Source organism: Cibotium barometz, chromosome 24 (genome assembly GCF_041138505.1).
Source record: "Cibotium barometz isolate CiBa-2024 chromosome 24, ASM4113850v1, whole genome shotgun sequence".
NCBI classification, from domain to species: domain Eukaryota; kingdom Viridiplantae; phylum Streptophyta; class Polypodiopsida; order Cyatheales; family Cibotiaceae; genus Cibotium; species Cibotium barometz.
Genome location: NC_141069.1, coordinates 1,781,570 through 1,903,465, shown reverse-complemented (window position 1 = coordinate 1,903,465; position 121,896 = coordinate 1,781,570). Strand labels below are relative to the sequence as shown.

Genomic DNA, 121,896 nt, shown 5'->3' with positions numbered 1-121,896 from the left:
CGTATCCTCTCACCTCTAGAAGCCGACTCCCCTGGCTGATGTGTCTCTGTGTATAAGACCAAGTCTCTCCCTCTAAATGTCTCCTCGAATAGACCTGCATCTGTCCTCAAGGCACCATTGCAGTTCCAAACCGCAATCTCTAGCTTGGTCTCATAGGTCTCCCACCGTCATTGGGAACGTTGCTCGGTGATGATCACCCTCCCATCTCTATACACTGCCCATTTCCCTGCCTTCCATGCATCCAAGATGCGTAGCACGCACTCCGCCACCTATGCTAGTATGAGATCGTCTTCGAGGTAAGTCTTTTCTCCTTTTAGTGCCTGCCTTTTGGTAAGGAATGCTTGCCTTGCCTCCAACCCCGCAAACTTGAGGATGAGTACGCATTCCTTGGTGGTGTCTTTGCCCACTCTCCACGCCTCAACGAAGGGGTATCAGGGATTTCCAGCTTTCTACATAGTGCTATGGCGTCCTCTTTCAACGAGGCTCCTTCCTTCTATCCCACCACTCTCACATTCTCAATGCCCTAATCTTCCTTCTTTTCTCCTCTTCGAGTGTGTCATTGATGATGTTTGGGGATGATAGTGGGTTCTGTTGCTTCTTGGCAACCTCAATCTAGCTGCCCCCCTCTTCCACTTGTTTCTGTGGTCTTCTTAATCACCTCAGCCGGCCGATGTGGTTGCCTCGTTTGCCTTCTTCTCCTCTTGTTCCTAGATGGTGTATTCAGCTCATCATTGAGGGATATTTGAATTTCTCCTTCCTCGAATTGAGTACGTGCCCTCAAGGTCTCGTTTTCCACTTTAAGGGTGGTGACTTGGGCCTCCGACTCCGTGATTAGTGAGGTGTGGTGGGTGGTTTTTGCGTCCAACATTTGGACCATTTCCTCTTGCATCTTGCTTAACATGTCTTCCTTCCACCTATCCATCTCCTCTTGCATGGAGGCACACAACAAGGTCATCACTATCCTTGTTCTCCTCGAGCTTCTTTTGTAGGTGCTCAATGTCTGTATCTTGCATTTTGCATACTTCTCTCATGGTGGTTAGGCATGTTTTGATATGGGGGTCGCCGATCTTCTATGTGCTCACCCAAATGGAGCTGTATTTCTTCTCCTTCTCACCTCTAGTCCTTGTTGTGCTGGCGAGCTGTCCATGTTGGACTGAAGGGGTCCCCCTTCTAGTACTGATTTTGGTCCTCAGCTGGTGGCTCCCATAGGTGGCCAGCTGTAAGTGGGGAGGCAAGTAGTAGCAAATAGGATTTTGTTGTTGCCTTGGGGGCTTGAGCAAGGATGAGTGGGAAAAGGGACAAGGGCGAAGAGAGAAAGATGCAGGTAGCGAAGAGCAAGAAAGATGTAGTGGGTGGGGAAAGGGGGGTGAAGAGAGAGAAAGATGCAGGCAGTGAAGAGCAAGAAAGATGTAGCGGGTGGGGAAAGAGGGGCAAAGAGAGAGAAGGGTGGGTGGGGAAAGGGGGGCAAAGAGAGAGAAAGATGCAGGCAGCGAAGAGCAAGAAAGATGCAGTGGGTGGGAAAAGGGGGGCGAAGAGAGAGAAAGATGCAGGCAACAAAGAGCAAGAAAGATGCAGTGGGTGGGAAAAGGGGGGCGAAGAGAGAGAAAGATGCAGGCAACGAAGAGCAAGAAAGATGCAGCGGGTGGGTGTGTACGCAGTGTCTGGCTTGTACTTATGAGAGAGAGAGAGAGAAAGAAAGAAAGAAAGATTTTATTAACGTCTTCCAAGAGAGAGAGAGAGAGAGAGAGAGAGAGAGAGAGAGAGAGAGAGAGAGAGAGAGAGAGAGAGAGAGAGAGAGAGAGAGAGAGAGAACCTTCTTGCGTTAATGCGCCAAGACATCTTGTGCATGAGGTAGTTGGGGATTCTCAAGCATATACAAGCTTGCAAAAGAGGTAGCTTCTTCTGGATGACTAGCAGTACATGCGGTCCACAACACAAAATTAGCCTTTGAGAGCTTTTCAAGAAGTTTATGTGCATCTACCATGGTTGCACAACTCAATAAGTGTCATGGCCATGGATGGATCTTCATTAAAGGTCATTGCATCCAGAGAGTGGCCCTCATGCTACATCTGTCAAAAAAAGTTTAGCGCATCCCGACCATGCCCCTTTCCAAGACTACAGTGACAAGCCAAGGAAAGTATGATGCCTAATTAAAGACCACCTATGATTTAGCAAAAAGCCTACCCATGGGCATTGTGTAGGAGGCTATTAGAAGCACAAGGTGTCTACAAATATTTAGGTTTCGAAGTCAAGAAAATTCCCATCACAAGCCTCTACAACTATGCCATAAACACCAAACCAAAGATGGAGTGGAGGCCAAAAGCCATCAACCTTGCCCATGTGCAATGGCCTTACCCATCCCTATTCCCATTAAAGAAGAACCCCAAAGAGATCCATGCATACACTTTTGCGGCACCGTTTGGGTGACAGGGTTCAAAAAGCTCACAACCCCCCCACAACGCATGTGTGCCACATCGCAACATCAACTCACTAGGCTGGAACTAGAAAGACAAAGCTCAATCAAGTGCACAACAGCAAAGTCGGCAACAATGATGTCAAGGCTTTCGTCTTGGATGGACAAGTGACTCTCCACCTTCGTTGAGCCGAAACCTTGAAACCTAGTTGTACACATGTAACATAGCATTTCCTTTTAATTTTACATAAACATATGCTCAATAATGATTAAAAACTTGAAACTCAAAACAAAAATAAAATTTTAAAACATGCACATGCACCTACGTGCACATAGCACATACATACCTCTACACATGGTAACATACACACATACATGCACACACACACATCCCTCCTCTGAAACCCAGCCCCCCTTCCCTCCTATGAAAAATTGCTCCCCATAGGCCCTTTAAATTTCCTCCTCTTAATTTTCGAAACACCCTCTTCCTTGGAGAAAATTTTCACACATACATATCTTAAAAAACATAATAATAACAATAGAGTTGTGTGTGCCATCTTGCAATGTAGGCCCATATTGCCATGTGGCATCAAGTGCCATGTCACCCCAAAAAAAGCTTTTGAAATTTTTTTTTTGATTACTTCATTTTAGAGGGGAGAGAGAGAGAGAGAGAGCTTCACCAAGAAGAACCCAGCAAAAGCGCAAGAATCAATCGAGCTGCGTATCTCCCTCCAAGGCACAAAATATTCCTACAACCATGCTAAAATCGGTAGAGATGCCTCAGAGGTCAATGCAAAGCTACATATGCCAAGGTCTGCATTATTCGGCAATCAAAAACTTCACCTCTTGGCCACGCAAGCTTTGTAATGCTTGACTTCTTTTTGGCACCATTCCCCTCCCTCGGAGAAAATGTCCACACACACACACACACACACACATTTTGAAAATAAATTATTAATAACAATAGGGTTGCATGTGTCACAAGCCTAAGATGTCACGCAAAAAAAAAAAAAAGCTTTTGGAAAAAAAATTTACTTGATTTTAGAGGGGGGGGGGGAGGCAAATCATTCCATGGTGGTCTTGACGCTCATTTCACCACTCACAAGGTGTGGACCACTTCTACACCAACTAGCGAATTTTGAAGTGTCCCAACCATTTCCACAACAAAAGAAGATCTCACATGAAGAACTTCTACATCACCTATATCTTTCATGTCACCCCGACAAGCTGCCTTCCACTATGACTACCACCAATATGTCCTGCATCCAGTTGCGGATCGTTCTCAAACCATACCACTTAACTTTGCATGCCAACTTCATGGTGTATCCTAGACCATCCACGCCTTTTCACCCCGGAAGCAACTTCACTAGCGACTTGGGTGACATGAGGATGCGGTCACCATTAGGAAGGGGGCACATATAAAGGTCACTTGAAATTCCTCGAATCGCATATTTCAGATCCACAATTGATGGATTTTGGGCTGACCTTGTTATGTTGGCCTTCCCTTGATATTACCTCCCCTTTGGGGTCATGCAATGAGTTGATTGATGATATGTATGGCAGTTTGCAGCCATGTGATCTCACAAGCAGTCATCATCTTTGGAGAACATACATTCTCTCATAGATGATGTGATCTTCTACACTCACGCATGTATGGCAGTTTGCAGCCATGTGATCTCACAAGCAGTCATCATCTTTGGAGAACATACATTCTCTCATAGATGATGTGATCTTCTACACTCACACATGGGTTACTAGATATTATGCATAGCTCTACCATACGGTTTCGAGGTCGAAACCTATGGATGGGGATGGTTTGAAACATGGTTTCCATGAGGCATACTTCATGTATATGTGTGAGGTATTCTCGATAAGTATTTTGACACTCTCTGTTGTGAGAGGCATTGGTCTTCCCCTTCTGGTTGCAAAGCAAATAGGTCCTCGATTCAATAAATAAAATATCTTCAGAAAATTGCTCCATGTGCTGCAGTATTTACAACTTGCAACATCCTTGCATTCATGTAATCGAATTGCATCAGGGTGGAGAATCATTACGAGTCTCATGGATTTATCACATCATGCTCACCACATACTACACCAGGGTTTAACGCGGTTCCTAGTATTAAGACTAAGAGATTGAGGCATGCATGGTGAGCTAGGACAAAAGTGGTGGAGGAACCTCCTTGATGGAACTTTGGGCCTTCACATAAAATTTGGCATCGCAATGTCCTTGATGCAGGCGATCAGGAGGCCACATAGGAGCATTGGGCAGATCACACACGTGTGTCTACATGGGAGACAAATGGTGTGACAGAAACCAAATGATAGAGAAACCCCTGGCACACTTTTTAGAGATGAGACACTTTCAGTTCTGAAGAGGCATGCCTCATTTCACATTTCGTACGTGGTAGTGAACTCTCAATGTTTGACTCAGAACTACAAATTGTAGCCAATCGGGCAAGAGCCCGCCTACAAGATAGATTTTTCTCAATCAAACCATAAATATTAGTCTGTGAGTGTATTCAATAACTTCGGAAAAAATGCAGCAAGAATGTACATACAAAAACAGAGCATAAGTTTCCTATTAACCGGTTCTTTCGCGGATGGTCAAAAGGGTCAGTCACCTCCATATGGAGGAGCAATTGTTAGAATATTTCTAGCCCTATCAAGGGTCAAAACAGAAGCAGCCTTTCGGTAGAGGTCTTGATTGGCACAAAAAATGAAAATGTTGTATATTCCTGTCAGTATGACAAGGATTATTACGTGATCCTTGTCCTTCAAAACCTGACTTTCAAAATGTATGAATATCATTGATACATACAGAAGCCTACATAGCTGATAAGCAAAGCTCCAAGGGAAGTTTTTCAAGATGTGGATTGCTTTGCCAAGCTTGAAAAGACTTGGCCCCTATGCTCGAAATTGTGGAACTCATCAAAACTGGCACAACCAGGACTCAACACTATGGCATCCCCTGCATTCATAAGACACCATGCCACACCAAAGTAGTCAAGCACTTTTCAAGCTGAAATTTCGATCATATGAGAGAGAGAGAGAGAGAGAGAGAGAGAGAGAGAGAGGGTGGCAGACCTTGTTGCACAAAACTTTTTGCAAGCTCTACAGCTTCCACCAAGCCCTTGCTCTGATTACATGGTATTGCCAAACCTTCCCCTTCCAGGTCTTTCTTTATCTGCTCTGCCGAAGCCCCAAACTATGCATCCACAATCACAAAATAAAATAATATTAAGCGTTGTAAAGCCACAATTGAAACACTTCTACCCATGGAGTGAAGCATGGACAGCAGAGGGAATAAACGGCCCTTGATAAGGATATCGACACCAACCGTAACAACAGCCCTGTGAGACCTCAATACGTGTGCAAGCTTGTTGAAACCAATATTCCCATCTTTGTCCAGTACCTGGGTAAAAATCAAATACATGAAAACATTCAATTTTGGGCAGTTGCTTGACGACAAACAGCTGCAGAAACCATCATGTGTCTAGTATTGTATCATTGGAATATACTGTGTTGCAAAACCTTGGCAAGTCCTCCAAGTAGCACTACAGCCCGTTGCTTGGTAAGGCCCTTCAGGCCTGTGTATGTAGCCTCAACATTAGTTGCCTTGCTGTCGTTAATCCAAAGCACATCATTCTCATCCCGCCATACTGCAGGAAGGACAATAATTAAAGTGCGTAATGTGCTTGATGGCAAGATAATCAACATACATTTGAATCAAGAGTAAATTGAAATCTTTTAATGCATTTGAGAATATTCACTTTTGACAGTTGGCACTATTATGTTGACCTCCCGGGGGCCTCATTTTTCAATAACATCTACTTATAACCTTTACATTTTACAAGAGAATTTTTTCTGGCTTTTAATGCATATCATGCATATGCATATTATGCATATGTATCTCCTTACAGTAGAGATGTTAAAAGTACTTATACTCACAAGAACTGATCAGCACGTGCTATGGGGGTTTCTGTGGAAGTGAGGTCCCTGCAGTGGACCTTGTTGACTGAATAGAATGACATTGGCATGGCTTGATAACAATTTCTAAACCAGAGAGGATAAATATACCAGAGCCAGATTGTTACCGATTTGCATGCGATGAGGGGGTGGTTTGAGCATTGGAAGTGCAGACTGAAGAGCATCTCCATTCAGCCCCATATCTACCCCTAGAGCTAGCAAGGCAGCAGTTCCAGCATTGTGGGCATTATGAACACCGGTGGTGTTCAAGGTGGTTAAATCCAACCGTGCCTCTTGTGACGTGGTGGGAACACGAATCATGGCATGAGTCCCGGTATCATTGAGCTTTCAAAGAAAAAAATCAATTAGATTCTAAACAATGCTAACTTATAACCCTTGACTGTTTTCCATTTCCATATTAGAAGTTAATGGTGACATACAAATTTACTCACTTGTAAGATACCTGGACACCTGGAAGGTCTCCGAGCCAAGCTCTGGTGCCGTGACCACCTGACTGTGCAGCCAATTCTCTCAAAAGCATGTCATCTGTCATCGTCCATTTCATAAAAGAAAGCTTCAATATCTGACATGATTAATAAAAGTATTCCATTCAAGAGTATCTAAGGTCATATCCAGGTAATCAACAATCATTTAAGGCTGATGCAATTGCCGTTTTCACAATGATTCAGATTTTGACAACACTTGGCAAGAGAAAACTGAAGAGGTGTTTACTTGCAGGAATGACTGCTAGCTGAAAAGGATTCATGTGTGAGAAAACCCGACACTTGCATGCTCCATACTCTTTAAGTGTCTTGTGCCTTTCTAGATGATCTGGGGTAAGATTAAGCACCACCGCAACCTACACATGTATCAAGAACCCCACCTTAAAAAAATACAAACTCTAAAACTGTGTGGGCTAATCATGACACTAATAATTGCATGTGTGGAGTCAGGTAGTACCCTAGCAGTTCAGCTTTTACAAATTGAGACTACTCACAGATGGTCGAAAATTTTGGCCGCCAATCTCCATTTGATAACTGCTAACCTCAACAACAGCTACCTGCTAAGAATACGCAAGAACAATCTGGACCTCATGTATACTTTTCAAGACAAAATGAAAAAAAATCAAGCGGGGAAGGTCAAGTTGACCTCGTCACTAAAAACAACTAATTTTTTCAAGTGATTGCATTACTTGAAAAGGGGCCTTTTGTGCAGGAGACTCCACACAGTGTAATGCAGCATCCGACAGAGGTACACCTAAGTTCCCCCCCATAAAACATGGTATCCCAGCTTGCTCCATTATCTGTTGAGACAGATTTTTGATATCAGATGAAGATTGCCAAATGTCATCTGGTTGGGACTCAAATAATGTTAGAATCAAAAGAATACCTGTCCAGTAAAATTCGTGACAGTAGATTTGCCATTGGTACCCGTAATTGCAATAACCTTGACTTCTTTCGGAAGCTTTTCTGATGCAAATTCCAACTCTGATACAACAGGGTGGCCCTGCACAACTTGATTTAATCTCCCTGTGTTTCATTCTGGTAGCGCGCTTCAAAGCATGCTTGTAAGTATTTTTTAAGTGACATTTCAAAAGTGAGTCTTCGATAGATCCAAAAGTGCATTATAATACCATTTGTATCAAATGTTGGAGATTGTAGCTCTTTAAAGTGACCCCTGGAGATACCACAACTCTCTGGGCATCATGCAAGTGCTGTTGATCATATACTCCAAGCTCCAACAGTAACTGAGAATTTCTCTGACAAGAGAGCCTGGGATCCTCCTGCACAGAAGTTGATTCAGATTTTACCAGCATTTGCTCTCTAGATTACTATGGTAAGAATAATGAATAAACTCTTCATGCTTTCAACTAACAACAGTACCATGGCAGGTTTAGACCAAAGCTATGGGAAATGCGAAAATGGAAACAACATTTCTGAGGGGCCAAACTGGGTTGGGGGGGGGCGGGGGGGAGCGGGGCGGGCATCAAGAAGGCAGGTACAAGCTGGGAGAAGCACGAGAGAAAGGGGAAAGGAAGTAGAAAGAAAACTAAACAGGGAAGAAAGCAAGATAATGGAAGGGGGGGGGAGAGGGGGCAGCCAAAGAAATTCAACACACGCTTGAAGATTTTTCTCATACAGATTTTTCTGAACTTCAACAATCAAAAAGCTATAGCTGAAGAAAGAGTAACAAGCTAAGACCATGGTGCATGTGGTATTGGATATCATTGAATTCAGGACAGTGCAACAGAAAAGCAGAAGCTGTCACCAATTGGCGGACCATTTGGTCCATCTCCAGATTTGTGTCTCGTTCACTTGAGGCCACGCCGGTGTCTCATGTGAAGGGGCCAATATTTTTTTTTGCATAACATGGACGGGAGCCAGACAAGTGCCACCCATGTATGACCTGGACTGTGTTCTATCCATGGGATTGTCACGCCATGGAAGAGCCAGTATTTGTGCCATGTCTTGCCTATGGGACTGTTACTCCATAGGGAAGCTCGTGCCTAGATCTGTGTCTTACCTATGGGACTGTCACTCCATAGAAAGACCGAGATTTATACTTTCTGTCGTGCCATTATTGTGCCCAACAGGAATGTTTAGTACTTGCTCCATGAACGGGAGATATGTCCATGACATTGTTTGCACATGCATGCATGTTTGCATGCTTGGAACTGTCTTCGCGTGACTTGTATTCTTGTGTTTGCCTGTTTGACGTGCCACTTACTGAGCAGGGATGCCTGCCAGTGAGTCGTGAAGTTTGCTCTGCCTTCTGATGAGTTTTGTTGCGTGTGAACAGGTGGTAAGTGTATTGCATTTGTTTATTTTATAGCATTATTTCTAACCTTTGTTTTTATACGGCTGTAGGTTCACACTCATTAATGAGTGGGCAGCCTCCCCAATATCTCTTGGTGCCCTTGGTAGGGTGGGCACCCACACATGGGCCATGGTGGGGAGGGAAGCCCTCCCTTAATCATGTGTGTGGGGGTGGGTGCATGGCCACCTACCCACCCCACCCCCCCCTTGGGAACTTTGGAACTGGCCGCCTCCATGCAAATAAGGTAGGCCGGCCAGTTGTTTGACGTGTGCCCCCTCCATCGTTCAGGCGTGATCCTTCTCTTGCATATAGGCGGCTATGCATGGCCACCCTCTCTCATCTTGCCGGCTGGCGACTGCAACGAGATGACTGTGCACAGGCGGTTGCGCACAGGTTCTTCTTTCCTCCCTTGCTTTGCAGGCGGCTACACACAGGGGGCTGCGAAGTCTTCTTTCTCTCTTGCTTTGTAGGCGGCTGCACACAGGACTTCACTCCCTTGCCTTGCAGGCGGCTGCATACAGGCTTCACAACAGGCAAATATTACTTCCCATACTATTGGGCAGCTGCTGGCTCTCCATCCCCTATCTCTCAAGCTAGCAACAGCAGCAATAATAAAGACTTCTCCTTTCATATGTGGGTGCCTAGTACTACTGAAGGCCATATTCATTATTTTACAAGGTAAGTGGATTGAGATTCAAGCGAAGGTCTTTGGTGTAAATCTTACAAGGGATACTCTCTGCTGCTAACACCCGTTCGGTGCCGGCGGGTAGTCCAAGCTTTTGGAGAACCACGGTCCATGGGTGCCGAGATCGGGAGAGCCAGGCGTTAGAACGGGAGCGCTTGTTTGTGTGTGGTCCTGGAACACCAGTGGGGCGCTCTCTGCGGATTCCACTGAAGGCACAGGACCGTAGAGATTAGACTTCTTCAAGTGGATCGCTCTCCTTCGAACGTCTACTTCAAGTCTCTTGTTTGGTAACTGTATTCATCTCAGTTGTACATGGACATCATTTGGTTCATTGAACCCATGGAGCATTGTATCACTTAAATACTCCCAATAATATATCATATACTGAGGGGGGGGGGGGGGGGGGGGGGGATCGGCCCGTTCCGGCCCCAGTGCTGGTGTCCATTGATCATCATTTCATTTCAGTTTTCAGTTGTTATTGAGTTGTCCATTCATATTGTGATATTTAAGTTGTGCTATTTACGCGTGTGGGTGTCCAATGGAGTCTATTCCCACTTGACAGGATCAGTTTCATTGGTATCAGAGCACGGTTATTTCCCTCTTCTTAGTGGGGAAACGAACCTGTGTATTGGACACCACGCTTCTAGCACACTTAACACAATGGACAGCCAAGGCAACCCTTTGGAAGTGCCTAATTCGAGGGGCCCATCAAGTGCCTCGCGTGGTTCTGATGCTTTATAGGGAAGGCACAAGCCCCTTGAGAGGGTGAATGATAGTGATTCGAGGGGACAACCGTCTCGTGGAAAGACAGTTATGCAAGAAGAAGAGTCTAATGCAATGAGGGCTGAATTGGAGCATATGAGAAAGCTTTTGCACGCACAAGAGCAAGAGCTGAAATTTTTACATGAAGATCCCCATGTGCAAAGTGCCATTGAAGCAAGGAAAGCCGATGCAATGGTGGACATGACTTTTGAGTCCGTGGCACGAGAAGTGGGCAAGAAGCAAGGGAGTTGGCACTTTCCTACCTCCTCCGCAAAGGTGACATCAAACAGAGGGAAGATGGAGAGCTGAAATTCAGAAATCCACCTCGCTTGAAGCATGGAGATCCCACATCTCAAAGGTTGAGGTCATTTATGCAAAGGGAAGAGGTAACAGCCACCTCTCGTCATGCATCTTCTCCACAGGGCACAAAGGGTGATAGGTATATGTATGCTAGTGCTCATGGAGGGCATGATGGTCACATGTATTCAAGGCATGTATCCCATGGAGGGGGTGAGGTCTGCCACTAGAAGAGCTTTGTCTACTGAGTTGTCTCATGGAGAGACATTGCCTTATGCAGGAAGGTCACATGCATCTGATTCTCACGTTCGTGGAGCACATGCCACCGTGCTTCATGAAACTTCCATGATGGCCCATGGAGTCCATGCAGATAGGGCTGCCCCGTTGGATAAGGGGAAAAGAAAAAGAGAGGACCATGAGCCTCATGCTAGAAAGCTCAAGGAATTTTAAGCAGGTGATAAGTCCGTTAAGTTTGATGTTTTTCATGGAGAGCATGATGCTTCCAAGGTATTAGCATTTGTGGCACAGTTTGATATTGCTTTTAGTAATGAGGACTTCACTGGGAAGTCTAAAGTACGCCATGCTAGCATGTTCTTGAAGGGGACAGCCGCTCATTGGTGGATCACTGCTACGGAGCAATTGGTGCTCAAAATTAAGCAAGATCAAGGGGGTTCAAAGGGCAAAGATAAGGCTATCCCAAATCTGCAAAAAGGTGGACAGCCACCTAAAAAGAGCTTCCGGGAGATCCAGAAGGTAGGTAAAGCTGAAAATACCTCATCTAAAGATCATGGGCCAAAGAAGAACAAATTTGGCTTGACCCCCGAGCAAAGGGAGCAATATGCCAAGGGGGGGAAATGTTTTTCTTGTGGCAGCAAAGAGCACATGTTTAGACAATGCCCTGACCGCAAACCAAAGCATGAGGACAAGCAAACCAAGGCTAATGTGCATGCAGTTTCCGATGCGCAGGGAAACACAAAACATGATGCAAAAGAGCGGATGGTATGCAAAGCATGGGGTCAAATCAAGGATCAGCCCGCCTTATTTATGTTTGATGATTGTGCAACCGATAACTTCATCTCTATTCGGATGGCAGCTGCCTTGGGTATTGAGGTTGAGAATATGGGACCTCAAATTGAAGCAGAAGCTGCCTTTGTTGGTTAAGAGGTCCAGGTTACCCCACTAATAGGGAAGTTGCGTATACATATCCAGGGTTACCTTGATCATGAGCATTTCTTGGTTGCACCACTTAATGGATGTGATGTATTGCTTGGCAAGCCATGGCATCATAGGCTTGAGACCTGCAAAGAGTACAAGACAAACATGATTTCTTTTATGCATAGAGACCGCATGCATATCATTGATGCCGGCAAGGAACGGGATTCTATCCCACTTGTATCTCACATCCAAATTAATAAAGCAATGAAAAAGAGTCTTTCTGCGTACTTGGTTTTTGTTCGTGATAGCATTGACCCAAGTCATCAAAATGTCGATGCTTTGGCTCACGATAGGCTGAATTTTCTTCATGCATTCAACGATTGTTTTACTGATGCATTGCCAGGTGAATTACCTCCTCAAAGGCCCGAGGATCATCGCATAGGCAGTTCTCCACCTAACAAACCCGCATACCGTGTGAGTGACGCACAACAAGAAGAGATCATGAAGCACGTAAATGAGCTTTTAGAGAAAGGTTTGGTTCAACCAAGTTCCTCATCTTATTGCTCTCCCGTGCTTCTTGTTCAAAAGAAAGACGGGTCATTCCGCATGTGTGTGGATTATAGAGCTTTAAATAAGCTCACCATCAAGAATAGATTCTTAACCCCGCGTATTAATGACATTTTGGATAAGCTTGATGGCTCGGCTTGTTTCAGCCGTCTTGATTTGAAGAGTGGTTATCACCAAATACGAGTGGTGCCACAAGATGTCCACAAAACTGCATTCAGGACAGCTTTTGGATTATATGAATTTTTGGTGATGCCTTTTGGTCTCACCAATGCTCCAGCCACATTCAATCGTATGATATATAGGATATTCCGATCCCATCGCAAATTCACAGGTGTATTCTTTGATGATATCTTGGTTTTCTCCAAGAATGAGCAAGAACATAGAACTCATTTGATCACAGTGTTCGAAGAGTTGCGGAAGCATAAACTTTTCATTGATGCCAAGAAAAGTGAGTTCTTTCTTTCAGAGATACATTATTTGGGTCACATTGTATCCAAGGATGGAGTAAGAATGGATCCTGCCAAGATAGAAACCATTCGGAATTGGCCAGAGTTGCAAAATGTACATCAAGTACGTGGTTTTCTGGGATTATGTTCATACTATAGGCGTTTCATAAGGCATTTTGCTATGATAGCCACCCTCTACATGATCTCACAAAGAAGAAAACCACTTTCAAATGGACTCCAAAAGAACAGGATGCCTTCTTGCAACTCAAGCATGCTATCATATGTGGACCCGTATTGATTGTTCCCAACTTGCAAAGGTCATGGCGATTGTATAGGGGCTGTCCTAAATCAAGAAGGACATGCAGTTACATATGAGAGCCGTCGTTTGCATGATGTTGAGCTTCATATGGATATCTATGAGAAAGAGCTCTTGGCTATAATTCATGCCTTAAAGATATGGAAACATTATCTTCTTGGGGCTGAATTTGTAGTCAAGATAGATCATCAAAGCTTGAGATACTTTCTGAAGACTTAACAGGGTTAGGGTTAGGGTTTACAGAAAGAAAACAGGCGTGGAAACCAATGTGGAGAGTGAACACGACTGCTGTAGATATCTCAATGATAGAAAAGTCAAGTACAAGCCACATGATAGTGACCCCTAAAGGATAAGTGTTCACATGACCGGCCATAAATGTGCCGGGTGGACCAAAACACTTATAAACTGCATATAAGTGAAAATGAACTAAATTGGGGGAAAAAACCTCCACTAACTGAAGTAAAAAGTGCCCCAGTAACCTACTGATGATCACTAGCACTCCTCTGGGTGCATACACAGCATAAAACCCAACAAACCCCCCTGGAGTGATATGTGATCACTGTACATCATCCACCAAAAGGAAACAAATTCAAAGCATTGCGGAATGCTTCAAATTTCGGACGTGGTAATGCCTTGGTGAAGATGTCTGCCACATTCTGATCTGTAGGACAGTAGATCAGACTGATATCTCCTGCCTGGAGTCTCTCCCGAACAAAATGATAGTGAATCTCAATGTGTTTCGTGCGAGCATGAAACACAGGATTCCTGGCCACAGCAATGGCACTCTGACTATCAGTATAGATAGGTGTAGGCTCCTCCACTGAAATATCCATATCAGTCATAAGACGACGCAGCCAAACACACTCAACAGTAGTAGTGTAGGCTGCTCTGTACTCTGCCTCACAAGATGAAGTGGCCACTGTGGTCTGTTTCTTGCTTAGCCAAGAAATGCATGAAGCGCCAAGGAAGAAACAATTCCCACTAGTGGAATGTCTGGTATCAAAATCACCAGCCCAATCTGAATCACTGTAAGCATGTAACTGCATGTCACCCCCCTCAGGATAAAGCAACCCAAGAGACAAGGTACCCTGCAAATAACGGAATACACGCTTCACAGCTTGCCAATGTGACAACCGTGGGCTGTGCATGAATCTGCTCAACTGAGAGACTGCATACTGAATATCTGGCCTTGTATTACACAAGTATATGAGGCACCCAACAGCCTGAGCATATGTAGTGGCATCAAAGGAAACACTGTCATCTTGTAGTGACAGTTTCATCCCAGGCTCCATAGGAGTACTAATAGGCTTGCAATCCTGAAATTTAAACTTCTCCAGAAGTTTAGCAACATAACGTGATTGCAACAACCCAATGCCTCTGTTATCCTGCACAAACTGTATGCCCAAATAGTAATGTACAAGGCCCAAGTCAGACATGTCAAATGTCTGTTGCAGTATCTCTTTAAATGCTGCAATTTTGTCATCATTTGATCCCATGAGCAAGAGATCATCCACATAAAGACTGATGACCAGCAGATCTGTCTCTTCTTTCCTCACATACAAAGTGGTCTCTGATGGACTGTTCACAAATCCCTGAGTGAGTAGAAAAGCATCTATTTTTGCATACCAAGCTCGTGGAGCTTGTTTCAAACCATACAAGGCCTTTTTCAGCCTGCATACTTTCCCCTCATGACCATGTTCTGCAAATCCCATGGGCTGAAATACATAAACTTCCTCCTCGAGGTCCCCATGTAGGAATGCAGTCTTTATGTCCAACTGATGAACAACCCAACCACGATGTGCAGCCAATGCAATGACACACCTAAGTGTCGACATACGGGATGTAGGAGCAAATGTCTCCTCATAATCAATGCCCTTCTTCTGTGCATAGCCCTTTGCAACTAGACGGGCTTTGTACCTGTCAATGGATCCATCTGCATGTCTTTTCAACTTGTAGACCCATTTAGTACCAATGGCTTTCTTGCCTTTGGGCAGATCAACCAAATCCCATGTTTGATTCTTTTTAATAGAATCAATCTCATCCTGCATGGCTTTGTTCCAATGCACATTGTCTCGTGCATCCACGAATGAATCAGGCTCATCATCATCCTGTAAACTGGCTGCCATAACCAAATTCAAATCCATGATGTGTGCTTGCTCATTGGTCCTTGTCTCCCTACGAGTACGACCAGCAAGAGGACCCTCTAAATGGCTGTCCTGTAATGTCCTCAAATACCATCTAGGTATATGTCTGACCTGTGGTGCCTGCTGTCCCATATTTGGTTCAGCTTCTGGCTCATTTGGGTGCTGAATTTCTGCACCACCTGCATCATTTGCTGGCTGTCCAGTACCCTCATGAGTTGGATCACCAACTGTGGAATGAAACTCCATGGGTAGTAGACCTTCAAACACATCATTTTCAGCCTGATTTGCCTCATAACCAGCCATGGATAATTCTGATTTTTCATCAAAAATCACATCCCGACTGATGAATATCTTCCTGGATAGTGGGTCATATAACCTGTAGCCCTTGCTCTCACGGCTATACCCAACAAAAATGCATTTTGTGGCTTTATCATCAAGCTTCCTCCTCAACTCTTTGGGTATGTGTGCATATGCAAGGCACCCAAAGATACGAAAATGCGATACAGAAGGCTTGCGGCCATGCCAAGCCTCAAAAGGAGTAATAGAAACCAATGCCTTTGTGGGACATCGATTCAAAATATGACAAGCACACATTACTGCTTCCACCCAAAAGATATGTGGTAGTCTTTTTGCCTTTAGCATACATCTGGCCATCTCCATGAGTGACCGATTTTTCCTTTCTGCAACCCCATTCTGCTGTGGAGTGTAAGGAGTAGTATACTGATGTTTTATACCTCTACTCCCAAGAAAAGAATTCAGCACATGTGACATATATTCCCCCCCTCGGTCAGAACGGAGAGTCTTCACCTTGCATCCTGACTCTGTCTCAGCAAGTGCTACAAAGGCCAAAAATGCATCATATACCTGTGATTTCTGTGTCAAAGGATAGACCCAGCAAATACGAGAGAAGTCATCAATAAATGTTGCAAAATAAAAGCAACCACCTAATGACCTCGTCTGCATGGGACCACAAAGATCACTGTGTATAAGTTGCAACTTTGCAGTTGCTCTTAGAGCCTGATCACGTGGGAAGGAAAACCTGTGCATTTTTCCCAAAATACATCCTTCACAAATGTGATCTGGAGGCTTCTCCATGAGAGGTAGATCTGTAAACATATTATGTCGCTGCATAAGCATAAGACTACCAAAATTTACATGCCCCATGCGAGCATGCCATAACTCCGCATCAACCATAGCTGGAGTAAGAGTGAATGCATGATAAGCAGACTGATCCACTGGCTGAAATGCATCCAACTCATAAAGTCCATGACATAATGTACCAGTTAGCATCAAGGTCAAGGCATTTGCTTTGTCTCTGACCATGCATTTATCATCATCAAAGTGGACTTGCATTCCACAATGTGCTAAAGAAGAAATGGACAACAAATTCTTCTTTATCCCTGGTACATATAAGGCATCTGTAAGGCGGAGAATGGAGCCATCAATGGCTGTAAGCTGAATCTCCCCAATGCCACACACTGGATATGAAGCATTGTTGGCACACTGAACAGTTTTGCCAACAGGGGCAGGGCCAACATGACTAAACAAATCCCTGCGAGATGTGATATGCTTTGAGGCACCACTATCAAAATACCAAGTACATGCATGCTCTGTCATACTGAGTGCCTGTGAAGACCAAGAGGCATCATAGCTGCATGTATAGAAACAGTAATCCCTGTCCTCAACAAAAGAAGCAGTCTCTGGAGGAGCTTTAGGAGCATCATTTACAGACATCCCAGCTTCCTTTGCCTTCTCTTTGGCAATCCTCTTCCTACATTCCGTGATGTAGTGACCTGGCTTCTTACAGTAATGACATTTGCCCTTCTTCTTGGGCTGTCCATCACCTTTCTTGGTATCCTGTGAAGAACCACCATCACCTGAATTTTGATTTGCACTCTTTGGCTGAGATTTCCCTTTCCCCTTTTGACCTGTAGTAAATGCTTGTTCAGCATTTGTGTTCATATTCATATTCTTCCTCATTTGCTCCTCTTGTAATAAGAGAGCAACAAGTTCCTGATACTTGAGGGGTTCAACAGCATTCCTCATGCTGAGGTTCAAAGAGGTATGGAAAGCCAAGTAAGATCTGGGCAAAGAGTGCAAGATGGTGGACACAAGCTGTGTCTCAGGAATAATCTCATCCACATTGATGAGTTGCTCTCTCAAATCCTGCAGCTTGTTCAAGTGGTTAGACATATCATCTCCTTCATTCATTTTCTGATTTTCCAGCTCTCTTTTCAAAAATGAGATCCTAGCCTCATTACGAGCAGCATACATTTGCTCCAAAGTCACCCATGCATTCTGTGAAGTGCCAGCTGAACGAATATGAGGTATAATAGACCTCTGAACTGACAATGCAATGAGTGACAAAGCTTGTGCATCCCTGGCATCCCATGTCTTTTGAGCATTTGTTCTCTGAACAGGCAATGGCTGTCCAGGAGCCTGTACCTGTTGTCCTCGTCCACGAGCACCCCCTTGGGGAGGAGTCTCTGGAGCCAATGGACCTGGACGTGGTTCATCACCACTAACAAAATCCCAAAGACCTTTTGCCACAAGCACATTTTTCAGCATAAAACTCCACAAGGAGTAGTTCGTGCCATCCAATTTGTCTTCCTTAGACAAATATGTGAATACATCACTTTGCTGTTGATTTGCCATTATGCTTTACGCACAATGTTGTACCTGTTTACCAAAAAACCCAATAGCAAAAACCCTGATAACAACTGTACTCCACTGAATACAGTTTACCCAAATCTGCCTGCACTCTCAATCCTTAGAATGTGCAGCTCAATGCACCAATGACTGAGTAGAGCAGCAAATGGCGTACACAATGCCAAAATGCCCCAAAAATGCCCAAATTTGCTGCACCCAAACTGTGCAAAAATCTGTATATTTTCTTGCTAGAAAATCTGCCTATTGTGCCTGTATATTTTTCTTGATAGAAAAAAACTGCTTGTTGTGCCTGTATATTTTTCACAGAGAAAAATAAGACTGCCCAAAATTCAAAACCTGTAATGCTTACCAGCTTAGATTTGAGTTGATTGTTGTACTCGTGCAGGTGCAGTCCCTGTGCAGGTACAGTCGACTTGTACTACACAGTACTATAGTCGGCTCTGACAGGTACGGAAGCTGTACAGGGTGCTGCAGCGTTGAGGCGACTAGGTACAGAACTCTTGAAGGCAGCGCTTGACTGTACACTCACGTACGTAGCAGGTACAGCAGCGCTGACAGGCACAGATTTGCAGGCGGCGCCTTGTAGTACTGTAGGCGCTGAAGGCGTAGGTGTACAGTGGCTAGTACACGTGTGCTGTACACGTGCGTACGTAGCAGGTACAACAGCGCTGATAACAGGCGCAGTCTTCGAAGCAGGTGTCGACTTGCAGGCGAATACCAGCAGGCGGCGTTTACTGTTCGAGGCTGGTACACGTACGCATACAGTACGGGGCTGGTACACGTACGTAACTGCAGGCGACGCCTGTTGTAGTACCTGATTGAAGGCTACGTGTGACTGGATGTACGGGCATAAGGCGCACAGCTGAAGCTGAAGGCGGCGCACTATGGGTGTACTGGCAGCAGGCGCACAGCTGTACGGCGCTCAGAAATACGGGCAGAAGGTACTGAAGCTGCTGTACGGCGCACAGATGTACGGGCAGCAACAGTACTTGTACGGCGCAGTGTACGGGCAGTGCTAAGCAGAGCTTCAACAGCTCTGATACCAATTGAAGACTTAACAGGGTTAGGGTTAGGGTTTACAGAAAGAAAACAGGCGTGGAAACCAATGTGGAGAGTGAACACGACTGCTGTAGATATCTCAATGATAGAAAAGTCAAGTACAAGCCACATGATAGTGACCCCTAAAGGATAAGTGTTCACATGACCGGCCATAAATGTGCCGGGTGGACCAAAACACTTATAAACTGCATATAAGTGAAAATGAACTAAACTGGGGGAAAAAACCTCCACTAACTGAAGTAAAAAGTGCCCCGGTAACCTACTAATGATCACTAGCACTCCTCTGGGTGCATACACAGCATAAAACCCAACACTTTCTATCTCAAACAAAGCTTTCGGAGAAGCAGATGAGAATGGCAAACTTTCTTTTCATGTTTCATTTTCAGATTGTGCATACTCTGGGAAAGAAAAATGTGGTGGCAGATGCATTATCCAGGAGGCCTTATGTGGCTACAGTTTCAGTGGCCTCTCATGGGGACTTATCTACTATGCGAGATTTGTATCATTTGGATGCTGATTTTTGCCATATATGCACTGACTTGATGGCTGGTCACTCACATGCCTCTTATGTGATCAAAGAGGGTTATCTTATGAAGGATAACTACTTATGTGTGGTGAAGGATATGCGTCCAAAGGTTATGGAGGAATGTCACGCTCCACCTTATGCTGGTCATAGAGGTATCATGCCCACTACACGTATGATTGAGAGAGATTTCTTTCGGCCAAGCATGCGTAAAGACATTGAGGCATATGTACGTGCATGTATTACTTGCCAAAAAGTGAAATTTGACAGGCAAAAACCTCCAGGTTTGCGTCAGCCATTACCTATTCCCTCGCAGCCATGGGAAAGTATTACTATGGATTTTATTATGGACTTGCCTAGATCCCAGCATGGGAATGATGCTATTTGGACCATTGTGGGGCAGGTTTAGCAAGCAAGCTCATTTCTTGCCCGTCAAGAAAACCATATAACTTGATCATATGGTGAAGCTTTTCTTGCTAATATTTTCAAGCATCATGGTATGCCTAAATCCATTGTTGGGGATAGAGATCCCAAGACTACGAGCCTCTTCTAGAGGGCTTTATTTGATAACATGGGCACTAAACTTGAGTTTTCATCAGCTTATCATCCCCAAACGGATGGCCAAAGTGAAGCTGCAAATTCAGCCGTGTTGGATTTGTTGAAGTGTTATGTGGCAGATCAAAAGACTGCATGGGAGAAGTATCTTCCACTTGTTGAGTTTGCCTACAACAATATGATTCATGCCTCCACGGGAAAGGCCCCGTTTGAGATAATTTATGACAGAGTGGTTTTTTTTCCCCCCCGAGAAAAGATCCTTTCATTAGTTATAAAAAAGCCCACTGGGCTACAAAACCCCTCTCCTGCCCATAAGAAGGTAGAGCGGAGATCCAATCAAGGCAGCTAGGGAGACTCTCCCTAGGTGCAGAAAAGTACAAATAAAAGTACAGATAACTGAGAGGCTATATCATACAATAGGAGGGGGGAAAATCCAAATAGGTGGCCTGTAGTGCCAGCGGGGGATACCCGCGTGTAGAGTATAGAAAGGGCCGCTGTGCCAAGTGGTGTGGAAGGCCTGGCGACGCAAGATCGCTCGATCCGAGTCGCCCCGGATGCGGTCATACTGTCCTCGCAGGGTGTGAATCAACTCTTGCCAGATAGCCCGAACAGTCTCTGCTGGTGGCTCCAGTCTCCCATCAAAGGCCCTGAAACAACAGGCTCTCCAGGTGAACCATATGGTGAGGCTGCTGAGGAGCTCCCATCGTATATCCCTCTCCTGTGTCCAGCCGGCTGTCGAGAAATCCGGTGAAGGAACAAGGCGAGGCTCGCCCCCAATGAATCTGATGGCCTAGCTGTCAAGCTCCGTCTTGTATCCCAGAGCTAGCCCTGACGAAATCGACCAAGCAGCGGCTCCCCACGTATACATGCCCTCTGGAGAGAGGGGGGCCAAAATGCGTAGCATCCTCAGCCAAATCTACTACGCCTGTGGACAGTCCCATAGGCAATGTCTCTGTGTCTCCAATGGGTGGCCGCATCGGTCGGACGCAGGCCGGCGGAAGGCAATTGTAGACAAGCCAGGTGCCAACTGCAGAGCCCCTGTGGGCAACCAGCCACTAGAAAGCCGAGATCCTGCGTGCCTATCTGCTAGCCCAGAGCCTGGTCCAAAAATCCTCCAGGAACTCCTCTGAGAGTCCTTGTAGCCGCCAATGCTCCGATGCAGCTGGAGAGACCATCCTCCTCGCAGTCAAAATATGCCTCCGCAACCGAACAGTGTACTGGAAAAAGGTGATCTTTGTGGCCTCGGGGGACGCATAACGATCATGCCACTCGTACTCGCCAGGGTCCCACTGGAACCGGGCCAAGGGGCGCGCAGCATATGCCCATATGCGCCAATCAGAGTCCACATCTGCAGGGTTTGGATCAATATCCACTTTCGAGAAGCGGCGGCCACTACCCGTATCCTCTCAAAGATGCACTCTGCAACCGAAGGTCCACTCTCTGAAGTCTGCCCTCATCCTGTATCTCATAGTAGAGGCATCTACCATCCTCAGTGCAAGCTCTGACAGCAATCAGGATCTCCTACTGTGTAAAGGCTCCCATCCACCGTGGGGCCGTGAACCAGTCCTCAGTGTTGAGTGCCTCCTGAATGTCATCCCTCATAATCAGCCCCCCTCTGAAGTGACTCAGCCTCTCCGCCTGGATCTCCTCCGGGAGATTGCAAAAGGCCTGCCAATCTCCAAAGCTGCGTGCTGGGCCTGCCGCCAATGGTCCCCAGGCTAGATGAGGCTGAGAACCCAGCATATGACTCTGCTCTGTGCATACGGCGGGGCTCCAGATGAGCGGCTGTCTGGCCCGCTCCTCATCACAAGTGGGAGGTCTCTGAGAAAGCCCTGGTCTCAGCAACTCCCAAGCTCGCAGGATGCTCAAGGCAAATCTATCCTCCCATCCTCTGCTGAGGCCTGTCCTCCTCATCTCTATGAAGATCCACCGTATCTCTGGTGCCCAAGTGCCCCCTGCTGGGGGAGCTCTAGCTTGCAGCCGCTGAAAAAGAAGCTCCTTCTAAGGCTCAGCGCTTGGAAGCAGCCCCCGAACAATAAGCTTCCCCAACAAGGCTCTACTCTGATCAGCTGGATCTATAATGCCCAAGCCCCCTTGGGCCAGCGGAAGAGTAATAACTGCCCAAGCAACCTTAGCCCGGGCCGGCTGACCATCCCGCCCAGACCAAAGAAAGTTCCTGATTAGCCTTTGTACCTGGCTGATGCAAGAGCTCGAGAAAATCCAGCAAGACGTGATATACCACATAGTCGCTAAAAGCACCTGATTTGTCACCACCACCCTCCCAACCAACGATAGCCGAGCTGTACTCCAATATAAAAGCTTCTTCCGAATGCTCAGAAGAAGCGGGGCGATCTGCTGCTCAGGTGACAAATCAAGTCCAATATGGCATCCCAGATACCGCATTGCTGTGCCAGGAGGAATCCATCTAAAACCCGGGTCTGGGCTCCATGCTGGAGCGGGAGCGCTACTGATCCAAAAAGCCACTGTCTTGCGCCAATTGATCAATGCTCCCGAAGCCACCCCAAAAACCTGTAGCGACTGCTCTGCCGTCTGTAGATTGGCCTCTTGGCCATGCAGAAACAATCCCGTGTCATCAGCAAACTCGGAATCGAGCAGGTCCTCTCCCCGGACTGGAAGCTATAGTCCTCTCAAACCAACCTGCTCTGCTGTCAGATACATGCTCGTAGCCTCTGCAAAGAAAAGAAAAAGGAACGGGGCGAGAGGGCATCCCTGACGGACTGATCTCGTCAACTCAAAACTCGACCCCCGTCCTCCTGCCATCAACACCTAGCTACGAGCTGTGGAATATAGAGCCGCCACTCCTCGAATCCAGTCTGGCTCAAAACCCAGGCGAAGCATAGTGCCCTCTAGAAAACCCCAATCGACTCTATCGTATGCCTTCTCAAAATCGAGAAGCATAACGACCAAGTCCTCACCGAGAAATCTAGCTCGGGCTGTCGCCTCCCAGAAGGTGAAAATGTTGTCAAGGATACTCCGCTCCTTGACGAATCCTGTCTGGGTAGCATGAATCAAATTCCCAAGGAAGGGTTGGATCCTCAAACTCAAGGCCTTTGCTAGGACCTTGTAGACAGTATTGAGGATCGTAATAGGCCTCCAATGCCGAATATCATCTGACACTCCCTCCCCCTTGGGGATAAGAAAGATCAAGCCCTCTGAAAAACTCTGAGGCATCATCCCAGTGTCAAAAACATACTGAAAACCCCTGGGGAGACCTGGCCCCAAAAGGTCCCAATAGCGCATAAAAAAGGCAGGCGTCAATCCGTCCTCCCCAGGGCAACTATGACGCGGAAGGACCCTCAAAGCCTCAACAAGCTCATCCTCTGAAAGGGGCTCACCCAAAACTGTGCGCATACGATCTGTGACCCTCCTCTGCACATGGGCCCACATAGTCTGTCTGCAAGCATCACGTGCCTCCGTGCTGGCTCCGCTGAAAGCAGGTCTCTATAGAACTCAGTGGCAATAGCTCTAATCTCCTCGGGCTCAGTGGCTAACGATCCGTCCTGCCTCTTGAGCTGGCGTACTCCTGCTCGAGCATGGCGGGGTCCGATGATGTCAAAAAACTCCCCAGTCACTCTATCACCAAGTTGCGTCCACCGAGAGGCCTAGCGATGATAGTAGAACTCGTGTCTCTGCTTCTCTGCCTCTCTAACCTCCTGGCGTGCCTGGCTCAGGCTGGGACGCCACCCACTCACATGTAGGCTGCTGCTCCTGAAGACGCTGGAGCGAAGCAAGGCTACGTCTCAAGCGACGCTCCCGCTCCCGTGTCTCTCCCAGCCGTGTCAAGGCTGTGGCGTGCAAAAAAGAGCTGAGCTCGATGAGTCCCTGGGCACACTGGCCTGCTGCATCCAGGTCAGAGCTCTGGCTATCATGCCATATCCTCTCAATGTCCTCAAAAAGACTGGGGTCTGTAAGTATCCTCTCTGGGATCCTCAACTGCAAGCTGGTCTCCCGTGTCCTCTCCTCAAGTGTCAAAATAACTGGCGCATGGTCTGAAAAAGAGGTGCCAGTGAGAATGCCAACGGAGCCACCACGCTCCCCGAACCTGTCGCCCACATAGAAGCGATCAATCCGCGATAGATTAGTCCCTCCCTGCCGGCGATCCGACCGAGAAAAACTAAGACTGTCCTGAGAACAGGAGAAAGCCTCATGCTGCCATGCATCAGTGATCCGCAGTGTCATACAAAATCGCTCCCAAGCTGCAAGCTCCGTGCCGTGCATTGTAACATGACTACCTCCCACCCTATCGGCCGGGTCCTCAAGCATGTTGAAGTCTCCCCCGACACACCAATGTGCGGCCTCGGGCAATGCATCTGTAACAAGGGTCCAGAACTCTGCTCTGGCACTAGCATGATTGGGCGCATAGACATTGAGCACACCAAAATGCTCATCGTGCATCCTCAAAATAACATACTGCGCTCTACCAGGCACAATGACCCCGCGATCCACAATGGCCTGCCGCCATACATCCACAATGACCATACATACTCCACCCTGCCCACCCAAGGGGCCAAAACCTGCAAACCAAAATGTGTCCCATCTACCAGGCATCACTGAACCATATCTATGAATCCTACTCTCACTCAAATGGTGCTCCTGCATCATCAGAATATCAATACTGCCCGCAACCAGGCATCTCTGAAGCTCCTGCCTCAAACAACCATGATAGCGTACATAGTCTGCGCCGCCAAGGCCCTGTACATTCCATGAGATGATCCTCATGGATGACCTACTGAGGTGGAGGTTGTCTCAGCCATACCGCGAGCCTTCGCAAGCGGCTTGGATGGAGAGTAATCCCCATCCAAGCGGCTACGAATCTGCCCACCCGGTGTGCTGCAAGAGTCTCGGATCAGGCACCAGTGGCTGTGTCCCAAAGCGACTGCCTCCCGCTTGGAGAAAGAAACCTCATGTATGCATACATAGCCAGGGTCTCGCGCTAGGTTTGCCACTATGCGAACCACCAAGTGTCGATTCCCAGAGCCATCCACACTCCCGGTATAAAAGAAATGTGCCAACTTCCAAAGTCGGCCTATCACGTCTGTCATCTCCAAATCGCTCACATGGTGAGAAAACTCAACTGCCTGTGTCTGCAAAATACTAAGAGCGAGATCCAGAGTCCACTCCCGGTCGCTAATGCCGCAAAGAGGGAAGGAGAAGGCCACCGCTGAATCAAGTGCCTCCTCCCCTCAGGCCGGAGGTATCACCACATGAACTCTGATGGGTGCTGGCTCATGGGGGCCCTCCGCTCCAAAAAGGCGTGTAAAGGAGTAGTCGAAAGCCTTCGAGCGCTGTCTAGTGTCGAGACTACTCAGCCGACTGCGGATAGAGGATATCCGTGAAGCACGAATCGGCATGGTAGGTCTCCTCTGCGGTGCACGAGCAAGGTCGGTGCTTAGTGCTCGCTGGACTGCAGGTGAGCGCTAGGGTACTGCCAGTGCCTCCCGGGGAGCTAAGGCGAGCGGAGGGGGAGAAGGGGGTGGGGAAGGAGACGCTGAAAAAGCGGGAGCGGGAACGGGAGGCGGCGAGGGTGGAAGCGAGGTGGGAGGGGGGGGCGGGAGAGGGGGGGAGGTGGAGGAGAAGGGGGGATGGCAGAGTGGTTTTGCCACCCATCCTTCATACAAAGGATGAGATTTTTGCAGCTGATGAGTATGTTTGTGACTTGGATGTAGTCTTTGCTCAGGTACAGACAGCCATTGCAAGGTCAGAAGATAAGCATAAAATGGCTGCTGACAAGCATAGAAGGGACATGCAAGTCAAAGAAGGTGATTGGGTTTTGCTGAAATTTGAGAAAGCTAGGCTTCGGATGAGAAGGATCATATCCTAAGCTTTCTCCTCGCTATTATGGACCCTTCAAGGTGATTCAAAAGATCAATGAGGTGTCATACAGGCTTGCTTTACCTAGTCATTGGAAGATTCACAATGCATTTCATGTGAGTCTTTTGCGAAAATATGTCGGGCCAGATCCTGACGAGCCTATCACAGAAGATCCGCCAGAGATTGATGAGCTTGAGGAAATCCTCCAGCTAGAACAGATTGTCTTTCACAAGGAGAAAAAGCTACCTGCAGGAAAGCTTTCCAGGAGATACATTGTGAAGTTCAAGAATTATTTGCCCATTGATGCAAAGTGGGTAAATGAAGATCATTTTGTTGACTACCCACAGCTCTTGCAGGCATATCTTGAGGCTTTTCAGTTGAGGACAACTCTTTAGAAGCCCGGGGGGATGTCACCAATTGGCCGACCATTTGGTCCATCTCCAGATTTGTGTCTCGTTCACTTGAGGCCAGGCCGGTGTCTCATGTGAAGGGGCCAGTATTTTTCTTTGCATAACATGGACGGGAGCCAGACTAGTGCCACCCGTGTGTTAGCAGGATGGTGTCGTATGGACGGGAGCCAGACTGGTGCCACCCGTGTATGATTTGGACTGTGTTCTATCCATGGGATTGTCATGCCATGGAAGAGCCAGTATTTGTGCCGTGTCTTGCCTATGGGACTGTTACTCCATAGGGAGGCTCATGCCTGGATCTATGTCTTACCTATGGGACTGTCACTCCATAGGAAGACCGAGATTTATACTTTCTGTCGTGCCATTATTGTGCCCGACAGGAATGTTTAGTACTTGTTCCATGAACGGGAGATATGTCCATGATATTGTTTGCACATGCATTCATGTTTGCATGCTTGGAACTATCTTCGCGTGACTTGTATTCTTGTGTTTGCCTGTTTGACGTGCCACTTACTGAGCGGGGACACCTGCCAATGAGTCGTGAAGTTTGCTCTGCCTTCTGACGAGTTTTGTTGCGTGTGAACAGGTGGTAAGTGTATTGCATTTGTTTATTTTATAGCATTATTTCTAACCTTTGTTTTTATAAGGTTGTAGGTTCACACTCATTAATGAGTGGGCAGCCTCCCCAATATCTCTTGGTGCCCTTGGTAGGGTGGGCACCCATTATGGGCACCCACACATGGGCCATGGTGGGGAGGGAAGCCCTCCCTTAATCATGTGTGTGGGGGTGGGTGCATGGCCACCTACCCACCCCCCCCCTTGGGAACTTTGGAACTAGCCGCCTCCATGCAAATAAGGTAGGCCGGCCAGCTGTTTGACGTGTGCCCCCTCCATCGTTCAGGCGTGATCCTTCTCTTGCATATAGGCGGCTGTGCATGGCCACCCTCTCTCATCTTGCCGGCTGGCGACTGCAACGAGACGACTGTGCACAGGCGGCTGCACACAGGCTCTTCTTTCCCTTGCTTTGCAGGCAGCTGCACACAGGAGTTCACTCCCTTGCCTTGCAGGCGGCTGCATACAGGCTTCACAACAACAGGTGAATATTACTTCCCATACTATTGGGCAGCTGCTGGCTCTCCATCCCCTATCTCTCAAGCTAGCAGCAACAGCAATAATAAAGACTTCTCCTTTCATATGTGGGTGCCTAGTACTATTGAAGGCCATATTCATTATTTTACAAGGTAAGTGGATTGAGATTCAAGCAAAGGTCTTTGGTGTAAATCTTACAAGGGATACTCTCTGCTGCTAACACCCGTTCGGTGCCAGGTAGTCCAAGCTTCTGGAGAACCATGGTCTATGGGTGCCGAGATCGGGAGAGCCAGGTGTTAGTACGGGAGCGCCTGTTTGTGCGTGGTCCTGGAGCACTAGTGGGGCGCTCTCTGCGGATTCCAATGAAGGCACAGGACCGTAGAGATTAGACTTCTTCAAGTGGATCGCTCTCCTTCGAACATCTACTTCAAGTCTCTTGTTTGGTAACTGTATTCATCTCAGTTGTACATGGACATGTCGGCCCGTTCCGGCCCCAGTGCTGGTGTCCATTGATCATCATTTCATTTCAGTTTTCAGTTGTTATTGAGTTGTCCATTCATATTGTGATATTTAAGTTGTGCTATTTACGCGTGTGGGTGTCCAACGGAGTCTATTCCCAGTTGACTCGATCGGTTTCAGAAGCTCTTTAAAGCATGGGAGCAACTCCAAAATCGGTCCGCCTTAGTCGTAACATATCTCAGTTCATTCAAAATTTTGATTTCTAGAGAGATGGCTTCTACATTGGACTAAAATACTTCATGCAATGGACTGCCAGCCACCTTTCAAAAAATACGAACTCTAACACTGTGGGCTATCATGACACTAATAATTGCATGTGGAGCCAAGTAGTACCCTAGCAGTCCATTGGAAAATTAGTGGCTCAGCAGTCCATTGCATACAAACATAACGTTTACTGCCAACAACTCTCAAACCATACCCATCATTGAACTCTCAAACCATACCTGTCATTGGGTGAGATCTGTATTCATATCCAACGATACTTGGACAAAGAAGACTGCTTCATAGCCTTTCTTCAAGGATGTAATGTAGCTTTGAGACACCTTAGTTTGCGTGGCTTAAACCCAATTTTGATTTTCACCATAAGATTAGAGTGACCCATAGAGGCAAATGTACTAACGTATTGCAAGCACTCATGGTGGCACAATTCCTCTTGTAAGGTATATTCAAATTAAGGAAATAAAGAGATGAAGTCCCACCTGAGGAAACATAAACTCATGATTCATGGAAAAAAGAGTGAATTCTTCCTCTCGGAGATTCACCATCTTGGATACTGCGTGTCTAAAGATTGTGTGTGCAAAATAATCCTCCAAAGATCCAAGCCGTTAAGGATTGGCTAGAACTCAAATCCATACATTAAGTTTGCAGTTTTCCTTGGTTTATGCTCATACTACAAGTATTTCATGATATAATGATTGTCTCGCCATTGCATGAACTTACCAAGAAACGGGCTGGTCAAAATCTAAAATTGATGCTTTCCATAAGCTCAAAAATTCCACTACATTGGGACCGGTTTTGGTGATTCCTGATTTACAAAAACCATTTAGTGTTGAATGTGATTCAGGTAGTAGTTGCATAGGTGTTGTCCTAAATCAAGGAGGTTATGGTGTTGCACATGAGAGCCAAAGTTGCATGATGTCGAGCCTTTCCCTTGGCATTTATGAGCAAGAGCTAGTCCGTGTAATTCATGCTCTTATAGTAAGGAAACATTAATTATTAGGAGCTAATAGCATTTACATTCAACAAGCTTCCGGTAGTTTCTGACACAAACCAAGCTTTCTAAGAACCATACGAGGATGGCCAATTTCCTCTCCATGTTTCATTTTCAGATTTTGCATACTCCTGGCGCAAGAAGAGGGCTACAATTTCAAATTGCCTCTCATCAGGAATTATTTGGCTTTCTTATCAAGAAAGCCATAGGTGGCTACAATTTCAAATTGCCTCTCATCAGGAATTATTTGGGATGCGAGATATGTATCATTTGGATGTTGAATTTGTAAATATATGGACTGATTTGATGGTTGGTCATGCACATGCCTCCTATGTAGTAAAAGATGGCTATCTATGAAAGAAACATGAGGCAAAAAGTTTTGGACGAATGTCATGCTCCTCACATAGAGGAATATTGCCTACCACTCAAATGATTGAGAGGTATTTCTTTTGACCAAGCATAAGAAGAGGTAGAAGCTTACGTACATGCATGTATCACCTATCAAAAGATGAAATTTGATAGGCAAAAGACTCCCGGTTTACTTCACCCTTTGCTAGTTCTGAACTAGCTAGGGACAACATATGTGAGAGGGACTTGATGAGTGAGCTCTCTGTGAGAGTTAAGCTCTTGAGCTTTGCTCAAGCTTGATTGAACTAACCAATCTCCACGACACACGTTACCAAGACAAAGACGCTCTTAACACAATGGGATAGATTTGGCCACTGATGATCCTTGGAACATTGATTATGGAGCTTTGAGGCACATGACCACTCATAAACCTAGATTAACTTTTAGCAAAAGCAGTACAATCTTGTGCATATATATGTGTGTGTGTGTGTGTGTGTGTGCATGCATATGTGAAAAGAATCTAGGGATTGACAAAAGAAAATTATTCTGCTTGAAAATTTGGAGCTCAATATCTTCATTCGACTTCACTAGCTGTTTCTCAAGAAAGCACCTACAAGTACGTGAAAAATAAACCCTAACAGTCTAGCATGTATCAAACACGCCTCCTTTTATTCAACCAAAAATCCAAGCATTCATCACATAATATTAACTCTAATCACAAAAATGTTAACAAGTAGGCAAAATTTTTTTTTGGATGTATTAGCATATCATACCTGAAGAGAAGAGATGCTCTTATTGTTGTCAATACCAACAACATGCGCTCCTCGTGCAAGAGCCAGCTTTATTGCTGCTCTCCCAGAAACTCCAAGACCCAATACCTGCATTGCAACTTCTTATTATAAAGTATATTATATTTCCTTCTTGTACTAAAGCAAAATCCAGCTAAAACTAAAATATAGCATACACGTTTGAAAGCAAGTAAACAATATCAGGGAAGAGTTGGTTTGACATATCAAAAACCATAGCATCCTAAAACTTGCTCTAAATCATCGAATTTCTCACAACACAAAGTGACATGTGCTTTATGTCAAGTGCATCATCCTCAATTGTGACACCTTACATGCAAGTACACATGGCTGACCTGTAGGAGCCATGCCACAGCAGCACATGTAGGCAAGTCCGTGAGCAAGGGCAAGTGATGACATGGCAAGTGCATTTTATGCTGACCCTAGCACAATAAGGTGCTGTATATATGCATGCTGGATATTCATCAAAAGCATCTGCATTTCTCACTGTTGGACTTCACAGTGCGCTTCTCTGTAGGCAAAGTGCTAGCCATGAGTATTCAGCAAGTCTTTGCTCAGCCATATCTCCTGTATTTTCAACCATTCAGTTGTAAACTATTTCATGAACATAATCCAGAATAGTAGTGTAAGGACTCTTGTATGTGCTATGTGTGCTGATTCGGCTTCACTTTACTCTCAAACCCTAGCACATAAACACGAGTATTCTACAACTGGTATCATAGCCTAGTGAACCCGCAAATTTTCCCTTTTTTGGCACCCATGTGCGTTGACTGCTTGGATAGGGTAAAGCCCCTAGGTTCCACGAGTGCATAAGTCTAGGTTTGGGGAAAGTCACCACTATTTGGGTTCTTTCTTGTGTATAGGTGCCCCCATACCACACCCACCCTTTCTCAATGCAAACAGCTACAACCCTCACTTTCATTCTTTATCCCTGGTTTGTGCGACTTGTTATCATATTTACTTGAGGGTCTCAAAGCAAGCATGGAGCATAGTCACATGGAACATCATTCCCAAATGCTTGGAATGTGGGAACGCCACTTAACACGTGGGGATCCCACACCACTTAACACGTGGGGAGCGTGGGAACGTCATGGAACGTGTGAGGCGACTGGTCACACAACTCGCGTTCCGGGAACGGATGTATGTGGGGAACATAGAATGGAACGGAAAATCATAACCTCTCATTCCTATAGCTATGAAGTTACAGAATGTCCGCATTTCTATAATGCAATCTCTCTCTCTCTCTCTACTAACTCACTCTGCTCTCTATCCTGACACAGGAGGGGGTTACACTTCATCGCGTTGCGGACCTCCGAGCCAGATGGAGACCGAGAGCACCAGGCTACCAGACTCCCAGACTACATCAGAGGGAGATCATAGAGATACGGGCTCGACATCAGCACCATATCCAGGAGCGGCTAGCTCACTTACACTCACACCCGGAGATCATGCTCTGAGGTATTTTTGCCTCGCCTCGCCTATGTATCACATATTACACCCCCATTATGGTGCTGGTTGGAGGTAGACAGATCTGCATTGCATTCTTGTATACCCTACGCATATAGGTTGCATACTGAGCCTCTAGCAGTAGTGCTCCATCCATCACACCCCCCCACTAGCTTAGTACTTTCATAAATTATTTCATGTTCATTTTGTCCTCTTTTTTTTGGACATCCCATTGACAGTTGTACATTGATTTGTCTCATAGGTCGAGTTCAGCCTCTAGTAGACATTAATACAACTTTCTTTCTTTCTTTCTCTCCCTCTCTCGATGACATGTCGTTCCAGTTCCCCGTTCCGAATCGGGCCTCATTCCCGCTCCGGTTCCACGTTCCATGTGACTATGGCATGGAGGCCACATCTGGCCGCCTTGACAAGATAGAGTCGCCACCCCGAGCAACTAGTGTTATGGATTTTGGTGTCTACCGAGGCTCATGCTTCTCGGCAAGGACGTGACCATTTCAAGGACGAAGCGGCGAAACTTCCCTAAGGTTTCTCACTACTTTGGATGCAGGTAAGGATGTACCAGCCGAGCTTTGCTCCCGGACCGATAGTCGTCATTCTACACCTACGAGTGGTCAGTGGGAGAGACTTCAGTCTTTGTGATGTCCCTCTACACTCGATTCTCCAAACAATTCCCACTCATCTTCACCGGCTCCATGCTGGGTGAATACCGGTTTGTCGAGTTCTTCCTCCATGCCTCATGAGAAACAAACTCATCTACTAAAGCTTCTTAAGCCTCCCAAGTTCAAAAGAAAGATGGACAGAGAAGTCATCAACAACTGGACCCGCAAGATGGCTACCACATTGGAGGTTGCAGGTGGTCCTAATTTTTTCCGCTCCATTTAGTGTGTACGGCATGACAAGTTCTGCTCTCTTGTGGTGGGAAAGCCACCTTAAGCACCACTCCGTTTCTTTCTAGGATAACCGCATGCAATCTTGGAGTTTGTCCCTGTGGCAAGACTTGAAGCGGTAATGGGAGCAATTTTCATAGCAACAGGACGAATAGATAACCGACTATCTTGCCCGATTTTGGAAGCTTCTCCTCATGCTCCCGAGAACCATCCGACGGTCGGAGTAGATTGAGTGTTTCGTGGATGGTTTGACATCATCCTTGGGCGTATGATGTGTATATACTCCGTCCCCATGATGTGTATATACCTTGTGTAAGATGTGTATATACTCCGTCCCCATGATCTCTTGGGCATCATACATATAGCTACTACCTTCAAGACACGAGAGAGTTCCTAGTCTCGGATTCAGTAGAAAGTCCACATGCCGGGGGACTACCGGTTTGTCGAGTTCTTCCTCCATGCCTCATGAGAAACAAACTCATTTACTAAAGCTTCTTAAGCCTCCCAAGTTCAAAAGAAAGATGGACAGAGAATTCATCACCAACTGGACCCACAAGATGGCTACCACATTGGAGGTTGCAGGTGGTCCTAATTTTTTCCGCTCCATTTAGTGTGTAAGGCTTGACAAGTTCTGCTCTCTTGTGGTGGGAAGACCACCTTAAGCACCACTCTGTTTCTTGCTGGGATAACCGCATGCAATATTAAAGTAGTTTGTCCCTGTGGCAAGACTTGAAGCGGTAATGGGAGCAATTTTCATAGCAACATGACGAATAGATAACCGACTATCTTGCCCGGTTTTGGAAGCTTCTCCTCATGCTCCCGAGAACCATCCGACGGTCGGAGTAGATTGAGCGTTTCGTGGATGGTTTGACATCATCCTTGGCGTATGATGTGTATATACTCCGTCCCCATGATCTCTTGGGCGTCATACATATAGCTACTACCCTCAAGACGTGAGAGAGTTCCTAGTCTGGGATTCAGTAGAAAGTCCAACAATTGAAGGGCAAGGAGATTACTATAGAAGGAACTCTCAAGGTCATGGAGGATAACAACAATTCTAGTGGGCGAGTGTTATGGACAAGACTCTCTCAAGAGGAGCTTCGAGCCAAGCGACTAGCCAATCAATGTTTCAAGTGTGACTCCACCGAGCACATCGTGAAGGATTGTCAAAGGACCCGGAGGTGTAGTCCAAGGAGAAGGCTTCTTCAGAACTGGAGGATGAGTGTGAAGGAGATGCATGCACATTGTATGCGCATCTCAGATTTTTTCATTTCTAAGGTTGAGCACACGCCCAGGGCGCTTCATTGCATCATGACACATGCTTGAACAAAAGAAGTTTCTGGCCATGTCTTTGAGGAAGAGTCTTCACAATTGCCATTTGCACTAGGTGGAGAATCTTTGATCTCAATGGTAGAGGTTGCTTCAGTTTCGGGGATAATACAAGAGGACTCTTCTCACGTGCCGTTTGCATCGGATGGAGTTTCTTCAGTGTCTGGTGTCATGGGCGAAGGACATGTCACAGATTTGTCTTCACCTTGTGAGGATACGCCCATGGGTGTGTCTTCACCTTGTGAGGATACGCCCATGGGTGTGTCTTCACAATATGTCACATGAATGCACATGGACATGCCTAATCCAAGGCTAATCCCTGATGGGCAGCACATAAACAATAGTGTTTAGGGCATGAGCTGGGCACAAGAGGATCCTAGAAGAGCAGGCCGGTCAGCATCATGATGACATTTATTTGCCTCTTTGCTGGCTGACAGCAGGTCGGCCAGTTTGGGGGTTCTCAAGGGCCTATATAACACTTAGTGGTCAGCAGCATGATGACATTTATTTGTCCTCTTTGCTGGCCGACAGCAGGTCGGCAGCCAGTTTGGGGATTCTCAAGGGCCTATATAAGGCTTATGAATGATTCATTCTTAGCATCTGCCCACTATGGGGCAGGTTAAGAGTTAGTCTTAGAAGGTTATTAGTCACCCTTTTGGGCAAGCCAAAGGCCATGGATTTTGCGCAAACATATAAACCTTTCTGTACTATATCAATATACAGAATACACAGCCATCTCTCTCTCTTCTCTCTCTATCTATGTTGATTGTTCTTGCATCAGCATGTTCCTATGTCAGTGTTTAGGACCTCACTATTGGTCAGAGTTCGACCAAAGCTCCGGCTACGTGTGTGGCAGAGCATAGATCGCCATGTTAAAGGACTGGCATGGATCTTTGGGAGTCATAATTTCTCTCTTATTTTTTCTCCCATCTGGCTGAGTTTTGTGCTCGCGTAACTGCCCTTACATGTATGTTAGCATGTAGGTATAGGAGGTTGAGTAAACTTTTGAGGGCTGTTTTTTCAGCCTGCGCATAGGGCAGTAAGGCTCTCCCGTAGGTGTGCAAAGCAAGGTATACACACACGGCTGTGTAGAGGACAGCCAAGCCTAGGGTGTTGCGCATGAGATGAGAGCAGGAGGGGGGCCTGATCAGGGTGCACGCAAGGCCTGCAGAGTGAGAAGAAGAGGTGCAAGGGGAAAAGTTGGCGCGCACAGGCTGGACAAGTGTGGGTGATGGGCTGTGAACAGCAGCAGAAAAAAGCGCACAACCCGGCTCTAGTGTCCACTAAAGTTATAATCGCATACCTCCTACACTGAAGAGAACCATACATGGTGGTTGGAGTGGGACAAAATTGTGAAGAGCAAAGCTCGCACTTTGCTTTTTGTACACGTAACACTAGGTAAGTGGATCATGCTAATGGATCTTGGTGTACACACATATATTTTGTAAAGATCCAGATTCAGACTAGATTGTGCTGATATTAAATCAGCACGTTTCTCGGGTAGATTTATTCTCCCTAGAAGATTAAGCTTGTATGTTAGCAACTTTACGAAATCTTTCGGAAGACTTGCAAGCTGAGGAATGACGAATCGTAAGACATATATGGATGGGGTAGGTTCTAGTGGTATGGGACACTAGGGTGTATCTCATGTGCGGATTTACAGGGTTCCGTTCGAGGCAAATGTTTTGGCTTCTCATGGGATAGTTATCCAAAACTCAGGATTGTTGGATGCCTAGTTCACGGGGTGAGTGCACAAGCCTCTAATATAGAAAATGTCCTGTTCATTAGCCACACTCTCGACGTGGTAGATGTACAGTTTATGGGCCATGACTCTGACGAGGCAGATGTCCACATTATCAATTTTTATTATGGCTCATATCCAGGGCTGTGTAGCAAGGTATTGATTGGTGGGGTTATTCTAGATCGACGTGGTTCCATTAGAGTGTTGGTGTTAGCAGATTGCACTTACATCTTGATTACCTTGACACAGTAGGCTGAGTTGGGACTTGAAGTTTCTCGATACTTCAGGTAGTCAAAGTTCGATTGAGATAGGTTCTAGATCCGGTAGGAGGAAAGCCAAGCTCTCCCAATAATCTCCGCAACCAAATCGCCTCACATACAGCATAACAAACTGCACGATACTCCACCTCTATAGAGGAAAGCGCCACGGTAGGCTGCCTTTCATTGCTCCATGAAATGGCTCCAGACCCAAGTGAAAAAACACAACCAGTGGTCGAACGCTGGGTATTTGGATCTCCAGCCCAATCTGAATCAAACCATCCAAGAAGAGTGTACCCTTGGCCATAGAAGATGCCAAAGTCCAAAGTACCATGCAAGTACTGAAGAACTCTGAGAGCACACCGCCAATGCTGCTAATGGGGTTTGGATGATGTGAAAGAACTCAATAAGTTGACTGTGAAACAAATGTCCAATCGGGAGTAGGTCAACCAAACCAAACAACTGACGAGAACCCAATACTATCCCTGATTAATCCTTGAAGAATCATCAAGAAGAGAAAGCTTCTCACTAGTATCCATAGGAGAAGATACTAATCTGCATCCAGTCATCTGAAACCTGTCAAGTATCTCCCGTGTGTACTTCTGCTGAGAGAAGAAAATACCTGCCAAATCTCAAAGCCAAGAAATAATGCAAAAGACCAAGCTCCGTCATCTCAAACTCTGTCTCCAAAGCATCCATGATTGAACGGATCGTCACAGAATAAGAACCTGTAAAGATGAGGTTATCAACATAGACCATAATAATAACAATCAACCCCCTCTAAAGGGGGATATAAAGGTTTGAATCTACACGAGAGCGGCGTAGGCCAAGCTTCTGAAAGAACTCATCAATCCGCTAGTACCAAGCCCGTGGAGCCTGCTTCAGACCATACAAAGCTTTCTTCAGCCGATACACCTGGTCCTGTTTGTCTGGAACCTCAAATCCCGGCAGCTAATCAACATACACTTCCTGCGTAAGCTCTCCATTTAGGAAAGCCGACTTGACGTCCACCTGAAATACGAGCCATCTATGATGTCCTGCAAGAGCAAGAACGGTGCGATTGGTAGTCATCTGGGCCGTCGGAGCGAAGGTCTCATTGAAGTCGACTCCAAGGCACCGAGCATAACCCTTGGCAACCAACCTCGCCTTGTACTTGTCCAAGCTGCCATCAACTCGGAACTTCGTTTTGAAGATCCAGCGCACACCAATCACCTTACGCTGCATCGGACAAAGGGGTGGCTATTTGACACATTAGTCACACCGGCATTGATGTATGGAGCAGCAGTATGGGCACTAGGCCTTGCTACCCATTGGTGGACAAGACCACAGGCCCTCATGATGGCACGCATGATACGCAGCAAACCGTCAGTACCTCATGACATTATCCGAGCAGAGTTTGCTGTGCCTCCTATGATGGTAGAGGCCATATTTCAGACTATATGCCTGCTAGACAGATTCAGAGAGATGCCACAGGATAGATTATCATACAGAGCTTTTCAGGCATCTAGACAGTTGGCTGAGGCAGGAGACAGAGGATCACGGTATGCACAGGTCACACATTGGTTCTCACAGCATGGCCTAGACATGGATCATCTACCACCATTCCAGTATGACAGGGATGCACCACATATCCGTCTCTCTCATAGTGAGAGGAACAGAGTATTGAGACAGGATCTATGGCAGCTCTATACACGAGAGACATGGATATCGCCTACACAGCCTCTTCCACCGAAGATGCTATACTATAGAGATCACTTCATGAGTATCACTAATGATGGATTTATAGAGAGGCCTAGATACATGGAGGGCTTTTTACCACACGGCTCCTGAGTGGCTATTGGTCAGCTCAGAGTTTCATCACACCAATTGGAGATTGAGACTGGCAGAGCAGCACGGATCCCCCGAGAGGAGAGGATATGCAGATTGTGCAGAGAGGAGGTGGAGAGTGAGGAGCATTATGTATGCAGATGCAGAGCATATACAGCCATCAGAGAGAGATATCCCATTTTATTCAAAGAGCCACATTCCCTACGCCAGATCTTTGAGGCAGCAGACCAGCGCATACTGGGGAGATACATTCTAGACATACAACGCCACAGAGAGACATTATTACAGGCTCAGACAGCTCCAGAGGAGGGGCGACAGACACAGATTACTACATTTTTTCAAAGATCCATCCCCCTCCCAGCCCCTACAAGCCCGCAGGAGACAGAGGACACCTGGCTTTCGGACACCACGCCTATACCAGAGAGAGATGACAGAGATCAGAGCTCAGTTTCACAGAGAGGGTGCGGAGCAACTGGCTCGCTTCAGAGCACACCCAGGCATGTTCTTCAGGGAGCTGTGGACACCCCCTTCACTGATGTATACCATTTTATACCCCCAGTATGGTACAGGATGGAGCTAGCTAGGTTGCATATCATGATTGTATACTCCATGCATATAGCTTTGCATTCTCCTAGTAGTAGAGCTCCATCCCCTGCACACCCAGATTCAGCTTTTTTATTCAGTACTTTTTCATTTTGTTGGGATGACAGAGGATACCCCATACAGGTACTCCGATTTGTCTCATAGGCCGAGTTCGGTCATTTGGAAGACGTTAATAAAATCTTTCTTTCTTTCTTTCTTTCTCTCTCTCTCCCTCTCTCTCTCTCTCTCTCTCTCTCTCTCTCTCTCTCTCTTTAGTACTTAGAAGTTAGTACTCTCTAGACTCTCTCTCTCTCATGAATGATCATTGGTGACACACAGACTCTATTTTCAGCCCTCTATTAATTTTGTATTTTTTCCAATCATTCCCTCTATTTTCAGAAATTCAGCCCCTTGAACAATCCCTTTTTAATGTATTTTTTCCAATCTTCAGAAAGGCACCAAATCCTTACTGTACTTAATTCCACATCATCAGCAGGTTCAGGCACTCGTCATTGGAAGTGCCATTATTGTAACTTGCAGCAGTCTAGCTCGATCACGCAGGTCATTCGCCACATGTCAAAGTTGGGGGACAAGGGAATTGGTGGGTGCCAAAGTATTCCACAGGAGACGGCTGATGCTATTATAAGGGAGAATCCCAAGGAGTTTCCACATGGCAGAGAGATTCGTAGCACTATCATTGATGACGATGTGTTGTTGGATCCTTTGCCTACAGATGCAGCACCTAGCAGAAAGAGGGCTAGGATTTCTGAGGATGAGTAAGTGTCTGCTTCTTCTGCACCTATTGGGCAGCCTTCTACGCAACGCAACTATTCATGAGAGATCAATACATGAGTCATGTACTGATCGATGAGCAGCAGGTACACATTGATCGAGAGATGATAGGATACTCCGATAACCTTGGAGAATTCTATAGTCGCGGTGTTTCTATGCTACCAGAGGTGTGTAAGACGCCTCTTGATTGGTGGGAGACACATGGATACCATCCGCCTCAACTAAAAGCCCTTGCACTTCAGCTATTATCCTAGGTAATAATACAAAATACATATTGATTATTGATAAATTATTCAGCTTTGGAGTCACGAGTGTAGGGTGCAGGGCCCAGGCTTTAAGATTTGTTATAACTAAGACTCCAATCTTCATGGATTGGAGCCTGTGAGAGAAACTGGAGTTCTTACTCTCTTATTCACACGAAGATCCAAAACCGCTTGAGCACAACACAACTAGAGAGGTTGGTTTTTTGCAGAGCCAACCTTCGACTAATTCGGATTAGTCACTAATAACTACTAGTGAATACATGCTCCATAGGTTGATGTTGAGGAGTTCGAGCGTCACAGACAGCAACATGCCAAGAAGAGCGACATAGTACGTGATGAGCAGGAGGAGATATATAGACAGCTTCATAGAGAGCTCGAGACCATTGATAGACGAGTCACTCGAGCTCTCACTACCAGCTCCCTTACTTCTTCAGCTTAGCAAAGTCATCCTTCCACCTCTAGAGGCACTAGGGTGTATACTCATGGTGCACATGCCAGAGGGAGAGCCGCCAAAGCGATCAGTAGAGGTGGTCCAGAGCACCAGATGCAAACTTCCAGAGGAGATACTGTTAGAAATCATCTCCTGTCTATATTCATACACCAGGGCCTCTGTTGTGGGTGTGCCCGCCCTGTATAAGGTGTTTTATCATTTTTCCACACTCCCCATAGTTTTCCCTATTTTTTCCCATTTTTCCTAGTGGTGGGAGGGTTGCCAGAGGATGCTAGGAGCACTCCAGTGCTGGCCGACTGCATGTTTATCAATCGTGGGCTACTGGGCTGCTGGCCGACTGGAGTTTCTCAGTCGTGGGCATTCATCTGCTGGCCGACTGCATTTATGAAGTCGTGGGCACCTTTTATGCTGGCCGACTGCTCTCCCAGGGATGTATATATAGGCCCCTTGCCCCCACCACTTCCTCATTCAGTTTTTCCGGGATCTTGTGTATAGAGAAGAGTTTACACACCTATCTCTCTGTGTTTCTTGTGCTGTTTATTTTCTGCAATCTACTTGCTCTTGTCTACCCAAGTTTGGTTATCATTTCCGCTGCATATTCTGACATGGTATCAGAGCCATAGGCTCTAGACAGATCTTGGGCGTTATTCTGAGCAAGAGGGGGAGCGTTAGGCTGCTGATTGGTGGACTGTTTTGGGCTGAACGGGAAGAGAAGGTGCAAGAGGAAGGCGGGCAAAGGTGCTGGACAGCCACTTGCAGGTTTTCAGATTTTTTTCCCCACCCACCCACCCTTTTCAGGTTACTCTCCGCGATGGCAGATTTACTAGAGATGGCTAAGAAGCACGTGAAGATTCCGACTCTCCCCACGTTCCCAGTGGATCGTCAGTTGGACGGGTCCAATTACGGCATCTGGAAGGTCATGATGGAGTCGGTTCTGGAGTCATATGACCTTGCTAATTTTATTATCATCGGGGTGCCACGGCCGGAAGCTGAGGAAGGGGAGTTATTATCGACAAGGAAGGACCGAGAGGCACAGGCACACATGTGGGATCGTGTCGACGCCAGGGTCCGGTCTTATTTTCCTCAATTGCACACCACAAGTGATCAATCATGTGAAGCACATGACGCTGGCGAGAGGCATATGGGAGCACTTGGCTTCTTTGTATAACAGGGTGTCACCCATAAAACGGATCTCCTTGGAAGTGCAGATGCGGGTTATGAACCCTGCAAAGTCTTCGACGATGCGGGAGCACATTAACAAGCTGCAGGCCCTTCAGCAGGAAGTCCTACAAGCTGGGAAAGAGATATCATCTGAAGATATGGCCATCACTTTGCTTTCCCACTTGCCTGGTCAATATTCTGCTTTCTATTCCTCGTTGATCACGAGTGGCAGGCTCAGCTTGTGCCAATGGTCTTGGACCAGGAGGAACGTTTCACGAACCCTCCTCACGGCGGAGGTTCGGAGGCCTTAACTGGCCAACGGTCGAAAGGCCGGAATTCCAACAAGGGCAAAGGGAAGGCTTCACCGGATAAGTCTTCTGAGAAGAAGCCTGATCCAGAACAAGAGAAGCTGAAGGCCGAAAGATCTTGTAATGATTGTGGCGAGAAAGGCCACTACTGGAGGAAGTGCCCTAAGCGGACAAGGAAGAGTGCTGATTCCTCAGCCTCAGCTGCAAAGACTCCAGCATTTGTGCACTTAGAGATGGTGGACTCCGATGCTTCATCATCTTCGAGCAAGGAGGCAGTTGGCTTCACCGCGAAGGATACCCGGGAATGGATTCTCGACAGTGGTGCTTCCAGGCACATGACTCCATCCCGTGACTTCTTTCTGGATCTGAAACGGCAGTCACGTCATATCTTTATTGGCGATAACTCCACTATTCCGATACATAGTGAGGGCTGGATGGAGATTATTTCCGACGGCAAGGGGGGCAAGCATGCTTCCCGTGTTCTTTATGTCCCTGCTCTGGGTTTTCATCTTCTGTCAGTGCATGAGGTATGCAAGACTGGCTTTCGGGTGGAATTTGAGGAGCATTCAGTTGCTCTAAGGGACCGTGAGACTGGCCAAGTTGTTTGGGAAGGCGGTGTGGAGAATGGCATCTACAAGCTCTCTGCACTCTCCTCATTGACAGGTTCTCAGGTCGGATATTTGTGGCACTTTTGTTTTGGCCACTTAAATGTGGATGCTTTGAGGCGCGCCTTCCGGGACCAGATGGTGGTTGGCTTGCCAGATGTTAGTAGTAGGCAAGGACGCTGCAGCTCTTGCATACGTGGTAAGCAGCACAGGGAATCTTTTCCGAAGCAGGCTTCCAGGCGGGCTTCGAAACCATTGGAGTTGATTCACACTGACTTGTGTGGACCACAGCAGATACCATCCTTGGGAGGATCTCTCTACTTCATGCTGCTTGTTGATGATTGTACCAGACTCACGTGGGTCTACTTTCTTTCCCAGAAGAACCAGGCTTTTGCTCGGTTCAAGGATTGGCACATGATGGTGGAGAAAGAGTCTGGATATCAGGTTAAGACTCTCAGGGCTGATAAAGGAGGTGAATTCTCCTCGACTGTATTTTTCAGGTTTTGTGCAGATCATGGCATCAAAAGGGAATTGGCCAATACCGGATTGCCTTCGGAGAATGGAGTTGTTGAACGAAAGAACAGGACTGTGGTGGAGATGGCGAGGACCATGCTGGAGCATCGTGATCTTCCTCGTCCACTTTGGGGTGAGGCTGTGGCAACGGCTGTCCATACCATTAACCACGACTTCTGTACCCCATATGACTCCATTTGAGGCATATTTTGGCAGGAAACCCGATGTCTCGCACTTCCGTGTCTTTGGGAGTGACGCGTATGTACATATTCCGAAGAAGCAGAGGGGGAAGCTTGACTCCAAGTCCCGCAAGCTGGTATTTGTGGGGTATAACTCTCTTTCCAAGGGATACAGGTTGTATGATCCAGAGAGGAATGAGATTGTTGTCAGCCGGGATGTGGTCTTTGACGAGCATGTTCTAGCATCCATTGTCGAGGAGCCGCCACTTCTTGGAGATCCCGAGGAGTCTGATGATGATTCCCAGTCTTTCATTCCAGTTGATCCACCTCAGTCATCACAGGAGGTTGAGCCCGCAGCTGGAGTTGAGCCCCTGCGACCACAGGAGGCTCCACGATCTGTTCGAGTACCTAGGTGGTTGTTAGACACCCTTCGGGAGTCGGGTGTCACGGAGCTAACCCTCCAAGTGGACCACAAAGGACGGCCCTCGAAGATCACATCAAGTCCGAGATAAAAGCAACACTGCGGAGCTTCTTCAGGTGAACTATGCCTTGATGTCTCGTATAATGCGGGACAAAGAGCCCACTTCCGTAAAGGAAGCCCTTTCATAGGATACTTGGAGGAAAGCCATGCAGGTGGAACTTGATGCCATCGAGAAGAACAACACTTGGGAGTTGGTACCGAGGCCGTCGAAGCAGTCAGTCATTGGTGTCAAATGGGTCTTTAAGACCAAATACGCGACTGATGGGTCGGTGGACAAACACAAAGCCAGGCTTGTGGCTAAAGGTTATGCTCAACAGCCAGGCATCGACTACGAGGATACCTTTGCACCGACAGCGCGGATGTCCACGATTCGGACCGTTCTTGCCCTTGCTTCTTCTCAGAGGTGGCCCGTGTATCAAATGGATGTAAAATCTGCGTTCCTTAATGGTGACCTGCACAGGAGGAGGTGTACGTTGAGCAGCCTCCAGGCTTTATTGTTCCAGGATCGAAAGGGATGGTTTACAGGTTACGTAAGGCCTTGTACGGTCTTGACCAGGCTCCCAGGGCTTGGAATTAGAAGATTGATTCCTTCTTTATTCGGACTGGATTTCAGAGATCGGTTGCAGATCCGAACCTGTATCTCTTTCGGGAACGCGGCATGGTCACACTTATCATCCTTTATGTGGATGATCTCATTCTCACCGGCGGTCATGTGGAGCACATTGGAGTGACGAAGGCTGCCTTGCCAAAGGAGTTTGAGATGACCGACTTAGGCTTACTCCGCTTCTTCTTGGGATTGGAGATCTGGCAGACCCAGAGGGGGTTTTTTGTCTCTCAGCAGCGGTATGTTCATGAGTTGCTTGAGGCCTTTGGAATGGAGAACTGCAAGCCTATTACTTTGCCGATGGACCCGAACACAAAGTTAACCGTTATAGATCCTTGTGAGCCAGTTGATGCCTCGCAGTACAGGAAGTTGGTTGGTTCATTGATCTGGTTGTTGAACACCAGATTGGACTTGAGCTTCTCCGTGGGGCTGTTGAGCTCTTTTATGCAGATGCCATTGAAGTCTCATTGGGACGCAGGAATCCTCTGTTGTGGATGTGCCCGGCCTGTATAAGGTGTTTTATCATTTTTCCACACTCCCCGTATTTTTCCCTATTTTTTTCCATTTTTCCTAGTGGTGGGAGGGTTGCCAGAGGATGCCAGGAGCACTCCAGTGCTGGCCGACTGCATGTTTATCAGTCGTGGGCTACTGGGCTACTGGGCTGCCGTCCGACTGGAGTTTCTCAGTCGTGGGCATTCATCTGCTGGCCGTCTGCATTTATGCAGTCGTGGGCACCTTTTATGCTGGCCGACTGCTCTCCCAGGGATGTATATATAGGCCCCTTGCCCCCACCACTTCCTCATTCAGTTTTTCCGGGATCTTGTGTATAGAGAAGAGTTTACACACCTATCTCTCTGTGTTTCTTGCGCTATTTATTTTCTGCAGTCTACTTGCTCTTGTCTACCCAAGTTTGGTTATCATTTCCGCTGCATATTCTGACAGATACCTGGGACCTCTACCATTGTTGAGGAGACACCAGGTGATGTGGGGGAGCGGGAGCCACTATATGATTCTGATGGGAATCTCCTCACAGATGGAGACTACTCATCATCCTCATCTTCAGGCTTGGATGATGATGAGTGAGAGCCGGCCATATGGCTATTGGCGTTTGTACTTTGTAGTATGTACGAGGATTTCAGCTTCAACAGGACAGTCCTTCATGTTGTATGCAATGCAGCTCATTTGACATTTATATAGCATATGCCTAGTGCCATACATGTTTGCATTTCAATTGTTTTTTGTGCATCTTTGTGTACTAGTATTGCTAAATTATGAATGATTTATAATGTGTTTTTTTTTAACACACATTTTAAAAAAAAAGTGAACGTACTTAAAGTACTCATCCCGATGCGTACTCGTACGCATACCGTACCGCACCGTACCTAAAGTACTCAACCACTATGGATCAGAAGGACCATGAATACTAGAGGACATAAGAGCATAGTTAACAAACATGTTGCTCTCATGGATTTGTTTCCTTGAAACTTTGGAAGATCGCCTGAGAGAACCAAGCGGAGGAGCAAAAGAAAGCTCACGTAACCCAAAATCACGATCTATCTGAACATACCATCAAGGCACAGATCTGCTCGAACTCGCTGGAGGAGGAGCAAACTCATCATCATCTGATTGAGAATCCACAGCTGGAGGTGTAACAGAAGCAGGGGGAGGAGAAGGATGAGGCGGAGGAAGAAGAAGCTCACCACCCCCCTCTGAAGATGTAGGAGTTTCATCGAACACCACATCACGGCTTACAACAACTTTGCCAGCATGCTGATCATATAGACGATATGCCTTGGACACAGAACTGTATCCAAGAAAAGTCATGCACTGGGACTTCGAGTCCAACTTGGAGCAATGCTCCTTAGGCACATGTACATACGCCGAACAACCAAATACCCGAAAAAGAACAACAGAGGGCTTCTCACCATGGAAAGTCTCATATGAAGTTTTATCTGGAAGAGGAACAATAGGAGACTCGTTCTTAATGTAGACAGTAGTAAGAAGCCGCCTCATCCCAGAAACATCGAGGTAATGAAGAATGCTCAAGCATAGCATGGGCCATCTCCATGATGGTTCTATTCTTCCTCTCTACAACTCCATTCTATTAAGGAGTATATGATGTAGTAAGCTGTCTCCAAATGCCATAATCCTTGCAATATTGCTGAAACTCCTGGGATGTAAACTCACCTTGTCTGTCAGTCCTGAGAGCCCTGACTGAAGAACCGGTCTCTTTTTCCACCTCAACCCTCCAATCACAAAAGTGCTAAAAAGTCTCATCCTTGGACTTCAAAAAAAAGACCCAAGTATATCTCATCCACCATCACGAGCATGTACAACACCTTACTCAAAGATGCGGTACTCATAGGATCCCATAAGTTTGCATGAATAAGAGCAAGTGATGTCGAAGATCCTTTTTTTTTTTTTTGGAAAAACGATCCTTCTATTAGTTAATGAGAAAACGCCATAAGGCTACAAAGCTCACCTCACAAGGAGGGATAATAAACACAGTGAACACCTGAGCTCCACCCCCGTGGCTGGCCGCTCTCTGGGGGGGGCTACCTAGTAGTACATGCGGGAGGTGAGAAGAGCCAAACTGGAGGCCTGTAGTGCCAAGTGACATCCTCGCCCCTCGCGATGAGGAAAGGGCCAGGCTGCCAAGTGCGGAGGAACGCCTTGCGGCGACCTCTCATGCGATCCAAGTCGCCCTGAAGTTTCCCCCAGTGTCCTCTCAAGGTGTGAATGATGTCCACCCAGAGGGCCTGTATGACCTCCGCCAGTGGAGTCGCCTGGCGGTCTATGGCCTCCCTACATCGGGCTCTCCATATGTGCCAAGCCGTCATGCTGCTGATCATCTCCCATCTGTGCCCGTCCCCCTCCTGGGAGACTGCCGAAGAGAAGTCTGGCGTCGGAACCACCGCCATCGCCCTGTCAGAGACCTGGATGGTCACATTGCCGGGGACGTCCTCGTATCCAAGGGCCGGGCCGCTGTCCGTGGCCCAAGCCACCGCACCCCACGTCACCATCATCTCACCTCGCGAGCCTGCAAAAACCATCCTGAGAGCGCGCTGCCAGACCTGCTGTGCCTGTGGGCAATCCCATAAGCAGTGCCGCTGCGACTCCTGTGCATGGCCGCACCGAGGGCAGGACGCTGGGTGTCTGCCAAAAGCTAGCCAAGCCCCCACAGCCAGTCCTCTATGCACTGTAAGCCAGAGAAAAAGCGTCACCTTCCGGGGCCAGAAACTGGCCCAAAGGCGCTGCCAGAAGTCCCTAAGGAAGGCAGGGGAGAGCCCCTGTCGCCGCCAATGCTCGGCCGCCGCCGGGGTGCCCGCTATCCTGTGCCTCTGGATCCGCCGCCCCAGCCTCGCTGTGTACTGAAAAAAGGGGATGCCTGGGCTGGCAGGGGCCGAGTAGGGATCTCGCCAAAGCCACTCACCTGGATCCCACTGAAGGCGAATAAGAGGCCTGCTGTCCCAAGCCCATAATCTCCAAGAAAAGTCCTCCCCTATCGAGGCCGGTGAGGGGTCTACATGCCACTGTCTCTGATGAAAGCCAACCACCCGCACCCTCTGAAAAATACAACCCTGGAGCTCATCCAAATCTAGTCGGGTCCTCTGAAGCTGGCCTCCCTCTCCCACCTCGAAAGTTAGTGGGGCGACTCTCTCTGCTGAGCCGCAGACCGCTAGAAGGATCTCATGCCGAGTAAAGACGCCCATCCACTGTGGAGGTGGAGGGTCCTGTATTGGAGTCCGCCACTCCCGGGGGATGGCCGCCTCAATGTCCTGCCTCATCAACTCTCTGCCCCTCATCCCACTGAGTCTCCTCTCCTGAGCCTCTAGAGGCAGCTGCTGAAAACATATCCAGTCGTCTAGGGACTGGGCTGGGCCGGAGCTCAACGGGCCCCACGACACGTGAGATCGCGATCCAACCATATGACCACTGGGAAGTCGGATCAAGGGGTTCCAGATCAATGGCTGCCTCAGGCGCTCCTCATCGGTGCCCGGGGGAGTCTGGAAGAGTGACGGCCTCAGATGCTCCCGGGCCCTCAGAAGGCTAGCTGCAAAACGCTCCTCGAATCCAAGGCCCACTCCTCTGGATCGCTGCTCTGTAAAGATCCACCTGATGCTGGCGGTCCAGGGGCCGCTAAGAGAAGGGGTGCGGCTGAGAATCCTGGAAACAAGAAACTCCTTCCACGGCTCAGCGCCTGGTAGGAGGCCACGAACCACCAACTTGCCAAGCAAAGCTCGGCTTTGGCAAATAGGATCAACTATGCCTAGGCCGCCTCTCTCCCTCGGCTGAGTGATCACAGCCCATGCCACCTTGGCCCTGGCAGGCCGCCCGTCGCCACCGGACCAAAGAAAGTTCCTGATGAGCCTCTGCGCCTGGCCAATGCATGCCCGAGAGAAGGCCCAGCAAGAAGTGATGTACCACATGGTAGCAAGCAGAACCTGGTTGGCCACAACCACTCGGCCAGCCAGAGATAAACGAGCGGTACTCCAATACAGAACCGCACTGTAGTGCCGGGGGGCAGCCACTGAAACCCATCAACTGGCCTCCAAGTCGGGGGGGGGCACAGAACTGACCCACAACCCACACGACTTGTGCCAGTTGATCAAAGCGCCCGAAGCTCTGCAAAACCTGTCCATGGCTGAGGCGAAGCGGCGGAGGTTCTCCTCCCCTCCCTGAAGATAGACAGCAGTGTCATCCGCAAACTCCGAGTCTAGGAGCTCCTCCGAGGTGCAGCTGGAGGCCCCGCAAACCTGTATCCTGTGCCGTCAAAAAAGTGCTCATGGCCTCCGCCACAAAAAGAAAAAGAAAGGGCGCCAAGGGGCACCCCTGCCGCACCGAGCGCGAGAGCTGGAACCTCTCTCCGCGCACGCCCTGTATCAGCACCTGGCTATGAGCCGATGTGTAGAGTGCAGAGACCCCACGGATCCACCGAGAAGAAGGCCCAGTCCACCCGATCATATGCCTTCTCGAAGTCGAGAAGGAGCACTGCCAGATCCTCCTTGTGTGGGAGAAGGAAGAATTAGGGTTAGGTTAATTCATGTGGGAGACATACACAGAGAGAACAAGGGAGAGAGAGAGAGTTGTGGGGATAAGTCAACTCATCAATAGCATGAGTGTGTGACTCCCCTATCACACATGTATATTGCACTAGTACACATAGTGCACTTAGTACATTAAAAGTACTAAGTGTACTATGTACTATAACTTATGGGCTTGTACACACTATAAGGGTGGGCATTATGCCTTTAACCCAACAACCTCCCACTTAAAGGCAAAGTGCCCTTAAATGAAGGAAAAGAAAAATCAGCATGTACATGATAATATACAAGGCCATATCAAGGCTGAAACTGGCCTCATCCAATGCCCATCAAGTGTCTGCAATGAGCAAACCGCTCCGGAGGCAAACTCTTTGTCAACAGATCAGCCGGGTTGTCATCCGTATGAATCTTAACAAGCTGAATTTGCTTGTTCTCTATCACCTCTCTGATGAAGTGATACTTCACATCCACATGCTTCGTCTTTGCATGAAAGACAGGGTTCTTTGCCAACTGGATGGCACTCTGACTGTCACAATGCAACAATGGAATATCCCCTGTATAACCCAAATCAACCACTAACCGAGATAGCCATAATGCCTCCTTGCAAGCCTCTGTGGCTGCAATATACTCGGCCTCTGTAGTAGATAAGGCAGTGCACTTCTGCATCCTGGATATCCATGATACAGCACCTCCTGTGAATGTAAACACATAACCGGTAGTAGACTTCCGGTTATCTGGATGACCGGCATAATCCGAATCCGTGTAACCATGCACTAATGCATCCTGTTTGCCAAAGCAAATGCACATATCCTGTGTGCCCTTCAGGTATCTCATGACACCTTTCACTGCTTCCCAATGCTTCTTGCCAGGGTTGGCCATGTATCTAGAAACCACTCCCACTGCAAATGCAATGTCCGGCCTAGTAGCAACCATGGCATACATGAGACTGCCACAAGCTGAAGCATACGGAATCTTGGCCATATCAACCCTGTCTCTATCCGACTGTGGGCTGTCCATAGCACTGAGTTTCACATATGGAGACAAAGGAGTACTAGTCTTCTTCCCCCCGTCCATATTGAACCTCTGCAAAACTTTGCCAATGTATTCCTTCTGAGACAAATACAACACATGTTGATTTCTGTCCCGAAGTATCCACATACCCACGATGTGATTTGCATCACCCAAATCCTTCATATCAAAGGTTTGATGCAGCCTCTGTTTCAAGGTATCCATCTCTTTACGAGATTTCCCGGCAATCAACATATCATCAACATACAAGATGAGGATCAATAGACTGCCATCCAAAGCTTTCTTGGTGTATAAGCAGTGATCTATGTCACTTCTCCTGAATTTCTGGGATTTCATGAATGTATCAAATTTATGATACCATTCCCTTGGTGCCTGTTTGAGTCCATAAAGACTCTTTTTCAGCTTGCATACAAGCTTCTCCTTTCCAATCACTGCATAACCCTCTGGCTGTTGCATATATATCTCCTCATGGAGATCACCGTGAAGAAAAGCAGTCTTCACATCCATCTGAATCAAGTCCAGATCATCATGCGCAACCAAAGCTAACACAGCTCTAAGTGTGGTCATTTTGACCACTGGAGAGAAGATCTCACCAAAGTCCACACCATATTCCTGCTTGAAGCCCTTAGCCACTAACCTGGCTTTGTACCTTGGCTTTGCATCAGGTGCAACTTTGAGCCTGTATACCCACTTGCATGGCAAAACCTTCTTGCCTGCAGGCAAATGCACCAACTTCCATGTTCCATTTTTGTGCAGAGAATCCATCTCTGACTTCATGGCACGCTTCCATAGAGCGTTGTCTGCCCTCTGTAAAGCCTCCTTATAACATGAGGGCTCCCCACAGTCAGTGAGCATCAAGTAGTCAACCCCTGGAACAAACCTGTCAGGGGCTCTGGAGGGTCTTGTGGACCTCCGTACCCAATGACCATCATTTGCAGGTTGCTGTCCAGCCTGCATATCACCCATTGGTGGCTCCTGTTCCATGCCATAAGGCTGAAAAATCATGCCCGGTATCTCCTCTAACTGTGGTATATCCATAGGGATATCTTCTCCCATCTCTAGCTGTCCATTTGGACCATTTTCAGCACCAGTTAAGGGCTGGTTTTCCTGCTGTAACGGCTGATTTACAGCCCTTTGTTGTTGTCCATGATGTCCATCATCATCAAAGATGACTCTGCTAGGCTCCTGTTGCCTTGCAGGCTCCTTATACATGCATGTTTCATAAAAAATGACATCATTGCTGCGTATGATCTTTCTATTCACGGGATCCCAAAGTCTAAACCCCATTTCACCTTTGTCACCATATCCTAGGAATATGCATTTGTGAGACTAAAGATCAAGTTTGGTGCGCATTTCCCTGCGTATGTGCACGTACGCAATGCAACCAAACACTTTCAAGTGCTTGTATGACGGAGGCTTCCCTGTCCATACTTCCTCTGGCACTGTCCCACCAAGCCTCGTGTTAGGTGACCTGTTTATAAGGTGAACGGCTGTCATAACAGCTTCAGCCCAAAAACCATGAGGTAATGCAGCATGTGACAACATAGAACGGACCTTCTCCTGTATGGTCCTGTTCATCCTCTCTGCTGTCCCGTTTTGTGGAGGATCATAAGGAGTAGAGAGCTCCCTCTTGATGCCTTTAGCATCACAAAAGTCCTGAAACTGTTTGGACATATACTCTCCACCATTGTCGGAACGCAAAGCCTTCAGTGTTTTGCCAGTTTGATTCCCAACATGAGCAACAAACTTCTGAAACACTGAGAATGTATCACTCCTCAAACGAAGAGGATAGACCCACACCTTGCGTGTGGCATCATCAATAAAAGACACAAAGTATTTTGCCCCTCCCAAAGAAAGCTGAGGCATCTCACATACATATGTATGCACAAGCTCTAACTGAGCATCTTTCTGTCCAAGAGCTTTCTTGTGGGGGCACTGTAGTTGTCTACCATATATACAATGCTCACAAAACTGAAAACTTGAAAACTTTAGAGAAGGCAAGTAACCCAAACGAGACAATTGCTCCATTCCCTTGACACTCATGTGTCCCAACCGGCTATGCCACATAGAAATTTCCGGCAGCTCGGTTGCATTTACATTAGCATGGTGACAAACACCTGCATGCATGAAATAAAGAGTGTCCACCTTAGAGCCTCTGGCAACAACCAGTGAGCCCTTACTAATCTTCCACTTTCCACGACCAAATGTGGTAACATAATCAGCATCATCAAGCTGTCCAATAGAAAGCAGATTCTTCTTGATCTCAGGCACATGCCTGACATCATGGAGCATAAGCTGTGAGCCATCTGAAAACACAAGCCTCACATCACCTCTGCCAAGAATCTTGCATGCATGGTTATCACCCAAATAAACCACTCCTTCATTGCCAGCAGTATACCTGACAAACAAGTCTCTGCAACCTGTGACATGAAAGGAGGCACCTGAATCAATGATCCATGAGTGCATACCATGACCACCTGTAAGAAGTGAATGGGCATCAAGTGAAGACGTAAAGAGGACCTCATCCTCACTGCCACCTGCATGTGACACATTGATTTCTTCAATCTTGACTCCACTTTTGCCCTTTGGCTTTACATCTTTGGCTTCATCTTTCTCTTTGTCTTTGCCTTTTCCCTTTTCCTTTTGATCATTTTTCCATTTGTAGCATTGCTTTTTAATTTGTCCCTTCTTGCCACAATAATGGCATTCCAAATCCTTTTTGGAGCGAGACTTGCTCCTTCCCCTTTCTTGGCTTTTTCCCCTTTGTTGGGATCTCCCACGTGCATTCATTGCATTGGACTTTCCAACAGAGTTGTTTTTCCTGTTCATCTCTTCTTGAAGAAGAGCACCCTCAACATCTGCATATGACAGCATAGCATGCGAATTGCTAGTGGCTGTCCTGAATGTGTCCCAACTCTCTGGCAAAGTGCATAACAGAAAAGTGGCTTTGAACTCATCGTCCATTGCCAACTTTTGATTAATGACCTGGCTGACAATACCATTAAACTCATTTAGATGGGCTGTCATAGACGCCCCTTCCTTCATCTGAAGACCTATGAGTTTCTTCAACCAATACACTTTGCTTGAGGCACTTTGTTGGGCATACAAGTCCTGCAATCTCTGCCACATTCCCCAAGCTGTCTTGTCTTCACGAATGCTGAAAAGTAATGAGTCTGACACAGACAACATGATAGTAGATCTTGCCAGCTCATCCATATCTTCCCACTCTTCAGCAGTAAGAGAAGCGGGCATTACACCCCTTTCTTTGATAGGCTTGTGCTCCTTTTTCTGGAGCAACACATTGTAGCACTGGGTTTGCCAAATATCATAGTTATGTGAGCCTTCAAGCTTCTTGATGTGAAGCAATGAAGAGCTCTCACCTGTGGTTGCCATAGCAATATGCAACCTGTCAATGCCTGACTCCCTGCAAAATGTGCAAACACTGCACCAAAAGCACACAAAGTGCTCACAGTTGTTCTCCCAAGCTTTATCTCCCACTGCGGAAGCACAAATGCAACTTTTCTCCCACTGTTTGTGATGAAATCACCAAAATCTGGCTGCTGCAGATTTTGGACAGCACCTTAAATGTGCTCTGTTGCCCTTCCAAAGTACTGTACAACAGTACCAAGTGCTCACAAATGATGTACCAAACCTGTACCGGCAAGTACAGCAGCTTAAATTGAACCTTTTGCTCTCTCAAATCAGTGTACAGCCATGCCAAAACTTGCACAAAGCTGTGCCAAATCTGTACCAGCAGGTACAATAGCAATAAATGCTCTCCTGGCTGTCCAAATGAGTGAAAATTAGACTTTTACAGTCCCGAACACTGCATACAACAGTCCCGAACAGAAATTGGGCAAAAGCCCCTTGACTGCAAGCTGATTTCTGATGGTTCAAGGCATAAATGTCTTGCCTGCTGCTTTGCCAAGCTTAACAAGCATAAAATCTTGAAAAGCCCCTTGATTTGAGATCAATTGCTGATCATACATGGTACATTGACGCACATGAAGGCATCCAGAGTGTTCACAGTGCTTCCCCCTGGCCACATATACATCCAATACATGAAAGCCCCTTGATTTACAAGCACATTGAGTGCTTGTAAGGCATCAACACATTATTCACAGCATCAACTGCGATTGCCTGCATGCAAATCAATCCAATCGGCACAAAAGCCCCTTGATTTGCACTGCAATTTGTTGCAAATTTTGCAAATCAATACAATCGGCACAAAAGCCCCTTGATTTGCACTGCAATTTGCTGCAATTTTGCCCAAATGTGCGATTTCTCACATCATACAGCATGTTTGAGTGCTTAATTGCACAATTACATCAAAAGCCCCAAATTTCGACATCCAATTTCCTGCAAATTAATCCTGATTGTGACCAATGTCACCCGATTTTGCCAATTTTGCTCAAAATTGAGCAATTCCGCACCTGTATCTGCTCAATTGATGACTGTACTTGCTCAATTGCAAATCCCAAAAAAAAATTGAAGCAGAATACCTTGTAATTTCTGATTTTTCTTTTTGTTGCAGGAAAAAAAGGTTGATGAATTTGGTGCTGCTATTGATGCTGATGCTGATGCTCCTGCACAGCTGTAGCTGATGCAATCGGGGGAGAAGCAATGAACGGGGAACTGTTGGTGCGTAGCTCTCCTAGTGGGCGACAGGACCTCCACGGGCGCAGAAGACTTTCGCTCTTCACAATCGCTCGTAGGCGTGTTCGATGGACGACTTCGCCTAGCTGCCTTCGCTAATGATTCAACGCCCGCCACCTTGTGTTCGCTCCACGCTCGACGCATGAAAGCCATCGCTTGGCTGCGAATGATTCAACGATCGCTTGGTTTACGCCTTCGCCTGTGTTTTCGCCTGCTTCGCCTAGCGCCAGTCTACACCCAGCGCTACACGCGTGTTCGCCTGGCTGTTGGCTACCTATAGCCCACGTAGGCGTGTCGAGCTTGCTTTCGCTCCACGTCACCCAACTTGAGCGCCGCCCGCCAGAGCTACACGGCTCACCTAAACTAGCGACTATAGGGACTCGCTACGGGTCCTCGCTCACGCCCAGCTGCCTTGTGTGTGATTCAGCGCAGAAGTGGCTGCCCGCCACCTGTGCCTGCGTCAGAGATTAGAAGGGCACCGGCTCTGATACCAGTTGTGTGGGAGAAGGAAGAATTAGGGTTAGGTTAATTCATGTGGGAGACATACACAGAGAGAACAAGGGAGAGAGAGAGAGTTGTGGGGATAAGTCAACTCATCAATAGCATGAGTGTGTGACTCCCCTATCACACATGTATATTGCACTAGTACACATAGTGCACTTAGTACATTAAAAGTACTAAGTGTACTATGTACTATAACTTATGGGCTTGTACACACTATAAGGGTGGGCATTATGCCTTTACCCCAACACTCCTGCTGGAATCTAGCCAAAGCCGTAGCCTCCCAGAAAGAGAAGATGTTATCCAGGATGCTCCTATCCTGGATGAAGCCTGTCTGCGTGGAGTGGATGATGTCCGGAAGGTGAGGCTGAAGCCGCCTGCTGATCGCCTTAGCTAGGACCTTGTAGGCCGTGCCTAGCAAGGTGATCGGTCTTCACTGTCTAATCTCCAGTCTCTCTCCTCCCTCTTTGGGGATCAAGTGAATCAACCCCTCTGCCATGCTGTCCGGCATGTCTCCCGACTCCATAATCTCCTGGAATGCCAATCTGAAACCCCTATGCAAGAGACCCCAGTACCTCTGGAAGAAAGCCACTGAGAGACCATCCTCTCCTGGGCATTTGCCCCGAGGAAGTGCCTGAAGAGCCTCCTCTAGTTCCGTATCCGAGAAGGGGGAGAGAAGGGAGTGCTGCAAATGGGCCGACACAACCGGTCTCGTGAAGCTCCAGACTGCCTCCCGAGCCTCTCTCACCCTGTCATCTGCTGGCTCAGCAGAGAGCAGATCCCTGTAGAAATCTGTGGCTATCGCCCGAACCCTGGGGGGATCCACCACTACCTGGCCGTCAGCCTGCCGAAGACGCCTGAGACCCTCTCGTCTGAAGCGAGGCCCTGTCGCCTCAAAAAAATCTCGAGTCACTCTGTCTCCAGCCTGTGTCCAAAAAGAAGCCCGAGCATGGAATCGGAACTCCACCCTCCTCTCCTCGATGGATCTGATCTCTGTGCGAGCTGACTCCATCTGCTCTGAAATCCAAGGGCTCATGGGATCCCTCTCCTAGAGTCTCTGAAGGGAAGCTAGACTCCTCCACAGGCTCCTCTCCTGCTCTCTGAAAGCCTCCAGACGGTCTAGGGCAGCCTGTCTGAGCATCCTACTGATCTCCTGCAAACCCCTGGCAAGATCGCTGGCTGTCGATCCTCTCCTGAACTGAAGCTCCTGCCAGACCTGCTCAACTCTGGTCACAATCTCGGGCTCCTCTATGAGACAATCTGGAATCTGGACGCTCTGGCCTCGCTCTCCTCTCATAGGGTCCTCGATCTGGAGAAGCACTGGAAAGTGGTCTGAAAACGAGGAGCCTGCAAGTATACCCACAGTGCCACCTCTATCACAAGCCCACTCATCAATGTAAAACCTGTCGATGCGGGAAAGGTTAACTCCTGTGGCCCGTCTATCCGAGCGCGAGAAAGATAAACTCCCCTGCAACCTGCCAAACTCCGAGAGAGTCCACGGATCCTGGCCTCTCACCTGCAGCACTAGTTCCTCCCAGGCAGCGAGCTCCGGCCCATGAATGGTCTCCTGGCTGCCCCCCATCCTGTCCTCTGCATCCTCCAGCATGTTGCAATCCCCCCCTAGGCACCAATTGTCTGCCATGGGGAGGGACTGCCTAATGGTGCTCCAGAACTCGGCTCTCCCGGTCGCCCCATTTGGGGCGTAGAAGTTGAGGAAGCCAATGCGGTCTTCCCCAACCCGAAGGATGATCCACTGTGCTTGACCCTGGACCAGAGTGCCAGAATCCACAACCTCGGATAGAAGCTACTCGCTGACTGAGATGCATACTCCACCCTGGTTCCCCTGGGGGCCATATGCCGGTGACCAAAAAGTGTGACTCCTGCCTGGCAAGATCTTCCCGCAGGTGCGGGTATGCCCGGCAGAAAGGTGGTGTTCCTGAATGAAAAGGATATCTATGGGTCCTCCAACGAGAGCCCTCTGGATCTCGTGGCGAAGTCTGCCCCGACCAATGTAGCAGCGATGTCCACCAAGACCCTGGATGTTCCATGAGAGGATCCTCATGGATAAGCTATGGCAAGTGAAGCAGCCGCCACTGGCTCACCCCTCTCAGCCGGCCCGGATGATCTACCCTCCACTCTGTGAGTCTTGGGCACCCGCTTGGAGGGAGAATAGTCACTGTCTGTCCGGGTGCGGAGTCTCTCCAAAAAGAGGGTGACCTGTCTCTGTGTCCAGCCCCACTCCGCCTTCGCCCTGTCCAGGGCATAGGCATGAGACCAATCCTCTGCATATATGTATCTAAAGGTAGACTACACCCTCGGGACGGCATGGAGGAGAATCAGTAGCACCGCCTCAACTGAGGTGTGGACCGGATCCACCCGCCAATCTCCTATACCAAACAAGCTCATGCGGGCTGAGTGTAATCGGGTCTGCAATAGGTCCGTGAGCCCCAAGTCACTGAAGTGGTGAGAAAACTCCAGTATCTAATCACGCAAAACTTCCTCTACAGAGTTGCAATCCCATGTTGTGTCTGGGGCAACACTGAGAGGAAAGGAGAAGGCCACCATGCTGCTCACCACTGAAGGAGAACGAGAGGGATGGCACACCACGCAAACTCGCAAGGGCGTGACCAGTGTCTCGAACGGGCCAGCATCCAGCTGGAGACACCTGAAAAAACCGTAATCCACTGGGAGCCCCATCACTCGCGGGGGCCCCCCAGGGGAGGCTGGAGAGAACTCTATGGCGGGCGAAGCTAGGATCGCCATCTCCACCAGCTCGGAGTGGCGGTGGAACATCCGCTGGACTGAACTCTGGCCTACCCAGCTGCGCTGCCCCGGGGCAATGGGTGGTCTGGCGGAGTATCCTGGAGAGGCCGAGGGAGGGATGGTGGCTCGCAGAGAGGAGGGGGGAGAGCGAGGAGAGGATGGAGAGGCATCTGCCAGAGGATAGCTGTCAGGGGGGGCCGCCGGGGGAGGCGGGAGGGGGGGGGCTGGGGGGGAGAGGGGGGGGGGTGGAAGGAGTGCTCTCCGAGTGAGGGGAAGAGGAGCCGGGGATCGCAGAGTGCGGCCCGGGATCCTCAGGAATCTGCTCCATGGAGGGGGCGGGGCCCCCCGCGGGGGGAGGCGGGAGCGGAGTCTCCACGTGGGGGGCTCCACCGGCGGCCTCAACGGGCACTGAGTCTGAATCCTCGTCCATCGGAGTGGGACCTGCTGGGGCCGCCTATCCCTGACTGGAGCATAAGTGCGGGTAGGTGCCTGGACGCCAGCCGGAGTCGCCTGTCCGCCAGCCTGTGCTGCCTGCTGGCGTCTGCGACGGTCCCTGCGGGCCAGGCGTTTCCGCCGGCGAACCTCCTGCCATCCGCCAGCCTCCTAGGTCTGCGCGGCATCCTCCGCCGGGGCCTGCTCGTCAGATGATGGCGCCTGCTGAGACGAGCCAGGGATGTCCGGTCTCTGAGGTGGATGGCCACCCCTCGGGCCTCCTGAAGGGGGTCCAGAGGCGGCAGAGCGTGAACGATGAACCCCCTTGGGGGGACAAGCGCGTGCGAGGTGGCCCATCTCCCGACAGATGTAGCACTGGCCGGGGAGGCCCGAATACTCCACGCGCTGTATCAGATGTCCTCCAGAAAGACAAGGGAGGAGGATCATCTTCGGGAGGGACTCCGGTGACGGAACCACAACACGAATGGCCGGGAGTCCTGCTGCCCGAGCTATCACTGACGCCGCTGTCTGAGGCGTCTCCACCACCTGTCCGAACGCCTTGCCAATGGATGACAAGAGGGGCAAGTACTCCCTGCGGAGTCCAGGAAAGCAGATAGTGATGGGGAAACCTGTCGCGCCTGCTAGCGGGTCAGAAGCGGGGTCGAAACCGTGAGTCCATCGCGCCAGGAACGCCCGGGATGAGCGGAGGGCAATGGGGCTCCGAGCCAGCACCATCTGAGCTGCCTGGGGGGACTCGAAATCCACCTGGTAGTAGCCACGTCCCAAAAAATCGACGCTGACGATCTTGGTAGGCACGCCAACGAGGCTGTCTTGCAGAAGGTCGCGAAGCTCTCTCCGCATCGGACGGCTACCCACTATCTTGCAGACCAAGGAGGAGGCCTCAAGAGCGGATACTGTGGAAACAAACAACTGATGATCTGCAGCTGTGAACTCCAGACGGAGACCGGAATCGGCAGGGGTAGTCGGAGCGGCTTCCATGGAGTCCTCCAGAGGGAAAAGGCCAGAAACCGGGGTCACCAACGGGAGGGACACAGCCCTACGAGGAAACGGAGAGGCGGAAGGTTAGAGGATAGCGGGGGCGGAGCGGGGGGGGGGGGGGGGGGGGGAGGGAGGAGCGGAGGGGGGAGGGGCGAGACGGAAGGGGAGGTGAGGGAGAAGGCGGGGGGGAAGAGCCGCGTAGCGGAGGAGAAGGCGGGGAGAAGGAGAAGGCGGGGGAAGAGAAGCGAGGAAGGAGGCGGGGGAGAGAAGCAAGGAAGGAGGTGGGGGGGAGAAGCGAAGCGGAGGAGAAGGCGGGGGAAGAGATGGCGGGGGAGGAAGCGAGGAAGGAGGCGGGGGGGGGGGGAGAGATGGCGGGGGAGGAAACGAGGAAGGAGGCGGAGGAGGAGATGGCGGGGGGGGAGAGATGGCGGGGGAGGAGGCGGGGGACAGGCGGGGGGGAGAGGGGGGGGCGCGACGGCGAGAAGCAGCGGGAGGGGGGGATAGGCGGAGCTCGCAGGAGCAGATCTCAACCGCCACTGATGTCGAAGATCTGTGTGTCGCCTCCTTCGGAAAGGTGGCTCGGTGTTGCTTCCCTTGTAAACAAGAGGAACAAACAGAAGATGGAGCCTTGCTTGTCGGTAAACCCTCAACCAACCCATCCTTCGAAGCTCGCTGTAGAAGCTGATACCTCAAATGCCCAAACCGAGCATGCCACAGAGCTGAAGAAGAACTGGAAGAAAGCAAAGCGGTCAACTTGTACAAACCATTATCTTGGACTCCTTGAGCCAAGATGCTACCAGTCTCCTTATCACCAATGGTAATCTCATAACGAGAGAAGATCACCTCCGCACCCTGAGCTGTAAGAGCACTCACTGACAAGAGGTTAAATGCCAAATCTAGAATGTACAAAACGTCAGAGAAGTACCTCTTTTCCTCGTAGGAGCAGAAGATGGGGATGGTGCCATGTCCATGAACTGGCACGGAAGAAGAATCACCCAAAGTCATCTCGCTGTCCTAGCAGTAAAGTCCTCGAACCAATCTCGATGGAGTGTCATGTGAGCAGTAGCACTGCTATCCACAATCCACGACCGTGATTGAGAAGTCGCAAGAGCAAGTACACGACGAGTACCTGCTAATAGAAGAATACCAACATCCTTCTTGGCTTGAGACACTACTGTAGAGGTAGAGTTCTTTGCTTCTTCATCTCGCTTCTTCTTGTGACATTGGAACGATTTATGACCCTTCTTGCCATAGTAATGACACTCAATGTCCTTGTTTTTAGAAGATCTGTTTTTGCCTTTGTCTTTGTCTTTATCCTTGTCGTTATCCTTGGAGTTCTTGTCAAAACCCCCTTTCCCTTTCTTCTATTGATTCTTCCCTTTATCTTGTGCAGCCAAAGCTCCATCAGAACCACCAAAGGTGCCAGTCCGCTCCTCAAAGCGAGACTCAATATGCATACTGGAAGGGAGAACTTCCTCCCAAGTAACTGGAACAAGATGAGGAGAAGAAACAAGAGACTGAAAGTAAGCATCAAACCTCTTTGGAAGCTTGGAGAGAAGCCGAATAGCCATATCCTTTGTAGAGATATCCTTGCCACAAACAGCAAGCTCGTCCCAGAGATCTTTCATCTACAAGATGAAAGCTGATAAAGATGGAAAGGCAGAAACTGACAAAATCATAAGCTACTTTTCCAAAGCCAAAATCCGACCCAGAGACTTGATCTCGTAAAGATCTGCAAATGCCTTCCAAACTTCATGTGCAGCATCTACTGTACGCACATGAGAGAGAACAGAATCCTGACAATTCAACATCAAAAAAGAGAAAATACGACGATCATTTGCCTGCTAAATATCAATCTGTGCCAAGTCACACCAAGAGAAGCAAGGGTGGGAGGGGTGGGCATTGGCATGTATAACAAGCCAATCCCAGAGATCCACTCCACACAAGGCTGATTTCACCTTCACCTTCCACAAAGTGTAGTTGGAGCCATCCAACTTTGCAGACTCAGAGAACATATGAAGTGTAGTCGGGGCAGCCATCACAAAAGCTCGAGCTCAATCTCAGAAGGAAACCGCACAATCTCGGAAGAAGTGTCCATCACAAGTACCAAATGCCACCAATCCTCAAATCAGAACACCAACTTCTGCAAAGAACACCTATAGGGGAGAAAACGCAACACAACAACATGTAAGCTACTGGATGGCCATTCTCTTGTAAAACATCTCCAATGGCGATGTTACTCGCATCGGTGATCACTTGGAACGGCTCGTCCCACGAGGCAAGCGCTAGACAAGGCGCTTCTGACAAAGCCACCTTAAGGTTCTTGAATGCCTCCAACGCACGTGGAGTCATTCGAATCCGCTGCCTTCTAGTCTTGACACCCTTTAGCAGATCGGTGAAATCCGTCGAGAGGTCAAAAAACTTGTCTATGTGGGTGGAGTGTGGCTGGTGAAACCGGCCTTCAGAAACTTAACGGGCGGTGAACACACTTAATCACACTTAAATCACTTTACGAACTGGAATAATAAATTTGGAAGAAGAAGAAAAAGAATAAGTGGAGCTAGAGTGCTCCTGCACAAAAGACCAATTGGCCCCAAAGCGTTCTATTTTGTTTCCTATAGCCGGCTTCCTGAAACCGACTTGCCAGGCTTTCTCTTGTGGCGCCCCCGCAGGTATTTATTTATCAATCGAGGTCGGCGTAGCCCTTGTACAATTCCCGAGAAGAAATCCCCTTGCTCCACGTAGAGGAGATCTTCTTGAAGCTTTCACCCAATTTGTGTTGTGGTGAAACAAGAGCCTTGGCCCCCTTTTTATACAAGTTTGGGAGGAAAAGCTATGCTTTTCCCCTTAGAAAAATCTATTACAAAGGCTTTTCCCAAAAGACTATCGAATAGCTTTTTCTTCTCTTTTTTTTTATTTTTAAAAAATATATATATATAGTATTTGTATGGCGATGCGTTTTTTGATTTTCAACGTTGCTTTCTCTTTTGATTTTGGGGCTGCCCGGCGCTTTTTCTTTCCGGCGCTTTTCTTTGCTGCCCGTTGCCTCTCATGCGATCTACTGCCCGGCATCTTCGCATCTAGCTGCCCATCACCTCTCTTGCTTGGGTGCGCCAGTACGACTGCAGCGCCTGTAGGACTGCCACACGTGCCAGCCGCCTGTACGACTGCTTCAATGCCTGCAGCCAACTGCCACGTCATCAATTGCGACCCTGTCAGCCCAGCAACCACATCAGCTGTGCCCCACGTCAGTTGCAATCTAACCTATGAAGCCAGTCATACTACGCGTCATCTGCCAAATCACTTGTGCCACGTGGCAGTGCCACATGTTAGTTGCCTGTACTTGTTGTACTTGCACGACTGACCCACAAGTAGCCTTGAGAGAGAGATTGCTACACCTGTAGCAAGGTGAGAGAAAAAAAACACATGCACATAAACATGCACACACATGTACACACACACCAAGCATGTATCTGCACCCACACGTGTACAACTTACACATGCACATACAGAGTAAAACATGATCAGTGAATGCTAAACAGGTTTAAAACATAATTACAATGCTTAAGAAAAAGAGGTAAAATACTCAGTCCTGTAGCATACCCCCCTCTTAAAACAAAGCAATCGTCCTCGATTGTTCATTCAAAGGATCTGCCAACTGAAACAGAACCTAAGAGAGCAACAAGAAAGCGATGTCCTGCCAACTGAAACAGAACATCTGAATACATAAATCAAGAGCATCCATTTCATGAATAGTCATGTCCCCCCCTGGATGCTTTACCTGCTCCGCTCATGGCCATCCCACAGGACCCACGATCAACAGTACATCATGAACACGAGTAAACACTGATGCTTATCAAATGAAAATCTAGAATAGGCGTCCCCATTCTCTCAAAAGATTCGTATATCCATGAATCAAACCATGTGATTAGTACACATATCATAGAAGTCCCATAGGCAAATATACTGTCAGTTCAGTATCTCGGATGCGCTGATAAGAATACCAAAAGCGACTTCCAGATCTCATCCAAGTGAACTCTGTGACAAAGAAGCGGAGTCACCCCCCTCTTCAGTAACAAGTAGTACTCCATAATCCACAGCTGAACCTGTTGAAGCACTTTCTAAGGTAGGCTCCAAACCAAAAGCCTCGAGGTAAAGTTGTAGTATCCTCGGTGAATCTGCCAAGTCACCCTCCTCCATCCACTTCGAATCCATAGGTGAATAGTTCACAAACTTCACCAGATATCGACGTGAAACTTTTCCTCTGACTTTTCTTTCTTTATGTGCCAGAATTTGTTCCGGTTGAAAAATCTCATCTAGTTCTTCGACTTTTGGTTGTGTCTCATCAACCTGATTTGTAGGCACCTCGCCTCTGAAAGGTCTAAGAAGACTAATCCTCCAATGATCCCGTAACTCAAGACAATAAGAAACATCACTCATCTTCTCAATCACCTGAAAAGGCCCATAGTACCGCATACTCAATTTAGGATATAAACTCTATTTACCCTTCATTTTCCTGAGCCTAGTCTTCTCAAATCTCAAAAGCACCCAATCACCCAAATCAAAAACCAATGATCAACGGTGTAGGTTTGCTGCTTTCCTCTGTTTCTCGAGTCCTTTGAAGAGCCACCTTGACCTTCTTGTAAGCCTCATCCATATTCTCCACAAAACGATCTGCCTCGAAGATCTTATCTTTTGTATGTAGGACCGGAGGTACTTTCTTCCCGCCTTCCACAATCTCGAAAGGTGCCTTACCTGTCGAAGTGTGAATGGTGTTGTTGTAAGCAAACTCCACCAAAGGAAGATACTTTTCCCACTGTTCCTTATGATCCGAAACATAACAGTTTAGAAGATCCAATACAACTGAGTTGGCAATTTCCGATTGCCCATCTGTTTGTGGATGAGAAGACGATGAGAACTTCAACGAAGTCTTCATGTTCTCGAACAATGCTCTCCAAAATAAACTCGTCATTCGAGGATCTCGGTCACTGACAATAGATGTGGGCATCCCATGGTACTTGAAGATATTTGTCAAAAATATCCTCACCATTTGTTTTGCATTTATCTTCTTCCTAACTGGAATGAAATGAGTCTGCTTGCCGAAACAATCCACGATAGTCCAGATGCCATCATTCCCACTCTTTGTCCTAGGAAGATCAAAGATAAAATCCATAGCAATACTCTCCCACGGTCTATCTGGAATAGGCAAAGGATGAAGTAACCCAAGTGTCTTTTGACGGTAATACTTCACCTTCTGACAAATGATACAATCACGAACAAAAGCATCAGCATCCTTGCGCATAGTAGGCCAATAAAAGAATGCCTCCAAAGCCTTCACTGTAGCCTCAATACCACGATGGCCTGCATAAGGCGGAGCATGGCATTCTGTCAAAATCTTCTGCCTCAACTGAGATGTGACACACAATTTGTCATGCATCATCAAAAATCTTCCTTGAGAGAATAATGATCAACTCGCTCTCCTTCAGTCAAACGATCAAAGATCCACTCAAAATCTGAGTCATGAGCATACTGTTCTCGCATATCATCAAGTTCGTGATGAAAGATAATAGAGACGGCGGCCACATGTGGTTTCCTAGACAAGGCATCCGCAACCACATTCTTTTTGCCATCCACATGAACAATCTGAAAGTGAAACATGGACAAAAAGTTTGCCCATCTCATATGCTTCTCTGAGAGCTTCGTTTGAGTAAGGAAGTATCGAAGAGTCTGATGATCACTCTGAACAATGAAATCAGCCCCAAGAAGGTAATGCTTCCAAGTAGAAAGAGCATGAATAATCGCAAGAAGCTCCTTCTCATACACTTGTAGATTGCTTTTTGTTGGTGACAAAGTTCTACTCTCATAAGCAATAACATGTCCATCCTGCATAAGAACAACTCCAATGCTATTCCCGCATGCATCACACTGTACCACAAAAGGTTTTTGTAGATCTGGTAAAACCAAAACTAGACCAGTGGTTAGCTTTTGCTTAAGTTTGTTGAAAGCTTCCACTTCCTTCTCATACACTTGTAGATTGCTTTTTGTTGGTGACAAAGTTCTACTCTCATAAGCAATAACATGTCCATCCTGCATAAGAACAACTCCAATGCTATTCCCGCATGCATCACACTGTACCACAAAAGGTTTTTGTAGATCTGGTAAAACCAAAACTAGACCAGTGGCTAGCTTTTGCTTAAGTTTGTTGAAAGCTTCCACTTCCTTCTCTATCCATCGGAATTTTACATCCTTCTTGGTCAGGTGATGTAAAGGTGAAGCAATCTCTACAAAGAATCTGATAAACCTCCTGTAATATGAACAAAGTCCTAAGAAACTTCGCACATCATGTATAGTCTGCAAATCCGGCCAATTCTTTATTGCTTCAATTTTCGCTGGATCCATCTTGACGCCATCCTTAGACACTATGTGCCCAGGAAAGTGAATCTCCTGCATGAAAAATTCACTCTTCTTTCTGTTGACAACTAACCTATGCTTTCTGAGTTCCTCAAACACTTTGGTCAAATGCTCCCGATGCTCCTTCTCTGAATGATAAAACACAATCATATCATCAAAGAAGGTGCCCACAAAAGCACGATGGGGTCGAAATCTGATCCATCATCCTGTTAAAAGTCGCTGGAGCATTCGTAAGACCAAAACCTGCTCATCTCGAAGTCTTCCCCATGCTCTGCACAACTCTGAAGATGCATCCCCTTGCTTCTGTCAGAATATGCAGCAGAAATGATAACCAAACTTGGGTAGACAAGAGCAAGTAGATTGCAGAAAATAGACAGCACAAGAAACACAGAGAGATAGGTGTGTAAACTCTTCTCTATACACAAGATCCCGCAGATAACTAAAAGATACAATGGTGGGGGGCATGGGGCCTATTTATATGCCCCATGCATGCAGTCGGCCTGCTGAAAAAGCACTCCACGACTGCATCAGCAGTCGGCCAGCAGTAAATGAAGTCCACGACTGCATACAGCAAGTCGGCCAGTAATAAAATACTCCACGCTTGCTGATGGGCAGTCGGCCAGTCACACGACTGCTGATGGGACAGTCGGCCAGCCACTAGGTGCTCCTGCCAACCATCTGGCATCCAACTACACCATGGAAAAAATGGGAAAAAATAGGGAAAAATACGGGGAGTGAGGAAAAATGATAAAACACCTTATACATGGCGGGCACACCCACAACAGAGGCCCTGGTGTATAAATATAGACAGGAGATGACTTCTAACACCCCCTCTCAGCTCCTGGCTGGGAAATCAATCCAAGGGAGCTGGAGTGCCGCCTGAGCGTAGCCTGAGGTAAAGACTTCGTGAAGAGGTCCACCGCATTGTCCTCCATCGAACAATAAAGTAGCAAGATGTCACCAGCCAAGATCTTCTCACGTACAGAGTGATATTGTATCTCTATGTGCTTGGTCCGGGCATGGAAGACCGGGTTCCGAGCAATAGCTATACAACTCTGGTTATCGCACTGGATGACTGTGGGCTCCTTCTGTGGAAACCCAATCTCGCCTAGCAGCCTCCGCAGCCACACAACCTCACAAGCAGCACCATAAGTAGCCCAGTACTCTACCTCTGTCGAAGAAAGGGCAATAGTTGGCTGCCTCTTGCTGCTGCAAGAAACTGCTCCTGAGCCGAGGGTAAAACTGTATCCTGAAGTAGATCTCCTCGTGTCTGGATCTCCTCCCCAATCTGAGTCACTCCAACCTTGGAGCCCGACTCCATCCCCTCCTGTGTAAAAGAGTCCCAGATCCTTCGTACTCTGTAGATACCGCAAGATCCGCAATCCTGCGTCCCAATGAGTCTTCAATGGCGTCTGCATAAAAGAGCTCAACAGCCCTACGGAGAAGCTCAAGTCCAATCTGGTGTTCAGCAACCAGATCAATGAACCAACCAACTTCCGGTGCTGCGAGGCATCAACTGGCTCACAAGGATCAGTAACGATTAACTTTGTGTTCGGGTCCATCGGCGAAGTAATAGGCTTGCAGTTCTCCATCCCAAAGGCCTCAAGCAACTCATGAACATACCGCTGCTGAGAGACGAAAAACCCCCTCTGGGTCTGCTAGATCTCCAATCCCAAAAAGAAGTGGAGTAAGCCTAAGTCGGTCATCTCAAACTCCTTTGACAAGGCAGCCTTCGTCACTCTAATGTGCTCCACATGACCGCCAGTGAGAATGAGATCATCCACATAAAGGATGATAAGCGTGACCATGCAGGGTACACACCGACAGATGGAGCACATGAGTGCAAAGCGCGTGGAGCAGGAGCACCATCGCACAGGAGCCCGTCGTCCTTGGGAGACAACCCCACGTGAGGGGACACCAGATGAGGACGATGGCATGGCACTCACGAGGGCATGACGCTCTACTATCTAGTTCATGGCTCGGTGAGGATTTGACACATGCATAAGTATGAGGCTCAAAATTCCTAACTGGGTACCTAATGGTAGTGTCTAAACCTCGAATGAATTGCTTGAGCTTATCTTCTTCCGATATGCTCAACTGTTGGGCCATTGTAATGACCTTGTTGGAATAGGTCAAAACAAGGGAACCACCCTCAGTGAGTTTTTAAAACTCATCCTCAAGATTGGTCATGTATTGTGATGGAAGAAAACGCGCTTTGAGGTCAGCCATGAAGGTAGTCCACTGAAAGTGGAATTGGCTTGTGAAGGGGTCTGTGTGAAGTTGTGACGAATGCTACAACCAAGTAGTGGCTTCCCCAGTGAGTTGGGGTGCTTCTACATGGACTTTGTCTTGTGGATCTGTAATTTTAGCTAAAGGAAAATGTGCTTCAAATTGATGAATAAATTGAGTAACAACAGCATGATCACACTTACCATCATACTTACTAAAATTTGGAGAGGTTCGTATGACGGTGGTGGTAGGGGCGGTGGAGGACGAGGAATTCGGAGCCTGCTGAGGGAGGGCCGCCAGAATCTACGCCATTGTCTACTGATGCTGAATTTGCATAGCCTCCCAATCGAGTCTTTCTTGGAACTCTCGGCCGGCTTTTTCTCAACGGCGCTGGTCTTCCCCATATTTGCGTGTGGCTCCGCACGTCTCAGTTCTTTCTCTTCTTCTGCTTTTCTTTTTGCTTCTTCGTCTTTTCATCTTTGTTCTTCACGTCTTGCTTCTTTTTTTCTTTTTGCTTCTTCACGCCAATCTTCGTCTTTTCTTCTTTGTTTCTCCATAGTGAGAAGAATATGTGCCATATCTGAGATGCCTTCTTTGGACTTCTCTTTTTCGGCAGCAAGTTGCATCTATTGAGAATTTATTTGCTCCATCATTATTCTTAGGAGCTCTTCTGTGCTTGGCGGAAGCGTGCTTTCTGTTTGGAAGCTTTGTGCCTCCATCAACTCTTGTTGGCTTTCTTCTTGATGTGATTTCTCTCCCAACATGGTTGAGGCCTGGGTGTTTTATCCGGACCGCAGTATTACCATCCATCGGATACTCTCACTTCTTTAGGTAGCCAAGTTGGTTCACCAGCCTGATGCTCTAATACTAATGTTACATGCACTGAGCTTGATCGTGATAACGCACAACAAGGCCTTCTTTATACCTGTATGTGGTGAGAATCTTTAGCATCCAATTCAGAGAGTAGAGAGAGAAGAGGATGAGAACGAAGAAGACAACACAATATTGGGTCCCAAATACCCACTGAAGCCTCTCCCCCCTGACACTTCACTGCCCTCTAGGCTCAGAGATTGACCTACGTAGCTCATGCTTGACTGTCCGTGGACTGAGGGCTCACAATGGGGTCACGGCGCACGACAAATATTCCTATAAAAAGGTGCTACTACTGTACAAATGTTGCACTGATGATCATGCCAGTGTGTCACTGTGTACCCTAGTGCAGGGTGCACGTGACATAATTTCTACAAATGATGTCTAATGCTTAGATAGGCCTTGGTAGAGCTGGTCGGCCAGATGAAGGGGCTGTCAGCCTGTTTATATGCCCACCACTTGATGGAAATCAGCATTAAATGTTGTCTCATGTTCACACGTGTGACCTTGATGCTATTCATGCTGGCGAAAGGGCCCATGGTGCTGCTGACTGCTCATGAGACCATATACAAGCCTTGCTAATGCCCAAAACCAGGGAATTCCATCCTCCTTGGACTATTGACTTTGACTTACTTCTTCGAGGGCTAGACTTTGACACTGTGACTGAACACCATCCACTTCTCAACTCCACCTCAAGTCTTGATGAAGAACTGAGCATTTGTTCCACTGTTGTCCCCATGCCTGGTATCCCTTTCCCTTAACACAATGGCAGGTCACCTACCGGAACTGGTCATGCCTGTTGCTAGGCCTTTGGAACTGATCTGAGAGCTAACTGATGTACCAGTTCTTCTGAGTACAGACTCCAAAAGAATGTTTTCCTCCATCTTTGCCTGCTACAGACCACTCCATCTGCTACCCTAGCTATATGTTTTTTCTCCTAATGGATCTGTACACCTCTTGTGACATTGTGCTTAGTGGCTAAGCCTGAATGCTCTGATACCAATGTTGCATGCACGGAAGCCTTCTTCTGTGATACAGCCCTAAGCCTGATTATGCAACACCTGTAGATGCTTAATGAAATGATTAGATAGAGAAGAGAGAGAGAGAGAGAGAGAGAGAGAGAGAGAGAGAGAGAGAGATGGCTATTCGTATTCAGTATATTACTATGTTACAAAAAGATGTATGACTTTACAACTTCATGAGGCCTTTGGCTTGCCCAAAAGGTGGCTGATGCACTTCTAGTGACTGCATGATGACCTAATCCCAACGGAGGGAAGAGATGATTTCTACAAATGATGTCTAATGCTTATATAGGCCTTGGTAGAGCTGGTCGGCCAGATGAAGGGGCTGTCGGCCTGTTTATATGTCCACGACTTGATGAAAATCAGCATTAAATGCTGTCTCATGTTGACATGTGTGGCCTTGATGCTGTTCATGCTGCCAATAGTGCCCATGATGCTGCCGACTGCTCATAAGACCATATACAAGCCTTGCTAATGCCCTAGACTGCCTATGATGCTGTCCTAAACCATGGAATATGCTAAATATTCTGAGATTTATGCCATGGCATGGGTGTGCACGTGACATCCAAGCTGTGGACATGGCATATTCTCAGCATATATTCAGTAATCCCTGTGTAGGTAGCAATTAAGGTTAGCATAAGCACCATATGGGCTTCATCAGGGGTCAGGCAGCATGTACACATCAGTCGGCTGCATCAGACCCCACACATGTGAAAGTCGGTAGCAATTAAAGATGATTTTCCTCAATCATGGACATCAAATCCTGGCCGACAGTAGTAAAATCTAGCCGACCAGCATATTCAAAGCCTATATATAGCATCATGCATCACTGTACAAATCATCTCTTCCTCCTTTGGGATTCGGTCATCATATAGTCAGTAGAAGTGCATCAACCACCTTTTGGGCCGGCCAAAGGCCTCATGAAGTTGTAAAGTCATACATCATTTTGTAACATAGTACCAACAGCCATCTCTCTCTCTCTCTCTCTCTCTCTCTCTCTCTCTCTCATCTAATCAATTCATTAAGCATCTATAGGTGTTCCTATTGGAATGCACGGAAGAGAAATGAGACAAGTGCTGTGGAGAACAAAACGCAGAAGTGTAGAGAGAGAGAGAAGCTATATAAACTCTGCTATATACACAAGATACGGTACAAACACAGTGTGGGGGGCAAGGGTGGTAAATACCACCCTACAGTGCTGGTCGGTGTGATATGCAGCGGAAGTCTTTGTATTGGAAGATCCTTTTATTCAAAAAAGAGGAATACTGAGCATATTTCATTTTGGGAAAATTGAGATAAGAACGTGAAAATATTCATAGGAATGCATCGAGAAAACATGGATAAATTTTTAATCATCATAAAGAGGAATCACGAACATAATTAACTTTTAGAATTATGAAGTATACGTCTAGATTCTTGAGAAATATAATCTTAAGTACACTCTGACGGGAAAAGGATTCCCAGAAAAAGACCAAAAACATGCTTAGTTGGATGAATGTAAAATTTTGTGTGACACTCATGATGTACAGGGAGAGCAACACCTGAGAAAGCAGAAGAACTAGCATAGAAAATCCAAAACCCAGCAAAATTATCTTCACGGCCCACAAAGGAGTGTTGATTGTGCTCTTGCAAGCACACTATATGCGGCTTACTGCTATTAATGTAGTCCCACACTAGCCTCCATTTATTTACATGGCAAAGGCCCAGGACATTGTACGTAATGCATTTGAGCGGTATATACATATGTACAAACTGCAAGAAAGTCCCACCACTCAACTCTCAATGGCTGCACAAGGCTGGGCCATGATTGACTTTTCATCAACGTTAGCAAGCTCCGAAAAGGTCGGAAGTAGGGGACCCTGATTCTGGCGCGGGGGACCCTGATTGGACTGATATGAAGAAGTCTGTCTCGGAACTCTAGGACACTGGATTCCTTGGCCCACCGAAGGAGATGGGCAATCCTTGAGCTGGTACCCAAGTCCCTGACATCCGAAGCATCTGTTCTCGCTTCGAAGCTCTTCCCTTTGCATTTTGGAGAGAGCCGGAGTTCCTGAGAATGTACTTTGGGGGAAAGGTCTTCCTTCATTTTTGAAGCTTCCCGTCTCCACATTCTGGTGGACCTTGGTGTCTCTTTGAAGGCGGAAAGTTGGAAGAACTTCCCGGAGTCTGAAATCTCTTGAAGGATGAGGGAGCTGGCTTTGGCGGGACTTTTACGATGAAGGCTTTGGCAAAGTCCTTCGCCATTCTAACAGCTTCAGCCATGGACACTTGCTTGGCATTTTTAACCAGTGTGTCCAAGCGTTCGTTCATTCCGCGAATGAATCTGGCCATGAGTTGCTCTTCATCTAGAGGTGGTGAATATTTGAGTAGAAGAGCAAAGGCCTGATGATATTCCGCTATGGTGACTACTCTCGCTGCTGTAGTCTGAGGTGGAACTCTCTCTCTTTGGTTATTCCAATTCTGGGAGGGAGTTTGGAGATTGCTTTGCATGGAGGCTGCAAGTTGCGCTAGCACTCTTCTTGGGTTACCCTGATTCTGGCGCGGGGGACCCTGATTGGACTGATATGAAGAAGTCTATCTCGGAACTCTGGGACACTGGATTCCTTGGCCCACCGAAGGAGATGGGCAATCCTTGAGCTGGTGCCCAAGTCCCTGACATCTGAAGCATCTGTTCTCGCTTTGAAGCTCTTCCCTTTGCATTTTGGAGAGAGCCGGAGTTCCTGAGAATGTACTTCGGGGAAAAGGTCTTCCTTCATTTTTGAAGCTTCCCGTCTCCACATTCTGATGGATGATATTGGGGTTGAAACGCGAGATAGAAGCCTTGGTAGAGGAGGGGAATTGAATCCCGATACAAACTTTCTTTCAGTGAACTTGAAGCTGAAATTACCCTGTACACAGCTAGAGCAAGAAAAACGAGTCTGAGGGGAATCAAACCCCGACACTAGCCATATGAGGCTATCACCACGAGACTCCCCACCACCCATCTATGAGAAATATTTAAATGTTAAAAGAGGAATTCCTATGACATTTGGAATTCCATCATTGAGATGGGAAAAGAGAAATTCTTAGTATATTGGAATTAATGGGTATTTTAATTAAATTCAAAGATGAAATTTAGATAAATTTATTTTATCTATGAGAAATATTTAAATGTTGAAAGAAGAATTCCTATGACATTTGAAATTCCATCATTTAGATGGGAAAAGAGAAATTTCTAGCATATTGAATTAATGGGTATTTTATTTTAGATGAAATTACTTTATGAAGTTTTGTGAGTTTAGCAATCCACTTTAATACTTCAAACTTTAAAGAGATATAAGAGAGAGATAAGAGAACTGTACACCAGATTCAGTCCCGAATTACCCACTGAAGGGCCCACTATCCCGATAACGAGATAGTATTTGCTTTATTTCTTTAGAGGCTGCAAATAATATACAAGGTGGTTGTCCCAACGGTGATGGCCGCCTTCTACCCGATCTCCAAGTCCCGAACAGCCCAAGAAATTTCCAATCAGCACCAAAAATCTCCAATCAGCACCAAAAATCAACCAACCCTCAAGCTCTCACTGTCTCCAAGCTTTGAGCCACCTAGGGCTCTGATACCATGTCGGAAGCCACCTAGGGCTCTGATACCATGTCGGAATGCACAGCGGAAAAATGAGACTAAGTGCTGTGGAGAACAAAATGCAGAAGTGTTGAGAGAGAGAAGCTATATCACCTCTGCTATATGCACAAGATCCGGTACAAAACCCGTGTGGGAGGCAAGGGTGGTATTTATACCACCCTATAGTGCTGATCGGCCAACCCAAAACCAGCCGACTAGGTGCACACATGTCCACGACTGAGAAAATGACCAATCGCGGCCAACACGTGCAGTTGGCCAAGACAAGACATGGTCAACCAGAAGAAAAACACAGTCGGCCAGGACCAGATCAAGTCAGCCAGCACCAAACAGTCCCCACGACCAAAAATAGGAAGGAAAAAAACACAAAAAAATGGGAAAAAATGGAAAAAGCTCCTGGGCGGGCACACCCACAACAAAGGCCCTCACTGAGTAAAATGTACAGACATGAGATGACTGCTAACAGTTCCATAATCACACTTAGGGTTGGATCACAAAAGAAGGCTTTTGCACATGCAGCATTGGTATCAGAGCAGTCAAGGGATGATGACACTCATCCAAAGTCGATGACAGTCATAGCCACAGAAGCCTTCATGCATCATAGCCCTTAAGCACCCTGTAGGAACCTTGACTTACAATGCATGAGAGAAGAGAGAGAGATGAACAGGTTTTCCACTATAATGTATTATGTACATAGAAAAAGGTTACATTTATGCTTGGCCATAGGCCTTCCCAAAAAAGCTACTGTGACTACCTATGACCAATCTCCAAAAGAGAGAAAGATGAATTATGAGCTAACATGCTCTCCCTTTATATATGATGTTGATATGCTGGTTGGCCAGCTTCAACTGTTGTCGGCCAGTTGATTTGTCCTCTGACATAAAATATGTAGCATAAAGTGCTAACTTTTTCACCATAAATACTGATAAATGCTGTTGACTCTCACACAATGCTATCAACTGATAATCTACTCTTGCCGACCTGATATATGTGTGCTGAACTGCTGCCAACTTGATGCCTGATGAAGATGCCCTAAATGCATCTAATACTACTGCCTAATGAGAGATATGATCAGGGATTAGCCATGGCACTGCCTTGTGCACGTGACATCCCCTCTTACTGAGCTTGATGATGGGAATCCAACTTTTTCTATCTTTGACTTTAGATAACTGTCATCATCCATTGACTACTAGGATTCCAACTTTGTCATACTTCTTCCCTAGCAACTTAACCGATTCTCATGTTAGCCTTCAATTCCACTCCATGGCTGTGCATGTGTTCCAATGTTGTCCCCTTGCATGCATACCCTTGTTCCTAAATACATTGACTTATGATTGATGACTGAGGTTGATCAAGGCACCTAATTGAGGTTGCTCCTCTTGTTCCTAGGAAGCCACTGAGGTGCTCCTTTGAGGACCTAAATTCCATGGGCTAAATGCGAAGGATTCACCTAATGCATGCCTAACCTTCCTGATGCTTCTTAAATGCTTGCGTTTACCTTGCTTGGACCTCTACAGCCCTTGTGACAATGCCCTTGAGAACTACGACAATACCCTTGTGGTGCAAGTATGAAGCCTTGGGGTGGAGGTTGGTCCTCGAGCGATGAAGGTAGGGTAGGTGTGCCGTACCAGTCCTTGCACGACTACTAGTTCGAGTATGGGACTTTACATATTCTGATGTGAAGTATTGGGACCTGTAGGGCTTGGTGATGTGGCTGCACATGATGCTCTGATACCAATGTGACATGCACGGAAGCCTTCTTCAGAGCATCAGGCTCAACAAAGCTAAGTGTTGAAGGTGTCACAGGAAGGTACACAAGTCCAAGGACAGTAACACAGCCAAAGTGAAAATCCCATGGGCTGGTCAGTGTCAGCAAAACCCAAAGGAATGGCAACCATGAGGGTTGGATGTCGTTCGGGTACCAAGGAAGGCTCTCAAGAAAACAGTTCCAAGTGGGTGGAGCAAGGATGTCTTAAACAAGACTTGTGGCAAAGCTTTCAAAGTCATAGGCATGGTAGCTTACCGTCACCAATTGGCCCTCCAGGTCCTTTTCTTTCTCAAGAAGGGCCTTCACGTGATAAGGCATGGCCTTCCTACTTGAGAAATGGCAACTGGTAGTTCTCAAATGCGGCCTTCCTGAAAGACAAGCAGAGGTTGGGAAGGTCAGTGAAGTGAAATTTCATCACTTTGATCGCTGATGCACAGTTTCTTTTTTTAAAATTACCTGCCGCAAGAGGGCGACGGAATGCGACGGGCGACCGCGAGGCCCCAGAAGAGTGGAAGATGTGCTGAAGCTCCATGCTCACGTCTCAAGGCATATCCAACTGCTTGATGCCTGTCGTAGTTTGGTGCTACTTGAAGGCCATAGCAGGGTTTCGTAAAAAATTGCTACCTCAAAAATCTTAAGCCTTCGTAAAGTGTGAAAAAATTTCTTGCATGGTGATGTATCTCTCTCACAAGTCGTGATGGCCATGATTCACCCGAGTTCAAGTCCCACCGTTGGTCTTATAGTATATGCCCTCATGTTGCATTCTCCCAACGGTAATACCTCTCTCTCTCTCTCTCTCTCTCTCTCAACATACATACATAAAAAAGTTCATATATGAGTACCTAGAAAGTCACCATAAAAGACCTATATCTGTATGGGAATTTAATTTGTGCACATTGAAAGTCAACAGAGAGACTTGTCTAAGGATAGCCATGTTCAAAACATTAGTGCATAGAATGGAGGACATTATGCCCATGGAGTTTTTAGTGTTAAGTCTGAGGATAGCCATGTCTGAAAGATTAAGAGGCTCACAGAAGGGAAAGAGAACCCTTCTAATTATTAGTGCTCATAATTATCATAATTAGGATATCAATTGAGAGTAATCTGGGTGTTTGAATTAGCGGATAAACCATTAATCCTCAACCCTCTCTCTTTACACATCAACTGAGGTTAGATCTAGCTCATTTTTGGAGCTAATCATGGCCACTTAGCTCTCTTTTCCATTAATTGGAGTGTTGCTTAGTTACAAATTAATTAGTTGATTTGAATTTACCAAGAGGCTAGTTTACTCTAATTTTCACATTAATTGGATTGTAAAATTATATCAGTTGAATTACTTTGGACTCCTGGGCACTAATCTTGATTAATTTGGTGATTAATTCATAGTTCATCATTCAAAATGAGACATAGATCCTTCAGTGATTAGAAGGTGGATTAATCTTGATTAATTCAAAACAAGCCCACCATCTCAAATGCACATTGAAATGTCTTTAATCAAGTTCTCTTTATCAAAGTATGTGTAAGAGATTTTAATCTATATGTGTCTTTAGAGAAAAGGCAACCATACAGAATTCTCACCATCTTTAATCAAGTTCTCTTTCTCCCCTTTCCTTTTTCCATTAAAAAAAACATTCTTCCCTTCTCTTTAGTATTTTTCCCTTATGCTAAACAAGAAGCAAACAAGAAATGTAAAAGCCAATCCTTTAAAGAAGGTGATTTTTCTCTTAAGAATTGAAAAGAGAAGTCTCAAGAGTGTTGAGAAGAATCTAATATTAAAATTGGCAATAAGTTTCTATGGACCATTTAGGATCACCAAAAAGATTAATAACCTTGTCATCACATTGGTACATTCCATATTAGTCTATTGAAACCATTTAGAGGACTCCTTCACATCCTAATTATGAAGAGCCACCTTTAATTATTGATCAAGAGGAAATTGACACAATCATTGATCATCAACACACTACCACCCCCACTAGAAACACTCTACCACCCCGCTACACACACACTTATTAGTATCTTTTGACCTTTAAGAATCATCTTATAGAATATGCTGAGTAGATGCATGAGCGATTGATTTTGTGTTACATAATACTGAGCTAGTGTTATTGGTGTTTGACATATTATATGTTGTCATGTTGGGATTGACTGTGAGGAGTCTAATTGATTTTGTGAACTAACATGATTAGCATTGTTAAGTAATAGGTAATGAGCACTATGATAGAGTCGACTAGGATGACATATGGCTGTAGACTGTAGGCTTGTATATAGTGCATATTTTCTTTTATGGCATCGTGTGGAGTTACTTCATTTGTTTGGCCACATGCTAATATTTTATTATTATGTTCACACTGCCCCCATGGTAAAAAATAAGATGCCTCCATGAATATATAAGTGTATGTGGGTTGGCGATTATTCCTCCTATATAAACCTAAAATTTTAGAAGATGGGGCGAATGTTCTCAAAAAATGCCCTAAAATGTCCAAATTGGGCGAATATTTTCTAAAACCCTTCAAAATGGCCAAAACTTAGGCGAATGATTTTAAAAAACCAAAAATAGCCATTTGGCAAAGATTAGCCCTTATTGTTTTCCTTGGCTACCCATTTTGTATAGTTGGGGGCATGTTTATTTTGTGCACATGTGAGTATAATGATTTATTGGTGACAACCTTAGTTGTATGACTTATGGTTACTTTTATAAAAGACAAGCCCAATTTTATAAGAAAATATAATAATGGCTCCTTACTCCTTAAGGGAAGTGGAGCCACTCATGCCTTGGAGAGAGAGAGAGAGAGAGAGAGAGAGATTACACCCAATGTTTGTCTTGTGTTATTTTCATCATACTTTTATGTGCTTTCATATGCTTTGCCATGGTTTGATTTATTTGCACATGGGTGTTTAATTCTAGTTTGAAAGGTGAGTGAGTGAGTGGTGATTAATTTGAACATGGTTGTTTGATTCTAGTTTCTCCTTGTACTAATATCCTGCTAGAAAAATGAATAATTAGATAGGAAACTTAGTTTTTAGGTTAGTGTAAATAGAATTAGACTTGAGATAGATTAGTTTTTGGTTAGTTTATTATTTAGGATAGGTTAGCTAGTTTTTACTTGAGGTAGGTTAGTTTTTGGTTAGTTTATTATTTAGGGTAGTGTATATAAATAGACTTGAGGTAGGTTAGTTAGTTTTTGCATTAGTTTATTATTTAGGGTAGTGTAAATAGAATTAAATTTGAGATAGGATAGTTAGCTTTTACATTAGTAGATTAGGTTAGTTTAAATCATTGGGTTAGCTTTTAGGTTTATTTAATTATAAGTTAAGTTTAGGTTGATTTCTAAGTTAGTTATTAATTAGATTTAGGTTCGTTTTTATGTTAATAGACTAGGTTAGTTTAAATCATTAGGTTAGCTTTTAGGTTTATTTGACCTTAAGTTAAGTTTAGGTTAATTTTTAAGTTAGTTATTAATTAGATTTAGGTTAGTTTTAATTCTATGTTAGATGTATAAATAACCAAGTAAATAGGAAATTAGTTAGACTTTAGTTATTTAAATAGAAAATAGAAAATAGATTAGCAAGGTAACCCCTATCTCTAGAGAGACCTTAGTTATTTAAATAGAAAACAAAAAATAGATTAGCAAGGTAACCCCTATCTCTAGAGAGACCTTAAGGATTGGATGGATTGATACATCTATGCACATACTAAAGAACCCATTGAGTCCAATCTTACTCAAAATTCCCACTAACGTATGCAATGCCCTGAACTATCCAAAGTGGTGTAAACAAATTGGGACACTACTTTGAGGACGATAATCCCAAAAGGTCACCATAATAATAAACAGCATGAAAGATCGTTGGGAAGCATGGGGAAAACTACCATTGAACAAGATAAACATAATGGTTCAATTTGCTAGTGGTATGAAATTGACCAATGGGAATCCTAGAGGATGTCAAAATTAAAACCTATGGGCATACAATCCTTTCTGTTTATAGATTTCTAACAAGAAAAAGTCCTACCATGACATACTTAGGTGACCATACATGATGCAAGAATCTAGATCGATTCATGTTTGGGACACCAATCATACCTACCTTTGAAAATAAGACAAACAATAAAAGTGGATCTTTGCATAGGAAAAACACACCACATGGATAGAGACGTGCTAGCCACACCGAGTCTAACACAACGACACGAACCACGTCTCTTTATGTTTGTTAGACTTGTAAGTGGTCAGAGAGTGATCAAGTGGAAGATGTGTATTCTAAATCTAGTCTCAAGACATATTGTAGATTGGATGTGTGGTGTCTTAGGAGCAATTAACGCCCTTCCACTTTAGAAGAGGCACTCTATTTTGTGACTCCGATGGCATCCCTCCTGCCTATTGAGTGTCCTCTCATATCAAAACCATCTCTTCAATGACCTAACATATTAGGGTTTGGTTTGACTTTCCATTTGGTAAAAATATGAAAAGAAGCGAGCTTTGCTTAGAAAGCTAGCCCACAACATCATGACATGGGAAACATGGGCATCCCTAGGATAACCCTCTCTTGGCATTGTAAATACCAATGTTTGGGTGGTTTGTAAGTAAAAAATTCAAATCTTGGGATGTTTTACATAGACTATTCACACTATAGTCAGGAATTTCATTGACGTAATTATAAATGCATCAATAAGTTATTAACTCTTGACAACAACGCATAAAATTAACGTTAATAACGTTGTGTTAATGTTAATAATGTTGTATTAACATTAAAAATGTTGTATTAACATTAATAACATTGTATTAACGTTGTCAGTATTTGACTTGGAATATAAGTAAAGCTCGTTGGGGTTTTTATATTTCTTGCCGAGCTTTTTCTATTTCCCACGAGCTTTTTTTTGTCTCCTATTGGGCTTTTTCTAAAATCCCCGATTATTTAAATCTATAAAGGTACTTCATGGTGTCACATCTCATGTTTTCATAGGCAACACACTAGAGGGTGCTTCTCCCGTATAGGCAGCCCTTGTTTAGGCAACTTGGGTAGGTGCTATCCCTGAGAAAATCCTTATGCTGCTTGTGGATTGGACTATTAGTCCTATTATTAGACTGTTTTGGCCCTTAATACAAAGAGCATAAACTGGTTTTGCATATAGAGTACACTGTACGAATTGGACATCTTGTCCTTCATTGGGCAGTGGTTGTCCTTGATTTACATTTGTATGCTATTTATGCATGCTTTAGTTGAGACTTAGGGATTACTCTGTGCTTTAGCTTGGACTAGTAGTTCTTTATTGGATAGTGCTAGTTCTTACTATAGAGTAATATTATTGTGTATGTGAGTGATTGGACCATTTGTCGACAGTTGTGGTCCTTTCTTGTGCTGCATCACTCACCATAGAAAAGCAAACATGATTGATTGGACCATTTGTTTTGCTATTGGGCAACATTGGTCCTTTTGTGTTTTGTTACCTCCATTTTGTTTTGAAGTGTAAGTTGTTGGAGTATTGATATTTCAATGGGTTGTGCTACTCCCTTGGTGTAAGCTACTTATTTGATATGATTTGTTTTTTGCAAAGTGTAGTTTGGACTATGAGTCCTTTGCTAGGCTATAGTGGTCTTGCTAGTGGTGATTCATGTCTTGTTCATCTTTTTTTTGTGGTATGTTCTTATTTTTTATAGGTTGTTAGACATGTATGGTATGCTTTTGTATTATATTATCTCACATCTTGGTTATATTGTGTTGAAAGGTTTTTTAAATTTGAATTGGCAAAGAGTATGTAGTATATTTATGGAAGCCTTTTAGAGGTATAAATGGTAAACGTGTTTTTTTAACACAACTTACAAGATTAGTGTGTAAAACATCATTTGAATCTTGTTCTTATATTTTACAACATACAAATTTTTTTAGTAAGCCCCGTACAGCTTGCGAGAACTTGAGTACATATATCTAGCACGTAATGGATTGCAACACCTCATATCCACGTGTCGTAATGTGAGGCTTCTCCAATTGATATATCTGCTTGTCCAACGATACAAGGAACATCTGCTCGTGCACAACACTAGGAAGAAAAAAATGCATGAACCTGAGTGGAAATTTTGTAAGAATTTGTGTGGCAAATTCATGGAGTGGGAATGCAATTATTGCCATGTACACAAATCAGGAAGCACCCCACATATTAGGGACTATTTTTTTGGTAGTATTAAGAAATCGTGTAGAAAATGTGATCATCCGACTGCAGTCGGTGCATAAAAACAACCAAGACAATTGATAGAGGAGAGTTATAAGGGCAAAAGACTGAAAGTGTCCTTTGCAAATGCTCATCCTCTTTCACATGCACCTCAACCAAGACAATTGATAGAGGAGAGTTATAAGGGCAAAAGACTGAAAGTGTCCTTTGCAAATGCTCATCCTCTTTCACATGCACCTCAACCTTCTTCTCAGGCTTCTTCACGGCCATTCTCTTAAAATGCTAGAGATGCAATCGTAGAGTAAGAAGCTACAAATGTGAATGTATATGGCCACGATCAAAGAGAATGTAATAGAGGAATGGAGAGCACAACATCCTCGTGACACTTTGGGTCCCATGGTGGAAGTAGTAGTGTTTGTAAACAAGAGGCAAGCTTCGTTACAAGAATGCTTTCATCCAACGGCACTAGAAGAGGCTCAACTATAGCTGGCCAATGTAATATATTTTACTAGAGTTTCGATGTCTATGGTCGATCGAGAGGAGTAGAAATTAGCATGGAAAAAGATAGGAGAGTCTGGTACTAGTTTTAGTCCTCCCTCATATCATCAAATGAAAAATGCTTTACTGGTGGATAAATGCTATACAAGCGTTAAAGAGAGGGTCGAATGATCAATTTTGGATAATTTATCATTGTCTAGATGTACAATTGTTTGTGATGGATAGTCAAAAGTGCAAAGGCGACCTCTCATTAATGTCATGCTTGTGTCTCCTCAAGGTGAATGTTTTACCAAGGAGACCTCTCATTAATGTCATGCTTGTGTCTCCTCAAGGTGAATGTTTTACCAAGGAAGTGGGATAGCTTAAGTCAAATAAAATCAGGTGCATATATTGCTGAAGTTCTTGCACAGGTAATCCAAGACGTGGGCCTAACAAATGTTGTCCAAGTTATCAGGAATAATGCAACAAAATTTCGGTATGCCAACAGAATATTAGAGTCTCATTGTACACACATAAATGCAGATGGATGTAATACACACTCTTTGAATCTAGTATTAAATGATTGGTATAAAAGTGCAGATACAATTTGGTTTAGAGAGATACTTGATGAATGTAGGGGGATTGTGAAATTTGTGCTTAAGCGTCAAAGAGTGGTTGATATCTTTAGAGTGCGAATAACATAGATGTTGAAGCTATCCCTACAGAAACAAGGTTTTGCACTAACTTTTATACATTAGAATCTCTCCTCTAAAATAAAGATGGGCTACAACAGACATTTACATGCACTGCATTTCAAAAGTGGGAAGAAGTGCAGACACACAAGGTGTGCTTGAAGGTTACAACCCTTTAAGGATTGCTCAACGGGGCTCTTTTTGGCATGGAGTTGAAGATGCGTAGCATGTTATGATACCTGTTATGTATGCCATTAGAGCTTTGGATACATGAGGTGCAAATATGGGTAAAGTGTGGATGACATGGTGGACAGTTCAACAGAGCTTATTAAATCTAGAGGCCATATCAAACTCCATTGTCACTAAATGGAGGGTACCATTTACTAATAAGCAATGACAACTCATATTACTAAAATAGTTGAGTATTAGATGGGCTTCAGCTCATAGTCCCTTACATAGCATGGCAATTTTATTGGACCTAGAATATTGGTCCATGAATATGGATGCCGAAGAAGAAGTATGGATGATTTCTACGATGTTGTCAATTCAGTGTATCCCAACTCGACACCCGTGGCCAGTTGTGTTCAAGAATTGTTGAAATACAAGTTAAAAGAGGGAAATTTTAGTGGCAAGTTTGTTCAAGATCTAGCAAGAGATTAACTTGCATGGAAATGATGGATTCTAAATGGGACATCTTGTGAATTTCTAAGGCTCCTTGCAGTGAAAGTGCTTGCACAATGCACATCAAAATCAAGCTCTGATAGAAATTGGAGCACATATAAGTATTTGCATAGTACCGTTTGTAAAAATCAACTTCTTGTAGAATTGGTATACATGTATTGCAACGAGAAGATCTTGAAGCACTTTGAGAGTGAAGATTACAAAGAAGATGCTCCAAAATGGATGTACAAGTGTGCGGATGATGCAAATGGGGATATCAAAGAAGAGGATTTAAAAAATGTTGATTCCTCTTTTATGATGAGTACACAAGAAGAAGTAGATGAGAATTTGGAGGTAGACGATTAAGAAATTGAAAAACATCTACAAAAAAAGAAGGCATCGCTTTACATTAGAACTTGAAATTCTTGATGTATGAGTTTAATATATGTTCATATTGATTTAAAACCAACTATGACAATATGAAAGCACAAGGAGTGTAAATCCATTAATATTGAGAGTACAAAGACCAAGAACATCATTGTGGGATGTTTCTTAACTGATTTCATCAAAGTTGATGTTTCTAAAAATGCTAGGGGTTCCTCGCCCAATGTTAGAAATAATTTGTTGGAACTCTTGTTGAACTCCAAACATCTTATACAAGTCTTCTTGTTGAACTCCAAACATCTTATACAAGTCTTCTTCTTGACGTCCAAACATCTTATACAAGTCTTCTTATAATTTTAGGTCACATAATTTACAATGGTTAACTAATAACATTGACTAAATTAAGCATGATAGATGGTAGTAATGTCCAAGGCAATGTGTAATAACCACTCCATTCATCACAAGATTTATCACAAAGTGGACATACATTATGAGGATTGGTTGGGCATTCCTTTATCGATGATGAATGAGAGATGAGTGTGCTTATATGCTCAACAACAAGCTTCTCTTCTAAACTTACAACTTGCTCCCTAAGCGCACGGAGCTCTCTACTTAAAGCTGCATTGTCTTGAGTTGCTTTGGTAGTCGTCATGGTAGCATCTTGCCACTTCTTGAGGTGTGTCTCTTCGCTTTTGATTTGCGTAGATAGCTCTTCTCTCACTTCATGCACCTCCAAGGAATCCCCATGGATAGCCTAGCGAAGCTCCTCTCGAGTGAGTGTGACTATTTCTTGTTGGATATTATGTAATGACTGTGATGGGTTTCTTTAGAGCTAAAGTCCATTGGACTACCTTCTACAAAGTGCATGTATTTCATCTTTGCATACCAAAGAGGAAAGTTTGTATAATGTAAGGGATGACCTTTGATTTGAAGATATATTTTTTCTGCATTTTTCCTTATATCATCATTCCACTTTCCATTTACCTTTCTTCATCATCATTCATATATTTCTCCACTTTCCATTTACCTTTCTTCATCATCATTCATATATTTCTCCACTTTCCATTTACCTTTCTTCATCTCCCCATCGCTTGTTTGCTGATAGTCTATGTATTACGAACCATTTGGTTCATCATTACTTTGTTGACCTCCTTTCACTACATTTGAGCAGGATTTTCCCATTATGATGATCTTAATGCAGTTTGAGCAGCCTATGTGGTGTCTAGATTGACGACCAAGGCTTGAATGTGTTTGTAGGCTTTTTGTGCTTGTTCATTGCATGCTTGTCTTGCAAGTTTGTCTTTTTGATCCCCTTGTCTTGCTCGGTGTGGTGTTTCTCCGCCTTGTTTAGCCATGGCTATTAACACAAAGTACGCACCCACATCCATATAGTATCACTATGAAGAAATGTTAAAAATGGCTAGAAAAAAAAAAGGAAAATTAACAAGAAGTATTAAATAATGGCGGTGAATGGCATAGATTCAAGTGATTGGCACGCAATTGAAAACTTATTCACTCATTGCTTAGGGGATTGCTAGCACAATGGATAAGGACTTAATATCCCACAATCATTCAAACTTATCCACTTACAATAATATTGCAATCAAACAAGGACATAAAGCATATACATCTCAACATATTGTATCAAATATTGATTGTAACAAAAAAAATAAACATCTCGATCCTCATTAGATTGTATTAAGTATATTTTACAAAAAAAATGTATATCTCAATAAAATGCTGACATCAGCTCAATGGTCGGTTAAAGCGCTACGCTCGAGGCTGAGTATTAATCTTTTTTTAACATCTCAGAAAACTCAAGTAGGTTCTTTCTAGCTACCTTCTCCTTTACAAACATATAATGCGTTACAAAAGCAAATACACTCTAGTTTATCCCAATTAGGATGCAATTTTGGATTGCCTTTAGTGTAATGCTCAAAGCTCTCCTTAAAAAAGGTTACTAGTTGTATAATTAACCAACCAAGTGGATATATATTTGACTCTTTACAAAAAAGCATCCTATTTTTTAGGATTGATTAGTTTTGGGGCTTACGAAGGACGCAATGGATTCCTATCTTTGGCTTCATTATTCATAATCTTCCACGTTACATCATCTGTGCCTATAGGACGTTGCAAGTAGTTCACAGATTCTCTTTTCTCACCTTGCAAACATTAGTAGCTCCCGATTAATTACTCCCACTCTACATGCATGCTCCCTTGTATAATCTAACACAATATTATATGGGCGGATATCATAAAACGAATGATTCCCCCTATATGAGCAGCTCCCATAGTCTCGACGAATGCATGAATAATATTTGGTAGGCCCTCCAAAAAGGCATCCAGCTGAGCCATCTATGCGATCTCCAAAATAGGATCCTCCCCTAGGAATCTTATATGCCTCGCTGCAGCTTGGTGATTATATGCCTAAAGGTTCCCAATATGTAGGGGAGGGTCACGAGAGTAACAAGCCCCCAGTGCACCACCATTATACTAAGGAAATGTTATTACCCATGGAGGCTAACGGGTAAATGAAATGCATCTCACAAGGCCTTGGTGTGATATTTACATTCCATATTCCTTTGAGAAGGACTTACGCTTCTACAAATAGGAGCCTTTGTATTTCTTTGCTACATAGGTGATGTGAGGAGGGAAAAAGGATAGACCTCCAAATTGCACTCTCCAACACTCCCCAAAGGCACCCTCTCTGATCTTACTCTTGTATAAGATGGCCTTGTGAGGCACCCCTATTAGAAGTGAGCATTGTGCATTCCTAGAAGTAAGCTCTAAGTGTACCATACTACTTGATGTTGCTTCCATCTGAACACAACTTGATTCTCCACTCTGAGGGACCTTCCCATGGACTGCTTGCTCTAAGGGAATGTTCTTTGATAGTGTGTGTTGGGAGTCTACTCCCTTTGCTCCCTTGCTTCTGACTTTTTCTTCTTTCCACTTTGCATCCCAAAACCGTAGCCGTTGCATATTTACTCTGTTAGGGAGAGAGTCACGCAAATCTGCGACACATTTCTACATATCCCTTATGATGCTCTTAAGGAGATTGTGCATCTTCTCATCTAGGGAGCTGTCTCCTAAGTGGAGAACTACCTTTGTGGCTTTCATAATCTCCGTTGTGAGCCCCTAGAGCTGGAATTCATCGGAGATGAAGTCTCTCATGTCACCTCAACAAGTTCACTAATTTTGTGGCAAAGTTTTTGACGGAGTGTTCGATTTGTCATAGGATCCATTATGCATCCTGCTGGCACAACAACAATGCTATTGTGAATACTGACAAAACCTAATTCTTTGATATTTAAAAAAGATGATATTTTATATAACAAATCAAAATTTAATAACAAATTTAAAATCATTCAACTGAAAATAGATGATGTACGCATGAGAGAGATAAATAGATTATGTATGAGAGAGAGAGAGAGAGAGAGAGAGAGAGAGAGAGAGAGAGAATTAGAGAATTATATGACAGATCAATGTTTTTTGGCATTAGATAATTGATTTATGCAATTTAAACACACTAAGACATCATATTTTGAAACAGTATCCTAGCTAGTAAATTCATATATTTTACATTAGATAAGTTGTATGGATACTTTGTAGAGAAATAATTTTTAAAAAAATTTAAAACAATCTCATGTATTTGAGATATTGAAAATCTATTGGAGATTTAAATAACAAAGGCATTTTTATAAGCATTTGTATGGTATACCTTATTATGTGAGTAGGGACTTTAGTATCCAATAATGTATGATTTTTAACTCACATTAGAACCTTTACCCTAGGATATAACCAAATTAAAAGTAAAGCATTTTACTAAGGATTAGAATATCCACTTCCATAATGACCATAAAAAAGAATAGAGATTATAATTTCCACTGAGAGAAATCATACATGGATAAGATTAAAATACTTATGGAGATCAGCAATTGTTGATGTATTTTTGACAAAAGAGATTGATTAGATTTGAGATGTGGTTTAGAGAAATATTATTTATCTAGTTAGGATATTATAACATTATGGTTAACAAACATTTGTGGAATTTGAATTACCTTAATATAGAATGTTATATAACATTATAACATTTTGGTTAACGAACATTTGTGGAAATTGAATTACCTTAATATAGAATGTTAGGTAAACAACATAAAATACATACACATGCAAATCACAATATAAATAAACAACATGTTACTGTCGAATAATATGACCTAATGTTGAAGTATACACTCATATACAATTAAAACAATGACATATTACAGTTGAGTAATATGGCCCAGTGTCATGACGGCCGAGTAATATGACCCAATGTTGAACCCTAACACACTATATATAAAGCATGGAGAGATGACCCAAATAGCCGAGCTGAAAGATCCCCTCCATGCAACGAATTCTGGGGTGCTAGCAGAGCAGAAGTAGCACTTCTTATGCGGGGCAGGGTCCCTCACTCGGGGCCTCGCCCACGTATATCCGGACAAGAGACTAATCACTCGGTTCTTCCAAAACCAAACCCGAAAAAACTTCCCTCGCCCGGAAAGCACGGGCGATTCCTCTAGGATATTTTTACTCTAATGTAGTCAAGAGCCTTAACTAACTGAACTGATCTGACCGAACTTGTAAGTCCCATAGTCAGATCAAGGAAAAGACTTGCACTTGGATCATAGAGACCAACGCTTTTTTCCTCATTGTGAGAGGCACAGCCGTTGATTCTTTTCCATAGAACAATTTTTATCCGGGATTTACTTCATCTATCGTACCATAACAGAATTGAGTCTCATTTTAGGGATCCATCAGTCAAGCCTAACCCCATCCAGTCTCGTGGGTTAGCCAACCGCCCAACCACTGTAGTGATGGGATCCATTTAAGAATTTGGTTAGGTTTTGTCCCAGGTACCAGGGAAAAGAGTTCCCAGGCCCCCTAGCCTGATATTCATGCAAACTTAAAACTAGTCACACCACTTACACACCCAATATGAAATTGTCTTTTTCACAGATTTAGTTGTCTTTAAAACAATCTTTTAATAAAACTATAGTATCACTGATCATAACCCTCCAAAATATCCGGTTGAATCCTAATTTCTAATTTTTCCTTCATCGGTGTACCTATGGCATCATTGGCAACCAGAACGCACCTGTCCACTCAGGGACCTTTTTGATAGTTCTTAGCTCATAGTACCCAGCAATATATTCACTTATAAAAATCAAAATGGAATCTCCGCTGAAGATCAGCAAGATCAACCAATAGATCCATATAAAAGAGCCATGGACTCATCCGTTGAGGACTAGCAAAGTCAATCAACCAGATCCATGCCCGAATTCAGAAAATAACTCTTACTCCTTGATCCAATATCTTCCCCGATGCACGTGTGGGTATCTTCAGCGACCCAAAGACCGAGCATCGTATGGTCTCAACACCCTTTAGGATCCTTCGTAGGTCACCTAGCGCTTCACTCATAGGCTGCTTCTTTAGTCCCTCATCCACTATATTGGAAGCTCACTATTTAAATCAAATCGAGGCTGTCGGCCAACCTTGCTATGCGAGACATCCTCCATTGACTCTCCGTCAACTGTTGTAACTTTATCAGTTAGGTCTCCACGACCTCATTCACAAGACAGTCAAAATGCTTCCCTAGTATTCTTGACATAAAACAGTCATTTAAAAACAGTTCATAAATACAGTTTCTATAACAAACTCTCGTCTTTCCAAATTGTTCCACATCAATCCACTATTTAATCCACATCCATTTCATATGTATTTCCATTCTCATCCAATCACATCATTTTCATCTCATCACATCTTTCCTTATTTATCCTCATCAGATCTCATCCACTCGCATCTACCCATATCCACATCTCATCGCATCACATTCATTCACATCTCATCCATTGATATCTACCCCGATCCACATCACATCACATCACATCCATTTCACCTTACATCTCATTCATTCATATCTATCCCGATTCACATCCCATCACATCTCATCCATTCACATCACATATTCATTCACATCCCATCACATCTCATCCATTCACATCACATATTCATTCACATCTATCCTGTTTCACATCATATCACATCCATTTCACATCACATCTCATTCATTCACATCCCGATTCACATCACATCACATCTCATCCATTCACATCCCATATCATTCATTTACATCCCGATTCACATGACATCACATCTCATCCATTCATTCACATCTATCTGATTCACATCACATCTCATTCACTCACATCTATCCATTCACATCACATCTCATTCACTCACATCTATCCATTTCACATCACATCACCTCCATCCACTCACATCCATCACATCACATTCATTCATATCCATCACATTCATTCTCATCACCATCTCATCACGTACATTCTATCCACGTAACATCACATCACATCTATCCACATCATATCTCATTCATACACATCTCATCTCATTCATCCACATCCATCCAATCGTTCACATGTACAACTATCCACATCTATCCATACATTCATATCTATCACTTCACATCCACATATATTCATGTCACATCACATCTCTTTACCTCACATCACATTCTTTCACATATACGTCCACATCTATTCTTTCACATACATCCACATCCATTCTTTCACATACATATCCTCATCCATTTTTCACATTCACATCTATTCTTCACATACATCCACATCCATTCTTTCACATATATATCCTCATCCATTCTTCACATTCACATCCATTCTTCACATGCACATTCCTCACATACACATCCACATCCATTCTTCACATACACATTTACATCCATTATTTACATACACATCCACATCCATTCTTCACATGCACATCCACATCCATTCTTCACATACACATTCACATTCATTTTCATCACATACACATCCACATCCATTCTTCACATACACATTCACATCTATCTGATTCACATGTCATCACATCTATTCACTCAGGGACCGCTTCGTCGGCCCTTGTCCATCGTACCGGAAGCGCATCATTTTTCCACCATACTGAGGTTGGTCAAGACGTGGGCAGGCTTTGCCGCGTGAGCCATCCTTTGAACACTCCCCGCTAGCTGATTGCAACTGAACACTCCCCGCGCTAGCTGATTGCAACTGAACTTCCCTTAGAAAAACATATACCAAATGCTCTCTCCAGCATTGTGGCATAAGATAGTCCTTTAAGAAAACATGGTTTCTATGCAAGTTTTCAGTTTGATTTTCTTTTGAATACAAGAGTATTTCTTGAATCAATATCCCCAAAACTTCTTGATCGGAATTTTGAATTTCATACCAGAATTCCTCGAATTCTATAACCTTGATCCACAAATCAATTCGAAGGGTCTCAAGCTTAGTTTCAGATTTGGTGGGAGTTTTGAGTGTATTTTTCTAAACTGGTCACACATTCTTTCCTCGAAACTGACGAAACAGTTTGGTCTTGGTCATAGTGTGATTCAAGGTTCGAGTCGGATAAGATTTTTCCTGAACTATCTTTCTCGAAAAGGTTTGATAATTCAGTTACTATTTTACTGAATTTCTTTCTTTGAATATTCACTTAACTGATTTCTAAATTAGTTACGAATTCCAATGAGAAATAAATTAATCATTTATCTGAATATTTTGATCTCGATAGATTTCTTGAATTTTCTTTTTACAATCCGTGTGAATATAAAACGATAGAAATTTCTCTCTTAGAGTATTTAATTATTCATTTATCAAATACTCATAGAATTTGAACATGGAATTTAAAAGAATTCTAATTTTGATATAAAAATTCTTTATGCATCTATTTATGCATAAAAATCAACTTTAATGGGAATAACACTTTTATATTAAAAAAATCCTTTTATGCATCTATTTATGCATAAAATCAAATTTAATAGGAATAACACTTTTAAAATAAAAAGAATTTCTTTATGCATCTATTTATGCATAAAATCAATTTTTATAAGAATAACGCTTTTATAATAAAAAATTCCTTTATGCATCTTTCTATGCATAGAAATCAAATTTAATAAGAATAACACTTTTGTAATAAAAAAAATTCCTTTATGCATCTTTCTATGCATAGAAATCAAATTTAATAAGAATAACACTTTTGTAATAAGAAAATTCCTTTATGCATCTTTCTATGCATAGAAATCAAATTTAATAAGAATAACACTTTTGTAATAAAAAATTTTCCTTTATGCACTTTTTATGCATATAAATCAAATTTAATAAGAATAACACTTTTGTAATAAGAAAAATTCCATTATGCATCTTTCTGTGCATAGAAATCAAATTTAATAAGAATATCACTTTTGTAATAAAAAAATTCCATTATGCATCTTTCTATGCATAGAAATCAAATTTAATAATTAATATCAGTGATATCCATGCATATTCATAGGTGAATATGTACATGGAGTAATTAGAATGTTTCTTTTAGATGCAAAAATAGTGAGAATTACTCTTTTGGAATAACATAACAAACTTTCTTTTTCACAAAATTCTGAAAAATTTTGCCATAATCTCCTTTGTATGGCTGACCATTTCTCAATTTTATCTTTCTCCACTTAACTTAATTAACCCAAGTTAGAATTATAGAACTCTAATCTACATAATTTTCTAAATTCAAGAGAGTAAACAATAAGAAGAGTTTAATTAATCACTTAGTTAATCTTTCTAGGATTAAGAAAGGTTGGAATGTAAAGAAGAGAAGGGGGTGGCCTTTTCATCAAAGGCATAACATTTGAATTTAATTCAATCATTTGTAAAACATAAAAATCAAGAAAACTTTAGATTTTTCATTAAAATTCGTAAACAAAGTAAGAAAATTAGCTTACATGGAGCTTATAAGCTCTCCTTTGGCTTGAGGGATTGAGGGTTCTACTCTTGTTTGAAGCAAGAGTGGCCACCAATGCACTCTGGAGAGGATTAGGCTAAAAACAATTGAATTATTAAAAAATTCAATGTAGAGGGCTCAGAGACAAGAGTAGAGTAACAGTGCATAAACACCATTAAGGTTTTACAAAGGGGGAGGCTTCTATTTATAGGAAAAAGTGAGCCTCTAACCAAGCAAACTGATTCTAGAATTTTCGAGATCAGTTTGGTCAATTTTTGACCATTTTTGGGTCAGTTCAGCTTACTTTTTGGATCTAGTTTTGAAATAGGAGAGAGGAGAGATGAAAATATCTCATTTTATTGATTAAAAATTAGGGGTAATGATGAGAAAAAGGTGCCTACTTCATGAGGGGAGATCCCCACACTGAGGTGTCAAAATTCAGTTTTTTAATTCTTTTCTTTGGTCCTTAGTCCACTCTTCATCTTATGTGAGCATGTAATCATTTTTTTGGGGGGGGGGGGTTCTTTTATTCTTCAATTTATCTCTTCCCTACACTTGGATTGATCCTATTGGCCCATAGAAACCTTAATTGGATCATAATCCAATAATTTCTGAAAATCTGGACCCTTAGGCTAAGGTCCTTTATACCTATTTTCAATTTATTCCAATTGCATATTGGAAAGTTCTTTTTGAATTTCTGTTTCAGGGAAAATCATTTTAGACACTAGGAGGATTTTAATATCCAAAAATATTTGAATTTTAAATTACATTCCTCTAGACATTTTCTCTCTCTAGGCCAAAACAGGGTAAAACAAGATCTTTCTTTTATTTCAGAGAGGGGAATAATTATAAGACCAGAAGGGGAGGTTCTTACACCTACACACCTCAAAAGCTGGAGGGCAGAATCTTACATCTTACCCCACTTAAAAAACGCGAGATGTCCTCATCTCGCAAACTAGAGGACAACTCTTTCCCTTAAGATCTAACTGATTCTGGGGTTCCTTATAGTCTGGTCAACACAACAGAATCCTGGGATAAAGATCCCTTATATAGAACTCATCATCAGATAACAATTCATTCAGATCAAATCATTCATATTTTTAACACAATAATGGTCCTTTAGACCGAAATTTCCATCTGAACAGTCTTCCATGGGAATTTCAATTATACAGATTTTTAATTTGTCATCCCCTGAACTTGATCCATTGGGTTAAGTGTTAACAGTAGCTATCTGTCATTACAATCCACTAATCTCATAGTGATTTGCTGAAGTCATTATCGTCATTCCAGTTACGAACATCATCATAGGGACTCGTCCCATTCATCCTCATTGTGGTTTTGCTCAGCTTATCGCTTTTCAACCAAAATTCAGAAAACATCATTTTTCAATCAGAATCCAAATCCACTCATCAATTCTCAACTAGAATTTTAAAATCATATCAACCACATTCGAATTCATCATCTGGATAGCATTTTCGCTTATAATTTCAAGGTCTTAGATTTACTCATATATACTGCCAATAAAGAGCTGCAGTTATACCCTGGATATATACGGGTAGTCACGGTCCTTGGAAATTTTAAGGTAAATACCATCATGTCTAGGCCTTAAGCAAGTCAGGGATTCCATACAATTGTGGTACTTCCATTTGAAGACCCAATTACTTATTTACTGAAAATCAATTTGTATGAATTTTATCACATATTTTTAACTTTTTACTGTTACTTCATAAATTTTTGACATTTCTGGTTTCTAGGTTGATTCACTTTAGCCAATTCACTCTGATATACAAGCTGAAAGATCCCTGTCTCCTCCGCATAACAAATTCTAGGGTGCTAGTAGCGGACGCAGCACTTCTTGAGCAGGGTAGGGTCCCTCACTCGGGGCCTCGGCCATGTATATCCAGACAAAGACTCATCCCTCGGTTCTTCTAAAATCGAACCCGAAAAAACTTTCCTCGCCCGGAAAGTACAGGCGATTCCTCCAGGATATTTTTACTCTAACGTAGTCAAGAGCCTTAACTAACTGAACTGATCTAACCGAACCTGTAAGTCCCATAGTCAGATCAAGGAAAAGACTTACACTTGGATCATAGAGACCAACGCTTTTTTCCTCATTGAGAGGCACAGCCGTTGATTCTTTTCCATAGAATAATTTTTATTCGGGATTTACTTCATCTATTGTACTATAACAGAATTGAGTCTCATTTTAGGGATCCATCAGTCCAGTCTAACCCCATCCAGTCTTGTGGGCCAACCATTGTAGTGATGGGATCCATTTAAGAATTTGGTTAGGTTTTGTCTCGGGTAGTACTAGGTAAAAGAGTTCCCAAGCCCCCTACTCGGATATTCATGCAAACTTAAAACTAGTCACACCACTTACACACCCAATATGAAATTGTCTTTTTCACAGATTCAGTTATCTCTAAAATAATCTTTTAATGAAACTATAGTATCACTGATCATAATTCTCTAAAATATCCGGTTGAATCCTAATTTCCAATTTTTCCTTCATCGATGTACCTATGGCATCATTGGCAACCAGAACGCTCACCACCTGTCCACTTAGGGGTCTTTTTGATAGTTCCTAGCTCATAGTACCCGGTAATATATTCACTTATAAAAATCAAAATGGAATCTCCGTTGAAGATCAGCAAGATCAACCAATAGATCCATATAAAAGAGCCATGGACTCATCCGTTGAGGACCAGCAAGGTCAATCAACCAGATCCATGCTCGAATTCAGAAAACAACTCTTACTCCTTGATCCAATATCTTCCCCGACGCACGTGTGGGTATCTTCGGTGACCCAGAGCTCGAGCACCGTATGGTCAACACCCTCTAGGATCCTTCGCAGGTCACTTAGCGCTTACTCATAGGCCGCTTCTTTAGTCCCTCATCCACCATATGGGAAGCTCACCATTTAAATCGAACCGAGGCTGGTCAAGACCTCGGCTGACCTTACTACGCGAGATGTCCTCCATTGACTCTCCGTCAACTGTTGCAACTTTATCAGTTAGGTCTCCACCCCACGACCTCATTCACAAGATGGTCAAAATGCTTCCCCAACATTCTTGACATAAAACACTCATTTAAAAACAGGTCATAAATATAGTTTCTATAACGAACTCTCATCTTTCCACATGGTTCATCAACGAACTCTCATCTTTCCACATGGTTATAGTTTCTATAACGAACTCTCATCTTTCCACATAGTTCATCAATCCACATCCATTTCATATGTATTCTATAACGAACTCTCATCTTTCCACATAGTTCATCAATCCACATTATTTAATCCACATCCATTTCATATGTATTTCCATTCTCATCCAATCACATCATTTTCATCTCATCACATCTTTCCTCATTTATCCTCATCAGATCTCATTTATTCACATCTACCCATATCCACATCTCATCACATCACATTCATTCACATCTCATCCATTCATATCTACCCCGATCCACATCACATCACATCACATCCATTTCACCTCACATCTCATTCATTCACATCTATCCCGATTCACATCCCATCACATCTCATCCATTCACATCACATATTCAATCACATCTATCCCGTTTCACATCACATCACATCACATTCATTCACATCATATATCATCCATTCACATCTATCCCAATTTACATCACATCCATTTCAGATCACATCTCATTCATTCACATCCCAATTCACATTACATCACATCTCATCCATTCACATCCCATATCATTCATTTACATCCCGATTCACATGACATCACATCTCATCCATTCATTCATATCTATTTGATTCACATCACATCTCATTCACTCACATCTATCCATTTCACATCACATCACAATTATTCACATCTATCTGATTCACATCACCTCTATCACATCACATTCATTCATATCCATCACATTCATTCTCATCACCATCCCATCACGTACATTCTATCCACATAACATCACATTACATCTATCCACATCATATCTCATTCATACACATCTCATCTCATTCATCCACATCCATCCAATCGTTCACATGTACGACTACCCACATCTATCCATGCATTCATATCTATCACTTCACATCCACATATATTCATGTCACATCACATCTCTGTACCTCACATCACATTCTTTCACATACACATCCACATCTATTCTTTCACATACATCCACATCCATTCTTTCACATACATATCCTCATCCATTCTTCACATTCACATCCATTCTTCACATACATCCACATCCATTCTTTCACATACATATCCTCATATATTCTTCACATTCACATCCATTCTTCACATACACATCCACATCCACATCCATTCTTCACATATGCATTCACATCCATTCTTCACATCCACATCCACATCCATTCTTCACATACACATTCACATCCATTTTCATCACATACACATCCACTCCATATTAGCAGTAGCCACCTCAAGGGGCACACCCAGGGTACCAAATGGGACCACGTGGATAAAAATTTGGTCCTCCCATAGGGCTAAGACCCTCGCTGGTCTACTATCCACCCGGTTCTGCTCCTCCACAACCTATTTCTCAACTTGCACCACCTGCTACCGCCATGACAGGGTTGACACCTAAAATGTTAAGGATTACCATAGAAATAGGGAGGGGAGTAGAATTAGATTTGAAAAGGATTGAAGTAGAACGACACCTGCTAGAATTGAGCTTAAGGAAACAAGAGCTCGATACTCGAAGGGCTAGGGCCAAAACAAAAGGAGATGGTAAATGTGAACTTATTTCAATCACGTGACAAAGAGCTCAAAATGGTTATGGGCAGGAGTAAGGGCAAAATTCCAAACTTAGAGCCCATTAATGAGGAGCCAAGAGGAGAGGAAGGGTTCGTGACACAGGATGAAGGGGATAATCTACCAAGGAAAATTGGTGAAGTAGAGGACCGCCTGTACACCAAGAAGGACATTGAGCAAATGATCAATCATCCCACATTCTTACAGGACATGGAGCTCTTGATTCTAAAAAGGTGTATGGAGGCTGCTAATGATGAGCCAATCTAGAATGAAGTGGCCGGACCAACCTATAGACCATAAATTCCTAGAAGAGCCAATGTTGGAAGAGGATGAGGTCTAGGTAGGGGGGAGTAGCTCTTCAAAGACCAAGGGCGGATCCAAATGTAGATCTTAATGCGGCCATAAGGACAGATTTGTTGAATATGGCTGTGGAGATGGGCCGAGGAATGGTCAAGGAACTAGGCACTGCTCTAGAATCCAGACCATCCCAAATGAAGCCACACATCATTTCAAAGCTCATACAAAAGTTCTCATGGGATGGGGATCCGATCCAACATGTAGAGATCTTTGAGTTGACATGCAAAACCTACGGGCCAGTAAGTGATGTAACCACATGATTCATGCCTTCTCATTGACCCTAGAAGAAAAATCTCATCAATGGTTTTAAACCCTCAAGCCAAAAGACAAGATAAATTTTACTCGGCTCAAGAATGTGTTTGTGCCAAGCTTTGCCCGAAGTGGCGATATATGGAGTCCTGTGGCACAGCTGCACAACATCAAACAGAAAGAAATTGAGTCTATGCGAGAGTGTGTCTCGGCTAAAGCACTTGAATTCAAGATGCAAACTACGAGAGAGACTAACTGATCATCAGTTATTGCCATGCTTCCGAAGAGGAGTCCGAGACCACAAAATGTATGATTATCTAGTATTAGCCCAACCAGTTACTCTCTGCATGCATGTTGTAAGTTGGAAATTGAATATGAAGATAATATGCTGGAATTGCCACAACAAAAAGATGTCAAAATATCTTTGGCAGCAATGACTTCGCGAGTTTTGAGTCACAAGGAAACAGGAACTTGGAGCAAGCAAGTTGGGAACATGACTGTGGACAAACTTAGTAATGCTATATTGGACAAGTTGAATGTGAAAGATGGAAGAGAAACATCTGGGCATGGGCATACCATCTTTACCCTCATACATATTTGGTGTGGTGTTCTATGTGCAGATTGAATCACACTACCACTAAATGCCCACAGTTAAGAGCAAGGCCATTACTCTATTGTGTGCATTGTGTAAAATTAGGGAATCATGACACCTCCATGTTGCCGATATCTAAGGTTCCAAACTGTAGCACAACTGCCGGGACCTAGAGCACCACTGGCTTTACCAGCACCACCCGTGCAAATCACTGTAGCTATAGGAGAGCCAAACCCTTCCTATTTACCTAGGAGGATGTTTCAAATATAGGACACTTTACCTCTGTCTCGCCACCTATTCTACCACCACAACCACCACAGACTAAAATCAACTAAGTACTGATTGAGGAGCCATCAAAGGATATGGAAATGGTGCGTGAGGTAGAAATCAATGATGATTACTATGAGGAAGCTGTGGAGATTACACCAGAATTTTATGTCTTACAGAATAACACGCCAGTACCTACGTTTCAAACCATGGATAATGGAAAGGTAAGGACATAAACACAAATATGAGGAGAGGGCCACTATAATGTTTTGGTTGTCGTGGACCACATCAAATCATTGAATGTCTGAACAACAAGAATATGGTTCATACGCATCAAACTCAACAATTGATTGCACCACCTAATGACATGCCAATACTTACTTGTACTAAATGTGGGATTGATCATTTGATCAAAGATTGCCCATACCGTGTAAGTGGTTCTGCTTCTACTTCTAACTAGGCCACTGTTTGAACCCTAAGTGTGCAACCTGGAAACATCATGCTGCTAAATGTGCTGACACGAGCCCAAGCCCAACTAGGGGACAAAGGGAAGAACCTAGCAGATGCCACCACTTTTAGAACTGGCAAGAGAAGGAGGGTGAAAAAAGTGAGTAAAGGTGACACCAGGGTCACAATCCAAGATGGATCTAAAGAAGATACTAGCGACACCGGATCCACTCAATCAAGAGAAGAGAGGGATCAAGCGCTAAAACCAAATGAGCCTGACTAAGAAGTGCAAGGGGAAAGACCACTAACCCCTAAAGGAGTTGGTGAATACCCAAATGCTAAAGAAGAGATAAGAAAACTGGAAGAAGCTAGGGCCCTAGTAGAGGAGTGTCAATGACTTCATGAATCCAAATTACGGGCTAATTGAGCTAGGGATATAGTGTATCCAAGAAACGAACCGACAAGGGAAAGAGAATTGGATGTACCTACTCCAATTTCAGAAGAGTCGGAAGAGGGATCTCAAGGAAACCTGATGTCAAGAATGTTTAAGGAGGTTGCATAGGATGAGTCCATTCATTCATTCCCTAGGGATGGATATAAGATACACATGGAAGGAACCCTCATTTGCTAGAGAGCCTAGAGACATAGGCAGTCTTGCAGAGCTGTACTGTCCACTTCCGTGCAAATGCCATTGGGACAACTGCTATGCAGTTCACCAACATTGTGGACAAACATAAAAGAATGGGTAGAGGGTGGCCGGACTAAAGCCAACAGACACTGCAGATGAGATTCAGTCACCTCTAGTAGAAAGAAACTTAAAACATGTAAGGGAAAGAATGTCCAGATTCATCAAAATACCGGTTAATCAATTAGGGCATTATTACGAAAGTGACAACACTAATGCTACAATCCCAATTCATCATAACGGATACCAAGCACTAGCTATCCTAGATGGTGGGGCAGGAGTCAACATCATCACAAAATGATGTTGGAAAAATTGGGAAAAACCCAATCTAAAAAGCGCATATCTTATCATTGAAATGGCAGACGGAACGTCTTCAAGACCCATTGGGCTTCTAGAGAATGTGTGACTCAAACTCTTTACGTTTTGCTACCATCATACATTTGAGGTAATGGACTTTCTACACCAACCAAACTCATATGACATAATCTTAGGGAGACCCTTCATGAGAGGGAATCCAAATTGGTGCACGATTGGGCATTAGACCATGTGTATGTTCGAAGGGACTCGCAAATTCTAAAGATCGATCTTTGCAAACATGGAAAGCACACCCCATGGAAGAGCAACTGTTTGGTAATGATTCGGTCGCAATCGAGTGAACCACATACATACAAATATGCCAGCCCACGGTGGAAGCTTCAAAAGAGGAAGAGGAAGTGGAAATGTATGCATTACTTCCTCCTCTGGATTTCAGTGAAAACTGGATGCATGTGCTAGCCACCATAGATGTGATGCAACCCCAAGGAACCCAATACATTGAATTTGGGACTGTTTCCACTACCTCTGTCTGTATGGTCAACTGGCAACCCATTGAAGAGGAATCGGAGGAGGAAGTTTCAAGCATAGACGGGACTATTTCACAAGGCCATACCAGTGCCCAACGCCTTAGAAGATGGCGGAAGCAGAAATGGTATATTGCTCGACGAAATGCCCTGCTATACAAAGAAAACCCATGGATGCGTAGTGGTTGAGATACCTCAAAGCTACTAAGGTACACGAACACATTTTGGAGAGAGTAGCTAGTGAAGAAGCTTATAGCTTCTTAGACAAATTTTCAAGTTACAATCAGGTGTCTATAGCACGCGAAGACCATCATAAGATAGCTTTCAATACAATGTGGGGGACAAACTTTGCTTACAAAGTCATGCCTTTCGGTCTCACCAATGCCCCACCAACATTCCAACCATTAATGTTCATAGCCTTCAAAGACTACTTGCAAAAGTGGTTGGAGGTATTCATTGATGATCTGTGTGCACACTCTCGATGGACATACCATTTGGCTTGCTTGAGAAAAGTGTTTGAGTGATGCCGATTGTATCGTATATCCTTAACCCTTTAAAGTGCCAATTTTAGGTCAAACACGGTGTGATATTGGGACACATTGTCTCTAAGAACAGTATATCCACTGACGAAAGCAAAGTCAGGTTGATCTTGGAATTGCCCTCGCCTACTAATTACAAAGGTGTGTAGAGATTTATGGGCCACGTTGGGTATTATCTCCGCTTCATAATATTTTATACTAAAATAGCCAGACCATTATATAAGCTACTCATTGTCTTTGAATGGACTGAAGAATGCCAGGATGCATATGATAGATTGAAGCAAGCACTGGCCAATGCGCTAATTCTGAGACCACCTAACGAGGACCTTATATTTCTTGTGCACATCGATGCCTTGAACTTTACTATTAGATGCGTATTGGCATGGCCTAGTGAGTTCAAACTGGACTACCTAGTCTGTTTCACTAGTCGCCAATTGAATGATGTAGAGGTGAATTATACCACCACAGAACGAGAAGAGTTGGCCATGGTTTATGCTATCAAGAAGTATTGACATTACCTATTGGCTAAAAAATTTGTGTTCTTTGTGGACCATCAGGCCTTACTATACTTGGTGAACAAGCCTTGCACCATAGGAAGAATCACATGCTGGTTGTTATTACTATTGGAATTCAACTTCACGATCATGATAAGAAAGGGAACACAACATGTGTTGCCTGATCATATGTCGAGAATTCCAAACGGGGAACCAACCAAATGGTGTTGATGATGACCTCCCAGATGCTTGTTTGTTCAAACTAGACATGGTGCCCGAATGGAGCAAAGAAATAACAGATTATCTAGCTTATGGTTTTTCGCAAGAATGACCCTTCAACAAAGATAAAATGCGTCAGCTTGTTAAGCTGGCTACACCTTATTAATTAATTGCTGGAGAACTATACAAGCTAGGTAAGGACAATGTCTTAAGAGATGTGTGCAAAAAGATGAATTTGCCACAATATTAGATGAAGCACACTCAGGGATAGCTGGAGGACATTTTGATGGGAAAATTACACCTTCTAGGTGCTTCAAGCAGGACTATGATGGCCTACGTTATTCGGGAATGCCATGGAGTTTATTAAAAGGTGTGAAGAGTCTCAGCGATTTGCTATTCCGCAAACAAAGGGACAGGATGCCACTTACTCCTGTTATTGTACAACAACTTTTTAAAAAATGGGGAATTGATTTTGTTGGACCTATTAGTCTAGTTGTGCATCCATCATAAGCTTGATATGTGATCGGGGCCATAGACTATTTCTCCATCGTGTGCGATCCCTGAGCTTACATTTCCACGCCTTCGATTTTTGTTTGATCATCTACCTACACAATTGACATATCCAAGTTAAGGTGGGAGCTTATGCCTTGCCTTCGCGTTTTCTTTTCGTTTTTTTGGTTCTTTTCTTCTTGAACATAATCAAAATTGCATGATAGGAAATTCATACAAGTACAGGGGTTTATTTAATTGCATAAGTGTGTTTGATTGCATTCCTTATCTGCATAAACCTACATTCTCATCGTTTTACAAAACCCCGTAATCACGTTTGTAACTCACACCCTACACTCTCACGGTACTAAATTTTCACAAAATTTGATTGCTGCATACAAGTGTTTTGCTCCTTTGACCTAAACACAACATAAAACTACACTCACTAATTAACTCTCAAACAGCGTATATGCACAAACTATTTCACGGGTTTACACCTTGCAATTTCATGGAAAATAATTTCACGGGTTTACACCCTGCAATTTCACGGAAAACAGTCTCACGGTTTTAGCCTATTTCACGGCTTTAACCTATCTCACGGAAACATTAATTCACGGGTTAAACAATCTCATGGTTTTAGCCCGTCTCACAGAAAGACTATTTCACGAAAAACAGTCTCACGGGTTTCACACCCTGCAATTTCAAGTTTTAGCCAATCTCATGGCTTTAACCTATCTCACGGAAAAACTAATTCATGTTTTCGCCCATCTCATGATTTTAACCCATCTCACGATTTTAGCTTTTCTCACAGAAAGATTGTTTCATGGCTCTAACCTATTTCACGAAAAACAGTCTCGCAAGTTACACACCCTGCACTTTCACGGTTTTAGCCAATCTCACGGGTTTTGTACCCTGTCATCTCACGGTACATAAACCTGGACTCTCACGATGTGCACCTTCTCGCCTATAAATTCATACCTCCTTATTTGCTCACACCGCTAACACACTTCTCATCAAATATAACCTTACATACACTTCAAAAGAAGAAGGAGAAGGAGAAGAAGAAGAAGAAGAAGAAGAGAAAACAACGAGGCATGTCACATGCTCTCACCAGTCATCAAACTGACCTTCTTCTCATTCTTACAGATGTCGACCTCAGCTACCTTTGACCCGAAAGCCAAGGGAACTCCGGTAGTAACACAAGCCAGTGCAACTGGATCACCAATTAGCAAAAAGAAAAGACCCACAAGAGGCCCAAAATTAAGCTATATGGGTGAGTATGCACAGGCATTCCATGGCTCCATCATAATAAGCAAGGAAGCCCAGACTGCTTATGGAAAGATAGTTCTGCAATACCACAGCCCATAGTGTTTGCAGATCTTGGAGGATGCAAAAGTCAAAGACAAACTAGAGAAAGTTGGCCTAGGGGGGCGAATGGGAGAATGTCTCCCCCGAACCATCGATATAGAATTGTGTGCGGAGTACCTCACGTCCTACGACAAGGCCACTAAGAGGGGAAAGGTGACTAAAGGAGATGGAACCATAGAACATGTATGACTCTGAGAAGATTTGATACGAGAGGCTCTCCAACTACCACCACCTCTTAAAATACATTCTCATAATTATGAGAAGATGCCCCTAGACGCCATGCTAAAGAAAATTTCTTACAACTCCAGGGGCTGAGTATGACAACATCAGAGATGAGGTGATAGAAAAAGCCTACAGAGCTATGTCCCTCATGATGCAAGTGAAGCCAGTGGACAGGTACAATAGGGTTCCCCTTAACAGAATAGCCAAAGTACATGAGGAAAAAGAGGATGACTGGGCATGGTATATCCATAGAGAAATGGAGAATTATCTGAAGGCACACCAGTCAAAGGTATGCAATCCGTACTTCGTGACAAAGGTGTTGAATCATATAGCGTAGCGGCCTCTTCTAGATCCAAAACAAGAAGAACAAATGCAACTGGCAATATAGATAATACCACCACCACTTACCTCTGAAGAGCTGCAAGAAGGACAAGCCTTATTGATGGACACAAAGGAAATCATGAAGGAGCTCAAGAAAGGCAAAAAGAAGAAAATTAAAAGGAAGATGAGGGGGATAATGCCTGATGTTGCAAAGGAAACATAAAGAATAGAGGCCAAGCTAGCCCAGGAGATAGCATCTTACCAGGAAGTACTGGGGTAGTGGGAAGTAAAAAGTTTCAGCTTATCAACACCTCCAGAGGGGACGGCAGTAGAGACACATCAACAAACCCCACCTCCAAGCCCGCCGATACAATTAATTTTCAAAAACCTTTCCCCTCTTTGAAATTCAACCATGTCAGATACACCTACTTCCACTGAGTTGCATATAGAGAGAGCCACTCAACAGGAAAAATTACCAGAAGAAGAGCACAAAAGCCAAGAAGAAGCCACATCATTACAAGAAGGACTCCCTGAAGAATGGCTGGATACAGGAAAGTGGAAAAGAATTGAGCAGACACCAAGCCCCAGCAAGAGGCAATGTTTGGATGATGCAGAGGGGATTCTAGAGCCACACTTTGGATTGGAAGGAGGAGCGAAAACAAGTGCTTCTCTTTGGGACAAAGAGCAAAGGGTGTGGCGATGCCATCTCCTGACCACTCATATGCTTCATGACAGAAATACAACACTATTGAAGTAGGTCCAGGATGCAACCAATCAAGTTCAAACACTCCAAGAGCATTTAATAGTAGTATAAGCAACACACAGAGATGTAATCTTAAAAAGCTTAAAGGCTGAAGAGGAGTAGGAAGTGAGATATCAAACACTCAAAAGTAATAATTTTGTTCTCAGCCAAACCTTAGTACAAAGAATTAGGAAAATACAGACTTGAAAGCATAACTGGAGTAGGCAAAAGAACAGATTCAAAGAGAAGTGGCACACAACAAGGAACAAGCAAGCATCCAGGCTCAATAGCTATATAGGAGTTCCAAAACACATTCCAGGCTAAGGAAGAAGAACTAAAGAGTAACTTGAAATCAAAATCCGCACCCCTTAAGGATGCTGATCAAAGAGTGCTCCAATTTCAACAAGAAAGAGAACAAATAAATAAAGCAAATGTAGAAAAAGTACGGGCATTGAATGAGACCATCAACACCAAAACCTTAGAAATGTAGAAGTTGAGGGACACACACAAAGAGAAAATGCTGCAAATTACTCAACAGCTCCAAGCTAGTCAAGCTTTGGCCATTGAAAGGCTTCAAAGGATTGCAGAGACTCAAGAAATGGAAGCTGCGGCGGCCAGACGAGCTCAGGAGGCGGCCACAAGACATTTTGAAGAATTGGATGCTGCAAGAATGGTGCGAGAAACAAGCATCTCAGATCTTCTCATCACCAAGGATTCTCGGATACAAGAATTGGAGCGTCAACTGGCAATCCGGGAACACAGCAAAAGACCAGAGCCTACCGATGAGTTGCGACTACTTCTTGAGCAAGCCTGAGAGATAGGTTCGTTTGCCAGTAACTCCTCGGGTCCCTCCTTAACCTTTGACTCTCTTTTTGTCTACACTAACACTCTCTCTACTAAAATATGATATCAATCTATCTGATGATTTGAGCCTAGGAGAATTAACACTTACTAAACAAAATACAGAGCGTGATGCTGACCCTACTATAATCATGGAGATTTTCTAGGGGGAGGACCTAGTACTGACTGATCCAAAGGATATTTTCTTCCATCCATTACACCCCATTGTGCTCAACCTTTGTAGTTGGTGTCGAGTGTTACAAAACTCAGACATCTTGGACAACAATGTTGACAAATTAGACCTGTTTGTTCCAGATGATATTCCTAATACACCGGCCAATTAAGAGGTTGTAGCTCGCAGTTACCAGTGGATCATAAGTCATGGGTGGTTAGAAGTATACAATACTCAGCAACATTCAAATCTGTGTGAGTCTACACTATCATCCTTTTGGCATTCTTAAACTATATCAAAATATCAATAAACATCTAGAAGCCATGCTGACTACCGTACTTTATAATTTTGATAAAATACATATTGAATATCCTAACATATCTCTGGAGGATATCATTGAGTTACAAGAATTTTTGAAGCTCAACAAACCCAGCCACCCACCACCTAGTTCCGGAGAGGGTCAAGAGGAAGCATCAAGTTCATCACCTAATCCAACTTACCCTGTATTTTTAAATGTCGCAAGTAAATTACTTAATACATACCCAAGTGCTCCTCCTACTGACAAATCTAAGGCCGATTGTATATTTTCTAGACTTCTTTCTCAACCCTTAGATTTTTCCACTAACACTCTCGCCCGACCCGTCTCCACCACGGCCAACTCAAGAGGTTAGTCAGTTGCCAGCACCCGACCCGTCTCCACCACGGCCAACTCAAGAGGTTAGTCACACTCTACCTTAAGATACTCTTGAGCCATTTACTCATAATACTATTCTTGAGTCTTTGTCTACTGTAGAATACAAGGGTTTAATCAGAGCAGGGAATCCTCTACTCAAGCCAAAGTTAGTGCTCAAAGTGTAGTTAGTGCTCAAAGTCTTAATGCAAATAACACCTTTTGAACCTACTTAGCGGATCCTGCCAAAGGCCTATTCTGATGTTACTCCAACAAAGCAGCCATATGTACCATACCCTCTCCGAGCACCAAAGCCATAATTAGAAGAGTTATTGCCCTTGGCTGTAAAGGGCACATTATGGTCAAATGTGGCACGACATACAAAGCTGGCAAACCTGCACTTGGCAGATCTACTTGAAATTAGAATTGTTACATTCATGATCAGTTACTGCTTCCGCAAGTGGAGAAAGGCAAATCTAGTCCATACACGAGGGGGATATACAACCATTGTCACAGATGATGCCAACCCCAAACTGGAAGATTTTAATATACAACCAGCATGGAGGAAGGAATATTTGACTATTCCAGAATATAGTCATCAGTATATGTGTGCGCCACCAACACAGAGAGTGGACCCTTTGTATATGCTAGAATGAAAAGAAGGTGGACACCATTGGAATTCCAAGAGGCAAAGCAGAGGGATTCACATGTCTGCTACAACTTTCCTTTATTATTGCCAGTAACATTTATAGATATAAGAAATCAAAGGAAGCAATTGCTGGCTTGGATACATGCATGGCGTCGCATCGCAGACCCTACCATTGTCGCTAGTGTCCGATTTCTGAAATTGATCGTGGTCCTCATAGATTAACCTAAAGAAAGATATGATGGATATGATGATCAGCTATACATGAATCAAGGCTCTAGTGATAGAGGTAAGATGTTATATTATCATCGCCTAAGGTGTCTACCTGCATACATGCATGTAACATTTGAAGATATGGTTGACACCGAGTTCTGTAGATCACACTCTGCATTCAAAAGAACCCTGAAAAAGCTTTAGTCACATTGAAACTTCTATCATCACGAGTTTGGCGACCAGGTCTTTAGACCTCGGTGATAGGTTCTGAGGACAGAACCTACATCAAGTAGGGGGGGATGTTAATCCTATTTTGGATTAACAAATATCCTCCTCCATTTGAGGACATTAATAAGTGTCATGCAAAGGCACTATAAAAGTTGTATATTATGAGATATTGGCCACCCAAGGCCTTAGTTTAATAAGTTTTAGGTGCCCAAGTGTGAATAAGGGCCAATTATATATAAGGCATTTTCTCATAATGAATGGACACAATCCCCCTTTGTGCTATGAGAGTTCTTGCTTTTGTCTTGAGAGAGAGAGAGAGAGTACTCTAGCACATGTGCCTTCTCTATACTTGTAAGCTTGTATGCGTGTGTGGAGAAGTGAGAGAGAGTGATTGCCTTGTGTGGTGGTGTGAGTGACTCTATGGTGACAGCGTGGAGGTGGAGCTTGGAGGATTGGAGTTTCTCAAGTGAGCTTGGAGACCTCAAGGGACACGAGCTTGAAGCATTGGTAAGTTCCCTACGACAGTTGTGTTCTATTGCTTCTACCAAAGGTGAATGCATTGAGTTCCTTCTTGGAGGTGTGGTAGCCCATAACAACATTATGAATACGATATAAATAAAATTTTATGAATGAAGAGAGAGAGAGAGAGAGAGAGAGAGAGAGAGAGAGAGAGAGAGAGAGAGAGAGAGAGAGAGAGAGAGAGAGTTTTATTGCTTCTACCAAAGGTGAATGCATTGAGTTCCTTCTTGGAGGTGTGGTAGCCCATAACAACATTATGAATACGATATAAATAAAATTTTATGAATGAAAAGAAAGAGAGAGAGAGAGAGAGAGAGAGAGAGAGAGAGAGAGAGAGAGAGAGAGAGAGAGAGAGAGAGAGAGAGATTTTATATATAATTTGTATTTTTTTAGCAATAAAAGAGAATATTCCATGCATTATGAATATTACCAGCTTTCTAACAACTTTAATGTAAAATCAATCTAGAAGGTAGATTAGAAATAGAGTGGTACATAATTATTTTAGGATCAATATATAGGTTGTAGAGTTGTTGTCTAGAATTTGGAAAATTATGTCACTTCACATTTGGAAAAGGCATCTTAGTTTTATATGATGAATGGCCCAGACCCACCTTCGACACAGGTTGATTGCCCTTCTCTCTCTCTCTCTCTCTCTCTCTCTCTCTCTCTCCCCAAAAAAGGCCAATTTCCCCCATTTAAAATGAAACAAAATCCTTTTAAAAAAACTATTTCTACTCTCTATCTCACCTAAAAAAGGCTTAATTTCTCCCCATTTAAAACAAAACAAAAACCTTTTAAAAAAAATAATTCTACTCTCTTTCTATTTTTAAAACTAATTCTCCTCTCTCTCTCTCTCTCTCCCCCTAAAAAAGGTTCAATTTCCCCCCTAAAAAAGGCTTGATTTCTTGCCCATTTAAAACAATACAAAAACCTTTTTTAAAACTAATTTTGCTCTCTCTCTCTCTCTCTCTCTCTCTCTCTCTCTCTCTCTCTCTCTTCTTTTTCTCTCTCATGTAATCTCTCTCTCTCTCTCTCTCTCTTCTTTTTCTCTCTCATGTAATCTCTCTCTCTCTCTCTCTCTCTCTCTCTCTCTCTCTCTCTCTATCTATCTATATAGACACACACACACACACACACACACACACACACACACACAATGACTAGTGTGTATAAATGCTAATTACACACTAACCATTGTGTATAGGTTCTCTCTCTCTCTCTCTCTCTCTCTCTCTTATTTTTCCCAAGTTAAAGCAAAACAAAACAATTAAAAGAAACTAATTCTACTCTCTCTCTCTCTCTCTCTCTCTCTCTCTCTCTCTCTCTCTCTCTCCCCCCCCTTTCTTTCTCTCTCTTCATTCTCTCAATTTCCCCCCTAAAAGGGCCCTTTTTATTTTTTCCATTAAAAACAAAAATAAAATACCTTTTTTAAAACTAGTTCTAATATTTCTTTCTACCTCTCTGTCTCTCTATCTCTCTCTAAATCTCTCTAACTCTATGTTACTCTCTCTAAATCTCTCTCTCTCTCTCTCTCTCTCTCTTACTCTCTCTCTTTCTCTTGTTCTCTCTAACTGTCTAACTCTATGTTGCTCTCTCTAACTTTTTCTCACTCACTCTCTCTAACTAGCTCTCACTAACTCTCTAAATCTCTCTCCCTCTGTCTCTGTCTCTCTCTTTCAACTCTCTGTAACTCTCTCTCTCTCTCTCTCTCTCTCTCTAACTCTAACTATCTCTTTCTTTAACTCTCTCAATCTCTCTTACTTTCTCTAACTTTCTATTTCTATCTATAACTCACTAACTCTCTCCCTAACACACACACACACACACACACACACACACTCTCTCTCTCTCTCTCTCTCTCTCTCTCTCCCCCCCCAACTATCTCTTTGTAGCTCTCTAATTTACTCTATGTCTATGTAGCTCTCTCTCTCTCTCTCTCTCTCTCTCTCTCTCTCTCTCTCTCTCTCTCTCTTCTCTACATTTCCCCCCTAAAAGAGCCCTTTTTATTTTTCCCATTAAAATAAAATAAAATACCTTTTTTAAAACTAATTCTACTATTTCTCTCCGTCTCTCTATCTCTATCTCTCTTTAACTCTCTCTCTCTCTCTCTAGATCTTTCTAGCACTGTTGCTCTCTCTAACTCTCTCTCTCTGTCTCTCTCTCTTTCTCTTGTTCTCTCTAACTGTCTAACTCTATGTTGCTCTCTCTAGTTTTTTCTCACTCTCTCTCTCTCTAACTCTCTAAATCTCTCTCCCTATGTCTCTATCTCTCTCTTTCAACTCTCTTTCAACTCTCTCTCTCTCTCTCTCTCTCTCTCTCTCTCTCTCTCTCTCTCTTTAACTCTCTCTCTCTCTCTCTCTCTCTCTCTCTCTCTCTCTAACTCTCTCTTTCTTTAACTCTCTCAATCTCTCTTATACTCTCTAACTTTCTATTTCTCTCTCTAACTCTCTCTCTCTCTCTCTCTATTACTCTCTCTCTCTCTCTCTCTCTCTATGTAGCTCTCTCTAATTTACTCTCTCTCTCTACCCCTACCACTCTCTACCTCTATCTCTCTCTAACTCTCTTTTTAACTATCTCTATGTACCTCTCTCTAATTCACTCTATCTAACTCTCTCTCTCCAACTATCTCTTTGTAGCTCTCTAATTGACTCTATCTCTATGTGCTCTCTCTCTCTCTCTCTCTCTCTCTCTCTCTCCCTCCCCCTCTCTCTTTTAACTATCTCTATGTAGCTCTCTAATTCTCTCTCTCTCTCTCTCTCTCTCTCTCTCTCTCTCTCTCTCTCTCTCTCTCTCTCTCTCTCTCTCTCTCTCTTTAACCCTCTAACTATATACATACATATATATAAGCAAAGAGAAGAAGAGAAGAGAAGAAAGGGGAAGCTGCCATGTGATAACTCCCAAATAAGATATTTAAGATGCATATCTTATTTGCAAGGAGCCCCACCACATGGTAGCTCTCAAATAAGATATTTAAGATATATTAAAAGCGTAATAAGGATTTAAATTTATAATGGTACATGAATGGAATAAATTTAGTTGGGTTTTATACTTTTATAGAGTTAATTTTTAACTTTTTAATAAACTTATTTAAAAAAAAGCAGAGCTCCTCTCTCTCTCTTCCCCCCCCCTCTGTCTATCTCTCTCCACTACTCCCCTACCAGATTCAGCCAAGGGGCTTTAGAGACATCTAGGTGCTCTCTCTCTCTCTCTCTCTCTCTCTCTCTCCCCTATTAGATTCAACTGAGGAGCTTTAGAGACATTTGGATGCTCTATAGGTTTTCTATATATAACGAGATCTCATAAAATGATCCCCTTTTCTCCAACTCTCCCCTGAGGACGTCAAAACCGGACTATCCGGTCTCCTTAGCCTCCACATACATAGCACATGGATTGCACCTTCAAAGCTCCCATCGAAGATGCACTTCTACTTTCAGAGAGCTATGTTATTTGTACTTGTTTTTTTTCTTTTCCATGATGAGACATACCTTGGACAGCATTGTATCACTTTGGTTTCAAAGACCCATTGGTTCTTTAGAAGACATTTAATATAACTTCCTTTCTCGCTATTGCCAGGCTGTTGTATGTTTGCCAACCGCCATCCATTGGCCCACCATCTCCACGTGTGCACTACCTGCTTGCCTCTAGCTAGCGTTGGCTACAAGCACCTATTCTCTCTAGTTTCTAGCTTCATGAGATGTCTCTGGGTTTCATCCCATCATGGTTGTTGGTGTGTGCACTTACTCTCCATTTAGCTCATAAGAACCCATTTATCTATTAGCCGTGTACACACACTCTTAGCCATGTGTGCATATGAGCATAGGAAAAGGCACAGTGGGAATGTGGAAGGCCAAAGGTTAGGAAGGTATTTGAAGGGTTTCATTTGTGGGTATGTATGTGAGCAAGAGGAGTTCTTCGAAATGAATGAATGAAGCTTCAATGGCAATCCCTCTCTTTTCTACTTGTCTTTGTTTTGGCTCAAGATAGATATGAGTATGGTTGTCTATGTGGCGTTGGTGGTGATACTGTTGTAGTTGTGATCATGCGCTAGTGAAAAATTAGTACCTCCAGATCCGTTGTATCTTATCACGGTGCTGAAGATGTCATGGGCTAGGCACAAGCATCGTCAATGAAGATGTGAAAGAGAAGAAGAAGAAGTGTGGCATTTGCCTAGAGGGGGGATCATAAGACTGCTGCATGTTCTTATCTGTGTGGACTTTGTTAGCAAGGGGAGAAATGTAATAAGATGGTGCATGGTGGATTTAGCATAGGAATTCTATGGGATAATTAAATATTTTGCCAAAGCATCTTCATCTAGAAAGCTAGATAAGGCTAGAGATTTTTTTGATACATTAGATAGTGCTTATGACCCTCTTATAGTTGGCCTTGTGAGCATGAGAGGAGTAGACACAAATCCTATCCTAGTCTCGTAAGAAGATAGCTTTATTGTAATCAGCCAACCATAGAGGAACTAAAGGAGACCTATGAGATTGACTCAAAGTCACATGCTCAGAGTCAGATGATGATGTTGACCTTGCTTGCCATTGTGTTGGAATGTATATGGTGGGGGTTGTGGGATCATGGGAGAAGCAAGGGGGCCAAAAGTGTTCGGAGGAGTTCTCGGATGACCCTAGCCTTTCATCAGGTGCTTTCCATGGTTTAATACTATGTAGTTTGGGCATGGAAGTGATTATGTGATTCTTAATATTCACCACGAGGATTGTCTCGTGATGAGGCAACATCACATGGCTTTTGTGGGAGATCTCTTGTTGATTTTCTTATGGGGGAGAAGATCACATTATGTGATCCATTTTTAATGGAGTTTACTTCACCACATGATGCAGCTCTTCAGATATGGTTGATGATAGCCAGGTTTCTTCTCATGTATATGATGATGATTTTACACATGATGTGGTGATACATGGTGATGTGGTTTCCATTCATGATGCCAATGAGGATGTGTAGATCCTTGATCCATTTTTCAGTGATGAGGAGGCTATCATCGTACTTTGATGATGCTTCTGAGGAGCGAGGAGCTCCCAATCCATTCATGATGCCAGTGAGGACATGCAGATCCTTGATTCATTTTTCAATGATAAGGAGGCTCTCATCACGCTTCTTGATGATGCTCATGTGACGAGGAGCTCCCGAGGAGCTAGCTTTGTTTAGCATTGATGTAGATATGAGGTCTTTCTTTGACTCTACACAGGGCTTAGACAACATGGATATATCACATATGTCTAAGTGTTCCAAATGTTCGTGATCGAGATTTAGAGGTTCCATCTATTGAGCCTACTATGCATGGTTGTGGTGGTGATCACATTGATGTGGGCTCATTTAATGATTCTATAGCTTTACTATGCATGGATGATGTGCTTACTTGTGATGATTCTCTTCATTAAGATAATGATGATGAATTTATTATGCGGTTCTTAGTTTCTCTTGATCGTCCTGGTGATGCTTTGATTCTTATTCTCAGTGATTTACAAAATGAAACCAAATTGTATTTTAGAGCGAGAAACTTAGGAAGAGTAGTCTATATTTTCAATCATGAAAAAGTATAGAGGAATTATCTTTATAGTCGAGGAGTTATGACATCTTAAGCCTTGAGGAATTGCTCAATGTAACCCACTCATCAAAACCATAAACGGAAAAGGCCTTGTGGAATCATTTATCTTTCCTTATGTAAGGATTGTTCCAATCAGGAGAGCTGGTGCAATAGTCAAGTTCCATTGTGATATAAGGCCTCGAGTGAGTCGCTCTATCTTTAGTGTTATTTTTCCCACCAAATTATTGTATAGCTAAAGGGGAAGGGGTATTACATTGACAGTGCTTCTTTCATATGTAATCTTGTTGCAAATGTGCCATTGTTTAAGATGATTTGTGGCAATAGTTTTTTGTGACCAGCAAGGATTAGGAGACATTGGTCTCATTGGAGAGACTTTAGTAGGACTTTTGATGAGGAGGTCGCTAGGTTGGATAGATGGAAGCACATGGTAGGATGAAAGCTAGTGGTTTGTTGGTGATGGCAATCACTGAGAAGGCTTGGACGAAGAAATGAAGAAGGGATAAAATATGAAGAACATAGGAAATTTTATTATATGGTAAACATTACATATATTTTTACATAACATTACACATATTTTTGCATGCATTCCATGATGAGAAGGATGGATAAATTCGTGTGCCTTGCACAGTCATCTCCTTGACAAAAGGGAATTGACGAAGGGATAAAAGGTGAAGAACATAAGGAATTTTATTATATGGTAAACATTACACATATTTTTACATGCATTCCATGATGAGAAGGACAGTTACATCCATGTGCCTTACACAATCATCTCCCCTTTACAAAAGAGGAGGAGAGCGAGATGATTTTGGATCTTAATTGCACCAACATAGATGGAATCCATCATCCACTCTCATGTGCTTGCATTTCTATACTCAAGAAGATGATTTTGGACCTTAATTGCACCAACATAGATGGAATCCATCATCCACTCTCATGTGCTTGCATTTCTATACTCAAGAAGATGCTATGTTTTACATTATCATCTTGGGAAGAATACACACTTGGAAGACACACACGTGAGTGAGACCTTCCTCATGTAAAGATATGGGACATGTGATTAGAGTAGCTTGATGAAACACTTCTCGAAGAAGGATATGGAGTGAATCAATGAAGAGCTACAAATGAGAGAAAAAGTACCACAAGAATGTATGGTATTGTTTACCAAAGGAGCTTCTAAAATGCAACTTATATATAAGCTTGTATACAAGGTAAGTACATAATTGTACACCTCTTTCTCTCTCTTCTTTTCTTCTTTGTATTACATTAAGATTTATGGACTTTGTGCCATGTCTAAGCTCTTATGGGTTTAACATCTAACAAGATGAGTTTGCAAAATCATTGTGAGCAACAAAGTTAATGGACTAAATATAACTAATGAGTCATAACATGAGGAACATCGCAAGGCTGTGAAAGAGATTGAGCATGAGTTGAAAGGGTGATAAGCTTGCTATCATCTCAAATCTAGCACTTGGCAAAGAGTGGTTTACCAAGATATACTTCCTTGATTGGGATAATGAAGAATATTTTTTTACCATGGACAAGTTAAAGGTTCTTACTAAGACGTAGATGCCCCCACATAGGTAAAGTCATCATGACCTTAATAGGTGAAGCCGTCATCATGATCTCAATAACCCTATTAATGCATGGAATCTCCCATGTAGGAAGACCATCATACTAGACCACATCTACAACAAGAAGATATAAAAAAATGGGTTTTTGAGAGGGGTAACGAGTGGTAGGATTACATGGCTCGAGTTTCCTTTTGGGTGGTTAGTGATTATTGTGCCTATGGGAGGTGGCCATAGGAGTGTATGATCTAGAGTGGTTCTTTTGAGAAGTTTTCCAAAAAGAGTGCATCATGCATGCCTTCTTTCAACAATTGGATCATCAATTAAATCCAAGAATGCCACAAAGAAAAATGCCATTTGTCAAGTCAATAGTAAAACACTTTGTATATAGGTAAATCTACTTACACCTTAACTCTTGAAAGGCTCTTAGTACATTCCCTCATCACTTTCATTTTGTATGAGATTGTAGGTGGTTCTAGTTTTTGTTTGAGGAAGAGGAGATAGAGAGCCACCTTCCCATGGTAGTGGAATGGTGACACCTATAGCATCACACTTTCCATGGTGGTGTGAGAGAGGGCTTGTTTTTGACACCATAGAGGCAATGCCATGGTTCTATGACTATCCACCAAGAGAGTGCCAAAGTCCAAGAAGGTTCTATATACATATCATTGCTATAATGTCTAGTGCATCACCCTTAAAATACATCTTCCACAGACTATGTTCGGCAAATAAAAGGAAAGGGCTCCACTTTGCCAGGCCAAGGGGATGAAGCAGGGAGAAAGGAAAACGAAAGGGTTTGCTATGTCAACTCTACCATGACAATGGAAGGAAGCAAGGATAAAGGAAAAGAAAAGGGTTCAACTCTCCCATGTCATCTCTGCCATGACAAGGGGAGGAAGCAAGGATAAAGAAAAAGGTAAAGGTAGGGACAAAGGATAAGGTTGAGGCTAAAAGTAAGGGACACGCTACAAGAAAGGGCCAAGGTGCAAGCAAGGATCAAGGTGCAAGAAAAGGATAAGGTGGAAACAAGGTCTAAGCTTCAAAGAAGGGAAACAAGGATGATGTTGACTATGTTCCCCCAAGTGGAGCAAAGGCAGCAATCCCTATAGGTAAGGAGAGGAAAGGGGAGAAGAATATAAGAGAGAAGCAGCTAGCACCCTCTGCTACACATAAGTCATATTTTCCTCTAGAAAACCCTCTAATAGCATGAAACAACCATCTTCGATGCTTGATTCACATCTTTTGGATGGCTTGTCGATCGCAGCCACCCTAAAATTTCCTTGTTTCAATATCTATGATAGTCATGTGAAAAACATTCTATGAAATATATCCTTATCATTGGTTTTGTCTTTCATTTTCATGCCTGCACAATAGTAAGAAAAATTCGAAGGCAATTGGCACACTAACATTTGTGCACTTGTGCGGCTGGAGGTGCGTTTGATATTTCATAGTTGGATTAAAAGGGGGTGCTCTATGGTGTAGCCCAAAACTTGCTCCCCATGACAGTACCTCAATTATGAATACTCCCAAATACAAGTATCATAATCCCCAATTGGTATGAAGCTCTCTAACATTAATTTACAGGAGACTCTAGCAAGCAAAATCATTGTTATTCCTCCTCATTTGGCCCACCAAATACACCCAAAATGTCCTCATATCCTTCCAAGATTGAGGCAGGTTGCCATGAAGCCTCTTCATTGGGTAAACCCCTCCACTTGATGAGGTATTCCACCAAAGAACGGTTGTGTAACACCTTTTCTCTAGTGCCCAATACCTTCTCCATTACATATTCTATCATATCTCCCTTGTTCATTGGAGGTAACTCATCTCCTTCTTCTATAATTGGTCCCACATAGGTCTTCAATTGAGAGCCATGGAACACATCATGTATGCGTTTAGTTACCAATATTATTAGCTTATAGGCTATTTGCCCAACTTTTCTCTCAATCTTGTAGGACCATAGTATCTATGTGCCAACTTGGTGTTTATATTACCTTTAAGAGATGCATATCTTGATTTTGGTATACGTAAAGACACCCAATCACCCACATCAAACTTCACAAATCTCTATGGGCATCGCATATTGCTACTTAGTCCTTTGAGAATTCTTCAAATTGTTCTTGCATTATTATAGGAGAGTTCATATCCTCTCAACCTCTTCTTTTGCATTTTGAATTACAATCTCCTCTTTGTTGTTGTGACATTGGTGCATTCACCTTGTATCCATAAGTAACTACATGCCAATGCTTACATAATTTGCAATCTCCTCTTTGTTGTGATCACCATTGGTGCATTTAACTTGTATCCATAAGTAGCCTCAAAAGGCAACATATCAATGCTTACATGATTTGTGCTATTGTAAGTGAATGTTGCCAAAGTTAAACCATTCATCCCATGAATACAAGTAAAGTTATCCATTCATTGCATGAATATGAGTAAAAAGTTAACCATTCATCCCATGAATATGAGTAAAAAGTTAACCATTCATCCCATGAATGTGATTTGTGCTATTGTAAGAGAATTTTTGCCAAAGTTAACCATTCATCCCATGAATGTGAGCAAAATGTCTCAAGTATGTTTCAACCCACTTATTGACTCTCTCTATTTTCCCATCCATTTTTGGATAATAGGCGATGTTAGGAGTCAATTCGGTACCCATGTGGTTAAATAGTGTTATCCAAAATAAACCCATGAAGTTGGAAATCTTTATCACTTACAATTCATTGAGGCATTCCATGCAACTTGAATGTAAACCCTACAAATTATCTTGCAACAATAAATGCCGTATGAGTGACCTTGGTATAGAAATGAAGTGTGCCATTTTTGTCAACCGATCCATCACTACAGACAAGCTGTCTCAACCCTTCTTAGTGCAAGAATATCCATATTAAATATATGTGTCCACTCCCCTTGAGAATAGGTAAGGTTTGAAGCAATCCTCCCGGATTATGTGTTGGATCTTTATTTAACAAACACATCTTTGTGACATATGCATGCATATCTCTCCACATCCCTAACTCTTCCTTATCTTGTCATCAAAGGTTTTGTAGTGACCCAAATGACCCACCAAATGGGTTGCTTGCATCTCCTCCATCACTTTGGCCTTGTATGATGAACTAGGTACAAGATAGATCTTGTCCTTATAATATAAAAGACCATTCTTGAGCTCATAATGAGGCAAATCTTCATGGATGCCTTGCTGTAATTTCTGCACCATTTACAACACCTCCTCATCCAAGAGACATTACTCTTGAATTTCCATGACCTAATTATTATGTACCTCTGAGATTGCATTAAAAGAACAAGCCCACATCTATGAAAGAACATCGGCCACCTACAGTGTCTTTCTCCTTTATGTAAGTAATCTCAAAATCATAGTTCTACAAAGTGGCCACCCATCTTCTTTGCTTTGGAGATAGATTCAGTTGTGATAAAAAGTATTTAAGTACCCCATGATCACTTCTCACATGGAAATGGCTCCCATAGAGATAATGGTTTCACTTCTTGATTGCATACAAGATGGTACTCATCTCTTGATCATAGACATGCAACTTCATCTCCTTGTCATCCAATTTGCAGCTCTCAAATGTAAATTGGAGAGTGTCTTTCTCCTTTATGTAAGTAATCTCAAAATCATAGTTATACAAGGTGGCCACCCATCTTCTTCGCTTTGGAGATAGATTCGGTTGTGATAAAAATTATTGAAGTACCCCATGATCACTTCTCACATAGAAATGGCTCCCATAGAGATAATGGTGTCACTTCTTGATTGCATACAAGATGGTAATCATCTCTTGATCATAGACATGCAACTCCATCTCCTTGTAATCCAATTTGCATCTCTTAAATGCAATAACCCCATGATCTTGGTACAATATGGCACCAATGCCTCTTCCACATGCATCCTCCCTTATGGTGAATGGCTTTGAAAAGTTGGGATACACCCAAATATGGGCTGATGTAAGCATTCTCTTGAGCTCTTCAAAGCTCTTATTTGTGATTGCATCCCAAAAGAATGCCTCCTTCTTGAGCTTATCTATGTATACCTTTCAATGAACCTCCTATAAAATGAAGCAAGCCCCAAGAAACCTCTCAATTGAGTTATATTAGTCAATATAGGCCACTTCTACACACACTCCACCTTATTAGCATCCACTCTTATGCCATCTATACCAACAATATGACCAAGGTTATCCACTTCACTCTCACTTCACTAGTCATGAATGTACATTTACTTTGTCATACAATTGGTTAGCATGCAAAGCATCCAAAACCATGTGCACATGCTTCAAGTTCTCTTCTTCACACGCTTACTATACACCAAAATATTGTGAAAGAAGGCCAACACAAAATTGTGGAGAAAGGGTTGAAGCACTTTGTTCATCAATGCTTGAAAAGTGCCAAATGCATTGCATAGTCTAAACGACATAACCATATAGCAATAAAGACCCCTCTCGGTCCTAAATGCCATCTTGTACTCATCACCACTCTTCTTTCTTATTTGATAGTTAACCAAACCTCAAGTAAATCTTTGTAAAGAAATAGGAACCTTCAACTCATCTAAAAGATCATCTATGTGAGGTATGAGATACCTATTCTTGATAGAAATCTCATTCACATCACGGTAATCCACACACATTTGAAAGGTACCATCCTTCTTCCTTACAAGAAGCCCCAAAGATGAAAAAGGAGATTGACTTGGTTTTACCATCCCATATCCATCTATTCTTGCACTTGTTTCACCACCTCATCTCTCCACTTTTGACAATCTATATAGCTTGATCAAATTAAGCTTTGATACATTCACTCCCACCGATGTGATACTCCATTCACCATGCATAAACCGCATAATACCTTGCTTCAAATTCATAGTGAAGGATATGAGACTTGAGAGAAATCACATCCAAGCATTGTGCAATCCATTGTAGCCCCATTTGCCACTTCAACTTCATGAAAAGTTGTCAAAGGTATGGACTATAACTTAAGATTGCATAATGAGTGCATTCATAAAGCTATGTGTACTTTCACTATCCACCAAGATATGAGCCACTCTACCATTGACATTGACATTGAGTCTGCATAAGAGTCATGAGATAAAGTGCACAAAGTTGGTTTCATGCTTGATCCATCAAAAGTACACATAGGCATTCCATCATCATACTCTTACAAATTCTCTTGCCTTTAAAGTATCATCATACTCTTACAAATTCTCTTACAAAGTACCACCGGGGTTAAAAGGAAACTCCCTGTCCAGTACATGATCATCACTTTCCACCATGAACTCATTGTAATCACCAAAAGTCACATTGCCTTTTTCATGTTCATCTTCAATGACTTTAGATAAGACTATATTGATAGTGACATTTCTAAACTTGCATGTCTTGTAATGTTTCTTATGCCACTTCTCACCACATTTATACTAAAGGCCCTTGTTTCTCAACTCATTAATTTGATATTCCTCACAAACTTACTTTTGTTGACACCTCCATTGGTTGGCTTTCCATCCCAACTCAAACATTTGTAAGGATTTAACCCCAATATGAAATTTTGTTATGAACCACCACCATAAATGGTAGGATACCTAGGAATGGTGGGAGTTGATGATGCATCCTTTGCAAACTTTCCAAAAGTTAGGGCATTTGAATCAGCCCTACCTCCACTCTTTACCAACCCTCCATATGCATATTTATCTTCATAGATCTCAGAGTACATAATTGCTTCTTGGAGAGTATTTTGTGCTCTTACATATGCCCTTATGTTTGGTTTGAGACCCTTGACATATTTAATCATCTTGAATTTCTCACTAAATCCATCCACATGGAGAATGAGTTTCAAGAACTTTTGTGTGTAGTCCTTGACCTTGCCAAAACCTTCCTCCAAGTCATCTCACTCACCAATCAACTTGTCATTTCTCAACTTAGAAGTGAAGGCATTTTGCATTGCATCCTTAAAAGCACCCCAAGTGGTAATTTCATAACCATTGTCATTTCTCAACTTAGAAGTGAAGGCATTTTGCATTGCATCCTTAAAAGCACCCCAAGTGGTAATTTCATAACCATTGTCATGCAAATGCCACCACCAAGTGTATTCATACCCCTCCATGATCTGAAGTGAGGCAAAGTACACTTCTTGGGTTCATTTCAAAATCCCTATCCAATTTTTAAACCCATTCATCATGCTCTTCATTGCTTGATCCTTACCCTTTCAACTTTGTGAAAATCAATTTGTCTTTGATGCCCTTGAACTCATCTTCATTTTCTTTGGCATTACCCA

The 121,896-nt window shown here is 44.0% G+C and overlaps 1 protein-coding gene across 3 annotated transcripts; it reads right to left on the bottom strand.

Annotated features, from left to right (window-relative positions):
* Positions 1 to 4,894: 4,894 nt before the first annotated feature.
* LOC147624791 (uncharacterized) lies at positions 4,895 to 76,036 on the bottom strand. 3 transcript variants are annotated; one of them, XR_015268849.1, is made up of 14 exons: positions 75,842 to 76,036; positions 75,641 to 75,753; positions 30,560 to 30,664; positions 8,016 to 8,165; positions 7,772 to 7,888; positions 7,575 to 7,685; positions 7,380 to 7,445; positions 7,115 to 7,241; positions 6,846 to 6,928; positions 6,511 to 6,727; positions 5,935 to 6,075; positions 5,754 to 5,828; positions 5,501 to 5,621; positions 4,895 to 5,384 (listed from the first exon to the last, which is right to left on the bottom strand). XR_015268849.1 is itself a non-coding variant. In XM_086818013.1 (14 exons), the coding sequence occupies exons 1-14, from the start codon at positions 75,915 to 75,917 to the stop codon at positions 5,278 to 5,280; spliced, it is 1,596 nt and encodes a 531-aa protein (XP_086674139.1). In that variant the 5' UTR covers positions 75,918 to 76,036; the 3' UTR covers positions 4,895 to 5,277. The 3 variants fall into 3 exon arrangements, 2 of the variants coding, with proteins under 2 accessions (XP_086674139.1, XP_086674140.1); XM_086818013.1 differs by having other exon boundaries at positions 5,948 to 6,075; XM_086818014.1 differs by having other exon boundaries at positions 5,948 to 6,075; positions 7,380 to 7,442.
* Between the last annotated feature and the right edge of the window lie 45,860 nt (positions 76,037 to 121,896).

Bases quoted from the DNA above. Each gene is read 5' to 3' on its own strand.
- LOC147624791 (XM_086818013.1), bottom strand. From the start codon at position 75,917: ATGGAGCTTCAGCACATCTTCCACTCTTCTGGGGCCTCGCGGTCGCCC. The intron at 8,166-30,559 runs GTATGATATGCT...ACTTCTGTGCAG, and splicing joins AGAGCATCTCTTCTCTTCAG to GAGGATCCCAGGCTCTCTTG. The intron at 7,446-7,574 runs GTAATGCAATCA...GCGTATTCTTAG, and splicing joins CACAAAAGGCCCCTTTTCAA to CAGGTAGCTGTTGTTGAGGT.